We start from the raw sequence: 144179 nt of genomic DNA, 5'->3' as shown, positions 1-144179 counted from the left end.
GTTCTCACTTGGATTTCAACTTTATTTTGCCAAGCTAAAGTTTTTGTGTATTGTTGTTCCATTATCTTTTATCCTCGTATAAGTTCTTTGGGTAATTTGTGAGCTTACAAAGTCATCTTTTCTTATGGACATTTCATCTCTACCTTCTTCAAATTTGGAATAATTTTGTTATTTTGAAGGTATGCAAATTGTACTACATTTTTCCACAGAGAGGTCTGTCATATCAATTTCCTTTTTATTCTTAGAGCTTCATAGCACATCATTAAAAGAAAATGCAAAGTTGAAATTATGCTGTCCATTTTTGTTTCATTCTCTACTCTTGATCTTGAGGTATACTCAAAAGGTAGCAATAGATGTATTGAATCATTACAGCCAAGAGCAAGCTCATTCTCAACCATTTTTTAAATTGGTTTGCGTTGATCTAAACTGGGTGGTTCTTAGGTCAAACCCATTTTGCTGTATCTGTTGATTCTTGAAATTCATGCCTATTTTTGCTCAATTTCAATGAAGGAAGTAGTAATTTCATATCAAGTTCTGCAGATCTTGTGAATTCCGCGGTTAAACATTATAGACTCGATGCCTTTGCTATGTTGTTAATGAGATTTTTTGGATTCTTGGTTCTGACTTGAGTCATCTGATTAGTAGAGTTGATCATTACTGAGATATTGATTTTAGATTTCTTTGGCCTAGCTCCTAGCAATGCGCGCATCGGTATGGCTTTGGTTCCGGTGAAACGAGTCAATCGGAATGCCAAATTTGTTTATCTCGATCAAGTCGACTTCGTTTCTTGTGGTCGATACTTCATGTATGGTCTGTTTGGCTTCGTATTGGCTTCGTTTCTCATGGAACAAGCTATTCGACATAGTAGAAATCTTTGTTTTCGTCGAGTGGAAGTCGTTTGTATATAGAACAAGTAAATCCAAGCGACGAATCTTTCGTCATCTCCTCCTTGATTCTTCTTCAGGTTCACCTCCGTATTCAGGATCTCCGTATTGTTCTAGTGATCTTCTCGAATTCCTAATTCCTTAGAGTTTTCAGGATCATCTCCATCGTTCGCAATCTACTTTAGTTCTTCAGGATATATTCTTTACGCGTTCCTCGGGATCCTCGTTGATTTCTGGAATTCCATCGATCATGGGAACACATCGTCAAGTTTGGGTGACGACGGACAGCGACCTCCTGAGCCAAAACCTGTAAGCCCAAGGGTTTCCCAAGGGTTCCCCATGGGTTCAGTCAATCACCTTGTTTTGATGATTAACAAATACAAATTGATTAGTCGTTTATGGACTGATCAGTTGCCTTGAGTGTTGTGTCTTAGACAAGAACTTGACATGCTTGACATGTCATATCGCCATTACACAATGCAACACAACACATGCTTGAGGATCAACATGCAAAGGAGCTTGAACACATTGGTGGCATCATCCTTGGAAGATGTTAAAGCAAGGAGCTCAAGTGAAGATCCCACAAGCAATCCAAGAACCACATTGAAGATCAAATGAAGATTGGCTCAAGAGTTCATTCAAGAGAGTGTTCAAAAGGGTAGTATGTATCACCTTTCTCTCTTGTGTTTTCTCTTGATCAAGGCACATCTTAAAACCCCTAAAATATGTTTTTCAAAGAGACTAACACACCCTTTAAGGACTTAAATGGATAAGTGAATGGCCATGGTGGTGTACCAACATGTTGGGACCCATATGGCATTCAACACAAGAAAGAACAAAACAAAGTTCCGAAGCAACAACCTGGACCATCAACTAAATCCTATCAAAACTTATTTAAAACATTTTCAAATATTTTTGAAAATATTTTTAACAGATAGCTCTCTTTTTTCTCATATCCGTAGAGTATAAGAACATCGAAATCTGACGAGAAATGAGGGAGATATGAATTTTTCAAATGAAACACTGTTTGTTGGAAATCCAGGCTCGGAACTCCGAGAATTATTCTCGGAGCTCCGAGCTCGGAACTCCGAGACCATTCTCGGAGCTCCGAGAAATGGTCCAGGTTCTAAAAATAAAGGCTCTGTTTGGATTCTCGGAACTCCGAGAATTTTGCTCGGAACTCCGAGAATTTGCTCGGAACTCCGAGAAATGTCTCGGAACTCCGAGAACACTATGAATTCAAAAAAATATAGCCGTTGTTGTCCAACGGCTAGTTGAATTTTTGACCCAGTTTTGACTGTTTTGCCCCCCAAACGGTCACATGGAGTTGGGACACCATATATACCCATCTAATGGGTCTAAAACATGTGAGGAACATTGTCCAACTTCAACAAACCATAGAAAATCATTTGTGAACTATTTTTGGTTAAATTCTCTCACCAACCAAACTCTTTGTGCCTTGATTTGAGAAAATCTTTTGAGATTGGTTTAGGCTTAAACTTGTTTATTCTTGAGAGCATCTTTGGAGCTTCAACTTGCATTGTAGCCTACATAGAGGCAAAGCTTTTATCTTCTTCTTTATTCTATCGGTGGCAAGGGCATCCGTGTTTAATTCCCTTGGGAGAAAGCGCTTAGAACTCGGCGGAGAAGGAGAGTCATTGTAAAGGTGGAAGGGCATCCTTATCTAATTCCCTTGGAGTGTAAAAGCCTCGGAGCCGGGCGTCGTGGAGGTCTCAATAGTGGAAATCCTCAAGTGCGACCTTGAGTAGAGTGGAGTAGGCCGTTTGCCGAACCACTATAAATCTTTGTGTCACTTGTGTTGGTATTTCTCTATCTTTCTCTCCCTCTCACTTTCTTATTTATTTGTGCTTGCATTCTTACATATTTGGAATTGAGTGAGTAGTTAGCATTTTGGTTTTGATTGAATATTGGTACCTTGCTAACTAGGCTATAAATCACCTAATTAAGTTTGCTAATCAACAAGGGTTTTTGAACTTATATTAATTTGTAATATTGTTTAAGTTCAACTATTTCAAACTTAATTAAACAAGGGATAAGTCTTGGGTGAAATTTTAGTAAAAGTTTTCAAAAGGTAAAAGTTTTATAAACATCCTATTCACCCCCCCTCTAGGTTGCCAAACCAAGTCACTACTTGGATTTCAATTGGTATCAAAGCTTGGGCTCTTGATTAAGACCCTAACCGGTTAAGAGTTGAACGATCTAGTTTTTTTTTTTGCAACTTAAAAGATGGGATCTAGACTACCTATTTTGGATGGTTCGGATTATGGATCATGGTTGATCCATATGAAGACATACTTAAAAGGTCTAGATAAAGATATGGTAAAGATAATTAAAAATGGATTTATTTTAAATACTAAATCTAAAGGATTAAATGAATATAATAAAAAATTATCTTTATTAAATACAAAAGCCCTAATTGCAACATGTTGTGCATTACCACCACACATTTATGAGAATGTATCCTCATGTACTAATGCTAAAGAGATTTTAAACAAACTTGAAAAATCTTGTCAAAGTGAAATCCTATGCTTAAGTGGAATAATTGAGAAATCTAATGAAAATGCTTTGGAAAATATTGATTTCACATTTGAAGAACTACATTGTGCTTTTCAAGATTTGAATAAGAAACTTGAGGATCAACTAACTAAGAATTCAAACTTGAAAAATAATTTAGCTAGTATTCACAAGGAGTTTAGGTCACTAGAAATAGACCATGCACATCTTAGTGAAGAGAATGAAATGTTTGAAAATAATTTTATCGAACTAAGTGAAACCATTAAATCACTAAGAGAAGAAAATGAACTCCTTAAAGAAGAAGAAGATAAAATCAAGAATTCCTCATCTCTTGAAACAAATAGCTTCAAAATGGAAATCAATGATTTGAAAATAAAGAATGAGAAACTTGAGTTGGAAAATTACAAACTACAAGAAAGTGTAAAACATAATTGCCACCATGACCATTCTTGTAGATCATCATGTTCATCCCGTCCATCTACCTACTCATATATGTCTTGTGATTTTTGTGGTAGATTTGGACATTACAAATCTAAATGTATGTTTAGATTTGTAAAAAGCAGTAAGTTTGTTTGGGTTAAAAATGACTTATCACCTAGAGCAAACTTGCTTGGAACCAAGATAGTTTGGGTTCCAAAAACCCCAACATGATATGTATTGTGTTTATCTTAGATTAGGGGATGTACTTTAATTTTATATCATATGAAAATTTGTTTGGATACAATATACTTGTCTTGCTTGAATGCCATGTATCCATATTTTGTGCTTCAAATGATCATCCTTGAAAATCCAAAGTCTTTATGCTTGAAACTTGATAAGGCTTTGATATCTTGCACTAAAATGTTATATCTATTGGAAAAGGTCCCCTAGATATTTTATGTTTAATATCTAGTTGATATCTGCTTCATGATCAAATCATTTGTGACGAAACAACCTATATATACAATATACTTATATTGTTTGACTTGTATGTATCTATATGTATTTTTGCTAAGTGCACACACTATGACTTAAATCTTATCGCACTTAGAATATGTCTTTCATCCACATGACAACCACAATAGAGCATTAATGTGAAAACCATAAATTGTGCTTACAGGATATTCAACCACACCTTTGTGCCCTTGTGTTCAAATTGTACTCACAAGTATAACATCATATTTGAACATTATTTTGGTAGTTGCTAGAAGCTAGGTTATACGATCTATCACATCTCTCTAGCAAAACCAAAAAGAGAAGAAACCCATAGGTTTAAAGACTTGAACTTAAATGGAAATTTTTTTTTGGCAATTAAATAGTTTTTAAGTGAAAGTTGTGAATATGCCAAAATATTATTCTTTAAACTCTATTTTCCTTAGATCTTTCCCTAGAATCACAAAATGATATAATATGTAGGGAAGTTGAAACATGAATCTAGATTCAATGTATGACTTGAAATGACAATATCATAGATATCTAGAATCATATTTGGGCATTTACTCACTTGAGTAAAATTAAAATTCATTAAGGTGGTTGTATACATTAGATTGTGATGGGAACATGTGCCTCCCACACATTTTTGGTTTTCAAGAGGGCTTATGCACCTTGTGCCTAATGCCTTGTCATTTTACATGTGGTTGTGGATGTAGATGTAATGTTTGGACCATGCACATTATGTGTTATGCCCTTTGTGTCCAAACATGGTAGATTATCCATGGAAACCTTGATGATCATATCTTTATCATAAGGTATACTCTCACCTTCATGAATCATGGATGTCTCTCTAAGACATGGTATTTTATTGACCATTCTCACTATGTCTTAGTCCTATAGAATTGAACTCAAATTGGTATATATATATATATATATATATATATATATATATATATATATATATATTCTATAGTTATCACCCCTTGTTTGATAATATCTACACGTATGAGATGTTAAACCATTAATCTTAAAAGTCACTCAATTGGTGCCCTTAGCCTTCTTAGATTCTAAGAGGGAGATGGTACATTCACCTTAATTAAAATATCTAATAAATTGGCCTTGTGCCAACATCTCAAACATAAATAGGTATACATTTATATGTGATCTCCCTAGCTAGTTATGTATGTTACATACTTAAGGAAGTAAAGCGTGAATTTGAAAATATGATATCACATTTAGGGGGAGCATGAGCCAAAGATTGAAAATCTTTTGTGCTATGCATGTTTATCATGATGAGCTAAACTATGTCTATCATTTTATCATGATAAACCGACACTTGGAGAGTAAGTGTCATTGTAGCCCAAGGGTTGAGTTTAACTTGGTATCTTTTAGAAAATATATCCAAAAACCTTTGGAGTCTATGCAAGGACATCCCTTTGGATTCATGTATTGCATGATTCATTTTCAAAGGGGGAGCTTAAAGGTCAAGATTTGTCCTTAGTAGCTTATCATATGATACTCAATGTATATATCATTTGGATTATGATAAGTACACCCATTAGGAGCCATGATTGCTCCATATGTGGTTAGTTCGGGCTTGTCTTATGCTCCTAAATTGGTATCATCTAGCATGTGACTGTTTTAAGACAAAAAGCCCATAGCCTAGGACTTAAAGTCATATCTTTTAGGCTTTTAGACTTATCTTGGATGATCTAGATTGGTATCATCTATTCCAAGAATAAGTTTTGATGGCCAAGCATTCAATTGTCATATCTTTGGCCTATTGTGTAATGTCATACCTTGTTTTTATATAAGGCAAATGACAAATACAAAGGGGAGAGATTACCTTTGCTATATTCATGTTTAAAATGACTATAATGACTTGCTTATATAGTTCATTTTTTCATTCCCCACCTATATGTGCTTATATGTTCATACTTTAACAAAAAAAAACAAACAAAAAAAAAGGCTTAAATGTTCATCTTTTTGAATTTTGTGCTCAATCTTGAATATCTTTCTTGTTTCCCATTCATAGGAGAAAATTATACTTTGTAATCTTAATCTCTATGAATTTGATTGCTTATCATGTGTACTTTCACTTGAAAATTTGTATTTTCATGATAAGTTTCACTGTCATGCCATATATCCTAATAGTTAGCCATATTAGGATCAAATGTCCATTTCTATGCATGACAATTTAAGAATATATTTTTAACTTGAAATATATATATTCTTGCTTATCATGATGAGTCTATACTTACACATCACCTCATGATAAGATTCTAACAGGAATTTTAAAAACAAAAGGGGGCTTATTATGCTAAGTCTAAAACTTGCTTAATTTCTTTCATGATAAGTAAAATATAAGCTTTAACTTTCTAATCTATTACTATATTATGGGTCATAGGGTAGATTTATATTGGAATTATATATATACTAAGATATACCCTAAAAAGTTGTGCTAAATTTGGAATGTCTCTTTGTTTTTCCAACATAGGCTTGATTTGTTTTGTGTCATTCATTTCCTATGTTGATTATCTCTTATCATGCCATATATACATTAATTTAATTGGTAAATCATGACAAGAAACTAGGGGGAGCATCATATTCTCATTGTATATCTTGATGCTTTATGTATTGTGCTTAAGTGCTTAATTCTTCCTTTTTGCTTATGCCAAAAGGGGCAGAATTTGTATAATTGATTAGATCTATTATCATATGCATTCTTGTATTATACCTTGTTGAATATATCTCATGCATATGTTGAGGGGGAGTAGTCATGATTAAATTGTCCATCTAATCCTCATAAGAGGTTCCTCCCACCTATCTAATCAATTTGGTTTGTCATCATCAAAAAGGGGGAGATTGTAAGCCCAAGGGTTCCCCATGGGTTCAGTCAATCACCTTGTTTTGATGATTAACAAATACAAATTGATTAGTCGTTTATGGACTGATCAGTTGCCTTGAGTGTTGTGTCTTAGACAGGAACTTGACATGCTTGACATGTCATATCGCCATTACACAATGCAACACAACACATGCTTGAGGATCAACATGCAAAGGAGCTTGAACACATTGGTGGCATCATCCTTGGAAGATGTTAAAGCAAGGAGCTCAAGTGAAGATCCCACAAGCAATCCAAGAACCACATTGAAGATCAAATGAAGATTGGCTCAAGAGTTCATTCAAGAGAGTGTTCAAAAGGGTAGTAAGTCCTTTCTCTCTTGTGTTTTCTCTTGATCAAGGCACATCTTAAAACCCCTAAAATATGTTTTTCAAAGAGACTAACACACCCTTTAAGGACTTAAATGGATAAGTGAATGGCCATGGTGGTGTACCAACATGTTGGGACCCATATGGCATTCAACACAAGAAAGAACAAAACAAAGTTCCGAAGCAACAACCTGGACCAGCAACTAAATCCTATCAAAACTTATTTAAAACATTTTCAAATATTTTTGAAAATATTTTTAACAGATAGCTCTCATTTTTCTCATATCCGTAGAGTATAAGAACATCGAAATCTGACGAGAAATGAGGGAGATATGAATTTTTCAAATGAAACACTGTTTGCTGGAAATCCAGGCTCGGAACTCCGAGAATTATTCTCGGAGCTCCGAGCTCGGATCTCCGAGACCATTCTCGGAGCTCCGAGAAATGGTCCAGGTTCTAAAAATAAAGGCTCTGTTTGGATTCTCGGAACTCCGAGAATTTTGCTCGGAACTCCGAGAATTTGCTCGGAACTCCGAGAAATGTCTCGGAACTCCGAGAACACTATGAATTCAAAAAAATATAGCCGTTGTTGTCCAACGGCTAGTTGAATTTTTGACCCAGTTTTGACTGTTTTGCCCCCCAAACGGTCACATGGAGTTGGGACACCATATATACCCATCTAATGGGTCTAAAACATGTGAGGAACATTGTCCAACTTCAACAAACCATAGAAAATCATTTGTGAACTATTTTTGGTTAAATTCTCTCACCAACCAAACTCTTTGTGCCTTGATTTGAGAAAATCTTTTGAGATTGGTTTAGGCTTAAACTTGTTTATTCTTGAGAGCATCTTTGGAGCTTCAACTTGCATTGTAGCCTACATAGAGGCAAAGCTTTTATCTTCTTCTTTATTCTATCGGTGGCAAGGGCATCCGTGTTTAATTCCCTTGGGAGAAAGCGCTTAGAACTCGGCGGAGAAGGAGAGTCATTGTAAAGGTGGAAGGGCATCCTTATCTAATTCCCTTGGAGTGTAAAAGCCTCGGAGCCGGGCGTCGTGGAGGTCTCAATAGTGGAAATCCTCAAGTGCGACCTTGAGTAGAGTCGAGTAGGCCGTTTGCCGAACCACTATAAATCTTTGTGTCACTTGTGTTGGTATTTCACTATCTTTCTCTCCCTCTCACTTTCTTATTTATTTGTGCTTGCATTCTTACATATTTGGAATTGAGTGAGTAGTTAGCATTTTGGTTTTGATTGAATATTGGTACCTTGCTAACTAGGCTATAAATCACCTAATTAAGTTTGCTAATCAACAAGGGTTTTTGAACTTATATTAATTTGTAATATTGTTTAAGTTCAACTATTTCAAACTTAATTAAACAAGGGATAAGTCTTGGGTGAAATTTTAGTAAAAGTTTTCAAAAGGTAAAAGTTTTATAAACATCCTATTCACCCCCCCTCTAGGTTGCCAAACCAAGTCACTACTTGGATTTCAAAACCCCTTTTCAAACAAAAAGGGATAAAAAAAAACAAATAAAAATCAAAGAACAAAAATCCAAAAAATAATAAAAAAGTAGTAAAAAACTTAAAAAAATATTAAAATGTTTTTCGAAAAAGCTGTTTTCGAACTACATTGGCTTGATCCCTTTCCACAAGGTACGTAGGCAGCTTGGGTCCACCCAAGTCTAGTCAAATCTTTTAAATAAAACATTTTCAAACATTTCAAAAACCTTTCAAAACAAAACCTTTTCAAAAACCTTATTTTCAAAATTAATAAAAAAATCGAGCCCTGATCTCCATACCCATGTTCCTGAAATCTGCAAAGATCACAAAATACCCCTGAGGTTTTTGGTATTAGCACTCCTCCATTTGTACCACTAAGCTCCAAATGACATTTTCACTAACCCAGCCTGTCTCGGTGTTTAAAGAGGTATCAATGGTCAATACCATTTCCAAAATGCCCTGCAAATACACAAAAATGAAGAAAAGACAAGCTAGGGGAGTGCATTTATGAAAAACATGGTTGTTTTAATATCACTTCCTTACTTAAACCAGGAAAAGGGGAGTGAGTAATCAAGGCAAACGTGTGCCAATACTAACCCATGTACGTAGCAAAGGAAATGGTAAAACATTCACCCCATTTTCTATCCAAGCCACCCATCTAGTGTACAAATAATGGGTATAAAAAAGTGCTACAAGAGGGCTGTCCGAGAAGAAATGGAGGGGGCGAATATTTCACTCTCTTGGATAAAATGCTAACGAGCTAGGGTTTGAGAGGGGGATTTTTGCTTCTCATTTGGCAAAAATCAGGTAGAAAGAGAGAGAGGGTCTGATGCCCATGGCTACCATCTCCACCATCCGGCCCCCCTAGCATCCACCCTTGCCACCTCCGCCATCACTCCATCGCCACTTCCACCGTCACTTCGCCTCCACCTCCGCCCAGATCCAACCCTTCTTAAAACCTAAACCGATTTTCACAAACCCACCTCCATTTCATCGACCTCAATCTCCATCATCACCATCTTCTCTGACCCAGTCTCCGCCATCTCCCCATCTTCTCCACCAAGATCCGAACCAAGACCCTCTTCCAATTTGGCATCTCGACCTTTACAAACCCTTCAATTTGATCGTCATTTCGACTTCAATTTGATCGTCATTTCTATCATATTTTGTGGGATTTTCCCTCAAGGGCCTGATATAGAAAGAATAACAAGGAGATTTATGATTGAGGAGGGAAAAAGGAAGAGATCAATCTGCTGTTTAGAGCTCAAAGACCCTCGCCAGAGAATCCCGAGATCCGTAGGCCATCCATCGTTGAAGACTTTAAGTAATCTTCTTCCACCTCCTTCAATTCATGGTCATAATGAGAACTTTGTTGATTAGGGTAGTATGGGTTATACAAGTTTCTAATTGTTGAGATTGCTCTGTTTCATCAACTCATTCTTTGATTAATAAAAAAAAAGAAAAGGGGAAAGTGGGTAAATGGGTAATGAACAACCTCTTTTACATTTAGATTTAAACTTTGATTTTGGTACTGTTCAATCTATCCCTCATCTTATAAAGGTTTTGATTTCCTTTTCGTTTACCTATGAGCTGTTCTTACTTGGATTTCAACTTTATTTTGCCAAGCTAAAGCTTCTGTGTATTGTTCTTTCCTTATCTTTTATCCTAGTATAAGTTCTTTGGGTAATTTGAGAGCTTACACAGTCATCTTTTCTTATAGACATTTCATCTCTACCTTCATCAAATTTGGAATAATTTTGTTATTTTGAAGGTATGCAAATTGTATTACATTTTTCCACAGAGAGGTCTGTCATATCAATTTCCTTTTTATTCTTAGAGCTTCATACCACATCATTAAAAGAAAATGCAAAGATGAAATTATGTTGTCCATTTTTGGTTCATTCTCTACTCTTGATCTTGAGGTATACTCAAAAGGTAGCAGTAGATGTATTGAATCATTGCAGCCAAGAGCAAGCTCATTCTCAACCATTTTTGAAATTGGTTTGCGTTGATCTAAACTGGGTGGTTCTTAGGTCAAACCCATTTTGCTGTATCTGTTGATTCTAGAAATTCATGCCCATTTTTGCTCAATTTCAATGAAGGAAGTAGTAATTTCATATCAAGTTCTGCAGATCTTGTGAATTCTGCTGTTAAACATTATAGACTCGATGCCTTTGCTATGTTGTTTATGAGATTTATTGGATTCTTGGTTCTGACTTGAGTCATCTGATTAGTAGAGTTGATCATTACTGAGATATTGATTTTAGATTTGTTTGGCCTAGCTCCTAGCAATGCGCGCATCGGAAAGGCTTTGGTTCCGGTGAAACGAGTCAATCGGAATGCCAAATTTGTTTATCTCGATCAAGTCGACTTCGTTTCTTGTGGTCGATACTTCAATTATGGTCTGTTTGGCTTCGTATTGGCTTCGTTTCTCATGGAACAAGCTATTCGACATAGTAGAATTCTTCGTTTTCGTCGAGTCGAAGTCGTTTGTATATAGAACAAGTCAATCCAAGCGACGAATCTTTCGTCATCTCCTCCTTGATTCTTCTTCAGGTTCACCTCCGTATTCAGGATCTCCGTATTGTTCTAGTGATCTTCTCGAATTCCTAATTCCTTAGAGTTTTCAGGATCATCTCCATCGTTCGCAATCTACTTCAGTTCTTCAGGATATATTCTTTACGAGTTCCTCGGGATCCTCTTTGATTTCTGGAATTCCATCGATCATGCGAACACATCGTCGGGTTTGAGTGACGACGGACGGCGACCTCCTGAGCCAAAACCCCTTTTCAAACAAAAAAGGGCAAACAAAAACAAATAAAAATCAAAGAACAAAAATCCAAAAAATAATAAAAAAGTAGTAAAAAACTTTAAAAAATATAAAAATATTTTTCGAAAAAGCTGTTTTCGAACTACATTGGCTTGATCCCTTTCCACAAGGTACGTAGGCAGCTTGGGTCCACCCAAGTCTAGTCAAATCTTTTAAATAAAACCTTTTCAAACATTTCAAAAACCTTTCAAAACAAAACCTTTTCAAAAACCTTATTTTCAAAATTAATAAAAAAATCAAGCCCTGATCTCCATACCCATGTTCCTGAAATTTGCAATGATCACAAAATACCCCTGAGTTTTTTGGTATTAGCACTCCTCCATTTGTACCACTAAGCTCCAAATGACATTTTCACTAACGCAGCTTGTCTCGGTGTTTAAAAAAGGTATCAATGGTCAATACCATTTCCAAAATGCCCTGCAAATATCACAAAAATGAAGAAAAGATAAGCTAGGGGAGTGCATTTATGAAAAACATGGTTGTTTTGATATCATTTCCTTAGTTAAACAAGGAAAAGGGGAGTGAGTAATCAAGGCAAAGGTGTGCCAATACTAACCCATGTACGTAGCAAAGGAAATGGTAAAATATTCACCCCATTTTCTATCCAAGCCACCCATCTAGTGTAAAAATAATGGGTATAAAAAAGTGCTACAAGAGGGCTGTCCGAGAAGAAATGGAGGGGGCGAATATTTCACTCTCTTGGATAAAATGCTAACGAGCTAGGGTTTGAGAGGGGGATTTTTGCTTCTCATTTGGCAAAAATCAGGTAGAGAGGGAGAGAAAGAGAGGGTCTGATGCCCCATGGCTGCCATCTCCACCATCCGGCCCCCCTAGCATCCCTCCTTGCCACCTCCTCCATCACTCCATCGCCACTTCCACCGTCACTTCGCCTCCACGTCCGCCCAGATCCGACCCTTCTTAAAACCCAAACCGATTTTCACAAACCCACCTCCATTTCATCGACCTCAATCTCCATCATCACCATCTTCTCTGACCCATTATCCGCCATTTCCCCATCTTCTCCACCAAGATCCGAACCAGGACCCTCTTCCAATTTGGCATCTCGACCTTTACAGACCCTTCAATTAGTCATTTCGACTTCAATTTGATCGCCATTTCTATCATATTTTGTGGGATTCTCCCTCAAGGGCCTGATATAAAAAGAATAACAAGGAGATTTAGGATTGAGGAGGGAAAAAGGAAGAGATCAATCTGCTGTTTAGAGCTCAAAGACCCTCGCCAGAGAATCCTGAGATCCGTAGCCCATCCATCGTTGAAGACTTTAAGTAATCTTCTTCCACCTCCTTCAATTCATGGTCATAATAAGAACTTTGTTGATTAGGGTAGTGTGGGACCCGATCCCGCGAGAGGGGAGGGCGCATGGCGCGCGAGGTACCACACTCTCCTCTTCTCTTGGTGTCTCGTACCCACGCTGTTGGCTTGTGCCGTTTATTATTAATTTTGATTTAATTCATCCTTTCTGTGAACTTGGGATCACTAAAGCAATCCGAATTTCACACGAAGGAGAATGATAGAGTCGCCACCTAGATGAGGGATCTAGGACCCATAAGTGCCCAGAAATCTAGATTTGTTACCTGGTTACAATAATGGAAGGTATGGGGGGTTATCACCACAAGCACCATTCCTGCCCGATAATCCGGTCTTAAATTCCAAAGGTTAACTCTTTTGAATTTCTTTTAAATGGCTCATTTAACTCTTCATTAATGTGCGAACTATGTGACATGCATCCTAAAATCTAATTTCAATGTCATGCCTAATGTGTATTTTGATTTTTATGAGTTTAGATTCGATATATGTGAAAGTTCTCCTAAAATCTAATTTCATGGAAAATCCTACGTATTTTAATTAATTTAGTTAAGAAATCATAAAAAAAACTAATATACAAAACCCCACCATTTGTGGTGGGCCGACTCGGGCTTGGTATGCCATTCAAGTATCCAAGTTGCCTACGTATCCCAGCCTCACTGGAATCAGAGTCAATCGTAGTTCGGTGCACCTAAACTAAGCTATATGCCTAATATCTAGGACACCAATCTAGACTGGATTGACTGTTTCAACAGTTTTCAAGAGATTATTTTTAGTTCAAGTTGAAGGTTTTATTATTCTAGGACTTCATCTAAGATTCTATATGGTCCTAACTAAGTGCAAGACATCCCTTAGACTAATGCAGGTGAACCTACATCCTAGGTAACTAGGCTTATCCTGTGGGAAAAAAGGGGTAACTAGTGTAACTAGATCTATGGCAAGGTTGCTATCTGTAGCGAACGGCCGTGATGAGGCTGAACTCCTAACTCTAGGACTCCCTAAAACCTAGGACGCAACGAGACGTAAGTGTTCCTAAGGGGGCCCTAAGGGTTCCTATGATGGGAAACCGCAATCCAACGGTTCCAAAATGCGGATTAAAAAGATTCAGTTTATTGAAATTATTGATTTTTAGTTTTCATTTTCTCCTTTTTTAGGGGATTGTATCTTTGACTCTTGTATAATTTAACACGTAAGTTATTGTATCTTATCGCCTGGCATGTTTCTCAGGATTTCCGTGGACAGTGAACCTCGGAGCCAATATCATACTATAATTTAAATGTTCAAATTATGAAGAGCCGATTAACTTTCAATTTTCAAGGGTATCGATTCCTAAACAACTAAGGAATACCGAAGGCTCTATGGTTCACAAATTTCACCCTTCATTCGCAACCATGGAAGGGAATCGTGCTCTTAATCCTTGTATAATTTAGCACGAAAGTTATAGTATCTTATTGCCTGGCATGTTTCTCAGGATTTCCGTGGACAGTGAACCTCGGAGCCAATATCATACTATAATTTACACACTCCAATTATGCATGATCGATCACAATTAGTATACGATTATGGTTGCGAAATCAAAGGTTAAGCTGTCGCGGTGAATCAAATTTACAAGGGAGATCTATAAACCCTAAGGTTTCTGTTTCAGATAAGTTAGGGATCAAACTAATGATAAACATTTAAAGCTTTCTGGAAAATATCAAGGTATATTGAGTTCATTACGATTTTTGGCTGAATTTACAAGAATTAGGCCAGATTGATTGTTTTACACACAAACACATAGAAAGTCGAATTCAAATAATCCTACATTTTTATAGTAGCTTCCTTATGACCATAGAATCTCACTTTAAGAGTTTGAAGAATTTTAGAGGTGGATTAATATCAGTTCTTTAATTTTTAATATCCCTAACCAGATTGCAAGTTAAGACATAGACCCATAGGAAATAAATTCAAAATCAGTTGAAACTTTTACAGAAGTATACCAACAATTATTCAAGACTACTGTGAAGTTTTCATGCAATTTAATTTCTGTTTGTTGCCAATTAAAATTTACCCAAAAATCGGATTAAATTGAAAAAATGATTAAAATACAACCTTAAAGGTATTCTAAAATCTTAGAAAAATTTCAGTATATGTATAATAGAATATAAGATTTTTTACCAAAATTTCAGAATCTAAAGATTGAAGCTCCTCTAAAAATTGATTTTTTAAATTGAAAGGACCAATTAATTTTCTAAAAATCGAAACCCGTTTAATAAAATAAATTGTAAAACCCCATCAAAACTTTTCAAAATATCTTAAAAATTTTTCCTAACATTCCAGTAACCTAAGTTACTGGTTTGTGAAGAAAAATTTCAAAAAATTTTAATTTTAATATAAAAAAGAATTTTGGCACGTAAAACGGAGAATAGATTAGAAAGCGATGAATAAAAAACAAATTTCAAACTTTTTTCTATGGGAAATTCAATTTTAATTTAGTTATGAATTCTGGAAAGTTTGATTAATTTATGAAATCTTTTGATATTTATTAAAAATACCTGAAATTTAAAATAATTTAAAACCGGATTTAAAAAAATCAAAAACTTCCAAAAAATTTTGGGTGTTCTGAATATACCAAAATCGGTTTGGGAAAAAAGTTTCAATGGATTTGGACTTGATTTGACCCGTTTTCCACTTTATTCTTCAAAAAATAACCCTTTACTGGGTTACTTTTCGAAAAATAAAACGGAAACCGAGATAGCCAAACCATGGTCAAAGATCTCACTTTCCAGTAGTTTTGGAATTTATATTAACCAAAAAAAAATTTGAAAGAAGAGTGTGTTTTCAAGTACTTGATTTGTAAATCCAAATTTAATCCCTACCGACATAGAAAAGAGAGAAAACTAATTTTATATGAAGGAAAATCAATTTTTTGACGAAATTATGGATTTTGAAAACTCATATTCTATATTACATTCTACTGAAATTTTGAAAGATGATTCATTTATTTGACCTATGAAAATTAAAACCCTAGCATGCTTTTCTACTTGAAAGAGATTTGTGATTCTTACCATTGATCGCGATCCTTGTCTTTAGGGTTGGTAATTCAAGATATTCGCTTTGCCCAACCCTCTTGTGCGCTCACGAAGATCCAGAAGAAGGTGCTGCAATGATCTTTGGTGGTGTGTTGAGGAAGAAGAAAGGATTCAAGAATCCTTAAAGAACACTTGAAGGAGATTAATTAAACTAAGAGAGAGAGAGAGAGAGAGAGCTTTTTTTTCTTTTCTTTTCTTTTTTCTTTTGGCGAAGAAACAAAAAAAAAATTTCTTTTTTTTTTTTGGGAGGAGAGAGAAGGACGAATTTTGATGATTGAGAGATGAAAATTTTGAGTGTGGCCCAAGGGTTGTGTGGTTTTCTTTTTATAGAAAAACCCAAGTTAGAGTGGGAAAACGATTCTTATCACTTGAGGTGTCTTTCCTTGGATAGGTTTCCTAGTTTCCTATTCCTCTCCACTTTCTAAATTTAGATATCCTTTTCAATTAAGGTTACTTGTGCACTAAGTAATTCTAGAAGTTTCCAAAACCACCTTTGTAAGTAACATTTTCCAATCACAACTCTACTTTTCTTTTTCTTTTTTCTTTTTATTTTTTAAGTAAAAATGATGTCATCCTTATCCACATAAGAAACTATCTTTTATGAATGATTTTCATCCAAAGAGGGTTGGCCAACGTTTGAGCTCATTTTTTACCCATTTAGTGGCTGATTCAGGAAAAGTCGTAAACTAGAAAGTTGTAGATCTTTTCGAGATGTTCGAAACGAGTATAATGAAAAAAAATTTGGACTCGAAGGTAAAAAGTTATGGTCATTTTACTAACCTGACTTTACTAGCCCTTTCTAATTATAACTCTTCCTTTCTTTATTATTTTTTCAAAGCAAATATGATGTCACCAACCACCTCATCCTATGTTGGACGTTTTTCAAAGCAAATATGACATGTACTTCGATTTTTTTTCTCAATGAAAATTTAATAAAATCCTTTAAATTCAAATTTTTTATTGATGAAGCCAACCCATATGACATTTATGGTGCACCCTCCACATATGGTAGAACCATCCCCTTTAGAAAAAAAAAATTTCAGACCAAAATACCCCTATTCGATCAAAACACCCAAAAGCGACCAAAATGACCTTAAATTGGATTGCCTCCAAAGGGGAAAGTTAAAAATAGAAAGTCTTTATGGTCAAACCTAAAAAATAGAAAGTTTTTAAGTTTGCTTCTTTTGGTGGGCAATATCAAACAGGATCATTTGGTACCCCCTGAAAATACCCAAAATGCCATTGACACATAAAATTTCCAAGTTAAGTTAAACCCCTGAGAAATTCTAAATTTAGCAGGTTTTTCAAAATTCATGAAATCATCTATAATCTCTCAGACACATTTCGGGAATCAAAAGAATAACAAAGGAAAAGACCAAATACCCCTGAAGTGCAAAAATGGGCAAAAATGAGGGAAACCCTAAAAATTCTAAAAATAGTAGGTTTTTTCACTTGCTTGAAAACTTGAACTTTCATCTTCCAGATACCATTTGAACACCCTAGAAATACTGGAATATTGGAATACTGGAATACTAGATACTAGAACTGGAGTACTGGAACTGGAATACTGGAATTAGAATTAGATACTGAAACTGGAGTACTGGAATATTGAAATACTGGATACTTGAACTGGAATATATACTGGAATTGGAACTGGATACTGGAACTAGAATACTGGAATATTGGAATACTGGAATTAGAACTGGATATTGGAATACTGGAATTGAAACTGGATATCGAGATGCTTGAAATTGATGACTCGAAACTGGTTAACTTGTGTCTGATTGAACTGCAAACTGGGGATAAATTATAGCATTTTCATAATTTAGGACTGGAATAATTTGGGAGTTGGAGTACTATAAATGGATAAACTGGAAGTTGCAATTGATGAACTAGTAAACTGGTTTTTTACACAAGTTTATTTGTATTTTGAATTGTTTACTGGGGATGAATAAGAAAGTCTCACAGGGCTTGAAATTCCTTAGATAAAGATTTTCGTTACTAGGGATATGAACTGGGACCTCGGAATATTTGGACACTGGTATAGAGGATTCTTCTTTTGACAAGTGTTTGAATAAACATTTCTTGACCAAGATAGAATTCAACTGACTGGAAGGAAATTCTGAATTTTAATGGTTCATCTTTCTGAGAAACTGGCTCAACCACCATTGCATCCGAAGCTCTTCCAAGCTTAAGGTGCCTTTCTGGGGTATGATCTTCTTATGGGAACTGTGCTTTCTGATATTTTTGCCTCTGAACTCTTTCTGAATTGATTTTTGCTTAAATTAGATCATTTTCACTTGATTCTTGAAGTCCTTCCCTCAGGATTAGCATGACTCTGGCGTAGTTACAGGGAAACGACACCGGGCCTTCTTTCACCGAGACAGTCGCAACATTTGACTAACAGAAAAATGATCGACTCTATGAAAAAGGGGAAGATGGCAAAAGACATTATTTGAGAGATGGGAGGTTTCTGAAAGAATGAGCATAAACAGTAATGGACTGACACACAGTGATGTTTCTGACTTATCATCTTGTTTGGTAGGTTTATCCTTTCAAAGCAGAGTTTCTCAATTGATAAACACTGGACTTCTTCTTTAAAACAGTAAGGCCTCAAGGATTTGATTACCATTCCTAGGATTGCTTGGTTTTAATGCCCCCAGTTTTTAGGATGACATTTAAGCTTGCTCGAACTTCTTGAATCTTTGATCTTGATACTAGATACAGCTTCCTTGAATATCTTCTCTTACCATGACCAAGTCGCCTTTTTAGGATTTCAACTAGGCGGACCGCTCAGCCTTAACTTTTGCCTGAGTCGCCTTTTCAGGTTTTCGACTCAGCAGGGGCATGATCTTTAATTTTGCCTAGATCGCCCTTTCAGGTTTTCAATCTAGCAGATCTTCAAACTCCGTTCTTTTCTTTCTTTTCTTTTTTCAATTTTGGGACCTAGATCCTTAACTCTGAACACCGGAAGGACTTTTATAGGTGGGGTAGGACTTTCCAAAGAATGGCTTAAGGCGTTTGCAAAGATTTTTACCGAACCTGTGAACAGGTTGCCTACGTATCCTAGTGTAGGAATCAGGTCTCGCGTAGTTCAGGGCGGATGCCCCTAGTTTGAAGGTAAATTGATTTTTCTTTTTTTTTTCGATTGACTCTCTTTGCTTCTTCTTTCTTTCAATTGATTTCTTTTTCTCTGATTGATAGACTCTTTTTCTTTCTTTTTTTTTCGAAATGATTGAATTTTTCTTTTGAATCAACCGAACTCGGTTTGACCGAGCTGCCTACGTACCCTAGTGTAGGGATCAGGTCTCGCCTAGTTCGGGGCGGATGCCCCTAGTATAATGGGTTTTCAAAGAAAAATATTATTCAGGCTCAAAAGGGTTTGCAAACGGGTATTCTTTTTCACACTGGGTCATGAATTTGGGATTTGTTCGGCCAAAGGAGGCCTTCCGATATTCAGGTTTGGAGTTGATCTAGGTTGAGAAATTCTCTTTGGTACTTATTATTTTTTTTTCACGGAGTTTGACGGCATTTTCCGGTAAGTGATAATGATTCTTCTTCCTTCTGGATATTGATAAGTACTTTGACTTTGAGAGTGCATACTGGTTTTTGGACATCCTTGAATCGGTGACTCTTGATATTTTGATAATCGCTCTAAGATGATTGCTCTTGTATTTTTCATATTGAATCCGATGGCTTTACATTATCACTGGTGAAACCAGAGACAAGGGCCGTTGACTGGAGATATAGAAGTTGTTTCCAATCCATGCCCCTAGTATAGCATATGTCGCTCACTTTATTATTTTGAGCTTTTCATCCAGGCCTTGCACCTAGTATCGTTTGTAGCGCTTCTGGTCAATCCTTCTGTTCTTGAAATGGGTTTATTGATTCTTCGTGCTCTTTTAGAAGGGTAATGTATTTCCAATTGGCATTTATTGGTTTAAAGTTTCAGTGCCAATATTTATCATTTCAATTTCTTCCTTGAAAGGCTGGGATCGACGCTACTCCTCTTGTTCAAGCAATTGCTGTGAATTAGGTGGAGTTTTGTCGATCTCTTCCTCATTTGAGGAGGGAGTGTTATTTCTATTGTTATTAAGCTCAGAAGCACACGTTGGAATGTATAGAGAAAGTAAATTTCATTGAATTGAAAATGACTACATCTGATAAGACTCATCCTGAATAGACTCAGGATTCACATTCTTGACTCAAAAATAAAAGTAAGAAAATACTCAAATGGACTAAGAATTTATTCAAACTTTTAGAAGACTGCACTCGCTAACTGGACTCGACATCACGACTTGACTTAATTAAAATAACAAAGGAGACTAAGACTACTGCAACTGTCTGGCTTTGGAGACTCGGCAAAAACTGAATCATCATCATAACAAGTGCCTTTTAACTTCTAGTTCTTCACTTTCACTGCAACTGGACCTGAGCTTCTCAAACCCCAAGTGTCTAAACATCATTCAGCAGCGATATAGCATTGTTTTGCATAGGATTATCAACAATATTTGGAGCTTGCTGAAATGGTAGCTTATGCTCATCGATCAACTTCTGGATCACATGCCTCAAAGTTATACACTGATCAGTACTATGCCCCGATCCTCGATGAAAATCGTAGTGCTCTTCCGCCCTCCATGTCCTGGGAAGTGGATTTAGAGGATCCTTAATGCGAGGTAAATAGATATCACCGGATTCCAATCCTTGCTGCAGTATGACAGATGGTGGAAACGGGAGAGGGGTAAATTCCTTATTAAGCCTCTGCTGAGGTGCAACCCTTGATTGATCGTATTTGAATACCATAGGGTTCTGCGACTGGTTTGTCCTTGATACATTGTCAACCTCGCCGATCTGAGCTAGGGTTTGTTTCTTAATTTCTTTTGAACCTGGGTTGCTTCTATTGTAAACTCCCTGTACCATTGCTTCCTCAATTTGCATACCGGCATTGATGAAGTGTTTGAAGTCTGGATAGTATTGGAGAGACATGTGATACTGGAGCTGAGGGGAGATATTCTTCATAATCATCTGGACCTGTTTTTCTTCTGAGGGATGCTGCATCATTTCAGCCGCTAACCTTCTCCATCTCTTGACAAAAGTTAGGAAAGATTCCTTAGAGTCTTGCTTGGTTCTTTCCAAATCTTTTCTAGTGATTTTTGTGCCATCATCATATTTGAATTGTTTAATGAATTGCTCCCCTATATCTTTCCACGTCCTATAACGAGTTTTGTCCAGGACCATAAACCATCTTCTAGCAACCTTGGTAAGTGAGACAGGGAATAACTGAGCCATTTGCTCAGGAGATAGGCCTTGAGGCTGACACATGATGGTAAACATCTGTAGGTGGGTGACAGGACAACCAACTCCGTCGTATTTATCAAAGTCTGGCATTTGAAAATTTGCCGGGAGACGGATTTCAGGAAACAATGTGAGGTCACTCGGATTGAAACTCTCCTGATCCTGAGACTGAATACCTTGAACCTGCTTGGCGAGACTATCCAACTTCTCCATAACCGACTTATCGAGCATTGATTGAGAAGGTTTACTATGATCTTCGCTATACTGTTCTTTTTCAAAATCTTCCTCGGTCATATGAGGAATAGAAATATACACTGGCTGGATGGGCGCTTCCGAAGTAGCAGCATGGTGCATAGGCCCCTTGTCCTTGGAATTGGAAGATGATGGCCCCATCTTCTCAGAAAGTTGAATCTTGATGGCTTGGTTCTCCTCTTTAATCTCCTGAAGTTGTTTGAGAACTAAAGCCAAAGTATCAGCGACGGAAATAGGTGGAGGGTTATTTGAGTTTTCTGCCATTGGTGAGGACGGGAGTGAAGGTGAAGAAGCTGTGGTTATCACAGAGGGTGGTGGAGAAGAAGATCTCCTCTCCAACTGCGAAGAAACTCAAACCCAATAGGCGGGCTTATCTATGGTGTCAACTTCCTGTCATGGGAACAATGGACACAAGGTATAAGATTGACATTCAAGAAGTGTTTCTTTTCAAAGACTGCAAAGGAGTTATGGGCTAAGCACACAATAAATCCTAAATGACTGAAATATGATAATGACGACACAACCGAGCAGGGGAATGCCCCTAGTTTAAGGATTATGGGAATGAACTTTGGCTTAACAAAGTATTCTTGAAAAATGTTACTCCTAGAGTAAGAAGAGACCAATGATATAAATAAGATTGAATCATCTGGACCATGTATGATCAGATTATGAGATTGCATAATCGAAAGATTGTGAGACTATGTTCCTGTCAGTTAGAGGATCGTATGAAGACACGATCAAATCGTATGATAGAAGAATGGAAGACACACGATCAAAAAATTAGATGAGATTGCATAGGATTGCTTTGAAGGATAGATCAAGACTGGATAATCCTATGAGATCTTAGGAAAGATGGGATTTATATCCTAATCCCAAAGGAAAAGTTTTTTAATCTTCTTACATTTTAACAAGTGTTACCTGAAGGCATCAAACCTAATCCTAATCTAGCAGAGTGGAGATAGGATATCGACTCATGACTTTGTTTGTGTACCTAAGAACCGATCGTAGCCATTGGAAGATGGACTATGGCCTAAGCTAGACACAAATGGGTAAGATATCATAAGCTAGGCTTACAAACGTGGTGCACGTGTGTTCGTATACTATATGCATGTGTGGGTTAATCTAGGGGTAAGGCCAAGAGTTTCCTTAGCGCGAATCCGTGTTCGATATACTGTACCAGTGTCCGGCGTATCAGTACGTGAACCAACGAATCTGTTTACGCACCATAAAGGTACTAGGCTAAAGGTGGAATGCTTCTCTAGCACAGAGGCACCAGGCGATGAAATCCCAGTCAACCATGCTAGATAACACTCTGGGTTCCTGAAAGGACGTGTGTGCATGTGAGATGCATGGTTTTGGATGCAAGTGATGTAAGTGTGTGCAATAAGTTCTCGCAATCTATGATGCCTTCAGGTTCTGTTAAGTTAAGTTTGAGTATGATGTTATGAGGAAATAAACCAAGACAAAAAAACATATAAGATAGAGTTTTCAGGAGCCAATTAAAATAAATTCAAATGAGTTATCGTTTGAAAATTTAATGAAGTTAGGTGGTCCCCAGCGGAGTCGCCAAACTGTGGGATCCGATCCCGCGAGAGGGGAGGGCGCATGGCGCGCGAGGCACTACACTCTCCTCTTCTCTTGGTCTCTCGTACCCACGCGGTTGGCGTGTGCCGTTTATTATTGATTTTGATTTAATTCATCATTTCCGTGAACTTGGGATCACTAAAGCAATCCGAATTTCACACAAAGGAGAATGACAGAGTCGCCACCTAGATGAGAGATCTAGGACCCATAAGTGACCAGAAATCTAGATTCGTTACCCGGTTACAAGAATGGAAGGTATGGGGGGTTACCACCACAAGCCCCATTCCTGCCCGATAATCCGGTCTTCAATTCCAAAGGTTAACTCTTTTGAATTTTTTTTAAATGGCTCATTTAACTCTTCACTAATGTGCGAACTATGTGACATGCATCCTAAAATCTAATTTCAATGTCATGCCTAATGTGTATTTTGATTTTTATGAGTTTAGATTCGATATATGTGAAAGTTCTCCTAAAATCTAATTTCATGGAAAATCCTACGTATTTTAATTAATTTAGTTAAGAAATCATAAAAAAAACTAGGGCAATGATAAATTCGCACCCCCTGCTGTACGCAAACGCACCCCTTATACCATGATTTGACATGAACAGTGCTCAACTTTGACGCTTTTTTACGTCAAATCACATTATAAGGGGTGTGTATACGTACTCCAAGGGGTGCGAATTTATCATTGCCCAAAAACTAATATACAAAACCCCACCATTTGTGGTGGGCCGACTCGGGTGCGCTCACGAAGGGTTGGTAATCCGAGATATTCGCTTTGCCCAACCCACTAGTGCTTTCACGAAGATCCAGAAGAAGGTGCTCCAATGATCTTTGGTGGTGTGTTGAGGAAGAAGAAAGGATTGAAGAATCCTTGAAGAACACTTGAAAGAGATTGATTAAAGTAAGAGAGAGAGAGAGAGCTATTTTTTCTTTTCTTTTCTTTTTTCTTTTGGAGAAGAAAGAAAAAAAAAATTTGGGAGGAGAGAGAAGGACGAATTTTGATGATTGAGAGATGAAAATTTTGAGTGTGGCCCTAGGGTTGTGTGGTTTTCTTTTTATAGAAAAACCCAAGTTAGAGTGGGAAAATGATTCTTATCACTTGAGGTGTCTTTCCTTGGATAGGTTTCCTAGTTTCCTATTCCCCTCCACTTTCTAAATTTAGATATCCTTTTCAATTAAGGTTACTTGTGCACTAAGTAATTCTAGAAGTTTCCAAAAACTCCTTTGTAAGTAACATTTTCCAATCACAACTCTACTTTTCTTTTTCTTTTCTCTTTTTATTTTTTAAGTAAAAATGATGTCATCCTTATCCACATAAGAAACTATCTTTTATGAATGATTTTCGTCCAAAGAGGGTTGCCAAACGTTTGAGCTCATTTTTGACCCATTTTAGTGGCTGATTCAGGAAAAGTCGTAAACTAGAAAGTTGTAGATCTTTTCGAGATGTTCGAAACGAGTATAATTACAAATTTTTTGGACTCGAACATAAAATGTTATGGCCATTTTACTAACCTAACTTTACTAGCCCTTTCTAATTATAACTCTTCCTTTCTTTATTATTTTTTCAAAGCAAATATGGTGTCACCAACCACCTCATCCTATGTTGGACGTTTTTGCATGTGGCATCCCCATGTGGGGCACCCACTTATGTGGCCAACCCACATGGGTGGGTCCACATGGACCCCCACCTTATGGGCTTTAGCCCAATGGGCCTTCTGACATGTATTTCGGTTTTTTTTCTCAATGAAAATTCAATAAAATCCTTTAAATTCAATTTTTTTATTGATGAACCCAACCCATATGACATTTATGGTGCACCCTTGACATATGGTACAACCATCTCCTTTAGAAAAATAATTTTTCAGACCAAAATACCCCTATTCGATCAAAACACCCAAAAGCGACCAAAATGACCTTAAATTGGATTGCCCCCAAAAGGGAAAGTTAAAAATAAAAAGACTTTATGGTCAAACCTAAAAAATAGAAAGTTTTTAAGTTTGCTTCTTTTGGTGGGCAATATCAAACAGGATCATTTGGTACCTCCTGAAAATACCTAAAATGCCATTGACACATAAAATTTCCAAGTTAAGTTAAACCCCTGAGAAATTCTAAATTTAGCAGATTTTCCAAAATTCATGAAATCATCTATAATCTCTCAGACACATTTCGGGAATCAAAAGAATAACAAGGGAAAAGACCAAATACCCCTGAAGTGCAAAAATGGGCAAAAATGAGGGAAACCCTGAAAATTCTAAAAATAGTAGGTTTTTTCACTTGCTTGAAAACTTGAACTTTCATCTTCCATATACCATTGGAACACCCTAGAAACCTTTAGGATTGCGAATCAACTTCCAAACACCTAAAATGAGATGAAATCTACCTTAAAATGCATTGATGCCTAATCTATTGCGGAAAATAGACTCCAGACTTGACAAACTACCGAATCTTTTGCTTTTTAAGGCGCAGCAAAATGGGGGTGTCTACAGGTAGTATGGGTTATACAAGTTTCTAATTGTTGAGATTGCTCTGTTTCATCAACTCATTCTTTGTTTAATAAAAAAAGAAGAAGGGGGAAAGTGGGTAAATAGGTAATGAACAACCTCTTTTACATTTAGATTTCAACTTTGATTTTGGTAATGCTCAATCTCTCCCTCATCTTATCAAGGTTTTGATTTCCTTTTCGTTTACCTAGGAGCAGTTCTCACTTGGATTTCAACTTTATTTTGCCAAGCTAAAGCTTCTGTGTATTGTTCTTCCATTATCTTTTATCCTCGTATAAGTTCTTTGGGTAATTTGTGAGCTTACACAGTCATCTTTTCTTATAGACATTTCATCTCTACCTTCATCAAATTTGGAATAATTTTGTTATTTTGAAGGTATGCAAATTGTATTACATTTTTCCACAGAGAGGTCTGTCATATCAATTTCCTTTTATTCTTAGAGCTTCATACCACATCATTAAAAGAAAATGCAAAGTTGAAATTATGCTGTCCATTTTTGGTTCATTCTCTACTCTTGATCTTGAGGTATACTCAAAAGGTAGCAATAGATGTATTGAATCATTGCATCCAAGAGCAAGCTCATTCTCAACCATTTTTGAAATTGGTTTGCGTTGATCTAAACTGGGTGGTTCTTAGGTCAAACCCATTTTGCTGTATCTGTTGATTCTTGAAAGTCATGCCTATTTTGGCTCAATTTCAATGAAGGAGGTAGTAATTTCATATCAAGTTCTGCAGAACTTGTGAATTCCGCGGTTAAACATTATAGACTCGATGCCTTTGCTATGTTGTTTATGAGATTTATTGGATTCTTGGTTCTGACTTGAGTCATCTGATTAGTAGAGTTGATCATTACTGAGATATTGATTTTTGATTTCTTTGGCCTAGCTCCTAGCAATGCGCGCATCGGTATGGCTTTGGTTCCGGTGAAACGAGTCAATCGGAATGCCAAATTTATTTATCTCGATCAAGTCGACTTCGTTTCTTGTGGTCGATACTTCATGTATGGTCTGTTTGGCTTCGTATAGGCTTCGTTTCTCATGGAACATGCTATTCGATATAGTAGAATTCTTTGTTTTCGTCGAGTCGAAGTCGTTTGTATATAGAACAAGTCAATCCAAGCGACGAATCTTTCGTCATCTCCTCCTTGATTCTTCTTCAGGTTCACCTCCGTATTCAGGATCTCCGTATTGTTCTAGTGATCTTCTCGAATTCCTAATTCCTTAGAGTTTTCAGGATCATCTCCATCTTCCGCAATCTACTTCAGTTCTTGAGGATATATTCTTTACGCGTTCCTCGGGATCCTCTTTGATTTTTGGAATTCCATCGATCATGAGAACACATCGTCGGGTTTGGGTGACGACGGACGGCGACCTCCTGAGCCAAAACCCCTTTTCAAACAAAAAGGGATAAACAAAAACAAATAAAAATCAAAGAACAAAAATCCAAAAAATAATAAAAAAGTAGTAAAAAACTTTAAAAAATATAAAAATATTTTTCGAAAAAGCCGTTTTCGAACTACATTGGCTTGATCCCTTTCCACAAGGTACGTAGGCAGCTTGGGTCCACCCAAGTCTAGTCAAATCTTTTAAATAAAACCTTTTCAAACATTTCAAAAACCTTTCAAAACAAAACCTTTTCAAAAACCTTATTTTCAAAATTAATAAAAAAATCGAGCCCTGATCACCATACCCATGTTCCTGAAATTTGCAAACATCACAAAATACCCCTGAGTTTTTTGGTATTAGTACTCCTCCATTTGTACCACTAAGCTCCAAATGATATTTTCACTAACCCAGCTTGTCTCGGTGTTTAAAGAGGTATCATTGGTCAATACCATTTCCAAAATGCCCTGCAAATATCACAAAAATGAAGAAAAGACAAGCTAGGGGAGTGCATTTATGAAAAACATGGTTGTTTTAATATCATTTCCTTAGTTAAACATGGAAAAGGGGAGTTAGTATTCAAGGCAAAGGTGTGCCAATACTAACCCATGTATGTAGTAAAGGAAATGGTAAAACATTCACCCCATTTTCTATCCAAGCCACCCATCTAGTGTAAAAATAATGGGTATAAAAAGGTGCTACAAGAGGGCTGTGCGAGAAGAAATGGAGGTGGCGAATATTTCACTCTTGGATAAAATGCTAACGAGCTAGGGTTTGAGAGGGGGAATTTTGCTTCTCATTTGGCAAAAATCAGGTAGAGAGAGAGAGAGAGGGTCTGATGCCCCATGGCCGCCATCTCCACCATCCGGCCCCCCTAGCATCCACCCTTGCCACCTCCTCCATCACTCCATCGCCACTTCCACCATCACTTCGCCTCCACCTCCGCCCAGATCCGACCCTTCTTAAAACCTAAACCGATTTTCACAAACCCACCTCCATTTCATCGACCTCAATCTCTATCATCACCATCTTCTCTGACCCACTGTCCGCCATTTCCCCATCTTCTCCACCAAGATCCGAACCAAGACCCTCTTCCAATTTGGCATCTCGACCTTTACAGACCCTTCAATTAGTCATTTCGACTTCAATTTGATCGCCATTTCTATCATATTTTGTGGGATTCTCCCTCAAGGGCCTGATATAGAAAGAATAACAAGGAGATTTAGGATTGAGGAGGGAAAAAGGAAGAGATCAATCTACTGTTTAGAGCTCAAAGTCCCTCGCCGGAGAATCCCGAGATCCGTAGCCCATACATCGTTGAAGACTTTAAGTAATCTTCTTCCACCTCCTTCAATTCATGGTCATAATGAGAAATTTGTTGATTAGGGTAGTATTTCTTATACTTTTTTCTAATTGTTGAGATTGCTCTGTTTCATCAACTCATTCTTTGTTTAATAAAAAAAAAAGATAAGGGGAAAGTGGGTAAATAGGTAATGAACAACCTCTTTTACATTTAGTTTTCAACTTTGATTTTGGTAATGCTTAATCTCTCCCTCATCTTATCAAGGTTTTGATTTCCTTTTCGTTTACCTATGAGCAGTTCTCACTTGGATTTCCACTTTATTTTGCCAAGCTAAAGCTTCTGCGTATTGTTTTTTGTAGACACCTCATTTTGACCAGGCCCTAAAGTCCCTAAGGCGGGGTCGAGGTCCCTAAGTTGAATAAATTCTCGAGAAGGTGGACCCAAATGAGAGGAAAGCTTTAGTTTCCATCAGTTTATGACCCACATTCGTGGGTACAAATTCCCCAGGAGGTTGTTTATGTTCCCAAGGTTATCCCTGCAAAATTTCGGAGCAATCGGGCGAGAAATGGAAAAAAGGACAAGCGGAGTGTGTGCAATAATCAAAGATGGATGTGTTGGGGTGAATTGTCCAAGCTTGGGTGTGCAAATATCCCCCTCCTTTACCATAAAAGTCAAAGGCTTTGTAGGGATTTACTATCTTTGGAGGGGTATTCTTGTAACTATCATCTTGCTTTTGGTGTAAGCAATCCCTAATAACCCTTGGATCGAATCAGGGGTTAGGATCATTTAGAGATAAGAGATTCTTTGCCCCGCTTTCTACATGGACCACCCCATATATGCCAAATGAATACCCATATATACACTAAGAGGGGCTGTCCTTGTAAATAAAACGGGTGGAATATATCACTTCCCTTGGAATAAAAAAAGGCTCGGCTAGGGTTTTCCCAAGGAGGAAAAACCCATTTTTTTGTTTTCTGCAACACAGGGAGAGAGAAAGGAGAACCCACCTTCTCCGACCATCATAGCCGGATTCCGGCCAAGCCGCCACCACCATCACCAGCTACCACGGCCTCCATCTTCTTCCTCCAACTACCAAACCCCTCTTCTCCATTAATCTTCTCAGACCCATCTCTGGCCAAACCCACCTCTATCTTCTTCAACCCCCATCTCCCCAAAACCCCACCGGAATCCGAGCCGCAACCTCCCTCATCTCTTCTTCTCCCATGCAGTTTTCCCCTCTACTGTAAAAACTCACCTCAAAACCCGATTCCCCATCTGCAGCAACCCATACTCTGTTTCACCCAAAACCCAACCGGACTCCGGCAACTCCCCTCGCCGTCTGCCAACCACCATCTCCAACCTCCACCTCCATTGAAACCCCATCTTCGTCTCCACCATTACCCCCTTCATCAGCCACCACTTCCTTTATCGTGGAACCTAAAACCCATATCAAATCAGCCAAAGCCATCCTCTGCAAATCGACCATCTCCGGCCGTCTCTGCAACCTCCGGCCACTCCTCCACCATCCACTGCCTCTTCCCCAATCCGGCCACCATCAAAACCCGTCAAAACCCATCTCACTTCCTCAACCTCTGTTTTCCTCCCCAAACCCTCTTTCATCCCCACCTCCTCTGCCATCAAACCCATTTCCTTTGTGCCATTTTCACCTCCATCCAGTTGCGCCACCACCACCTTCTCCGGTCCGACCCAAACCCACCATCTCCGGCCATCTCTACAAACCCATCTCACCATCTCCGACCCCCATCTCTTCTTCCAGCCACCTCCACAAATTCGACCCACCTCCTTCGACCGGCCCCTATCACCTCTAACCCACCTAAAACCCACCTCGACAAATTCCATTCTCCCCATCTCCGACCACCTCCGTTTGCAAAGACCTTGCAGGTTTTTTTTTAAAAAAATCTACAAAGAGGAGAAAATAGCAGAGAGAGAGAGAGAAGAAGAATTTCCAAACCCTAGCTGATATTTCCTTCGTCTTCTCCGGTTAGATCCGCCGGATTCCGGCCAAGATCCGGTCACTATCATTTTTTCCTCTCAGTGGAGACTTGAAATCGATAGAGGAATCAGGAGAGAGATCAAGAGCAAGAGAGGAATAGAGAAAAGGGATCAGTGGTTCATCTTCGTCTGGCCACCAACCGGATTTTTGCTTTACAGGTCTTTCCTTCGACATTGCAGGAATTAGTTTTCCGTTAAAGAACTCCGGCAAAGGCGATCCACGATTGTTCCTACTCGGTAATCTCTTCCCCTGTCCTCTAATTTCCTTGGTAAAATGCTTTGATTTCTAGTTAAAAATTCAGTTTGTTTCCTCTGTTCCAAGTGATTTCCTATCTAGATACTCTTTAAGGGAAATGCTAATAATGTTAATGTCATTGGTTAATTGCATAGGCATAAGCAGCAAAATGTGTACCCTCTTCACATTCTTGATTTCTTGCACTATTTGAGTTAAATAGTTTTTACAGGATCTATTATGCATCTTATAGCCGATTGTATCACTTGTGGATTTTGGTAGTAAACTATTCAAGCTATTAACCCACGGTATTAATGTAAGGGATGATTTGTTGGCCTCTATTTCCTTACGACAAGACTTTTAATTGTTCTGTATTTTGAATCAGAGGGTGACCTATTTGGATTTGCCAATTTGGCAGCTCACTGTTTTGGGCTCATTTGGATTAGTGGAATTCAAGAGGGTTTCATTTTATCGAAGGGTGTTAAAGTGTAAGTGTTGATGAAAAATGTGTGAAGGCTCTGTATGCATGTCAAGAGTTGTGATTAAATGTGCATTTATAGCTCGGATGCATGTTTCAGGAAGCTCAACTTGTTGAAGTGGAATTACGCATCTTTTGATTGATGGAGATGCTCATATGAATCTCATTTGTCTCAGAGGCTGGAATTTACACTATTCCTTAGTTTTGTTTAGAGATTGGCATTCGTACCGTTCCTTAGTAGGTTGTTATGAATTGGGAATTTTGGAATAAGAAGTGGACCTTTACAATTTTTGGAGTCATGTTTTAGTACTTGGCACCCTTATTTCATCAATTGAGAACTGTCCTCTCCTTTGATATCTTGGGTTAGCTGTTTTTAGGTTAATTTCACCCATGATCAGGTACCCCTTCAATTTCTCGGATTTTTCTCCAGAAGTCTTTATTTCTTAAATATCGATTTGATGATAAGACTATGAATCTAACCCATGGTAGAAGAATATTCGCATTTGGATGACCTCTTCTAGGGTGAAAGCATTCTGCTGGGTTTAGGCTATGACGGAATGCTTCTTGAGCCAACCCTTCCCTTCCTGCCTTAGTGTTTTCGCAGGTTAAGGGATTCCTTCCTCTTAGGGTCTGTCATAGAAAGTTTAGGAGTCTGTCCATTAGCGTAGGAGTCAGTCCTATCATCATAGGGAGTTAGGATTCTGTCCACCCTCTCATCAAGTCATGTGATTCTGTCCAATTCTTGCAAGGTATAGGATGATGTCCAACCCTTGCAGAGTCGAGATTCTGTCTTTCCCCCCGCAAAGTATAGGATTCTGTCCAACCTTTGCGGGATATCTGGAGTCTGTCCCATTCCTTATGATGATAGGATTCTGTCCTCTTGTGTCAAAAACCCAAAAACATTTGAAAAACTTGAAAATTCAAAAACATCTAAAAAATCGAAATATATTCCAAAATCCTGAGTCTTTATGAGTGTAGTTTCGAAATCTGTTCCGAACTACGTTGGCTTGATCCTCTCACACGGGGTACGTAGTGCAGCTTGGGATCTATATCCCAAGTCCAGCCAAACCTTTAAAAAATAAAAACATTTCAAATCCTTTCAAAAATACCAAAAATTCTTCAAACAAATGATTTCAAAGAAGATCTTCCTCTAGAGTTAGGAGTGTCTTAGATAGAGAGTTTTGGTTGTTGTGTTTGTGTTAGAATTAGGAGTTTTGTTTTAGAGTTATAGGAACGCCTCTGTCCGGTCAGTTGGTGATCCACATCGCTGATTGATGACTAGACTAGGATGCGCTAGAGATTCCATTGTCTTTCCTAGGGACACAGCCTAGTTACACATAAGATGTAGGGCCCACCTGCATTAGACTAGGTTGATTGGCATTTAGTTAGGGCATATAGGGAGTCATAAAAAGTCACAATTCACTTAAATCTAAATAATCTCAAAAGAAGCTTTAAAAATTAGTCGGGTCTAGGTGATTAAGTCTAGGATAGCAGTCTTAGATGTGTTTAGGTCGAGTCTAGGATAGCAGTCCTAGATGTGTTAGGCATTTTAGTTTAGAATAGAGGTGCGAAGAACTACGTGGTCCTGATTCCTGTAAGAGGCGGGGATACGTAGGCTTCTTTGGATGAACATCAGACTGTTCAAAGACTCGGACCAAAGTATTAGAGTCTTAGGATCTTGTTGTTAGAGTTAGGGTTTGTATTTGTGTAGTGACTATGATTTCTTGCATAGGAACATGATAGTGTGCAATTATTCCCTTAATCACTCATGTTTAGCTGTAACATTTATCTGCTTACCTATTCTGATTATGTGCTTAGCTGTAGCTCATTTACCTTTCTGCAGACCTTATACCTTTAGCGGTAGCTTGCATTCGTTCCTACATCAGAACTTAGACACCAATTAGGTATGACACTCATAACACAGTTCTGTTTAGGTGACACTACTGTTGTGTGTTTGTTGTTTTCATCCCCGGGACATGCATGATTAGGTAGACGTCTTCCCGAGGATATCAGTTCTCATTTCATATGATTTTCGCCCAACATCCTTCAAAATTAATAAACAAATGGCATAAGAGTCCAGGTGCTAGCACTTGGGCGAATTGGGGGTGCTCTTCGGACCTTCCCCATTCGTCACCAGGCACGGACCTTTCATATCTCTGGTTATCCATTGCAAACAGAGCATAGTATGGGATCCAGGGCCCATTTCCCTTGGATGGCGACTTTTCTTTGTTTAGGTACGTCTCGAATCCGGGATAGTCCCCGAATCGAGAGGTATCTAATCTTACATCGCCACTCATGCTGTGAGAGGCACATCTTTCGAGAGTTCCTTGGTAGAGCTCTCCATCACGTGGATGATTGAGAGGCCGCAGGGGGCACACCCCTCAGCCGCGCTCGGATCGGGGTCCACATTCTTCCATTATCTTTTATCCTCGTATAAGTTCTTTGGGTAATTTGTGAGCTTACACAGTCATCTTTTCTTATAGACATTTCATATCTACTTTCATCAAATTTGGAATAATTTTGTTATTTTGAAGGTATGCAAATTGTATTACATTTTTCCACAGAGAGGTCTGTCATATCAATTTCCTTTTATTCTTAGAGCTTCATACCACATCATTAAAAGAAAATGCAAAGTTGAAATTATGCTGTCCATTTTTGGTTCATTCTCTACTCTTGATCTTGAGGTATACTCAAAAGGTAGCAATAGATGTATTGAATCATTGCAGCCAAGAGCAAGTTCATTCTCAACCATTTTTGAAATTGGTTTGCGTTGATCTAAACTGGGTGGTTCTTAGGTCAAACCCATTTTTTTGTATCTGTTGATTCTTGAAATTCATGCCTATTTTTGCTCAATTTCAATGAAGGAAGTAGTAATTTCATATCAAGTTCTGCAGATCTTGTGAATTCCGCGGTTAAACATTATAGACTCGATGCCTTTGCTATGTTGTTTATGAGATTTATTGGATTCTTGGTTCTGACTTGAGTCATCTGATTAGTAGAGTTGATCATTACTGAAATATTGATTTTAAATTTCTTTGGCCTAGCTCCTAGCAATGCGCGCATCGGTATGGCTTTGGTTCCGGTGAAACGAGTCAATCGGAATGCCAAATTTGTTTATCTCGATCAAGTCGACTTCGTTTCTTGTGGTCGATACTTCATGTATGGTCTCTTTGGCTTCGTATTGGCTTCGTTTCTCATGGAACAAGCTATTCGACATAGTAGAATTCTTTGTTTTCGTCGAGTCGAAGTCGTTTGTACATAGAACAAGTCAATCCAAGCGACGAATCTTTCGTCATCTCCTCCTTGATTCTTCTTCAGGTTCACCTCCGTATTCAGGATCTCCGTATTGTTCTAGTGATCTTCTCGAATTCCTAATTCCTTAGAGTTTTCAGGATCATCTCCATCGTTCGCAATCTACTTCAGTTCTTTAGGATATATTCTTTACGCGTTCCTCGGGATCCTCTTTGATTTCTGGAATTCCATCGATCATGGGAACACATCGTCGGGTTTGGATGACGACGGACGGCGACCTCCTGAGCCAAAACCCCTTTTCAAACAAAAATGGATAAACAAAAACAAATAAAAATCAAAGAACAAAAATCCAAAAAATAATAAAAAAGTAGTAAAAAACTTAAAAAAATATTAAAATATTTTTCGAAAAAGCTGTTTTCGAACTACACTGGCTTGATCCCTTTCCAAAAGGTACGTAGGCAGCTTGGGTCCACCCAAGTCTAGTCAAATCTTTTAAATAAAACCTTTTCAAACATTTCAAAAACCTTTCAAAACAAAACCTTTTCAAAAACCTTATTTTCAAAATTAATAAAATAGTTTTCGAAAACCTAAAAAAAAAACAGTTTTCAACTAATAATAAGGAAGAAAAAGTGGTTGTCGACGGCACTATGAGATCAACGCTCTCACGAGAGTTGATTTCATTGGACACAGGCCATAGGTAAGGACGATTGCCCTCTCGAGCCTATCAAGCTTGACCCCCTTTTCTTCCGCTCATTTTCATCTTCTGTTCTGTTTTCCATCTTCTGTTCGTTTCCCCCTTTAGCTTTAGCTTTAGCTTTCAACTTTCAAGAAGAGAGAACCAAGGAGATCTGCTACCACCTCACCGATCTTACAAAGACGTAAAATATTTTCATTCCTTTTTATGTTTATCGCAGATTAATTGATTTTGTTCTATCTCTACGATTCCTGATTCGAAAAATTTGCATGAATTGTTGACTTGCCTTGGATTTTATAGATTTATCACTGCTAATTACAATTATTACGATCTGGATAGATAGTTGATGGACCATATTTGTTGTTGCACATGCCAACCATTAGGTATAGAATGAAATCTTCTGGTTCATTGATGATTCAAAAAAAGAAAGAAAGAATGACATCTCCTGATAATATTTGTAGATGGTCCATCTATCTCACCGAATTATATTTCTTTTCATCAATTGTTACGCAGGGAAAAGGGAAAGCTAAGCCAATACCTGACAGACCATCTCCTCTCATGGAGGATGTATTGGCAAATGAATCTATAATCACCAACAGGCTAAGCAAGCTGAGTTTTACAGAAAATGGTGCATCATCTCATACTCCAGTTTCACCCTTACAATTTGTGACGGATTTTACTGTGGACAATCTTACATATTCTCGGGCTCAAATAAGAGCTGCTTTCTATCCCAAATTCGAAAATGAAAAGTCAGACCAAGAGGTAATCTTCTTTGTTTTGTTTTTCTTTATTATATGGGTGAAAGGAATGTAAAGGTTGTAACCTTAATTGCGGTGTGTCAAGAGATAGCTACTAAGGGTCCAATACTTGTGCAGTCTTTTCAGAGTTAGTAAGGTGGCATAATGACCTTGTTGTATTTGGTGTCTTTTACTTCTTAGGTCTTTTTGGACATTTCTTGCTCTCGTCTTTCAATATAATGCAGTTTCCCTTAGTTCATCGTGCAATAGTTTTGTGCTTCTCAATTCTCATTTATTTATTACATTACTTTCTATCTCCTTTTTACTGTCTACGTCCTTTTATTCCCTGGAATTCTGTTTGTTAATGTGACACACCACGGAATGCTTACTTGAGAATTTGTTACTTAAAGAGCAAGCATATAGATAATTTAGTTTATTCATTTGCATAATGAAGCCATGTTTTTTCTTCATGATGTAACATGTTAATACTCAAGTTTCAAGGGTATTGTTCGTTGATTAATAGTGTTTTATACTTGCAGGTTAGAACAAGGATGATAGAGATGGTCTCTAGTGGGCAAGCTACTTTGGAGGTATGTGTGTCACACTAGTACAATTTATTGTCTCTTTTGCTCAACTTGCCCTTTGTTTGAATCTAGGGGAAACAATTTTCCAAAAAATAAAAAAACATCCACTTTTAGTTGCGGAAAGGTGAAGATTGATTCTTCAAAATAGCAGCACTATATTGCGGCATAGATGGCAGTTACGCTTCACACCAGATGGAAAGTAGAAGTCCCTTGCTCTTAAGGAGACTAACACACACTATATTTTCTAAGATGAAAGATTTTCAGGAATCGGGCATCGGGGATAATGCCAGTTGTTTTCCTCACAGGAGGAAAACAACTCTGTTTGTACAAAGTGCAATGAACTTCATGAGAAATAGGGAATGAAGGATTGACCTTCTTGTAGCACTCTTATTCAACTCTGTTCACTCTTAGCTTGTATCAATAATTTGATTGAGAAAAAGAATTTAATAATGATTTTTGGGACTTAGAAGCGAATAATGGAAGTACTTGTTTCTTGAGCTTTTATGAAGACTTGGTAGATGTGCATGGCCAAACAAGCATGGAAGAGACAATTATCTTCAATCATCCAGAATGTAAGCTTGCATGAGAGGTTTGACGGTGCAAAAAATTACTCGACTTAAGCAACAAACGATAGCTGCACCGGTGATCCAACAACAATTTCGTCAGTGTGTGGTTTGCATACGTTACTTCATAATTCAAAACTGACCATCATCTTTCGGAGTTGCTTTCGTCAGAAATTCGATCATGAACATAATTTTAGGATCAAAATGATTACAAGTGTTACCCAACACGCCTAGAAGAGACGAATTGTTCGACATAGGCACCAGGAGTTCCAAATATTGCCAAAGGATACTCTAGTAGTTGCTAACACTAAATTAGAAAATCAGGTCGAAGAGCTTACAAGACAAATGAAGAAAGAGAAGTGGCTGGGAATTTACATGGAGAAAACATTAGCTTTTGCAATTTTGCAATTTGCCTTGCCAGAACCACAATGACATTTCAGAGAATTGAATATGCTCACAGTAAAAGATCGAAAATCTAAGTCAAGAAAAATGCGGATGCAAGATGATACTTCTATCGTTCTGTGCTTACAGGAGTCACCAATCATAGTGTTTGGACCACTACTGAAATTTAAAACCTTGTTCCTAATACACTTAAAATCTAATGTTGTACTTAAGATACATATGCTATGTTGCTTTGCATTGACTTACAGTGTCTTAATGTTGCCGGGGGTTGTTTTGAAGAAATAATTTTTGAACTTGTGTATTTCATTTAATCCTTCTTGAAAATTTTCTAAAGGATTCATTAGCCGACCCCAACTAGTTTGGGACAAAGGCTTAGTTGAGTTGAGTTGTATTCCATTTAACGTACATCAATAAGTTGGTGACCGTGTTGAAATAATCCATGTGACTTGACCTACACGATTTTCTGGTTTCAGGTTTCACTTAAACACTCTGGTTCACTTTTCATGTATGCAGGGCATGAAAGTGGAGCATATGCAAAAAAAAGCTATGGAAACATGTATGGAAAGCCATTGATTATTTGTTTTTTTCTGTTGTTAAATTCATAATTCGATTTCTGTTTTACAATTAATGTTGACTGTTAATTATACTCATTCATTTAACGCATAAAAAAATTATACTTATTCATTTAGCGACTTTTCTATGATCAATGCCTGAACATACATTTTGCTATTGGCGCAGTTATACTGCTGTGGGTGTTTTTGTTCTTGGAAGGATGTTTCTTGAGGCATGGGGTGTTGAATCAAGAAGAAAGCAAGCGGAGTTCAATGACTTCCTTGAGGTAATTTAAGCATTAGAAAGACATAAATTTGCATGATTTTACTGGAAGGTTCTAACTTTTATTCATTTGGACTGCACCACGATCAAACAAAAGCTTAGTTGTGAAAACTAAGACCTATAAACTTCCATCAGAATTTGGTTTAACGTGTAATGCACAATTCAATCACCTAACTGTAAATGTTGATCTTAATTTTAAAAAAAAAAAAAACTCTAAATGTTGATCTTAATTCGCAATCCTACCAAGTTGGAATTATGACGTTTGTAGCGTGACATAGGCGATGATTTAGCTGAATGCACCACCAAAATGTATGTGTTAAGAAATTTAAAATATCTTAATAATAACCATTAAACTTCAAAGCGATTCACAAGCCCTCACCACATTCAAATAAAAGCTAAGTTGTGAAAACTAAGACCTATAAACTTCCATCAGAATTCGCAATCCTACCAAGTTGGAATTATGGCTTGTTTGTGGAGTGATATAGGTGATGATTTAGCTGAGGTAATCATATTTGTATCCTGAAGCCTAATCTCAATTTCTCTATCGACATTAATAGGACTAAGATCCTATTAAGCCTCTGTGGAAGGGAAATCCTCTAGGGAAAATTTCAGAATCTTTCACAACAAACGGAGATCTGACTTGGCACCCACATGAATGTCTAGGCACACACAAATCAGGGCACTCACTCACAAGTGTCCGGAATTACCTCAATTGTGAATGGAAAACATACTTGATTAATTTGTCTTTTGTCTTTTAAAAGTAGCTATTTGTTAACTGTTTTACGCTCATGTTCCTGCTTTTCGCTCACCTCAACAGTATTTTATCCTCAAGGAGTGTCTAGAGAAATACTACCATTATTTGCAATTTTCGGATATGTATAATAGGGAAGTCACTTGAGTTTCTTTTAAATGCCAGTTTTCTTTTATAGCTTATTAGGTAATGTATGGTGTGCTAATCAATATTTTGGCATGGTATACTTTTGAATTTGCTGTAGAGAGGATCAGATTATTGTCCCCATATTTATGTATTTCAGACAAACCACATGCTTATTGTCTCCATGTTTATGTATTTCAGACAAACCGCATGTGCATATCAATGGAATTGGTCACTGCTGTTTTAGGAGACCATGGGCAACGACCTTTGGAAGATTATGGTATGCATTTTTTTTTTTTTTTTTGTTTTATTTTTTCATTCAATCCAGAAGTCGGTACAAAATTTCCATACAATAAGACCACTTCGGTATTATGCTAAAATTTATACATTTTGGTATGAACTTCTGAAGAAATTCTAAGTCACATCTTAATCAACTCTAAGATAATTTCAGTTTCCTTGCTTAGGTTACTTTGTGGTATTTGCCACAATTATCCATCTATTTTGTACATGAGTTGACTTGTTTGAGAGTTGATTGACCCTTCATAATTGTCTTGTAATCAAATCTTGGTAATTAATCTTGGGGTCAGGATGGTCTACGTTTGATTTGCTACATAGTGTAGAAAAGAAAATCACTTCGAATCCTTTTGACTTTTGATGAAGCTGCATATGCTTGCTAATATGGTGTCGTCCTATCTTGAATTTTGATTGGAAGCCTTAGGATATTGGAAAATAGAAGATAATTGATAAAAACGTACGTCCAGTGCCGCTTCGCTATGATAACCAAGCTGCCATCCACATTGCGTCAGATGTGGTTCTTCATGAGTGGTTGAAGCACATTGAAGTTGATGTTTACTTTTTTTGAGAAAAGATCATTGATGAATCTTTTGCTCTTCCATATGTCTCATCATCGCATCACCACTTCTCTTCTTTAGGCTACGTGTATCAAGCTGGGCGTGTCAAATATATGTGGCCCAACTTGAAGGGGAATGTTTTAATGTATTATAATGATTTTTGAAATGTCCATTTACATGTAGTTAGTTCATTGTTAGGTTTAATTCTTTGTTTTTCATTGTTTACCCTCATTAAGTAATTTGTAATAAGATGTGTTAATATATACCAAAGGCGATCACTTATCATCTTCAGTTCTTCACTCACAAATATTTCTCTCCTATCTTCCATCTCTTTACCTCTCTTCTCTTCTCTTCTATTTTACTCAACTGATTCCATCAAACATCACTTCTAATATAAGATGGGCCTCATCCAAATCATGGTTTTAAATTTCTGTTTCGGTTTCGATCGCCACGTAAGCAAAAATGTTTAGTGATGGGGTCCGAACTCAGTACTGATGGGTCCGAACTCAGCAGCCAATTGGCTATTGACGCGTGGCCCTCACAGGGACCGCTGGAAATCCAACACCTGTCCTTGCTAGGTGTGACACCTGGACCAATCAGGGGCTTCCACCTACTCCTCTTAGGTATGAGACCTGGTCCATACAGAGGCCACCACCTGTCCTGGACAGGTGGCTTGGAACTACCACCTGTCCTAGACAGGTGGCTCAGAATCACTATAAATAGCCTTCACTAATGCTAAGGTGAGGGATCTGAAAATCAAAACTCTAAGCTTTTGCTCTGACATTGCTCTGCACTCCTGCTCATACTGACTTGAGTGTCGAAACGCCCGTCCGGAGTACCACTCCGGGTTGGTCCTCTGACCATTTTCTTTCTTGTCTGTGCCCTTGTGCAGCGCAGGACTCCACCAGCCCTTCAGCCGTGACTTGTTAGCTCAGCCCATCCAGCCCTACCATAACCTGTTACCAATTTTAGACCTAACAGATTTGGCGCCATCCGTGGGACCCCGCAACAAAAAGCTGTTCGGAACCTCACTTAAGCAATGGTAGGAAAACACGGAAAGCATGTGCAAACCTCCCGGACGACCCGGGCTACAGCCCCCCGCGAAGGGAGAAGCGAGCGATTGGCCTCGCAGATAGAGGTCGGGGCGCCAGGGGAGCGCAGTCCGACTCGGTCGGACCGTTCAGACCCTACCCCGACCCCAAGGGAGATGCGGGCCCTTTTTCAAGAGATGACTGCTGTAATTGCGCAGTTTAGAATCCGGCCACCGCACTCCAGCAGCACCCAGCCGAAACCTCTCAGCCCGCCCAGCGGAGGGGAAGCTCCCGCCGAGAGCACACGCCTCCGCCCCGGGAGCAGACTCGCCACTCTACAAGACGAGATCACCTCTCCGGGGACAATCATGTGCGTCCCGAGCCTCGCTTACATCACCGGTCACGATCGCCCTCCGTACAAAGGCATGGCAGCAAGAGAGACGCCACGCACGGAGCGAAGGAGTCCGGCCAGTCAGTCCGGATCAGCTATGAGCCCGCCAGCAAGGAGAGAGAGGCCCGTCCACCGGGCTGAGGAAAGAGAGGACCCGGTGTTGCGAAGGATCCAGCAGATCGACCACCGGATCGAAGAGCTCGCCAGAGAGCAGGGCCGACCTGCCTCCCGGATCTTCACAAGCGCTCAACCATTTTCAGACAGAGTGCTCAGCGCGGAGGCCCCCGCGGGCTGGAAGATGCCCCAGGTTCCGCAGTATGACGGGACCACCGACCCCGTGGACCACCTGGAGACTTTCAGGACCACAATGCTCCTCCACGGGGTGTCGGATGGATTCCTTTGCCGGGCATTCCCCACCACGTTAACCGGAGCAGCGCGGGACTGGTACTCGCGGCTTAAGCCCAGGTCCGTGGACAATTTTGACGATTTTGGGGATAACCTGGCCCGCCATTTCATGAGCAGCAGGAGACCCAGGAAGACGACCGCTTCGCTTATGGCCCTCAGGCAGGGAGATGATGAGGCTTGAAAGTGTTCGTTGGTCGCTTTAACAGGGAAGCTCTCCAGGTCCCTAACCTGGATCCCTCCGCGGCCACGAACGCCCTTCTGGCCGGCGCTCGATCAACTAATTTCAGGCGAGCAGTGGCTCGGCGCAACCCGCAGTCTCTCGCAGACCTGATGGCCGGGGCGGAGGAGTACATCTCTGTGGAGGAAACTCTCGCCGCCCTGGACTCCGCTGGCAGAAGAAGGCCCGAGGAGAAGAAGAAGGAGAGAAGCACTCCCCGCAGGGAGAGAAGCCCTTCTTGAAAGGGGAGAAGCCCCCAAGCGAGAGAGCATTACACGCGGCTGACCGCGTCCAGAGCACAAATCCTGGCAGCCATTCGGAAAGAGGACTTCATCCGTTGGCCGGAGAGGCAGAACTCATCGACGAAGAAAAACATGTCCCAGTACTGCAGGTTCCACAAGGACCACGGCCACGACACCAACGCGTGCCTTCATCTGAAGGAGGAGATCGAGCAGTTGATCAGCCGTGGGTACCTGGGAAGGTACTTGAAGAATGATGACAACAGAAGTGAACGCAAGGAAAAACCGAAGCCCAGAGGCAGAAGCCCTCGCGGCGCTCAACCTCTAGGCGACCGCATTCAAGCTCCGGCCCCGGCCAGCCCCCCTCCTCAGGTACCTCAACCTCAACCTCATGGTGTTATTGGTACCATTTCAGGAGGGCCGACCGCAGGAGGAACCTCTTCATCAGCCCGCAGGACATATGCCCGGCAGGTGAACGCCGTCCATACCTGCAGCAAGAAGGCCAGGCTAGAGAACGAGATATCCTTATCAGATGCAGATCTCGATGGCCTGATCCTCCCGCATGATGATGCCCTGGTCATCACCATGCTGGTAGCCAACTGGGAAATGAAGAAGATCTTGGTCGACAACGGGAGTTCCGCAGACATCCTCTATTATCACGCTTTCGAGCGGATGCTGATCGGAACCAACCGCCTGAAGCCGGCCAACTCGGATCTGTTCGGGTTCTCTGGAGAAGTTGTCAAAGTCGAAGGGCAGATCGAGCTTCCAGTTCTTATCGGGGAGCCGCCCTGCCAGTCCGTCGCCATGGTAAACTTCTTGGTGGTAAGGGCCAAGTCGGCCTACAATGCTATCTTGGGCCGCCCCGGCCAGAATCTCCTCCGAGCCGTTCCTTCCGCCTATCATCAGAAGATGAAGTTCAGTACACCAGGGGGTGTAGGGGAAGTCAGAGGGGACCAGCCCCAGTCGAGGCAGTGCTATGCAGCGGCGCTGAAAGGAAAGAATGCGTCCGAATCTCTGCCGATCGAGCTGTTTGATCTAAGGGATGAAGCCCAGATCACAGTAAACGAGCCGGCCGAGGACGTCATATCCGTCCCGTTGTATAGCGATGACGACCAGAGGGTTGTTCAGATCGGCTCTGCCCTGCCAGAGGCCGCGCAGCAGGATCTTGCTCAGTTCCTCAGAGTGAATGCAGACGTCTTTGCCTGGGCTCCTTCAGACATGCCCGGTATCGACCCTGCAATCAGCACCCATGAGCTCGGGGTTGATCAGACCTGCAAGCCCGTGAAGCAGAAGAGGAGGCACTTTGCACCAGAAAGGCGAAGGGCCATCAGAGAAGAGGTGGAAAGGCTTCTGAAGGCAGACTTCATCCGCAAAATCCAGTATCCGGACTGGCTCGTGAATGTTGTGATGGTGAAGAAGTCTAATGGGAAGTGGAGGACGTGCATAGATTTTACAGACCTGAATAAGGCCTGCCCGAAGGACAGCTACCCGCTCCCAAAGATCGATCAGCTCATCGACGCTACTGCAGGTCACGAGCTGTTAAGTTTCATGGACGCCTTCTCAGGATATAATCAGATCAGAATGCATGAGTCCGACATTCCGAAGACGTCCTTTGTAACCGATCAGGGGACTTATTGCTATCGAGTTATGCCTTTCGGACTGAAGAACGCAGGGGCCACCTACCAGCGGCTCGTCAACAGGTTGTTCAAAGAGCAAATCGGCCGCAATATGGAAGTCTACGTGGACGATATGCTGGTCAAAAGCAGAGCTGCCTGTAATCATGTTGCCGACCTCGAAGAAGCATTTCAAGTCTTGAGGGAGCACAACATGAAGCTCAATCCGACCAAGTGTACGTTCGGCGTTGGAGCGGGCAAGTTTCTGGGCTTCATGGTAAGCCAGAGAGGGATAGAAGCGAACCCTGAGAAAATCAAGGCGGTGATGGAGCTGACTCCACCCAGAACTATCAGAGAAGTACAGCGCCTGACCGGACTAGTAGCTGCCCTGGGGCGGTTCATCTCTAAGTCCGCAGAAAGATGTCTTCCATTCTTCAACGCAGTCAAGGGTATAAAAACCACGCCCTGGACTCCGAAGTGCCAAGCGGCGTTTGAGGAGCTGAAGCAGTACTTGTCCTCTCCACCGTTACTTTCGAAGCCAGAGCCAGGAGAAGAGCTGATTCTGTATCTCTCAGCGGGACCTTTGGCGGTCGCGGCAGTACTGATCAGAGAGGAGTACCACCAACAAAAGCCAATCTACTATGTCAGTAAGGTCCTCCATGATGCAGAGACAAGATATCAGCGGGTCGAGAAGCTCGTATACGCCCTCGTTATGGCGGTCAGAAAATTAAGGCCGTATTTCCAGGCGCATACGATCAAAGTCCTGACAGGACAGCCCCTGAGGCAGATCCTCCACCGCCCAGACACTTCAGGTCGTCTTGTGAAGTGGGCCGTGGAGCTCAGCGAGTTTGACATCAAATATCTGCCCAGGCCGGCAATCAAAGCCCAGGTTCTTGCGGATTTCATAGCTGAATGTACCATGCCAGATTCAGACCCCGGGTCAGAAGCAGCGCTTCCTACAGCAGCAGAACCGGCTATATCCGAGCACCAGGTCGAAGCTGAAGCGGTTCCGCTTGCAGGGCCCGAGGATGCACCTCCTCCGACCAGTCCGCTTCCGTGTTCTGAAGAGCCGCTCTGGGAGGTGTATGTTGACGGATCTTCAAATAAAGGTGGCAGCGGTGCCGGACTAGTCCTCACAGGGCCAGATGATTTCGTCCTGAATTATGCCTTGAGGTTTGGATTCCGTGCGTCAAACAATGAGGCAGAATACGAAGCTCTCATCGCCGGAATGAACCTCGCCACTCAGGCCCGTGCTCAGAAACTGAAAGCGTACTGTGATTCGCAGCTAGTCGTATGTCAGATTCAAGGAGTATATGAGGCCCGTGAAGAGCGAATGATCAAATATCTGCGAAGGGTCCGTGTCCTGGCCGGCAAGTTCGAAAGTTTTGAGCTCATCAGAGTCCCCCGGGCTGAAAATACAAAGGCTGATGTGCTCTCAAAACTAGCGGCTTCAGGCTACACCGCTCTCAAAGAAATCCGTATGGAGTTTCTAAAGACCTCCAGTATTGATGTCCAGCCCGTCGCAGTAATGCAGATCGACGACGAGCCGTGCTGGATGGATGAGATCATCAGGTATTTGCGCAGCGGAGAACTCCCCGAGGAGAAAAAAGAGGCCCGTAAGGTCGTACAGCGGGTGGCAAGGTTTTCATTTGACGGCGAGACTCTGTACAAGAGATCTTACACCCTCCCGTACTTGAAGTGTCTCCGGCCAACCGACGCCCTGTATGCCCTGCGAGAGACCCATGAGGGGATTTGCGGAGAACATCTTGGGGGCAAGGCCCTGGCCATCAAAGTCCTTCTAAGAGGCCTGTACTGGCCTACATTGAGACAAGATGCATTGAGCCTTGTGAAGAAGTGCGATAAGTGTCAGAAATTTTCTCCCACCGTTCACCAGCCTGCCGTGCCAATGGCTCCGATCATCAGCCCTCTCCCTTTTGCTATCTGGGGAATGGACATCTTAGGTCCTTTTCCCCCGGCCTCCGGAGGCCGCGAGTTCGTCGTTGTCGCCATCGACTACCTTACGAAGTGGGTAGAAGCTGAACCCCTGGCCAAGATCACCGAGCAGAACGTCCAGAACTTTTTCTGGAAATCAGTGGTATGCAGATTTGGGATACCGCGGGTCCTCATAACGGACAATGGCAAACAGTTCGACTCGAGGAATTTCAGAAAGTTTTGTGCGGATCTGAAGATTGAGCAAAGGTTCACTTCCGTGGCACACCCTCAGACGAATGGGCTGACCGAAGTGACGAACAGGACTCTGCTGCAGGGGATAAAGAAGAGACTGGATGATAAGGCCGGACGCTGGGCTGACGAGCTGTACCATGTGCTCTGGGCATATCGGACTACCCCACGCACTGCAACGGGTGAGTCGCCTTTCAATCTCTCCTTCGGAACAGAGGCTGTGATCCCGGTTGACATTGGCGTTCCTTCCCCAAGAATTGTTCACTTCAATGAACAGCTTAATGGGGACGGGTTCCGTGCCAACCTCGACTTGCTTGAAGAGGTCCGTGAGGAGTCACAGATCAGGCCGCAGCGTATAAGCAAAAGGTGTCTAGATACCATGACACGAAGATCCGACCAAGGGAGTTCCGCACAGGCGACCTAGTTTTGAGGAAAGCGGCCGTCTCCCAGCCAAGAAGGGTGGGCAAACTCTCCCCGACTTGGGAAGGGCCGTACCGAGTCAAAGAGGTCATCCGTCCAGGAAGCTACCGCCTAGATACACTTGACGAGCAGCTGCTGCCCCACGCCTGGAATTCCAGAAATCTTCGAATATACTATCAATAGTTTTTTCCTTTGCCTTTGAAGGCCTGTAAAGAATCTCTGTAATGAAATTTCAAAAAGAAATAAAGTGGAGTTGTCACTAAACTGTGTCCCTCACTTTTGAGTCACTAATATATGCCAACTCCTCCAAAAAGACTCTAAGTGTTTGCAGACTTAGCTCTTATTCTAAGTGTTTGCAGACTTAGAGAACAGCGGTGGAGCACTCCGGCGCGTCCAATTTGGTGTGGAGACCAGTTCCGACCACATGGACCCGCCCTAGTGAAAACCTCCTCAAAGACCTGCCCGGCCTAGGCGTCTACATCCGAAGCCGGCCAGGATATGGCGCAACCGCTAAACGCCAAAACACCTGTCCGGCCTAGCCGTCTACATCCTTAGCCGGACAGGATACGGCGCAAACGCCAGGCGCCAAAAAGACTCTAAGTGTTTGCAGACTTAGCTCTTATTGTAAGTGTTTGCAGACTTAGAGAACAGCGGTGGAGCACTCCGGCGCGTCCAATTTGGTGTGGAGACCAGTTCCGACCACATGGACCCGCCCTAGTGAAAACCTCCTCAAAGACCTGCCCGGCCTAGGCGTCTACATCCGAAGCCGGTCAGGATATGGCGCAACCGCTAAACGCCAAAACACCTGTCCGGCCTAGCCGTCTACATCCTTAGCCGGACAGGATACGGCGCAAACGCCAGGCGCCAAAAAGACTCTAAGTGTTTGCAGACTTAGCTCTTATTCTAAGTGTTTGCAGGCTTAGAGAACAGCGGTGGAGCACTCCGGCGCGTCCAATTTGGTGTGGAGACCAGTTCCGACCACATGGACCTGCCCTAGTGAAGACCACCTCAAAGACCTGCCCGGCCTAGCCGTCTACATCCGAAGCCGGCCAGGATATGGCGCAACCGCTAAACGCCAAAATACCTGTCCGGCCTAGCCGTCTGCAGCCTTTGCCGGACAGGATACGGCGCAAACGCCAGGCGCCAAAAAGACTCTAAGTGTTTGCAAACTCGGAGACAGAAGTGGATCAGTCCGGCTAATGACATCCGGTTAACCACTCCGGCTCGGCAGAGAAATGAGGAAGAAGCACAGACAACATACGTACAAAAACAAGACAGCCGTACAGACAGTTAGACAAAATTGAATTTGTATTCGAATTACAAAAGTGCTCTTTTCGCCGAGCTGGCTTACAAAGATTGAGCCTCTCAGGCCATTACAAAAAATTTACAAAAAATAAGAACAGGAGGTATGCCCGGCCACTCAGACCTCCCCGTCGGCCGCCTCGTCGGTGACCACCTCTGCAGCAAGGGCTGCATCCTGGCCGGCCTCGGCGGTTGGAGGGGTGACCTCGGAAGCCAGAGCGACTTCCTGTTCTACCTCGTTGGGTTGGGAGGAGCCCACTTCACCTTCTTCCTCGTCCTCTTCATCCTCTGGAGGTGCGTACGGGACGTCCAGTCCGTCCAGAGAGATGTCGGGGTAAGCCTTCTTAACCTGCTCAGAGCAGAGGAGGAACCCCGCCTTATAGGCTTGGAGGCCCAGGTTGAAGAACTGTGTGTCCTTCCTCTCTTCGGCCTCCCGTACTGCCACTTTTACGGCAGCCTCGACAGCCGCCTTTTCCCTCTGGTCGGCTCTCTCCCTCGCAGTTAGGAGATCCTGCACGGCTTGGTTCTTGACCCTCTGCACCTCGTCCTTGAGACTGTTGCATTCGGCCTCTTTGACCTGGACGATTTCACTAAGTCCGTCCTTGTCCCTCTGGAGCTCGCCCTTCTCGGACTGTATCTGTGTGAGCGTGTCAGAGAAGAGATAACTCTTCTTTGCCATGTCTCTTGAGTATACTTGGAGCTGATAGAGGGCGGAGGCGATCGCCTCTGCGCAGGTCTCCGGTGCCTCTTTCTCGACTTCTCGTCGGTCATTCGGGAGGACGCCCTGGAACATTAGTTCTGTGGCCACCCGGCTATCACCTAGGCCGGTGTCCGCCTTTTGCACCGCCCAGTTTGGGCGAAAAACATTATCAGCTCTCGCCGCCGTGGCGGCGGGGATACCCAGCACTGGCCCGCTGTGTCGGGGCTCTGCCTCCCGTGCAGACCCTGAGCTCTGCCCGGTGAGGCTTGGCCGGCTCGGCTTGAATGCGAGCTTGTGAGTCGCCTGGCTACTTTTGAGGGGATTAGCCAGCGCGACCATCGCCGGGGTTGACTCCGGCACCTTCCTTTTCTTGCCCTTAGGTTGGGGCTGTTCATGCGTTGGGGACGATTGGGAGCTCTGCTTTATTCTGTCCATCATGGACATCTGCTTCACCATTTCTGAACGTAAAAAACAGAACAGAGTTAGAACTACAAAAAAAAGAGGGGGGGCGAAGGAGTCAGAGGAAAAGAAAGGAACAGTTCAAAATATAAGAGCTGGCCTAAGAACATTTACGTACGTGCCGGCGTCGCACGGCTGACACCGAGCTCCACCAGGACGGCCTCCTCGGAGAATTTCGAGCAGTTTGTTTGACCGCGCTTCAGCTCTTCTTTGATCAAAATAAAGGTCATGTAGTCGTAGCCTTTGAGGACCGGCTTTCGACTAAGACTCTTGGTGTCCGGCGTTCTCCACTCCAACGAGAACGGCCATTGGGAGCTCTGCTCGGTGTCCCAAGCATAGAAAAACCTGTTCTTCCATGTGTGAATGGAAGTAGGTATGCCAGTGATCATTTTCACCTCGGGCCGTTGGCTGATGTAGATCCAACCGCCGTCCTTATGCCTCTTCAGATGCGCACACATTCTGAAGACGGGCAGGGTGGGGTTCCTACGGACCCGGACTCCCAAAAGGTGCAGGAAGCCGACCAGCGTCCTCCAAGAGTTCGGCACGACCTGTGTGACCGCCAGCCCGTAATAATTCAGCACCTCAACAAAAAATGGATGCAAGGGAAGTCTGAGCCCGGCCCGTAAGGCTTCTTCGTATAGGCATAGATCTGCACTATCGTTGCTGGCCCGGTCCCCTTCAACGGCCGCCCTCAAAAGGTACTGGTCAGGAATACAGTATTTCCCCCGGATGGCCTGAAGTTTGCCCGGGCCTAGATGATTCACCTCGTACAGAGCCCCAACGTTGTACTGCGGGTTGGCCTCCATCCGTGCCTCTGCTATTACCTCTACGGGTGCGCGCGGCAAGCGAGGAACTTCAATATGTTCTTCGTCGTCGCTGGTTTCTACCCGGTGCGGTCTGTCCCCACGGACCGGGATTGTGTCTAAGTCCACAATCTCTTCCTCTCCGCTCTCCTCGTCTACTACAATTATTACCTCCTCGTCCTCAACACCAGCCTCCGCAGGAGAGGTCGGCCCTGTCCTCTCCGACGCCCCGGACCCACTACTACTACTAGTCGAGCCGGACTCCTTTGAGCCGGAGTCCGACTCGGAACTGGTGCTAGACATTAAAAAGGAACAAAAGAAAAGCTAAAAGAAATTACCGAACTGAGGTGCTGACTGAAGATCTCCGGGCTCACTGATCCAAGGCGGGCAGAAAATCGACTAGCCGAGCAGTTCAGAAGGAGAGGAGAATGTAAAAAGTGAAAAATGAAGAGTAAAAACTCTGGTATATATAGGCTTGGAAGAGCGGGAAAAATCCCGCCCTTTTCCCACCAGCCGGAGTGCGCCACGTCACCTACCGCATTAAATGCGCCGCTCCGCATTAAATGCAAGGTACAAGTTCCAAAGCGCTGAGCGTTCGCTGGAAGACAACATATCTGTCCGGCCTGGCCGTCCAACGCCTTAACCGGAGCCGGACAGGATATGGCGCAATCACAACGCGACAAAATACCTGCCTGGCTTTGCCGCCCAGAAGGCTTAGCCGGACAGGATATGAGCGTTCGTTGGAAGACAACATATCTGTCCGGCCTGGCCGTCCAACGCCTTAACCGGAGCCGGACAGGATATGGCGCAATCACAACGCGACAAAATACCTGCCCGGCTTTGCCGCCCAGAAGGCTTAGCCGGACAGGATATGACGCGTTCGCTGGAAGACAACATATCTGTCCGGCCTGGCCGTCCAACGCCTTAACCGGAGCCGGACAGGATATGGCGCAATCACAACGCGACAAAATACCTGCCCGGCTTTACCGCCCAGAAGGCTTAGCCGGACAGGATATGACGCGTTCGCTGGAAGACAACATATCTGTCCGGCCTGGCCGTCCAACGCCTTAACCGGAGCCGGACAGGATATGGCGCAATCACAACGCGACAAAATACCTGCCCGGCTTTGCCGCCCAGAAGGCTTAGCCGGACAGGATATGACGCGTTCGCTGGACAACAAAGGGCCTGTCCGGCCTAGTACCCCGCCCAGGGAGTTTAGCCGGCCAGACCTCTGGTTCAAAATTCGACCAGACCGGATTGTATAGGGGCTCCTGCCCGGCCATGCTCCTTCAGGCCAAGCCACAAGGCCAGATTAGGCCGCCCAGAGGCCCCTGCCCACTGCAGTTTCTCTGTCCCATACCTGAGGCCGGCCTTAGCTGCCCAGAGGCCTCAGGGCCGGCCAGATGCTGCTTTAACCCTCTTTTTGCTTCCCCTAGCCGCTGTCACGACTCGGAGAACCAGGGGGCAACTGATGGGGTCCGAACTCAGTACTGATGGGTCCGAACTCAGCACTGATGAGGTCCGAACTCAGCAGCCAATTGGCTATTGACGCGTGGCCCTCACAGGGACCGCTGGAAATCCAACACCTGTCCTTGCTAGGTGTGACACCTGGACCAATCAGGGGCTTCCACCTACTCCTCTTAGGTATGAGACCTGGTCCATACAGAGGCCACCACCTGTCCTGGACAGGTGGCTTGGAACTACCACCTGTCCTAGACAGGTGGCTCAGAATCACTATAAATAGCCTTCACTTGTGCTAAGGTGAGGGATCTGAAAATCAAAACTCTAAGCTTTTGCTCTGACATTGCTCTGCACTCCTGCTCATACTGACTTGAGTGTCGAAGCGCTCGTCCGGAGTACCACTCCGGGTTGGTCCTCTGACCATTTTCTTTCTTGTCTGTGCCCTTGTGCAGCGCAGGACTCCACCAGCCCTTCAGCCGTGACTTGTTAGCTCAGCCCATCCAGCCCTACCATAACCTGTTACCAATTTTAGACCTAACATTTAGGTTTCAGTTGGAAATTTTGGCGGAAATCCTTTAAAATCACAGAAACATATGCAAATGACAGAGTTTAAAGATTAACTTCAGGAAATGTTAGATTAAGCGCGCGCACACAGACTTTTAGAAATCATCACATAAGCAAGACAACCATCGATAATGGTTTAAAAACATCGAACACCTAGTGACTTGCACTGATGTGCATCTATGATTATTTAGTACATACAAATTTCACATGTAATTCATAGAAATATTTATACATAATACATGCACCACATTTCACATGCAATTCATATAAATATAATTAATTAATACATACTGATATACTATACCATTATTACACTTATGATTTTGATTCATGCATTTCAGTCGTTTCAGTTTCGCCTTCAATGGTGATGGAAATGAAAACATTTCGGTCGTTTCGTGTTGGCTTCGGTGAAAGTTTGAAACCATGTCCTAAAAATTGGTAAAAAGATGTATATACTCAAAATTAGAAACCATGTCCTAAAAAATGGTAAAAAGATTTATATACTCGAAATTAGAAGCAAAATTATTTCTTTTGTTATATAATTTTTTCCTTTTCATCGGTGTGTATTAAGTAACGCTTCTATTCTCATCTTAGTAAGGAAGAGATGGATGGGGTACTACTGGCACAACATGATTATTTATGAGCAATACTGAATTTTGTGATTAAATCTTTCTTTTTATTTTTATTATCTTTTCATTACCAATCTCCTATTGGAGAGTTTCTGGAGCTCATCAAAACTGAAAGTCATAATTGGTCCAAGGGCTATTTAAAAATATTAAAACATATTTCTTATATTTTTCTAGGATTATATATATATATATATATATATATATTCTTCATAGCTCCGTCCCTTGTGGTGATATATGCATGCTATTTGTTGCATTATTTTTTTCTCTGACATTTTCCCCTGATGCTAATGGACTTTTGCTGTTTCTGAGCAGTTGTAGTGACAGCTGTAACCGAGTTGGGCAGAGGAAAGCCAAAGTTCTACTGTACTCCTGACGTAATCGCTTTCTGTAGGAAATGGCGGCTACCAACAAATCATGTTTGGTTGTTCTCAACAAGGTGACAATCCATTCTGCACCTTCACCCGAAGATGAGTTTTAATAGGGGAAAGATTAGGAGCTTGATAAAATTTAATGCAGAATTAACTAGTTTAGGGCCTTGTTAGATACATAATAAGATATTTTTTTTATTGTCACATTTTTATGTGCTAATGCAAAATATTATGAACTGCAAGCGACCACAAATCCTTTTGAATAGATACTTTCTCATTGCAAATGTGCACAAACATGGTGGAAAGCACCCCTGTGAAAGAGCACATGTTAAAGATGATAGCTTAATTAAATGAGCTTGATATATTGGGTGTACAACTGGACGTTTATTCTTAGACGAATATTCAACATGTTGTGTGTAGTCTTCTTTGTTGCTGGCGCGGGTCTTTGGCCAATTGTTTGTGATTTTCTCGGTTTGCTATGGTTTTTTCTCTTCTTTCAATTAAGGGACCCTTATCATTCCAAAAAAAGAAGGATGGCGACTGCTTCTATGATCCTGCCATTGGATGTGAACTTAATGGGGAAACATCATCCTCGTACTCTACAAATTCTTCTTCTTGCATTCACAAACTAGGAATTCTACCATTTTATGAGAGTGATTATAGTTATTAACACAAACATAAGTAGGCGCTAGCTCCTAAGGTGACAAGCATGGGTGAACCCTCTACATTTTTTTAGAGGCAATTGTGATTGACATATGGGTGGAGGCCATGGCAGTGGAATGCGAAATGTGGAGGATTGTCATTGACATAATTATGTAAACATAATCATGTTTACATGAAAAAATGCGTAATGTGATGCATGCATTATGTATAAATATTTATATGAATTACTTGTAAAATTCGGTATGAACTATATTATCAGACATGCGCGACAGTGCATGCCACTTGGTGTTCGATGTTTTTAAACCATTATGGATAGTTGTCTTGCTAATGGGATGGTTTCTAAGTGTGTATTTGTGCTTATTATAGCATTTCATGAACTTTTATCTTTGCATATATTTCTGTGATTATACAGGGTTTCCACCTAAGTTTCCAACAAAAACCGAAATGTTTCTGTTTCCGTGCTGACCGAAACCGAAATTTAAAACCTAGGGTATATATTGAGCAGCCAAAGGATTATGCAACAGCCAATGAAGGGGATTTATGTGCAAGCTTAAACATGCTATTTACAAACTATAGAACGCACCTTGAGAGTGGTTTGAGAGGTTAATCAAGGCAGTCACAACTCACAAGACATTACTGGTAGAGGAGTAAGTCAAATAACTCCTCGTTCGTGAGACACTTAGGGGCCGTTTGGATACGCGGATTTTAGAATCCAGGTTTTTAGTTTGAAAACAGTGTAAAAGAGGGTTCATGATCAAGCTGCTGCCGCTGTGCTGGCAGCGTTTCTTGGATTTTAAGTAAGAAAACCAGGTTTTAGAATTCTCATGATGGGGGAGAGGTTTCTAAAACCTGATTTTCTTACTTAAAATCCATGAAACACTGCAAGGACAGCGGCAGCAGCTTTATCATGAACCCTCTTTTACACTGCTTTCAAACTAAAAGGCTGGAATATAAAATCCGGGTATCCAAACGGCCTCTTTCGTATGTCACTGATTCTGATTTATGTTGATGACACTAGAAGTGATGTAGAAGAGATAAAAAGGATAAAAAAGAGTCTGAGAGAGAACTTGACATTAGAGACCTTGGGGCAGTATGTTCCTTCCTAGGTGTTGAAAATGAGCGCAGCAAGGAATGACGATGAGCCAAAGTATGTAACCGATCTCCTTAAAAGGATCCAAATGCAAAATTGCAAACTAGTTAACCCTCTAGCTATGTATAATAAAAGATGTCTGAGAAAGAAGACGAGAAGATAAAAGACTATCTGATATATCACAGTATAGTAAGTGCTCTTTAATGTCTCGCCTTCACCACTCCTGATATTATGCAATAAATCAGGTTTGTCAGCACATGCATGAGCCTAGAGAAGAGCATCTACATGTATCCAAACGGTCCCTTGATGTTCCATGTTTTTAAACCATTATGGATAGTTGTCTTGCTAATGGGATGGTTTCTAAGTGTGTATTTGTGCTTATTATAGCATTTCATGAACTTTTATCTTTGCATATGATTCTGTGATTATACAGGATTTCCACCTAAGTTTCCAGCAAAAACCGATACGTTTCTGTCTCCGTGCTGACCAAAACCGGAATTTAAAACCTTGGGTAATATATGGAGCAGGCAAAGGATTATGTAACAGCCAATGAAGGGGATTTATGTGCAAGCTTAAACATGCTATTTACAAACTACAGAGTGCACCTTGAGAGTGGTTTGAGAGTTTAATCAACGCAGTCACGACTCACAAGACATTACTATTAGAGGAGTAAGTCAAATAACTCCTCCTTCGTGAGACACGGAGTTAGACTCAGCCTTGATATACGAGCAAGGTCAAAGCATAAAAACCTAAGCGAATCTCGTTCAACCTTGCTCCTCGGCCTTATTTAAAGGCTTGTGACTCCTTTAGGTTTGCACTGATTCCGATTGATGTTGATGACACTATAAGTGATGTCGAATAGATAAAAAGGATAAAAAAGAGTCTGGGAGAGAACTTGACATTAGAGACCTTGGGGCAGTATGTTCCTTCCTAGGTGTTGAAAATGAGTGCAGCAAGGAATGACGATGAGCCAAAGTATGTAACAGGTCTCCTTAAAAGGATCCAAATGCAAAATTGCATACTAGTTAACACTCTAGCTATGTATAATAAAAAAATGTCTGAGAAAGAAGACTAGAAGATAAAAGAGTATCTGATATATCACAGTATAGTAAGTTCTCTTTAATGTCTCGCCTTCACCACTCCTGATATTATGCAATAAATCCATTGTAACCCGAGCCAAAGTATGTAACAGGTATCCTTAAAAGGATCCAAATGCAAAATTGCAAGCTAGTTAACACTCTAGCTATGTATAATAAAACAGATGTCTGAGAATGGGATGGTTTCTAAGTGTGTATTTGTGCTTATTATAGCATTTCATGAACTTTTATCTTTGCATATGATTCTGTGATTATACAGGATTTCCACCTAAGTTTCCAGCAAAAACCGATACGTTTCTGTCTCCGTGCTGACCAAAACCGGAATTTAAAACCTTGGGTAATATATGGAGCAGGCAAAGGATTATGTAACAGCCAATGAAGGGGATTTATGTGCAAGCTTAAACATGCTATTTACAAACTACAGAGTGCACCTTGAGAGTGGTTTGAGAGTTTAATCAACGCAGTCACGACTCACAAGACATTACTATTAGAGGAGTAAGTCAAATAACTCCTCCTTCGTGAGACACGGAGTTAGACTCAGCCTTGATATACGAGCAAGGTCAAAGCATAAAAACCTAAGCGAATCTCGTTCAACCTTGCTCCTCGGCCTTATTTAAAGGCTTGTGACTCCTTTAGGTTTGCACTGATTCCGATTGATGTTGATGACACTATAAGTGATGTCGAATAGATAAAAAGGATAAAAAAGAGTCTGGGAGAGAACTTGACATTAGAGACCTTGGGGCAGTATGTTCCTTCCTAGGTGTTGAAAATGAGTGCAGCAAGGAATGACGATGAGCCAAAGTATGTAACAGGTCTCCTTAAAAGGATCCAAATGCAAAATTGCATACTAGTTAACACTCTAGCTATGTATAATAAAAAAATGTCTGAGAAAGAAGACTAGAAGATAAAAGAGTATCTGATATATCACAGTATAGTAAGTTCTCTTTAATGTCTCGCCTTCACCACTCCTGATATTATGCAATAAATCCATTGTAACCCGAGCCAAAGTATGTAACAGGTATCCTTAAAAGGATCCAAATGCAAAATTGCAAGCTAGTTAACACTCTAGCTATGTATAATAAAACAGATGTCTGAGAAAGAAGACGAGAAGATAAAAGAGTATCTGATATATCACAGTATAGTAAGTGCTCTTTAATGTCTCGCCTTCACCACTCCTGGTATTACACAATAAATCAGGTTTGTCAGCACATGCATGAGCCTAGAGAAGAGCATCTACATGTATCCAAACGGCCCCTTGGTGTTCCATGTTTTTAAACCATTATGGATAGTTGTCTTGCTAATGGGATGGTTTCTAAGTGTGTATTTGTGCTTATTATAGCATTTCATGAACTTTTATCTTTGCATATGTTTCTGTGATTATACAGGATTTCCACCTAAGTTTCCAGCAAAAACCGAAACGTTTCTGTTTCCGTGCTGACCAAAAACGGAATTTAAAACCTTGGGTAATATATAGAGCAGGCAAAGGATTATGTATCAGCCAATGAAGGGGATTTATGTGCAAGCTTAAACATGCTATTTACAAACTACAGAGTGCACCTTGAGAGTGGTTTGAGAGTTTAATCAACGCAGTCACAACTCACAAGACATTACTATTAGAGGAGTAAGTCAAATAACTCCTCCTTCGTGAGACACGGAGTTAGACTCAGCCTTGATATATGAGCAAGGTCAAAGCATAAAAACCTAAGCGAATCTCGTTCAACCTTGCTCCTCGGCCTTATTTAAAGGCTTGTGACTCCTTTAGGTATGCACTGATTCCGATTGATGTTGATGACACTACAAGTGATGTCGAATAGATAAAAAGGATAAAAAAGAATCTGGGAGAGAACTTGACATTAGAGACCTTGGGGCAGTATGTTCCTTCCTAGGTGTTGAAAATGAGCGCAGCAAGGAATGACGACGAGCCAAAGTATGTAACAGGTCTCCTTAAAAGGATCCAAATGCAAAATTGCAAACTAGTTAACACTCTAGCTATGTATAATAAAAAAATGTCTGAGAAAGAAGACGAGAATATAAAAGAGTATCTGATATATCACAGTATAGTAAGTTCTCTATAATGTCTCTCCTTCACCACTCCTGATATTACGCAATAAATCCATTGTAACCCGAGCCAAAGTATGTAACTGGTCTCCTTAAAAGGATCCAAATGCAAAATTGCAAGCCAGTTAACACTCTAGCTATGTATAATAAAAAGATGTCTGAGAAAGAAGACGAGAAGATAAAAGAGTATCTGATATATCACAGTATAGTAAGTGCTCTTTAATGTCTCGCCTTCACCACTCCTGGTATTACACAATAAATCAGGTTTGTCAGCACATGCATGAGCCTAGAGAAGAGCATATACATGTAGAAAAGAGAATTATAAGATTCATAAGAGGAACCATGGGGAGGGCGAGCCTTGGCGCAACGGTATGGTTGCTCCATTGTGACCCGGTGGTCACGGGTTCGAGTCACAGAAACAGCCTCTTTGCAAAGCAGGGGTAAGGCTGGGTACATCTAGCCCTCCCCAGACCCCACAATGGCGGGGGCTTAGTGCACCGGGCTGCCCATAAGTGGAACCATGGCTAATGGTTTAATCTATGGGAGATGCGAGTGGGCAGGAAACCCAGACACTAGACGGTCTGTCACTAGATATTGTGTTATAGTGGATAGGTGCTTAGTTTCCTGTTGTAGTAAGGACTAAGGAACCATGGACTGCGGTGTTGTCCAATGCAAAAGCAGCATATAGGGCCATTGCTTCCATTACTACAGGGCTTATGTGGATTCTTCATCAACTTTAGGAACATTGCCTTAGGACAGATGTATTCACTCTTTAGTATGACAATTAGAGTGCCATCAAGATGTCACATGGTCCAGCTTTTTATACAAGGACCAAATATGTTGAGTTGGATTATCTTTCATTTGTGAGAAGGTTGAAAAGTTTGAAATTAACCCTATGCATGTCTCTGGTGAAGCTCAGGTAACTGATCTGTTCGCTACGAACATCATGCTACTTTATTTATAAGTTAAAAATGTTCCAAGGAACATTTTAGCTTTCGGGGGTTGGGGCGTGGGGGGGTGGGGGATGGGGTTAAAGCATTCAATTGGCATGTCATTATTTTAATTGCATGTTTGTTACATACTTGTGAATTCTATTAAAACCCAACTATTGTCAGGATTAGACTTAGTCAATTTGAGCCGGGTAGATTCTTTCACCTTCTTCATGAAAATTTTGAATAATTTTCTAAAGCTTTAATTAGCCGACCCCAACTAGTTTGGGACAAAGGCTTAGTTGAGTTGTGTTGAGTATAATGCTTTTTGTTATCATGAATAAATAGAGGCAACCTCCATGTTTTGAGCTCTTCACCTTCTTCTGCTTTCCATATTATAAAGGTATTTTACAATATATCTATATCTTTGTGCATACATGTGTGTGTACATGTGCTTATAATATAAATGGAGCTGATTGCCTTACTCCCTTGTTTTGATATTGACCGGCCTGTCTTTTTTTTCTACTTTTTTGTGCCACTGCGAAGATATCCAACGTATTATCAACAGCCAGTTGGAGAAGTTAAAAAATAAAGAAGAGATTCCAAATCAGAACAACTTTCTGGAGATCTCATCTCCCACATATTTGCATGTCATATGGTGAATAATCTCACCATAATTTGGTTGGGTTTTTTCTTGGAGCCAAAACAACTGTCTGGAGATCAAACAACTGCCTGGAGATCTCATCTCCCACATATCTGCATGTCATACTGATACGGTGGATATCATAATTTGGGTTTTGCTTGGGATTTTAATAGTATGGAGTAATTCCTTCTATTTACTTTCCGTGTTCTAGTTTTTGGAGTTTAGTGGCATTTCCATTACTCTTTGCCCCCTTCTCTCTTCCCGTGTTTTCCTGGTGATTGAACATGACCAGCTACTGTAGATGCAGAGGCAAAAATTGACCTAGTTTTGTAAATTCTTATTGTACTTGATGTTTGTGCGAAGATGGTTCCTTGCCAACTTCCTCTCATTTACATTTCTCTTCTTAGTTACCTGTATATCAGTGAGTAGCTTCACTTTACATTCCCATATATACCATTATGTTTCATATGGATTTGATGGGAGTAAGATGGCCCTCATACTTCTGAACTGCTTAATGTTGCCATGTACAAAGTTTCCATATCCACTGTTATTACATTCCTATATATCCCATTGTGTTTATATGGATTTGATGGGAGTAAAACGGCCCTTATATTTACTGAATTGCTGAATGTTACCATATAAAAGTTTCCATATTCACCGTTCCTGCATTTCATCAATGAGAGTCAGTTTGAAACAATATTTGTAACAGCTCCATTAAAAAAATATATTCTTTATCAGCTTGTATATATGTTGCATTAGGTAATTTTCTGTGAATTGGTGTTCAATTTCCTATGCTTCCGAAGAAGATTTTTGTTCTTGTTATCTTTTTATTGGAATATATGCCAATTGTTTTTTACTTTTTCTTTTCTTTTAATGGATGGGTAATGGCTGTTGGGAAACATTTGGCTTCCTTGTCAAATTTTCTTGTTGCTGATTCATTCATATGTGTCCCTGAAGGAAATCCGTGACTTCCTTTTTTGCTGCCTATGATGCACTATGTGAAGAAGGAACTGCAACACCTGTGTGTAAGGCTCTTGATGAAGTTGCAGACATTTCTGTTCGAGGTTATGTTTCTTTTTTCAGCATTGTTTTAGTAACTAAGATTTTGATTTACCTACTTTCTGCTGGCTTGTTATTTTAGTTTGTTAGTTCTTCTAAATATAAATAGGTCTTTGGATCAATCTGCAGGATCAAAAGATCACGTAAAAGTACAAGGCGAAATCTTGGAGGGTCTTGTTGCTCGTATGGTTAGCCACGAGAGCTCAAAACTTACGGAGAAAGTTCTGAGAGATTTTCCTCCACCACCATCAGATGGAGGTAACTATGATATCGTCTGTAGTTTTAAGATTAACTGTTGTTCACTTAAATTTCTGTGCTTCGTTTATAAAGCATTTAGAAAATTCTCAAATATATCTTGTATGATTCAGTTTTAAATTTTTTGTTTGGCGAATTTTCGTAATTATTCCTTGTACTTCAGTTGGCCACGATATGGGACAGAGTTTGCGTGAAATATGTGCATCCAACAGATCAGATGAGAAGCAGGTAAATGGAGTTCCCTTTTGTCCGGATGTGATGTTATTTATAATTTTTGACTTCTTTATCCTTCCAATTGCTTAAGTGTCATGGTTATATTAATGGTATTTGAATGATTCTGATTTTTATAGCAAATAAGAGCTCTTCTTCAAAGTGCTGGAACTGCTCTGTGCCCGGACTATTGTGATTGGTTTGGAAATGGATCTGGTGATGCTTCTTCAAAAAATGTTGATGGATTGGTTCTCACAAAATTTTTAAAAGCGCATCCTGCAGATTTTTCCACCATCAAGTTGCAGGTCAGACGACATAACTATTTGTGTTTGATTCCAAAACTAGCATATCGCCAAGCAATTCAGCATTTTCAGTTATGGATGTAAAAATGATGCCTTGCAGTTTTGTTGCTTTCTAGGCTATGAAATTGCAGTTAAAAATTTTCTGATGCTGTAATGTACTAGATTTATTTGTTTGAAAATATAGTTTCTTTCTTATCTTTCTTTTTCCCCCTGTTCTAGATCACACACACACACACACACACACACACACACACACACACACACACACACACACACATATATATATATATATATATATATATATATATATGTATGGATTTGCTAGCGTCCATCAAATAAGGTCTTTCGCGGATGGGCTGTTGCATGCGAGAGCATCCACCTCACGAATGAAGACAAATATATGCCGAAAAGTGAGCCTGTGTGGCTGCACTCACTTCTAGCAGCCCATCCGTGAAATGCCTTCTGCGATGGATGCTCCCCCCCCCCCCCCCCCACACACACACACAGAGAGTTCCTTACCCTCTTCCAGATTGCATATTTCTATGCAGTTTTTTATCACTCAAACCCATATTTGGTTGTCCACTTTCCCAAAGATGTTTGTCTCTCAGTTCCTTTCATCATTCTATTGCTCCACCTCACCTGTTATGATCAACAGTGATCAATAAATCCCAATTGGTGTCTATACTTGCATTGTTATTAGTTATTGCTTTCCTTAGTTATTGCAGGCTTCTTGCGTTCACTGCACCCTTGGAGTTATCTCGTGTATTGATTTTTTAACTTGTTTTGCTCCTATCAACCTATGGCCGTATTCCCTTTCCGTTCTCTCCAGTTGCAATAATTCAGAAGTAGGCAATTGATTGTAAGTACATATATTAAGAATCTTCAAGAAGTTGCTGCCACCATTCATGCACAACCCAAAGAATCATATCTGTTTTTGTATACTTAAATCAGAAATTCTCTTAAATCAGTGCCAAACAGAACATCGATTTGGGATTTTTTGGACAACAAAGGAAAATGATATCTTCACTCCCTTGTTTTGTTAATGGCATTTCAACTCTATATTTGCACTTGTCTAGTTGGTCGTTGATAGCTTTTTGGGAAGCATTATTAGTTATAAAAGTGAAATCAAAGAAAGGAGTGTCATTATTAAAACAAGGGAGTGCTGGTATCATTTCCCTAATTAAAACTATTAGCAGTTTCCCCCAAGGCTTACTAGCCACACTGCTGACATCATCATGACATTAAGTGACATCACCAGTAAGGCCTATTTTCCGCCCCCTCCCACCTTTGGCCCATTTATTGGAATTTGTGTGATTCATTCTCCATTTCATCCCTGCTTTCTTCAAAATCTTGCTTCGTAATAGTCACTAGTGGGAAAAGTTGAGGCGAGGACTGATGATGAGCTCGTCAAGTAGTTGTAGTCATTGACATCTGGTACTGTTTCTTCAATTTTTTGCAGTCTAATATTATTTGCTTTAGGCTCTAGATTGATTGGGTTTCCATATATCTCATCCCGATTGATAGGCGATAAATACGGCGGGACCTCGGAATCTTGCCACGTGTCGCCCATGCAGCAGGGGAATCTAATCATGATTACGAAAAACATTAGCACGCGGAATAACCACGCGATCTCGCCACGTGTCACCTCCCCGCCCCCAAAAATCTCATCATCACGATTATGGGCAAGATTACGAAAACCACGCGCGCCGTCGAACCAGGAGGGTGGCCCATTCCAACAAAGGAAGGTTTTCTCTCTGAAATGATGGAAGAGATCCGCTTGGCGCTCCATAAAGGAGACTGGCATACAAGATCTAAGTATAAATACGACGTTAAGCCCCTGAAAAAGCGGATCACCTCTTTTGGGATCGGATTCAGTCCCATCCCCTCCTCCCTCAGATCCGACTTCAGGAAAGGAGCTACTCCAAAAAAAATGAGGCACTAGGAAAGGGAGCTCTGGGTTTGCCGTTAAGGCTTTCTGATCCTAAGCAAGAGGGGAAAGAAAAGGTGCTGGACGCCTCATTCCTTCCCTCCCCCTCCCTTTCTCGCATCTGCTGCCTCCGACCCGCCCACCCGGATGTCAGAGAAAGAGCTCGCACATTGGTCTTGTTTAACCTGATTATACCTCAGCCATTTCTTGCTGTCCATTATATCGTTGGTCCGAAATCTGACTTGCGTGTCAAAGTGGTCGTCTGGGACCCACCCCGGACCTCCTTGAACCCTCTATTTGTTATTGCAGACCCCAGCAGAGGCCCTCTACCCGCCGTGCGATCGCACACCCGGATTCCAGCGCCATCATATTGGCGCCATCCGTGGGACTCGTTTGAGTACAAAACGCTTTACGACGATGAGAAACCTCGCCCAACAGCAAGAAACGGGAGTGATGACCAAGAATCAAGCCTAGCATGCACAAACCCGTGTCTCCAATTCCCGGGAGCAAAACTCGCGGGCCTCAGAACGGCACCGCCAAGTCTCCAGCACACCACAGATGGTCCCTACCATGGAAATGTTCAATAAGCTTCGTCAAGAGCTCCTCTTACGTTTGCCTCCACCACCGAGACTTCCGGGTCCGGAAATACCCCATACGGCACACGGCCAGATCGAAGCCTACGAAGAAGCCAGCGAGGAATCGCCCGAGGAATGTCACCCAGGACGGAGGCATGCACCGGCCCGAGCCGCCTCCCTTTCGACAAATAGCCCCTTGCCCCCAATAGCAGGGGAATGTCAGCCAAACGTCGGGAAGCAAGCTATCCGAAGCTAACCCCCCCCCCCCCCCCCCCCCCCCCACACACACACACACACACACACACATACGGACGGCTCGATTTCGAGAGTTACACCCGGAACGGGCAGAGGAGGTGGCTACCTCGGCACAACTACTAGGGCTGGACCAACTGGCCGATCTGCAAAGACAGATTCGAGAAGTCAAACAGGAAATGAAGAAACCCTACACCCATGACATCTTGGATGAATGGGAAAGAGAGACGGTGTTCACCGCGGAGATCCTAAAGACGCCAGTGGAGACAGGAATAGACCTCTCCCGATTCGGTTGCTACGATGGGACCATAAAAGGCCGCCTGGGCGCTAAAAAAACGCCCCGCCCAGGCCATGGGCGCTTTTCGGCCGCCCAGGCGATGAGGCGGCGCCTGGGCGCTGAGTATTTAAATTATTAAGTACTTTTTGCTTAATTTCTTATTATGTTTTTGACTTTTTGTTATTATTTAATGTTTAGTGCTTATGCATAAAATGGTTTGGATTGTTATGTATTCAAATATTTATATTTTATATAAAAAAATGCAAGATATTATAAAAATATATTAATATCTAGAAAAAATGAAAAACGCCTCAAAACGCCTGGGCGGGGCTTGGGCGCTGGGAGGTCAGTCAGCCGCCCAGCCCCGCCCAGCGCTTTTTAGAACACTAGGGGAATGTCAGCCAAACGTCGGGAAGCAAGCTATCCGAAGCTAAACCCACCCACCCCCCCCCACCCCCCACCCCACACACACACACATACGGACGGCTCGATTTCGAGAGTTACACCCGGAACTGGCAGAGGAGGTGGCTACCTCGGCACAACTACTAGGGCTGGACCAACTGGCCGATCTGCAAAGACAGATTCGAGAAGTCAAATAGGAAATGAAGAAACCCTACACCCATGACATCCTGGATGAATGGGAAAGAGAGACGGTGTTCACCGCGGAGATCCTAAAGACGCCAGTGGAGACAGGAATAGACCTCTCCCGATTCGGTTCCTACGATGGGACCACAGATCCTCTAGAGCTCCTCCAAACTTTCAGGAGGGTGATGCGCTCCGAGGCGCGTCAGACGGATTTATGTGCAAAGCCTTTGCTTCCCTGCTGAGGAAAACCGCAAACGATTGGTACCTGCGTTTGGAGCCAGACTTCATCGCATCCTTCCACGAATTCGGAAGGAAGTTCACCGCTAGGTTTGCCAACAATCCCCTCCGCCACGACCTGGCAGACGCCCTCTTGGCCCTCCGACAGGGAAGGAACGAGACCTTGAGAGACTTCATGCTGAAGTTCAAAGCCGACCTGGCTCAACTCACCAACATTGACGTCCAAATAGCTGTCGCAGCTCTGAAGCACACTACCACCGACCAAAACCTCAAGCTTCACCTCACCCTCAAACCGCTGCGGGACCTACAGGAACTCGAGTCCAAAACCAACAAGTTCATACGAGCAGAGGAAGCATGCATACGGGAGCGGAGCCGGGCTGGCCCAGAGGAGAAAAGGAAAGAAGACTGTAGAGGGGCCGGGAAACAGCGGGCCGAAGAAAGGCCAACAAACCGGAACCTCGCCCCCGTCTTTGAAAGGTTAGGAAGTGCTCCCCTGAAAGTCCCCCTCTCCCACGTTCTGTTCGCCATCAGGGATCGGGGCCTCTTGACCCTACCCAAGAAAATGAGCACGGACTCGAAGAAGCGCTCCGTCGGAAAGTTCTGTGATTTCCACATAGACCACGGCCACGAGACCAACCATTGTTTCCATCTCAGACTCCAGCTGGAAAAATTGGCCCAGGAGGGTCATTTAGATCAGTACCTTAGGAGCCCTGCACGAGTAGGGCGCTCGCACGAAGCACACCGCCCTTCACCCACCGACAGGTCAAGAGAGCGGCATCGATCCCATAGCGGGAACCGATCCCACAGCAGGAACCGATCCCGCAGCAGGCATCGTTCCCGAGGCCGCAACCACCACTCGCGGCGCAACCTATCCCCCTCGACAGCCACCGGCCCCTGAGCAGCCACCCGCTATCGTTGGGAAGATCAACATTATTGCGGGAGGGCCGGCAGCGGGGGGGCCAACGACAGCCAGTCGGCGAGCATACGTAGAGCGAGTATTCTCTCTGGAAATTCCTCCAAAAAGGCCCGGCAGGACCCCCCTTAGGAAGGCCAGGTCATCTCTTTTTTGTCCAAGGACTACGACGGACTACAAGTTCCGCACGACGATGCGCTGGTAATCAGGCTAATCATCGCCAACTTTGATGTAGGGAAGATCTTGGTGGACACGGGGAGCTCCGTCAACGTGCTACACCTGAAAACCTTTGAGGAAATGAAATTGGGCAAGGAAAGACTGGGGCCCGCCGGGTACTCCATCTACGGGTTTTCTGGAGCGTCGGTGCAAGTCAACGGCAAAATTGATCTACCCGTCACTTTCAGGACGTATGCACTCCAGAAAACCATTATGACCACATTTTTTGTCGTGGATATACCTTTCACTTACAGCGCCATTATAGGGCGCCCAGCCCTGGGCGACCTGGGAGCAGTAGTTTCTACCCCCCACCTCAAGATGAAGTTCCCTGCTCAGACCGGGACATGAGAAGTCCGAGGGCAGCAAACGGTAGCACGCCAGTGCTATGCAGCAAGCTTGAAAGGAAGCAACGCCCCTGCCGAGAATTTCGCGATCGGGAGCGAAGACCCCCGAGAGCGAGCTCTCACGGTTAGAGGGGAGCCAATCGAGGAGCTGGACTCCATCTCTATATCCGAAGACCGGCCAGAGAGAACGGTCCGAATCGGTTCCCTACTAGAAGGCGCCTTGCGGGATCAAGTAATCAGTTTCCTCAGAGCCAACAAGGATGTGTTCGCATGGTCCGCCTCGGACATGCCTGGCATACCCGTGGAAATGACGGTTCACAAGTTAAATGTCAATCTGACCCTCAAGCCCGTCCGACCGAAGAAGAGAAGCTTCGCGACAGAACGACAAACCCACATCAAAGCGGAAGTGGGAAAGTTGCTACTAGCCGGATTTATCAGGGAAATTTGGTATCCCAAGTGGTTGTCCAATGTGGTCATGGTAAAAAAGGCCAGTGGAGGTTGGCGGGCCTGCATAGACTTCACAGATCTAAACCGAGCCTGCCCAAAAGACCCCTACCCACTACCACGTATAGACCAGCTCATGGACGCCACTTCCGGGCACGAACTCCTCACCTTCCTAGACGCTTTCTCCGGCTACAACCAGATACAAATGCACGAGCCCGACGTCCCGAAAACGGCGTTCATCACTGATCAGGGCGTCTACTGTTATACTGTCATGTCCTTCGGGTTAAAAAACGCGGGGGCCATGTACCAACGACTTGTGAATAACCTATTCCGGAAGCAGATAGGCATAAATGTGGAAGTGTTCGTAGATGACATGCCGGTGAAAAGCTTGGAAGCCCACAGACACATCTCCGACCTCCAAGAAACCTTCGACACTCTGCGGCGAGCCCGGATGAAGCTCAACCCAGCGAAGCGTGCCTTTGGAGTGACCTCTGGAAAATTCTTAGGGTTCATGGTTAGCTAAAGGGGCATCAGGGCAAACCCTGAAAAGATCCAAGCCATCCTAGACATGGAGCCCCGGCAACGGCAGTAGAGGTGCAGCGACTTGTGGGATGAGTCGCTGCCCTCAGCTGTTTTATGTCCACATCAGCAGAAAAATGCCAGCCATTCTTTAAACAGCTAAAGAACATACGGGAGTTCGAGTGGACCCCATCCTGCCAAGAAGCTTTCGACGCCTTAAAGCAGTACCTCCAAGCACCGCCGGTGTTAACAAAGCCCGAGCCGGATGAAGAGATGTTCCTGTATGTGGCTGTCAGTCCTACGGCGGTAAGCGCGGTGCTAGTCAGGAAAATGGACAAGCGGGAACATCCGGTGTACTACGTGAGCAAGACCCTCCATGGCGCGGAGGTTCGGTACCTAGACATAGAGAAGTTCACCCTCGCCGTCGTCACCGCTGCCCGAAAGCTCCGCCACTACTTCCAGGCCCACCCCATAGTGCTCCTAACCGACCAATCGCTCAGGAAGATCCTACAAAAACTGAAAACCTCGGGAAGAATGGTAAGTTGGGCTGTCGAGTTGGGAGAATTCGACATACAGGTCCGACCGAGGCCGGCTATCAAATCCCAGGTCCTCGCCGATTTCGTGGTGGAATTCACCGACCCGGACAAGAGACTCTCGGTGACAGACAATGCCGGGGTCCCCAACGAGCAAATCGTCCGAGGAGACAATCTCGAAGGGCCCAGGTCACCTGAAGGGGACAACGAGGTCCACTGGACCTGCATGTGGACGGTTCAGCGAGCAAAGGAGGGTGCGGGGCGGGAGTGGTCTTCCGGGGCCCGGATGAATTCTTAGCCGAGTACGCCCTGCGACTGGACTTCAAAGCATCCAATAACGAGGCTGAATACGAGGTCTTGTTGGCAAGACTAGGTCTAGCCACAGAGCTGGGCGCAAGGAAATTAAAGATCTACAGTGATTCACAGTTGGTGGTCGAACAAGTCAATAGGAAGTACGAAGCCAAAGAGCTTAGAATGAAGAGATACCTCCAGAAGGTAAGAGAAAAGCTGAAAGGAATGGGGGAAGTCGAAGTTCTCCAAGTGCTGCGAGGCATGAACGACCTAGCGGACGCCCTCTCCAAAATGGCCTCCGAGGAGACCCATGACTTCGGCCCCGTGTACACGGAGATACTGCTTCACCCCAGCATCGATGAAGTGCAAGTGTTGGAAATCCCGGCAAGGCCAAACTGGATGGACCCCATAGTACGGTACCTAAAAGACGGAATACTACCCGATGACAAACTAAGGGCCAGAAGACTAGTCGCGAAGGCTGCCCACTACGTGCTCCACGGATCCAAGCTGTACAAACGGCCGTACACTTGGTCGTACCTCAGATGCCTAGTGCCCTCCGAGTCAGAATACGCGCTACGGGTGGTGCACGAGGGGATCTGCGGAGACCACGGAGGCGGGAGGATTCTGGCCCAGAAAATCATAAGACACGGCTACTTCTGACCTACGATCCTCAGAGACGCTCAGGAATTCGTCAAGAAATGCGGCCCATGCCAGAGATTCGCTACCACCCCCCCGTCAGCCGGCCACCCCTTATACCTCAGTGGCTGGGCCGTTGCCCTTCGCCATGTGGAGCATGGACTTGGTCGGCCCTTTCCCAAAATCCCCAGGAGGGCATACTAGGCTATATGTCGCCATTGATTATTTCACCAAGTGGGTCGAGGTTAAAGCTGTGGCAAGACCAAACTCCAAGGCGACGGAGAAGTTTTTCTACCTTGACGTGGTCTGTCGTTTCGGCATCCCGAAGGTGCTCATAACGGACAACGGACCCCAGTTCGCGAGCGCCGAATTCTGCAAATTCTGCGACAATATGAGCATCGAACATCGTTTCTCCTCCATAGCACACCCCCAGACCAACGGGCAAGTGGAAGTAACCAACAGGATTCTACTCCAGAGTCTGAAGAAACGGTTGGGAGAAACAGGGAGGAGTTGGGCCGAGGCACTCCCCAATGTCCTTTGGGCCTACAGGACAACACCTCGGACCGCCCGGGGAATCTCCTTTCTGCTTAACCTTCGGGGTCGAGCTGTCATCCCGGTCGAAATCGGTCTCTCCAATTTTCGTACAGGAAACTACGACGAACACGGGAATTCCTAACTCCGAAACGCTCTCGATCTTGTTCTGGAAAAAAGAGAGCAGGTCCATCTAAGGGTCGCCTCCTACCAACAAAAGGTGGCGCGCTACTACAACTCCCGCGTAAAAAAGCGCTCGGTGAAACCTGGGGATCTGGTGTTGCGCTGAGCAGAGGTATCCGACCCCTGGAACTCAGGAAAGCTCTCGCCAAAGTGGGAAGGACCCTACAAGGTGGCCCGGGCACTCCACCCTGGAGCCTACCAGCTGGAGCACCTCGATGGGACCCCGGTCCCTCGGAGTTGGAACATGGACAACCTCCGAAAATTCTACCAGTAAAGCTGATGGGTAAGACCTGTGTTTTCCTTTAAAGACGTTATGTGTTTTGTCTTTCTTCTTCTTTGTTATTTGCAGCACAGAGATATTTACTTCCCTTCGCAAATCAATGAAATTACATTTTCTCCTAAACTACGCTCATCTCCACTTTCCGGCCCGTAATATAAGCGGGACCGAAAAGGCACAGGGAGTGAGACAGAGGTAACATCTGGGTTGATCCTCCTGAATATACCCTAAAACACTCCCCATGAAAAAAAAAAGACCTCTCCTTTTTCAAAAAAAAGAAAAGAAAAGAAAAAGGACAGGCATGGCCCATCAACTCCGAGCTGATCACTTGAGAGGAAGATGACCCTTCCACAAACAAGATACCCTGAAGTGATGCCCCACGAGAGCGCAACAGAGGTATTCTTGGCGACGAAATTAGAAATCAACAGCGCTCCGTCAAGAAGAAACCTGCAAAAGGGCTCAGCCGCCCTATATAGTGTCACATAAAATATGTAGAAAGAAAAGAAAGAAAGGAGGAAGAAGAGTTCACAGAGTTATTACAGCCCCATTGACCTTAAACAAGGCCTTAAATAAACAAGTTAAAAAAAGAGGGGGGGGGGGGGGGGGGAAAGATCAAAAGCACTCGCATCCTACTGGCCTTCAGCGAGAGCCTCGACATCGATAGGAGCGTCTGGAGCAACCGCCGGGTCCTCAACCGGCTCCTCGGTATCTGCTACCCCCTGAGGAATGTCCTCCGGAACACCGTCCTCTGCCTCATGGATCAACTTCTCCAAAGGAAAAGAGGCATCAACCTCACGAGCGCGCTGCCGGCACTCGACAAAAGCATCAATCTCGACATCGATACTAAACGCGGGCTCCTCCGAATCCTTCCACTCCTCCCGCGCCTTGGCCAGCTCCTCATCACGCGCCAGTCGGGTCACCAGCAGATTGTTCTCCACCCGGTCTCTAGCCTGCTCAGACATCAGCAGCTGCCCCCGAAGTTCCTTGACAGTGTCATCAAGCGCCGCCTTCTCGGCTTGGACCCTCTCGAGATCCTCCCCCAGCTTGCGAGTGCGTTCTTCGAAAGCGGCCATCTTGGACTCATCCTCAATCATATGCTGCAGCATCCTCCTGGCGTAACTCTGACTCTGCAAGAGGCTGACCGTTAGTAGCTCGCCACCAACAATCGCGACACGACTAAAAAAAGAAAGAAGAAGAAGTCAACCACATAATACTTACACAGGACATGGAGTGAAGGTACAGAGCCCCAACGACCTACGAGGGAAGTTCTCCAATTCGGCCTCATCGCCAGGAAGGGCTGTCATCCACCCCAGCTCCACCCCAACCCTTGGGTTCGAGAGGACACCATCGTCGACACCAATCTTCCACCCAGGCTTGAACATCTCCCTTTGCGCCTGATAACAATGCGCCGGGAACTCCATTCTATCCAGAAGCAGCTTGGTCATGACCGACCCTTCCATGCGGCTAGGCATGTCCTCTACAAAACTGGTCGGAATACGAGTAGACCGACCGGTTTTCCCCAGAGTGGCGCGAGTTGGAATGACCCTCTTGGTAGGAGGCTCCAACTCCTTCGAAGGAGATCTCATCGTGTCTTTCGCCCCGACCGAGCGGCCGGAAGAGCTGGGTTGTGCTGGCTCGGGAAGCCTGGCCGCCGACTGATCCTTCCTGGCCGCGGCCATGAAACCGGATGGAATCTTGGGCCGACCAGATCGACCCTTTGGTGCCTCCACCATGACCCCTTTCCCTTTAGCGACGTTCTCGGAAGAAGACATTCCTGTCGCCAGGAAAAAAAAAAACAGCTCAGGAAAGAACACCAAAAAAAGAAAAACTCAGAAAAAGTTATTAGCAAGGAGAGAGGCTCACCACGATGACTGGCGGAACTCTCCTCCACTTCCTCACCCGATTGGCAGGCCCTCCCTCTATGGCACGGAGCAGACCATACCTTTTCAAAATCCCTTCCCATCTAAACTCAGAAACATCTATAGGGCAAGCTTCTCCAAATCAAACTTGCTTCCTTCGCCACTCGTCAGACTGCCTCCAGGACCTAGGGAAGCCCAACCCGCATCCGACGGGGGGACTATGAACATATACTCCTCTTTCCAGTTCTTGATGGAGGAGGGTTCTTGATGGAGGAGGGCAGGTTCGCCGCGATCCTCACCTGAGGACGCTGGGTCAGATACAACCAGCTGTCCTCACCCTTCACCAAAGGGCTGAGGGCGACATAACTCCTAAGCAAGGGAAGGGTTGGCTAAACCTTGTGAAGGTTCGCCTTGGCCACGAAGGCCAAGAGAGTGCGCCAACTGTTGGGCACCAGTTGTGAAGGGGCCACCCGATAAAATTCGAGGGCCTCGACTATGATACCCAAGAGCGGGACCCCTGCCCTAAAGGCCTCCACATAAAAAGCCACCTCCTCCTCCGCCGCGCCCTCGCAAACCCTATCCCTAGAAGAAGGAACTCTAATCCCATAATCATCTGGAATGTGATACTCTTTTCTAATCCTCTCCGCCGCCCCTTCCTCTATGGAACTCTTGAACGACGTCTCCCGGCCGGGACGGATAACCGCACCGGACCTTATATCCCTAATCTCTGCCTCGCGGATAGAAGAAACTCGAGAAAGGGATTCAGAGGGAGCGGCCCTCGTTGACGAACCGGAAGCCCCAGGACTCTCTTCCAACTCTCTGGGGTTCTGTTCATCTCGGGAACCGCCACCCCCGCCTTTTACCAACCGCCTCCTTTTTCTTGGCTGGTCCCTCTCCACTACTTCTACTGACTCGTTGGACAGACTTTCAGAACCAGTTGCACCAGACATTGTAAAAGAGTCAGAAAATCAGTCGAAACAAAAAGAATGGAACTCACCGGAGCAAATGATGAAAGAAGACTAGAACTAGAAAAGAACCGGCAAAGAGCGGCCACCGGATAATATCGCTGCGAAGAAAAGCCTACTTCACCTGAGGAAGATGAAGAAATAAGGCGAAACAATCCCTAAAAAGCCTTAAAAGTTAGGGTTTGGATACGTGTCAACCTACCTCCCTCCCTTTCCAATCGGATGTCACACGTGGCGCCGATTGGGGAATTTGAGGAAACCGTCGAAAATTGAAGCGCCATTTCTCACGGCTAAAAGACACTTCTACCACCTCCACTAACTTCCCAAGCAAGTTATCCCTATAGCTTTCCCGCCTAAAACAAGGCGAAATGTTCTCTAAAGTATCTTCCCCAAACGTGGCCCCATCCGATGAAAAGACGGCTCAGATTTTAAAATAGCTACAATTCCACCAGATGGAAAATGCCAAAGTACAAAAAAAGGGGGGCTCGGGGCCCAGCGAAAGGGTCTGGCATTATCGCTACAATTCCACCAGACGGAAAATGCCAGAGTACAAAAAAAGGGGGGCTCGGGGCCCAGCGAAAGGGTCCGGCCTTATCGCTACAATCCCACCAGATGGAAAATGCCAAGCACGGTGAGAAAGGGCTCGAAACCCGGCACAAGGGCCCAGCCTCATCGCTGACCCCACTCAGGTACAAAAGTGGCCGGACTAAACAAAAGGGGTCCGGATCCCATAAGCAAAGACCCGCTCTCACTACTATCACTTAGCTCGAGCAAACCCAACTACCGCACAGATGGGAAAGGAAGCGCAAAGAACACATTAAAGGTACAAAAAAAGGAGACTTATCATTAATTATCTTCATTTGGCCCGCGGGCCTACAAAAAAGGGGAGAGAGAAAAGAAAGAGGCGGAGAGATAGGGCACGCAGGCCCGGGCCCCTAGGACACCCCCCCCCCCCCCCCCCCCCCACGAAAGAAAAAAGGAATGCCTGAGCCCTAGATTAGTCCGAACGACCACGAGGAGATCTCTCTTCCGAGGAATCCCCCTCCTCCTCCCAAGAGCTCTCCAGCAGGGGATCCACCTCGTATTCAAGCAACTGCTCGTTAAGAGCGTGAACCTTCCTTTGCAGCTCCTCATTCCTCCGCTTCAAATCTTCAATCTCCTTCTCCATCTCCAAGATGCAGTCACACAGTTCCATCCCCTGCCGGTAGGCCCTGGCGAAAAAAGACCGCTTCTCGGTTACATAAGAACAAGGCGGTTTGTCCTTGGGTGGGGGAGAAGAGAGGCGCAAAGGAAGAAAACCCGGAGGAGGAACCGTATCCCTCCTAGCCTTCTTTTGAAGAGCCCATAGATCTTCCTCCAAATCAGAGTAAAGGTCAGGATCGCTCGATGATTCCCGAGAAGAGGGGACCCTACCTTTGGCTCGCGAGGAAGAACCGGCGAAAAATTTAGGCATATCGACAAACAGGAGCTGGAAAACGGAAGAGGGCTGGCACAATACAAGGCGGAAAGACCTTCCTTTATAAACCCGAAGGGAAATCTTTGGGCCAGAAAACGAAGCAATTCTTCCTACGCGTGTCCCCTTCCGATTGGATGACCAACCAATGCCACATAATTGCAACACGAACCCTCGAGAAGGAGCCACCAAACGAAGCAGCACGTCCCCTCGCATTCTGAAGCTCCCATAAATGCCCCTCCCGCGATATTCCTTGACCGGTTAATGCACTTACTCCCTCGGTCCATTCAATGGACTAAAGGAGTAGGGGGGTATTATGATAGGACATAAATACGGCGGGAGCTCAAAATCTTTCCATGTGTCGCCCATGCAGCAGGGGAATCTAATCATGATTACGAAAAACATTAGCACGCGGAATAACCACACGATCTCGCCACGTGTAACCTCCCCGCCCCCAAAAACCTCATCATCACGATTATGGGCAAGATTACGAGAACCACGCGCGCCGTCGAACCAGGAGGGTGGCCCAATCCGACAAAGGAAGGTTTTCTCTCTGAAATGATGGAAGAGATCCGCGTGGCGCTCCATAAAGGAGATTGGCATACAAGATCTAAGTATAAATACGACGTTAAGCCCTAGAAAAAGGGGATCACCTCTTTTGGGATCGGATTCAGTCCCATCCCCTCTCTCCGATCCGACTTCAGGATAGGAGCTACTCCAAAAAAAATGAGGCCCTAGGAAAGGGAGCTCTGGGTTTGCCGTTAAGGCTTTCTGATCCTAAGCAAGAGGGGAAAGAAAAGGTGCTGGACGCCTCATTCCTTCCCTCCCCCCTCCCTTTCTCGCATCTGCTGCTTCTGACCCGCCTGCCTGGATGTCAGAGAAAGAGCTCGCACATTGGTCTTGGTAAACCTGATTATACCTCAGCCATTTCTTGCTGTCCATTATATCGTTGGTCCGAAATCTGACTTGGGTGTCGAAGTGGTCGTCCGGGACCCACCCCGGACCTCCCTGACCCCTCTTTTTGTGATTGCAGACCCCAGCGGAGGCCCTCTACCCGCCGCGCGATCGCAGACCCGGATTCCGGCACCATCACCGATAGCCTTCATCTTCAATGATACTCGACATCTTGTCTGAAGGATCAACAAACTCTTCCTAGGCACAAATGGCGAGGCCCTCACGAAGAATTTGAGTTATAGTGATGACCAACATGGAATAGATAATTAGCCACTGAAGCTTTAGAGTTAACAACCCTCGTGAAAAAATTTAGATACTAATAGGCAAGGTCCAACTCATCGCACCACTTTTCCAATCAGAAATGTGTATCAGTCTCATCAGCAATGTTGCTTATTACAATATCTTTAAATTCTTTGAACACCATTGTCCAGGCTTTCCAAGTATGGGACCCCACCTGACTCCATTCTCCAAGTTTAAGCTCCTCACTCTAGTTTTGATATTTTTCTTTTATAACTCTAGTCCAGAGTTATTTATCATTGGTGAAAAGCTGCCACCACCATTTTGCTAGAAGCGCATTGTTTCGAACGCTAGTATTTTTGAACTCAGTACCTTCTGCTCTTTTAGGGAGGCACACCTATCCCCTGTTAATTAGCAGAACTTCTTGAGTTGACGATAGGATTATGGTTACAAAGAAAGTCTTTTGAATTTTTTCAATGTGATCACCGACCTTGGAAAAAGTGTATGATAGGGTTCCCAGGAGTGTTATGTGGTGGGTCCTTAAAAGTAAAAAAGTGCCTACTAAATATGTTGATGTGATTAAGGATATGTACGATGGAGCAGGAACTAGTGGCAGAACTACGGATGGAACGTCTAGTGAGTTTTCAATTACACCCTTATCTTTTTACGCTAGTTATGGATGAACTTACGGACGGTATCCAGGATGAGGTGCCATGGTGTATGTTATTTGCAGATGACATAGTATTAATTGACGAAACCAAAGCAGGATTTAATGGTAAGTTAGAGTTATGGACAAGGTTTTAAATTTCGGTTTCGGACCCAATTTCGGTCTGGGCCAAAATCCGAAATTTCGGGCTGAAATCCCGTAATAATTGAAAAATATTATTTAATTCATTTCATAATTTCGGACCGAAATTAAGAAATTTCGGTCAAAATTTGGGAAACCTCGAAATTTCGGATTTTGCCAAATTTCAGTTTCGGTCTCCACCGAAATCTGAAATTTTGGTCCGAAATTTCGGATTTCGGCCAAAATTTAAAACCATGGTTATGGAGAACTACTTTGGAATCTAAAGGTTTTAGACTGAGTAGGAGTAAGAGTATATGAAGTGCAACTTTAGTAATTTATGGAGGCAGTGCGAGGATGTAGTAAATATGATTGGAAATGAGGTACCTAAGAGGGATATCTTTCGCTATCTTGGTTCAATCCTACGTAAGGAAGGGATTGAAGAGGATGCTAACCACATATTAAGAGCAGGTTGGTTGAAGTGGAAGCATGCTTCAGGAGTTCTGTGCGCCATAAAATTCCTACCAGGTTGAAGGGAAAGTTTTATAAGACAGGCAGACAACTGTGAGGCCAGTCATGCTTTACGGCTCAGAATGTTGGGCCACCAAGAAGCAGCATGTGCATAAGATGAGTGTAGCGGAGATGCAAATGCTTAGATGGATGTGCGGCCACACAAAGTTAGATAGAATTAAAAATGAAGACATCCGTAAAAAGGTGGAGGTGGCACCAATTGAGGAGAAGATGAGAGAGCACCACTTAAGATGGTTTGCGCATATCCAACGTAGGCCTTTGGATGCTCCAATGAGAAGAAATGACTTGAGCCAAGTTGATGGAGTAAAAAGAGGTAGGGGAACACCGAAAACAACTTGGGTAGAAACAGTGAGGTAAGACTTGATGGCTAGGAGCATAACAAAGAACATGACCTTGGATAGGAGATAATGGAGGAAAATGATCCATATAGACGAACCCAACGAGTGTCAGAATTAAACTTAGTCACTTTGATGCAGATAGTAGGCCAAATAAGTGGCATATTTGCCCATTAGGATTTATTTCCATGTTATTTAGTTTCTTGTAGTTTTATTTCGATGTTTTAGTTTTAGGGATATTACTTTTCGTGGAATTTTTTTTTCAGTTGCCTATAAATACACCTCTTGTATTAGGGATTTTTACTTTTTGATGATTATTGAATTGAATTGATATTTCTCCTCTCTACTAGTTTCTTCTTCTCTTCTCTCCTATTCTTCGTCTCTCCCCATGTACTTCTATTCTCTTCTTCCCCTATTCTTCGTCTATTATTCTCCTTCTCTTCTACTTCTCCCTAAATTCGTCTCTTCTACATCTAATCTTCTCTTCTTCTACTTCTCTCTCCTCTTTATTCTATTTACCTTACCGGTCCTACATCAAATTTGGTATCAGAGCATAAGATCCAAGCATTTATTGCGAAAGTCTGCGTTTCACCGTGCAAATTCAGGGCGAAATATCCAAGCTTTCGAAGCTAATCACCATCAATTCTTAATCTCAGCCTTAAAGGTATTTTTCTTCTTCAAAACTCAGCCCCAAAATCCTTGTCTAGAACTATCCAACAGCACCTACTTTCCACATATTTTAGCAGCCCTTTCCCTTCCTAAAATACCTACCCGAGACCCCTTATTCCATCGCCAAAATCCCTGCACATTCAGCCCAAAGCCTTTCCCTCTCAAACCCATCAGAGAGTTATCCTTTTCGCCACTAAAAGCAGTCCCAAACTGCTAGGTACCCAGTCCCCAACACCCTTTTGTTTGATCGTACACTAGCCCCGTTCTTCTTCATCTTGACCCAACTTAACCCTCAATTGAACACCTCAAACCCAGCCCCTTTTCTACAAACAAATCAGTCCCATACAAAACCCTTTCCTAAAACCCATCCAACTTCCTATTTTTACTCATAGATCCTTAATTTTTGGCCCCACAAAAAATCCAGCTACCTTCCTCGCCTTAAAATTAGGTTGCCTTCATTTATCCAAGACTTTGCTTCACGCTGATTTGAAAACCCAATCCTAATTTGTAGCCCAATATCCAATTGATTTTAGCAGTCCAACCCTATTTTCCAATTCATCGAAAAAAACAGCCCAGTCGCAACCTTCTTTTCTTGCTGGTATCAAGTGAGTTATGTGACCACAGAAAAGTAATAAAAGAAGGGACTTCTCAGTAACAGATACGTTTTCGGAAAAAAAAAAGTTCCCAAGGCACAAGGTACATCAGTACCCTCTCTCTACCTTATTCAATCAACCAAGGCTTACTTTGAGGTTAAGAAAACGAGTCTACGAAGGCAAAGGTACACTGATTTTTACTTAAAAGTTATTTAGAGAAAAAAGGATAGTTATTTTTGCTAAAGTTACTTTTAGCAAAAGAAAAGTGCCTTTTATAAAAAGAGAGAGAAAGTTACTTTTTGTTACTTCCTTGGTGAGTCAAAGTTGCTTTTTGAAGAAGTTGCTTTTTGAGAAGATAGAAGTTGTTTTTTGAGGAAAACGTACTATAACATTTCAAAAAGTCGAGGAGGTTAGGTGCGATGTGACCACTTTGGAAAGAGAAGAAAAGATAGGTTGTTTCTCTTGTTGTATGTATGAGTGGAGATGAAGGAGAGATCTAGAGAAGAGGAATAGAAGAAACGGAAGATAGAAAACAGTGGAGAGAGAAGTTGTTCTCTCTCTCATGAAAAAAAATAAATAAATAAATATATATATATATATATATATATATATATATATATATATATATATATATATATATATATTAGTGGGACAACAATACATGAACTGACAGACATACCCCTACATATGGGTATGCTACAATATAGCTCTCAACACTCCCCCTCAAGCTGGAGTGTGTGTGTATATATATATATATATATATACCCTGCTTGTTATCACAACACTCCCATTTGAATTCTCTGACGAATAAAATGGCAATCCACCTCTATGTGTTTCGTCCTCTCATGAAAGACTGGGTTCAATGCTATATGGATTGTTGACTTGTCATCGCAATGGAGAAGAGCAGGTGATGAGTAGGGTAATCCTATTTCTGACGCAATTTCTCTCTACAATATCAACTCACATCCTGTGTATCCCATAGCACTATATTCCACCTCTGCACTGGACCTTGAAACCACATCTTAATTCTTGCTCTTCCATGACACTAAATTCCCTCCAATGAAAGTACAGTATCTAGTCGCGGATCTCCAGTCAGCAGGAGACCCTGCCCAATCTGCATCTGAATACCCTTCTATATGCATATGATTATATTTTCTGAAGAGTAATCCTTTACCAGGAGCTTTCTTCAGATACTTGACCACCGACCAATGAGATGTCTTTGGCATGCTCATGAACTGACTGACCACACTAACTGCAAAGGAGATATCGGGGTGAGTCACGGTGAGATATATCAGTTTTCCCACTAGACGTTTGTATCTGCCTGGATCCTCCAATAACTCTCCCTGATTAGGAGATAACTTGATGTTTGGATCCATAGGTGTTTCAGCGGGTTTGGCCCCTAGAAAACCTGTCTCCTCCAATATGTCTAGTTCATACTTTCTCTGTGATAGAGATAGACCTTGACGAGAATAGGCAACCTCGATGCCAAGAAAATACCTCAACCGTCCAAGGTCCTTGGTATTGAATTCCTTTTGAAGGAAATCCTTCAGTCTTTGAATGCCTGCATTGTCACTCCCAGTAATGATAATATGATCTACATAAACCACCAGAAAGATCCGCCCATCCTTAGAGTTTGAATTGAATACTGAGTCGTCTACAACGCAATGTCTCATACCGAACCGCACAACTGCCTCACTGAACTTTCCAAACCAAGCGCGGGGAGACTGCTTGAGACCGTAAAGAGCTTTCCTCAATCTACATACATTGCGCCCCAACTCCCCCTGAGCAACATACCCAGGATGTTGCTCTATGTAAACCTCTTCCTGCAGATCACCATGAAGAAAGGCATTCTTAACATCCAATTGAAAAAGGGGCCAAGACATACTAACCGCAAGTGAAATCAGAACTCGAATTGATGGTATTTTAGCAACAAGCGAGAATGTATCTGTATAGTCAATGCCATAGGTCTGTGTGTACCCCTTTGCAAGTAACCGTGCCTTGAGCCGTTCTACTGTCCCATCTGGAAGATATTTAACTGTTAATACCCACTTACCACCCACAGTTCGAGCACCAAGAGGAATAGGGACCAATTGCCAAGTTTTATTTGACTGAAGGGCACTCATTTCGGCATCCATCGCTGCTCTCCACCAGGATGAGCTAATGCCTCTGCAACATTACGAGGGATCGAAATAGAGGACATAGAAGACAGAAAAGAACTGTAACCATGAGATAAACCATCATAAGAAACAACATAAGAGATCGAATGAATACCACAACGAGAGCGGGTACGAGATGCCACACGAGCATCATCAGGTACAGGCTCAGGGACAAGAGCTGCAAGGTCTGATGTGGATCCAGCTAGCTGTGGAGGAGCCGGATCAGGAGAGGTGGCATCTCATCTGAACTTGGGGGCTCACGAATACGTTCATCCGCAGCTACCACTGATGGAAGAACAGTATGACGCTGGCCCCGTGAAAAAGTCTTCACCACAGTGGTGAAGGAGCAATAAGTGGAGAAGATGTTGGTAATTGTAGTGGTAATTCAGCAACCTGATGAGGTTCCGGACTAGACTTTGAAAAGTACTGGATGTCCTTAAAGTAGGTGACATCGGCATATACAAACACACGACGGAACTGGGGAGTATAACAATGATATCCCTTCTGAAACCTAGAGTAACCAAGAAACACACATTTCATAGCTCGGGGACTCAGTTTATCAAGTCCAGGGGATAGATTATGAACAAAACATACACAGTCCGAAGACACAAGGAATAAGAGCAAAGGGATCGAGAAGGGCGGACGATTTTTCAAAACCGAGGAAGGAAGACGATTTGCTAGAAAGCATGAGGTCAGAACGGCTTCAGCCCAATACGTCTTGGGAATGCCAATCTGAAAGAGAAGTGTACGTGCCATGTCAACAAGGTACCTCAGTTTTCTCTCGACAACCCCATTCTGCTGAGAGGTATAAGCACAAGAATATTGATGAATGATCCCCTTGAGAAGAACTCTTGAAAGCCATTAGATACAGAAAAATATTCACGGCATTATTTGTTCGCAAACACTTAATGGTACAAGAATATTGATTTGAAACCTCAGCATAAATAATACGAAATATATTAAATATTTGCAAACGGTCTTTTATTACATAAAGACATGACATTCTTGAATAATCGTCCACAAATACAATGAAATACCGATAGCAAAAAATAGATGGAGTTCTACAGGGACCCCAAACACCAGAGTGGACAAGTTCAAACAGGCTAGACACTCGACTAACAGAACGTGATGGAAAGGAAACACTGTGTTTTCCATACTGACACGACTCACAAGAAAAAGGACTAGTAGGACTCGATATAAGAGATGAATGTCACAACCGATCAGCAGGAGGGTGGCCCAAGCGACAATGCCATATAAATGAATCAACCGCAGCACGCAAAGCGGTGTATGGAGAAACACTGTCAAAATAGTAGAGCCCATCCACCTCATGACCTGAACCAATCCTCCTCCTCCCAGTCGCAAGATCTTGAAAAGCACAATAAGAGGGAAAGAAAGTTACAGAATAATTAAGAGAGTGGGAAAGCTGACTCATAGATAAAAGATTACATGGGAAACTTGGTACACACAAAACAGAACTAAGGGACATATAACTACTGAGAGATGTGCCCCTTACACTAGACATAAGGCATCGTCCCATTTGCTAACGTAACAGAAGCAGCAGATAAAGAGGGAGACTGAAAGAAACTAAGAGAGCTACGGTTGCCGGTCATATGGTGAGAGGCTCCAGAGTCAATGAGCCAGGAACTTGATTGACAGAGGGAGCAGGATGGAGGAGTATCTTCCTTTGCTAGAGTGGCAATGGCATGTTTCCCTTTTTCCTGTAGGCGCAGCAAGTTCTCATACTCGGCACGGGAAACAACCATTTTATCAAAAGTATCAGTAACAAGAGGAACAACAGTAGAGCCATCTGTAGATATCCCTGAAACCTGATGAGCAGTTCTCTGGGGCCGTAGATCCGGATACAGGTCATAACAATAGTCAGTAGAATGATCCTCAACATCGCAGTGGGTACAAAACCGGGAACTGCGCCCGCCAGTACTGCGACCTCCCCCTAAATCGCAACCAAAACCACGACCATAACAACGGCGCTCGAGTGCCTCGACTGTAACCAAACTGAACAACCAGGGCAAACTGCTAACCAAGAAGATCACAATGAGTATCAACACGCAATGCTTGCTGAACCCGAGAGAAGACCTCATCCATATCTGGTGAAGCACCAAGACCTAGAATCTGCTGACGAATAGGTAAAAACTCACGGCCAAGTCCATCCAAAAAACGAACAACACGTAGCTCATTCTTCTGTTTTTCTAACATATCAAGATTGGTGGATGGAGGATGATTATCATCGAGCTGCTCACAGAGGCTCGCAAAATCATAGTACTCATAAATTGCTCTCTCGCCCCGCTTCTCACCGAAGAAATCAGTGTAAACATCACAAATTCGGGTGAGATTATTTGTCCTTGAATAAAGTCTCTGCACGTAACCAAACTGCACGAGACATAGCCAGAAATAACATATGACTCGCAATCTTGGGATCCATCAAGCTTGACGGATGTTAATTATACAACAGGAAACGGGCCTGAAATGGTAGAGGAGGAGGTAGATGAAGTCATTGTGAATACTTACTCCAAGTAACAACAATAAGGATCCACCAACAGGCAACAAACCAATAATCTCCACCAACACACAACGAATAACCACGAACAACACCAACCAAATCACAATGTCCAAAACAACATCAATAATTAACAACACAACATCAGCAACACAAAATCAACAACCACAACATCAACAATCCCAACACCAGTAATCATCTACCAATAACAACTACATCCCTGATAGCTACCGAACAACAACAAGGTCCACAACTACAACTACAATAAAAAACATCACCGGCAACTGATGCCCTACGATCAAGAACAACACCAACGACAATCAAGAGAAGCACCGACACCATCAACAACTGATTAGCATCAACATACAATCTCAACTGATGCCTTTCGATCATTAAAAAAAAGAATCAACACGAATCACAACGAGCAGTGCACAACATGACTGCCAATAACATGCCTCAATATAGTGGGTGAAATGGACCGGTGATGATGGAAACACCACAAAATAAAAGAAATAGGTTGGGGCGGTTGGCTTGGGAATGACAAGAGGTGGAAAATATGGTTTTTTGGGTTGGAGGGTGTGGCTGACTGGATTGAAAAGAAAACCCAAAGTGGTGGTTAGGGTTAGGGTTGCATAAGATTGACTTCAATTAGGGTTAGGGTAAGGCTAGGGTTGAATGCATGATTCGGCTTGATGAAGGTTAGGGGTTGAAAAGAATCGATTAGGGTTAGGGTTTCTTGTTTCGATGGATTCAGATAGGGTTGATGAAGTAGTCGCGATCTTGTCTTCATCTTCACGGAGGGAACTCCTGATCTTCAACCTTCGGCTCTGATACCATGTTGTACGTATGAGTGGAGATGAAGGAGAGATCTAGAGAAGAGGAAGAGAAGAACAGAAGATAGAAAACGGTGGAGAGAAGTTGTTCTCTCTGTCACGAAAATAATATATATATATATATATATATATATATGTTAGTGGGACAACAATACATGAATGACAGCCATACCCCTACATATGGGTATGTTACAATATAGCTCTCAACATCTCGTTGTTTTTTGTTTGAAAATTACATCTCTTATCCAATACCCCCTGTTTTTACCTTGGGCACCCATCTTATATTAATTGGGTAATAAATCACACCCCCCTTTAGTATTCATTGACTACCTTATAAATAAGGTAAATTTTAACTCCCTTCTTTTACCCTTGGACACCCCCACCCCAAATTACCATGTTGAATCTGTTTGAGTGGCTAAAAAAATAAATCAAATAAAACAAAAAAAGAAAGAATAGGATTTCTCTTTCTCTCTTTATTTTCTCTCTCCTCCATCCATCTATCTCTCTCTGTCTCTTCGATCGGACCACTTCTGCTCAAAATTGGTTTTCGCCATCAACACCAAAATTGGGTCTCGCCGTGAACAAGAAGTTGTAGCCCGTCGTGAGAGAAAAGCTGCAGCCCGTCGTGCACGTGAAGCCGAAATTGCAGTAGCCACTAGATATCAAGAGCTTCGCATGTGTGAGTTGGATTTGCAGAGCCACTTTACTACTTCTTCACCCGTACCACTTGTTGATGATATTATTGAGGAACCAGATGCTAGTGTTGATGAGATCATTATAGTTGAGTCTTTGATTATATCCGATACTGAGTCCATGATGGCAAATACTGAGTTAGAGATGTCAGATATAGAGCTAGAGAGTCTAGTGATTGCTGAGGCCGGCGACGATGAGCATGACGATTCAGAGATTTTCCCAGGACCGATTTCCGAGCATATGGAGAGACAACTTAATGCTTCCACAGATATTATGTTAGAGCTACGAGAGGCTGTTCCATTGGCAGAGTTGACCGAGCACGGCCATGAGTCAGAGGCGATTGACCTAACTGATGAGTCATTACTTGAGATGGATGTTCAAGAGCATATTGTTGAGGATTGCCCTATCGTTGAGCCGGTTGAGCAGATTGTTGAGATTTGTGCTGAGACAAAGGAGCTTGTTACGTAGATTGATCAGGAGGCTTTGTCATTTGCAGCGATTGGTTTGGCTGATCCAGTTGGGACTACTGAGCAGAGTATTCTTAAAAAGTTTTGCCGAGGCTTGCTAGAGATTGACCTTTTAGAGTAGGGATTGATGCTTCACTTGACCATCACTCCAGTCCAGGAGGCTTATGTTGCTATCTTTCCAGCTAGCTTACTTCTTCAGAGCAGTTCATGTTCTTCTGATCTTACATGGTCGATTTCTTCACTCTTGTTTTGCCGGCATTTCAGATGCTTCTCACGGTTATCACACGCATTATACATGAGAGAGTTTGATGTGTTATTACTGCTCTTGCTCGAGTTGCTCATCTACATATTTGATCCAGATCAACTAGAACTCAAGGTCGAGTTTTTTTCAAGCGGAGGAGAATGAAGCAGATAGTAGGCCAAATAAGTGGCATATTTGCCCATTAGGATTTATTTCCATGTTATTTAGTTTCTAGTATTTTTATTTCCATGTTTTAGTTTTAGGGTTTTACTTTCCATGGAATTCTAAGTCAGTTGCCTATAAATAGGCCTCTTGTATTAGGGATTTTTAACTTTTGGATTATTACTGAATTGAATTGATATTTCTCTCCTCTACAGGTTTCTTCTTCTCTTCTCTTCTCCTATTCTTCGTCTCTCCCCTTATTCTTCTATTCTCTTCTTCCCCTATTCTTCGTCTATTATTCTCCTTCTCTTTTACTTCTCTCTAAATTCGTCTCTTCTACATCTAATCTTCTCTTCTTCTATTTCTCTCTCCTCTTTCTTCTATTTCCCCTCCCGGTCCTACATCACACTTTGAGCCAGGTAGATTCTTTAACCTTCTTCATGAAAATTTTCTAAAGGATTCATTAGCCGACCCCAACTAGTTTGGGACAAAGGCTTAGGTGAGTTGAGTTGATCACCGACCTGGGAAGGGATCCTAAGCATTGGCAAAAAATAAGTTGGGATATTGACCAACAAGGCTTTTAATTACAAGTTTCACTCATAAGTAACTCTTTAATAATCCCCAAAAAGCTACCTTCTAAAAATAATAATCTCCAAAAAGCTCTTAGTTAAAGACAAGCATGCCATATTTAAATACACCATTTAGTTTATAAAATGATATAACAAATTCCATGTATAACATATCTTAAGCTGTTCTTGTATCGCTACTTACATGTTTTCACTTGGGCTATCCCGTCTTTGAGTCTTTTGTGAAATTACAGCATTTGGTGTGATGTTGGTAAATATGTATCCGCACCAAGATCTGTATTTTGTTTTAAAGAATTTTCTTATGGAATATGCTTATATAAAGTGTCTACCATTTATTTTTCAGGATTGGAAACACCAATTTTGTCACTTGTTTTTTTGCTGTTCTAGTCAATGACTGTTGGATTACTGAAACTTTCTCCTTATCGACCGTCCAAATGGGGAATCTTGAGCCATTGTGGTTATATTGTAGATATGGCTTGATTTATTCTTTGTTTGACTTTAGTTATCCCTTGGGTAATTTATGTAGACTTCTGTTTACTCTGCATATCTTAGTCTGCTTCCTATCTGCTGCCAGATTGGTACTAATTTGTTTTCTAATGCCCTTTTCTATTTCAACAGGAAATGATCCATTTGATGAGGCAAAAGCATTCCAAAAAGCATTTCCCAGCTGCTTTTAAGTGTTACCATAACTTTCACAAAATCAACTCTTTAGCAAGTGACAACCTCGATTTTAAGATGGTTATCCGCGTACACAGTGATTCTGCTTTTCGAAGTTATCAGAAGAAGATGAGGTGCTAATTTGATTTCACATTTGCATGGGGTCTATATGTCCATATGAAATTGTTAGTGATAATTTGTATCTGTTGGAGAGAAAAAACCAGTAACCAGTTTGCTTCAAGGCGCGAAATCGCTTTCCTTAAGACAGATTTCGCCCCCACTAGAAGTGTGCAAAGGGGATCCGCGAACTGCCTCCAAGATACAATGAAGCCAGTAGGAATGTCCTACTAATTTGACGACGCTATGCACAAGCGGAGTCAAATCCGAAATGCCCTTAGAATCTTACAAGCCTGAGAGAATCAGTCTAATTTCTGTTACTACAGTATAACAGTAATTAGATAAATGATAACAAAAATATCTGAGTAAAACGAATTTTGGTGGGAGTGAAAAGAGAGTATAATGCACTGGAAGTCTTAAGAATTTGTCCAGAAATGGGTAAATTCGTTTCTACCTTTAAATGGCTGGGTTCTGCAATTTTTATAGAGCCTCTGGTGACTTTTCAGTGTGAAAAGCACCCCTGTATTGAGTCTTTCCAGTTCGGTTTGAATTCTGGCCGTTAGATCGCGCCCATATGCGATTCAACGATCCAGATCAATCCTAGAGAGACTGTTGGGACATTTATATTCCCGTCCTCCCATCTAACCGTTAGATGATCCATCTACGGTACAGATCGCACCCCTTAGATCCTTGACCGTTGGGGAAGGGACACAACCCAATGGATCGCACCCACTGACCGTTGGAGCACTGGGACCGCTGGGCCGACCGTTGTGCTCGAATCAAAGCCCAACCCAATCGAACTATTCGACACTGGGCTTGGGCTTGATGGGCCTATGAACTATTCGGCCCACCCACTAGACCTATCCACAATCGTCTAGATCCAACGGTCCAGATCAAATCTAGAAAAATTAAAGGCTCCAATCGCTCCTCGCTACGATGTGGCGTGCGAAGTGCAAAGTGCGCCTAAAAAAGCGCCATTAAAGCGCCACTATGCGCCCTATAGCCCATTGCCCACGCCGCGCGTGCACGTGCGCGGACGGTGCGTTGCACCGTCCCGCGGTTCGACCCACGGCTAAGACCCCATGTGCACATAAACAAATAAGAGGAAAGAGTGAAGCTTTATAAGCTCAACTCTTTCTTTCTTATGAGTCGGTACGGGACTATCTTTTCCCTCTACTTTACACTCTTCTCTTTCTCTTGCAAAAAGCAACTATTTCCAAAGAAAAGTTTTTCCTTTTCCAAAACACACTTAAAGAAAATATTTTCCAAAAATTGTTTTGACCAAAAACACTTGATTTTGAAAAATCTTTAACAGAAATGTCGTTTACATGGATCCTTTGATACCAATGTTCCTTTTCTATGAAATGTACTGAACAACAAAGAACCTGATGTTTTACAGGGACAACCCGGGATTGTGGCCATTGTGTAGAGGTAATGTGCACACTTCTTGCTTCGAGAAATAAGTTTGATCTTTATTGTGATTTTAGTCCTCAAATTGGTGTTAATTTACAATAAATTAACTATCCGAGGAATTTTGACTTTTTTGACCAATTATTTCTCTATTGCCATTTTGGTCAAAATAATGTTAAGATATTTGGGGAGCTGTGTTCTTTTTGTTGATTTTGGTCTCTCTCTCTCTCTCTATATATATATATATATATATACATATATGTGTGTGTGTGTATTCTGTTTCCAATTTTACTATATAGAGGGTAGGTTTACTGCTGATTCTTCCTTTCTATCAGGTTTCTTTCTTGACATAAATTTGTTCAAAGTAAACGAGGAGAGCGCTGGTGAGATTTCAGAAGACAGCAACTTACTAACAAGGAACATCAATGGTAGCTATGGCACAAGTACTATGAGGACAGATGGTTTAGCTGATGAATATGCACATCTGATGATCAAATTGAAATTTCTGACCTATAAGGTATGGACGGATTTTTCCTTTACAAGTGATTATATAAAGGATACTAGGCTGAACTAATACCGATTACCAATGACCAATGAGTACTTTGATATAATTGCATTATGCCAGCTTTCAAATTGAATTTCTTCTTTACTTATAATTTCTGATACAATGGAGTCTTCAAAACATGCTTAAGTTCAGAGCAGATATCCCTTTTTTTAGCATATTTTTTTTAATATTCCTTTTTTTTAGTTTCTGAATGCCTCAGTATTGGTTTTTCCTTATCAAAATTGTTTTTGTTCGTAACTGCCCTGGCTTTGTTATTTTTCTGTTTAGTTCACAACTCTCAACTGAGTGAGAATTTAAGCTGTATTGGAGTGCTGTTATCAAGTTTGTTCTAACTTGGGATGGACCATGAACTGATTCGGCAAACTTTTGGCCATTTGAAGGGCTATTGATGTCACGCCCCGACCCCACCCTGAAAATATTGTCCAGTTATGGGTTTTCCCACCCTCGCCGGTTTTGTTTTCCAGCAGCAGTAACTGTGGCCGACCCACTCCATAGGGATGCTGGAAAAATGTGTACGCATGGAGAGGGAGAGTTCACATATATAGCCCAGGAACTTTCTCTCCCTTTCCGATGCGGGATCTTACAATCCACCCCCCTTAGGGCCCAGCGTCCTTGTTGGCACACTGTACTGCGGGAGGTACGGCTCTTCTACGGTTTTGTCACGCCCCGACCCCACTGTGTAAATATTGTACGGTTCTAGGTTTTCACACCCTCCCTGGTTTTGTTTTCCAGCAGCACTAACCATGCCTGACCCACCTCACAGGGATGCTGAAAAAGCATCTACACAGGGGGAGAGAGAGTTCACATATATAGCACATAATCTTTCTCTCCTTTTCCAATGCGAGACCTTACAATTTATCTCTTAATTCTTACTGGGAATATAAGGAACCATGAACCACACATTTCATACTTCCATGAATGCTGGTAATCATCAGCTGGCTTCCAGGAATTTCATGAAGATATAGTTACATCATTGTTGAATTACTATAGATTTCTATGTAGCATTTCCCTCTATTATGGGTTGTTGTCAGGATTTTCTGGAAGTGAAATTCACTAGTCAAACTAGATTTTGCCTCTCGGAATTTTAAGTTCTTTGTCAGAACTGTTAGAAATGGGTATTTAACTCTAGTTTAGCGTATTTTAATGATTCTTAATATTTTGTATGTCTGTCAGTGTATTCAAAGATTTCATATGGAATGAATAGACCATCTCCCCCTCACATTTTGTCTTTCTCCTCTGTCCTCTCCTCTCATATCTTAGCAACTTATGTTCACTTGGTATTAGAGCTAGTGAGCATCAAGATCTAACACTAAAGGCGATGGTCTAATATTCCAAAGAGGTACTTTATTCTTCTCCATTCCTGTTATTGATTCTTTTTTACATTCCTCATCTCATTCAAACCACTAGTATTATCATTATTTTATTTCCCACCATCTTCAAAATCTCATATTTATCCCCTTCTCTTCTTTCAAACCCTGGATCTTCCTTTTCTTCTCTCAAATCTTCCTTGCAAAACATCCCCACCCCCAACCCTTAGATTTTTCTCTAGGGTTCCTTTATCTTCTCTTCTCCTTGCTAATGTATACCACACTGCCCATGTTAGCATTTAACTTAAGTGATGAGCTTATAAACATAAGATGGTCTCCATTTTCATTAAGTTAGCTGTATTTTAGCACTACACTCGAAGAAAAGTTGCATGTTAACACGCATTCAGAAAATTCATCCCATATCTCTTCTCCAACCCATTTGAAACCTTGACAACCCAAAATAAAGCCATCCTCCAACCTTGAATCCCTATGTCTTCTCAGTTCTTCCCATCATAAGCCCGCTTCATCTCTCCTCTTTCTTTCCATACTTAACTAAACCTGTTTCTTCTCTCAAACATTTTCTCCTCTTTCTTATCATCGCTCGCCTCATACAACATCCCTTCCCCCAGTTATTTCATCTTCAAGTAATCCTTTCCCTGTTTTATGTTACCTTGTTACTCTCAAACTCAATTATGCTAATTATCATACTTGGAAAGATCAAATCCTCCCAATAGTTTGTGCTCAGGTTAGATTAGATTACCTCAAAGGCTTTTCTTTACCATCGATGAATTTGTGAAAAAAAAGGGAGGAAGTGAAAGTAGTCATGATGGAACAAAAGTCTATGATTGGGAGAAAAATCCAGGCTATTAGGCGTGGCTTGCAAAGGATCAATATATCATCACTTGGCTAAACTCGTTCCATCTCTTCTGAAATTTTAGCCCGAGTTTTGGATATCACATTTGCACGCACTCCGTGGAAAGCTCTTGATGACTCCTTTGCGCAATAGTTCGAAGCACATATATGCAAGTTAAGTAAGCTTGTCAAAAAGGGTCCATGAGGATCCATGTCCACTTATGACTTTTATTGAAGATGAACCATCTGTGTGATTAATTTGTAGGAAGCAAACAACCTCTTAATGAATGTGACAAGGTCAATGAAGAAAACTACGATATTTTCCACACTTCGATGCTGGCCCAATTATGGTTCTTGTCTTTCTCTGACCTGCAAGTTTTACTCTTTCAGTATGATGCTTTCTGTTGTACACAGAGATCTGCTAAGGTATCGACTAAGTCTTCATCTCTGGACACATATGGGGCTCTTTATTCATATGGCTTGTTCGACTGTTGTGGTCTGGACATTAAGTTTTCAAGTTGTTGGTTCGGTATGTGTTTCGGTCGTGACAAAAATGGAATCGTGATCTCTATTTGATGTTTCTTCTTCATATACCTATGAATTCCATTGTATCCGGAAATTATATATCGGAAGAATCTTTTTGGTCTTCCACTATCAATAGGTTGATTGTTTCGCTCTTGTATCTTCTAAAAGAGAAAAAGATCATTCTTCCTGGGTCGATTAGGGGTGTCAACGGATCCACTTGGGGTCGGATCCACCTAGGTCACAGTCACGATCCATTCAAATTCTTTAACGGTCGGGTCGGATTCGGATTGTTCTTCGGATCTTACTTTCCACGTCATGATCACGATCCATTTTAATTCGGACCGTCCATTGGAGTGTCCTATTATGTCCCACTAAGCTAAGTAGGCAATTAATTTTTTTTAAAAAGAGTTAGAATGGGGAGCGCATAATCCTACAGGCGAGCGCATAATTAACGTGATTTGACATCAAAAAGTGTTTAAGTCCGCCCACAATTCCGTTAAAAGGGGAGCGCATAATCCTACAGGTGATGAAAAAATCATCTCCCTGAAAAAAAAATGTGTATATATATTTTAGCAGAATATGTCTTATTCATTTAATTCATCAGAGGTGGCTGTGAAAAAAATGTGAAAAATACATAAATTTTACGAATTTATATTAGGCCATGTTTGGCCAACCCTATGAAAAAATATTCCCCACCATAAAAAAAAAATTAATTCAATGGAATATTTGTGGGGCTAGTTGTGAGAGATGCATGGGAGATGGAGACTTGAGAGGATGGAAGTGATGACCGAGAATGAAAAGCTCCTAAAACCAGTAAAAAAAATCAATTCTAAATATATAAGTTCTTTTCACTAGGTTTTAGGGGTATAAGATGTTACCTTCACTCCACCCACTTAATTCTCTCCCTCTCCTCATCCCCTCTAAAACAGTTAGGTCGAGTGGTCGACAAATATTCGGTGGAATAAATTTTCATGGTTTCCAAACATGGCCTTAGGGTAAAAATAAAATCCCAAAATTAAGTGCATGTGTTTGCTAGGGGTAATATGTGAGTTTATGAACAAACACAATCAAACCTTACCTAAGTTTAACAGCTTGAAGAGAGATTGGGATTTCGGAACACTGTTGTTGTTAATGGTAGCCAAAGGACCAAAACCCTAAAATTGCCTCTCTTTCTTTCGTGAAACGGTGAAACCGTGAAAGTAGGAATGAAATGAGTGAAATGAAGGAAATCTCACATTCCCATCCGATTCATTAGTGATAAGAGAGGTTTTGACCAAAATACCCTTCATAGAAGTGTTAGCATTTACAAAATTTGAAGGGTATATTTGTAAAACATTTCGGATCGTGACTACCCAACGGGCATCTGTGGCGTGCCCATACCCAATCCGAATTTTTTCGGATCCCAGATTTTATGGTCCGAAATATGCCCATGGATCCTATTTATATGTTTAGATCCTGTTCATTAACGTTCGGATTCGGACGCTCCATCGGACCGTCTGGATCCATTGACACCCCTAGGGTCGATGCCTCGATGATCTTTTAAGTTATAAGCAGTGGGGATCATCATTTTTTTTGAATGGTAATAATGGGGATCATCATTTTAAGTTAACTTTATTTATGCTAGTCACTTAAGGATTGTATTTCTGAGATTAGAAGGGGATCAATGCCTTATAATTCTTTTTGTAACGACCCGATTCCGTCGAGTCGCTACGAGCAAAAGAACAATGCAAAAATCATGAAATTTTTTTTTTTTTTAAAAGATGACAAATAAGATAATTAACATCTAACACCAAAATCTTATTTCAAATTAAATAAACCTATCATAACAAGAAGTCCCATCAATAGTTATACTCCAAATGAAAATTAAAATTCTAACAACTAAAGAGATTTCCGAAAAAGAATAAGAACAGAAAATGACGCAAGGCGTCATAGCACAATAATCCATAATGCGAAGCTCGCTGATCACACAATCCCTTATCCCATAGTATCTTCATTTACAAACGCTCCGCCATCTAACGCCTCAACTTCTGTGGAGGAGAAAATCAACGTTAGAGCAGGGTCCTCCAGAGACCGAGGAGAGTAAAAGGAACAATATAAATGGCACAGGCAATATAATCTATGACAATATAATTAAACGTGAGTAACAATGATTCAAGTTTATACTATATATGCAATGAGCATGTAAAATGAGACAGCACATTCCCCAGGTACATCCGGCTTTTTCCCCATTTTCTTTTCTGTCAGTTTTCTTCTGACCTTTTCTTTTTGCCGGTGCCCTTGCCGCACGACTACCCACTACCCCTGTCCACAGGTAGTGGCATTATGGACTCGGATTTCGGTCTCGCATTAAATGCCGAGCCGTTTCGGGGATACTATCCCTTTGGTTGGTTTGCCAACGAAAGGCTGTACACGCTTCTCGCGTTGGCCTTTGGACCTTAGGTCCCAGGATGATACCACCACACCCTTAATTCCCCCTCAGTCTCTCCCATGAATGATATGCAAGTGAGGGTTTTCGGTTACATTACCTTTGCCTTTTCTTCTCCTGCATTCTTTTGCATAAGGGTTAGAAACAATTTATTATTAATTTCATTTCAAGTAAACAAGTATAATGAGCTATGCAGTTATCACTACGAAAACTGTATACGTAAGATTACATTGTATGAAACAAATTATATTGAAACCATTACAAGACAAGGTCTAGCTGTCACCTGCCTCAATGAATTCTGAGTGAAATTAGAACCCGAAAAGTCCCAATAGAGTAGGAAATGATTAACCTGAAAATAAGACCACACATACCATTATTTGTATAGTGGTTTATGCGAATACGTATACCCCATTTCTGCCAGATTTGGATTCAAGAACAACTACACCCAAAGCTCATAAATTTGGTATGTTTGGAACCCAAAAACACCCACACGTACAGTGTATAAATCTGTCCTGTTTTGGGCTCGGAGATACACACATACAGTACATAAATCTGTCCTGTTTTGGGGGACATAAGATACTCTCATTTTCAAACACAACCTGGCTCACTTTTGGTCCTAAAATCTTCGACCAACAGTGTGTAAATCGGGTCCAATTTGGACCTCAATACTTATATATATATATAGGACATAAATCTGGACAGATTTGGTGATCTCGTTTAAGGTACAAAACAGTACTAAGATTTGGGCCAGCTTACTTTAAAAAAAATCCACAACCTGGCCCACTTTTGGTCCTAAAATCTTCGACCAACAGTGTGTAAATCTGGTCCAATTTGGACCTCAATACTTATATATATAGGACATAAATCTGGACAGATTTGGTGATCTCGTTTAAGGTACAAAACAGTACTAAGATTTGGGCCAGCTTACTTTAAAAAAATCCACATACCATCAGTTCAAAATCTGAACAGATTGCACTCCAAAGTAGGGTATACACATGCATTGTGTCTTTCCAGATTTAGACTCGAGGGTACATTCACACAAACATAAATAATTAAACTCAGGTTATGAATCCACAATACAAGCATATGCTTATGCAGTCATCAGCCCTCATAAATCCGATTATACCCTACACCTATTGAAAATTGAATACCAACAATTTCATATATCTTTGTTGGCCTCTGTACTTACCACTGTTAATTTAAGTGTTAATTTATACTAGTGCAACTTATGATTTTTAACTGTAAATTCACGTATAAATTGAATGCCGTTGAAACCCATGGCTTTTATTTATTAAAAATATCATAAATTTGAGTATTCATCATTTACAAGTTAGCCCATGGTTCTTTATTAAATAAAATAAACTGTGAATCCCGGTGTTATATAAATATAAAAGAAACTCTGTTTTTTTTTTTATACAAATAAATCAATTGTACTAGTGATTAAGTGAATCCATGATTCTTATTAATCAAAACTAACTGTAGATCCAAGCATTAGTTAAAAAAATAAAGGAGATCCTATGACTTTATTAAATAAAACCATTGGTAGCCTTCGAAAATACCAACCAAGTGAAATCTCATGAAGAAAAATCATATAAGCCTAAAACAAGATGAGCATAGAATCACTGATATGAATGTAACTTTAATAAAATGAAGACATACCTACTTGGATGGGTCTAGGGTTTTAAAAAAAAAGGCCTTCAATCTCCTTCTTCTTCTTCTCTTCTTTATTTTATTATTATTTTTTTTGAACGAGAGTCTCTCTCTCTCTGCTGAAATTTTGGGCGAGAGTGGGGAGAGAAAAGAAAGCCACGATTGTATATGCCCCCCCTTTTTGCCTAGTTTAGAAAATCCCATAAAAGATGTAAATTTTGATTGAGATTTTGAACCTTTAAATTAGTTAAGTGGGGCCCAATGGGATACGCACAACTCATGGAGTGAGTTGTGCGCACAATGCTTCCAAAAGAAATAATAATCGTGCTTCTCTCCCCCAATAGAATTTAGAGATCCTAATTTTCCTCTTCTCACACTTATCTTCTATATTAGATTTAGTTATTTCTATTTACACTACTATCATATACCATATGATGCTATATTAATATTTGGAGATCTTTTGAGATCTCAAATAACTTCCAAGTGGGCCCACACCATATGCACGTTTTCCCATACAAGGGAAAACGTGGGTTTCTTCCCATCAATTGCAAATTTATTTATTTTTTTCCACGTTTTAAGTAATATTTTCTGCAGAAATTAGATTTATTTTCTTCACTCATTTGGGGAATTTAGTTATAACTTCCAATAACCATTGATTTTAAGATCAATGGGTTAAAGCAAATCAAAAGAAAAGAGTGATTAAAATCTAAGATCAAGGGTTGATCAACGATGGATCGTTGATCCCCACCCTCGAAACTAAGATCTAAAGATCTAATAGCCTAAATCTTAAGGCCTCAAGAAGAACTTAATCCCAGTCATTACACTTTTAGAGTAGCTTGAGTATATAAGGTGGGATTATGCTGTAAACAGGAACATTTTTGACATTGTTGGAGTTCGTGAAGGAGCATTTTCTCCCCGAAGCTGCGCAAACAGAAGCAAGGCCGCTCTTGGTGATTTTTATATGTTCTGTTTGCTTTTGATGCGTCACTTTGCCTCAAGTTGGAATCTTTTGCTGAATTGGACATGATTAGGTTAATTTTTTTTCTTTCTTCTTTACCCATCTTTTGGGGAAAAAAGAATTCAATAGTTCTTTTTCATGCAATAAGGTAATTATTTCTACATTCTTCATCACACCAATAGGGGTGTCTCACCTTTATATGCCAGCCCTGAATTGTGTAAGGCATATTCCCGTATAGTTCTCGTCAAGGAGTTGTTCTTGCACTTATTGCATAGAAAACCTAAATGCCTTTTCTCTGTGCTAACTTGACTTTGTTTCATATTTAAGGCTTCGACCTCAACAACATATAATTTTTGTTGATTTATTTTCTTTTGGTCCAGCTTTGCAATTTTCTTTACTTGAAATACGATGCTGATTAAATGATTTGTGCTCTCTTGTTCTCCAATTATTCTCCGAGTTAGAATCGTTTGCTGAACTGAATATGATTAGTTTAATTATTTTCCTCCTTTACTATTTTCTTTCAGAAAAAAGAACTCTATATTTTCTCACGCAATAATATAATTAGTTATACATTAATGATGGCTGATTTCTATTTTCTGAAATGCAGATACGGACCTTTTTGATTCGCAATGGTCTGTTTATACTTTTCAAGCACGGTCCAAAAGCTTACAATACCTACTATGTGAAGTGAGTTTTCATGTTTCTTCCTTCAATAAATAGTATGACCACTAGGATGTGAAAGTGATGTTATTTAGCATTAGTATTAGTTTCTTTTTTAGGATGTATTTGTTTTATTTCATTTATACATTTTATTTTACTTATTTGTCATATTTGGTTGAAATCTCTAGATGCTGGGGATGTCCACATCACTACCAATGGCCCATTTACCTTACCCTTCTACCTATTTCCCACTTACCCACTTGTCGTGGCCACCATTTATGACGCTAAACTCATTTAAACCCTATGGCCCATAACTTAAAACCCAATCCCTACCTATTTGTCCATCCCTCATGGCCCACCACTTAAACCACTAAAACCCTATGTAAACTCCACACTCTCTCTAACCCTAATTTTGAAGAGAAAAATGAGAACTCCCCTTCTCCTTTCTCTCTTCCCCCTCGCCCTTCATGGCTTGTAGAGCTGCCAAAAAGAACCCCCCTTCTCCTTTCTTTCCCTCCCCTATCCCCTCACGCCACGCCTTCATGGCTTGGAGAACCACCAACCCACTTTCTCAGTGCCCTCCCCCCCCTCCGCTCTCCCTCTTGCACATGGCTAGGTGTATCTAAACACTTGTACGACACGTTTTCAGGGAGATTGATTATGCATTTTTTTTTTCATTTGGTATCTACTTTTTTGCCTTCTTAATTGTGTATATGTTTTAATTCACACCATTTAATGGTATTTTTGTAGTTTTGTAATTCCCTCACCTATATAACATAATGAATTCAATGGCCTATATGTAATTTGTGAGTCACCCTTCCCAAACTTTTACGTCCTATTGGAGCACATCTAGAAAAATTTAGTCGACAATCTACTTCCTTTCCTTTTTTGAATTATTGTATGATATTTAGTCATTCCAGTCTTTATTGTATTCATCTCTCTTCTTTGCTTTTTGTTTCTCATCCTTCATACCATATCCTTGATTCTGAATATCTTCGAGGGGCCCATTTGGATACCTCATATTTTGTATTTGGATTTGGAATTGAGTTTTGAATACAAAATGACAGTGTTCTAAAAAGCGCTGGGCGGGCCTGGGCGGCTGACTGACCACCCAGCGCCCAGGCGGCACGTAGGCGTTTTAAGGCGTTTTTCATATTTTTTTAGATATTAATATATTTTCATAATATCTTGCATTTTTTTATATAAAATATAAATACTTGAATACACAACAATCCAAACCATTTTATGCATAAGCACTAAACATTAAATAATAACAAAAAGTCAAAAACATAATAAGAAATTAAGCATAAAGTACTTAATAATTTAAGTATTTAACAATACAACACAAATCCATGACAAAAAAAAGATTAAAATCCAAGCACTTTTTCAGTCTTCACCAATCATTGTCCTCTCCCTCCAAAACCAAGACTCTATCTTCATCTGAGTCTTCAAACCCGCCCCGCCCAGGCCCACACTCAGCGCCCAGGCGCCGCCTCATCGCCTGGGCGGCCGCCTAATAACGCCTAGGCGGTGAGACCGCTTTTTTAAACTAAAAAAAAGCGCCCAAGGCATGGGCGGTGCGTTTTTTCTCCGCCCAGCGCTTAAGCGGCCTGGGCGGCCGCCTTTTAGAACAGAGCAAAATGAATAGATCCACAAGCTCATGTTGAGGGAGGCAGAGAGGGAAGGGGGTACTTCCTACTGCAGTGGAGAGGTTGAGGAGCCAAGAGGGTGAAGGAAACTGCCAGATCCGTGGATTTCCAATTACTCATTTCCACAGCTTATTTGGAAATCTGACTTTTTTCACTGTCAGTGGCTAATTTGGAAGTCCAAGGATTTGATCCGGATCCAAATCACAACGCAAAAAGGGCTGCAAATGTGAGAAATCCAAATCAAAATCTTCTCGGCATCCAAACGGGCCCTAGGTTTCCATTTCATGTCTTAATCTTATTTTCTCTTTCTTTTATTCCTCATCTGAATCTACTTTATTTCTTTCTTCTTTCCAGCCTTGATTAAACAAATGTGGATGGTATTTGTCGCTTCTTAAGTCTGGTGTTAGATCCATTTCATGAAGCTTCGGTGCATGATAGGCCCATCCATCTTTCGGTGCATGATAGTAATAAAGTGGGTGGATGACAGTAATAAAGTGTGATAGGCTATTTAGGGACTTGGTGACGATTTCATTATTTTTATCACTCTAGGAGGATTAGTTGAGCCCATCATTCTCTTTGCCACTATAGGTGGCAATTAAGGATGTGGGATTAGGATTCGAATTATGGAAAAGGCAAGGGTTTTGAAATGGGTGGAGAGAAGGTTGTGGGATTAGGGTTCGATGTAGGGTTTTAATGTGTTTGATTATGGAAAAGGCTAGGGTTTCAAATTGGGTATATAGATAATTAGGGTTTGGGGTGGGGTTTAGTATTTTCGGTGGCTGATGCCGGATAAGGCAATAAGTCAAGGTCTCAGATTCGACATTGGAAGGGAGAGCCAAAAGAGAAGTACAGAGAGTAGAGAGTCGAGAATTAGTCTAAGGTCTCAAGATCCAATAGCAAAAGGGAGAAGCGAAAGAGAAGAGAAAGACAATGGGAAATTAGGGTTGCAAATTGTTGAGAGCATACCTCATCTGGATCTTGATCCACTTTGCTCTAATACCAAGTTGATCTTTATAAACCATTTGCGTTCAATTCATATGGAAGATAGATGGAAGTTAGAAGAAGAAAATATGAGTATTAAAAACCGAGGGATATCTAATCTCTCAAAAACAGGATCAAACTCGATGTGCAACCAATGACAAGATGAGATGCAAGAAACACAAGCACACAAAGAAAACACAAGATTTACATAGTTTGACAGTGTGCGTACATCTATGGGAGGAGAGTCACACTATTTCGATTAGGGTTACAAACTCTCTCCTTTTTCTTTCCTCTCATTCAAGAAACACCCAAAAAAAACCTGACGCATGTAACCCTAGTATAAGGCTTATATATTAATGATTTACATAAAATTACTGAAATGCCCTTATAGCAGAAACTTGAAAATTAAGTTTTCCTTTCGGGGTGTTGTGCCGAAAACCCTGGCAACTCGATCCATATGTATGTCATTGGCCCACTAGGGTGATGAAATAGTGCCTAAATCCAAAACATCTGCACAACAAAGAGAGAAGGAGAGCAGAAAAAGAAAGGAGAATGATATTTGGGATGCTGAATTCCAATCTGACAAATTCTATGCTTCGTGTATAATTCATTACAATATATGCCATTAGGGGTCCATCTACGATGGGCCCCATCCTAATAATGGAAATGTAGGGCGGGCCCGTTTGGATACCTCATATTTTGTATTTGGATTTGAAATTGAGTTTTGAAAACAAAATGAATAGATCCTCCAGCTCATGTTGAGGGAGACAGAGAGGGAAGGGCGTACTTCATAGTAGAGGGGAGAGGTTGGGTGAAAGAAACTGCTAGATCTGTGGATTTCCAATTACTTATTTCAACAACATATTTGGAAATCTGATTTTTTTTCACTGTGAGCCGCTGATTTGGAAATCAAAGGATTTGATCCGGATCCAAATCACAACACAAAAAGGGCTGCAAATGTGAGAAATCCAAATCAAAATCTTCTCGGGATCCAAACAGGCCCTAATGGAATTATGCTGAAACAATGATTTAAATCTAAAACTGTATAAACTCTAAACAAGTGTAACAGCTGAATCAAGTAAAATTATGATGTTTTTAATTCCCTATGGATCTCAAATATGTTTCAATGTTGGATATGTATTTTAAGCCTTTGAGGTTAAATGCCGTATTCATATATTTCAGTTCCATGTTATATAAATCATTTTTGTAGAGCCATTTTTGACACATTGGATCTTTCGAGAACATGATAACTCCATTGATATGGGCAGGCAAATGGAAATATGGGGCACATCCACTGGAAAGCAACAAGATCTGATTGAGATGCTGGATGAATGGTAAATTTTCGTTTCTTCTTTTTATGTTATACTGTTGGATCTCGTGCTTATTTAGTTTTTCTTCTTTTACACTTGTTTCTAGGTAATATACTTGTTTAATTAGGGATATATAATTTTTTTTTATTTTCTTCACATTTAGGGCCGATAATATTCGAAGTAAGTTTGGGAACAAACCTTTATCGCCATCCGTATATCTTACTGAAGCCGAGCCTTTTCTGGAGCAGTATATGAAGCGCAGTCTAGCGAATCAGGCTCTAGTAGGATCTGCTGGAAACCTAGTTAGGACTGAAGATTTCTTGGCTATTGTTGAAGGAGGCAGGGATGAAGAGGGCGATCTTGATCCTGCAGGGAGGGCTCTACCTTCAATCCATGGTCCCACAGTTATGGATACAGTTCCTAAAGATGAGGGTCTTATCATATTCTTTCCAGGTAAAAGCTTTCCATCACCCAAAGCTATTGTAGCCCTAGTTATGAATTCCATTCGGGGATTCCGGAACGGAACCCCCCTCTCCTCCCAAATTCCGTTGCGGCTGGAATTCCGCCCTGTTCCGCCCTATTTCTTTTATATATTTTTAATAATTTCTGATTTTTTTTCATATTTTTAACTATTAAAAAAATCAATCGTTGTAGTGGAACGAAAAGTTTCGAACGAAATGCCGAACATAACGGACGGAATGCCGAAATGTTCCGTTCCAGTCACCAAAACGAAACGGCGAACGAAACGGAATTGATCACTAAGATTGTAGCTGACATTTTAGTTTTTGAAACATGTTCGTCTGCAAGAGTACCAGTTTTTACATGCTGCCTTGCTGAGTATATCAGTATCATCTTCTATTTGCAAGTGTTTTAGTTTGGGCTGGATTAGTCTACTTTTAATTAAGCAGTTACATACTGAACATGTAATCTTAGGATATTTTTCTTTTTATCTAAAGATTCTAAACAGTAGTGTTTTGGTGGTTTCTCTGTTTCTCATGTATATTTGCTTGCTACAGTGTTGGAGGTCATTGTGTGGTGGTTGTTTTCTAACTAATCTAAACTCTGCTCAATAATGGATTCTGTTAGTGCTATTATGCCACAGAGGAGTCCATATTTCTACTTAATGGTATTAATGTTTTCTAGGGATTAAAATATAAGTTCTTTGTCTGAATAACATGCTGAAAGCGCATTTGCTAATTTTTGGTGAGAACTACATAGCATTTGCAAACCTAAGGTTGAAGGTGGTCTCAATACAAAGTCCTTGAAGGGCTTCTGTATTCATAATCTGCACCAAAAATCATACTTAAGGCATTCTTTCATGAAGTCTCGATATTTGAAGGGAGAGCTTCTACTTAATGGTTGGCAACGCATGGTACTTGAAACTTTCAGAGTATTCGATATTGTTGATTCTTTCGTATTTTTTTTCTTTGGGTGTTGAGGCAAGGCAGCATGTTCTTGTAGTTTTATTTCTAATATCAATAAAATTTAAGGGGGCTGGCCCGGGTTCCTAGATAAATTCTGGGATATAAAAAATCCCACAAGTCATAAGGATATACCTATTTTCACTCAATTAAGATAAAAGGGTATTAGGGATCGTGAGGAAGCAATCTCACGAATTCCTTTACTCTCTTCTCCGTTCTTTTCTCTTATTTTCCTTATCTCTTTCTCTTTCTCTTATTTTCACGAGTTCCTTTGTAACCAAATCTCCTCTTCCTTATCTCTTTCGCTTATTTTCAACTGATAATAATCTTCATGGTTTTCCGATATCTTTTATTATCTAATTTGCTTCTGGAAAAGTTATTTATTTTCTAAAACTAAGTGTCACAATTTTCATGATGTTTGCCTATTCTGAGATCAGTTCTTTATTGCACTGACAATCTGCAGCATTCTCAAACACCATATCTCTGACTGCCGTTTTACATCTCCCTTTTCAGGAATACCAGGTTGTGCTAAGTCTGCACTATGCAAAGAAATACTGAGTGCGCCAGAAGGATTTGGAGATAACCGCCCTGTACATAGTTTGATGGGTGATCTTATCAAAGGTGCATGCAAATTCATAATTATCAATTCTTGTAGTATGGTGTTACTTGAATTTTCTTCTAAAGTTTGCATTGGTATAGACTAATGTGGGAAATGTTAAAAAATTTAGCCCAATGAAATGCTAGCTTGCAATTTTACATTAACAATAGTGGAAATTGCTTCTTAATGGCTCGTGTTTGTGTTCACTTCTATATATGAATATCATTAGTAATCTTGTCATTCATGCCTTCCAAGCATTTTTGTTTTCTTATTTGGATAATTTATGACACCTTCCATTCATATTGGTGGAATGCTTTTTTGCAGACACACTAGGTCTCTAAAAACTCTTATCTTGGCTTAAGAATCTGTTCTATTCCTTTCATATTTTGTACACAGGGGGACTCCTACTCCCCTCTGCTTGTAAGGATCTCAGTATATGAATATATTGTCAATTTTCAAAAAAAAATATTGGTGGAATGCTTAACAATATAACGCCGAACACCCTTTGTTTCTGCTTCCATGGTGATGGTTTGACTTATCAATCATGGCCTATAAATAGAATGACTAGTTGCAGTTTCTACAGTTAGTTTTTCTATGCACCTTGAATGTGATTTTGTAGCCTTGAGATGCTCCAGATCAAAGCTTCTCCAAATATTGAAATGCTTTTCACAAGGCTGTGGGAAAGAGAAAACTAGATCCTATGGTTTGGATTTTGCATGCCAAAGAAGTAAAATCATGTTCTTTTGTCCTAGCTTTTTTATTTGGAGCTATACTAGTAAAAATGCACATGCGGTTCAACTCCGTGGGAAAAATAATCATGTGATCAGTTGCTACCATGAACTTAAAAAGATGATTACTTGACGGATAAGCGGACGAGGAGCAAAATATTTCGGATGTTGCGAACTAATTAAACATCAAAGTGAGTATCGTTAGGGTATATTTAGATAGGAAAAAAGATATAATATCTTGACATTCGAATAAATTTTAAGAATAAATTCAGTCATTTGACATCATGCTATTGTAAGAAATTCTTCATGAGTCCTCATCTTGCGTGAAATATTTCAGAATATTCTCATCAAGACATAATATAATGCATATGAGACATGACCAAACCTTTTAATAAAATTAGATATCTTTTTTGAACTGTAACAAGCATTTTATTGCAACAAGCACACATATAAGGGGGAAACAAAATGGGGTGGGATGCCCGTTACAACCATGGTTTTAAATTTCGAACCATGGTTTTAAATTTTGACTGAAATCCTGTCGGATTTCGGTCAACACCGAAACCGAAATCCGAAATTACCGAAACTTACCAAATTTCGGAAATTTCTGTAATTTCGGCGAAATTTCAAAAAAAAAATAAATTAATTTTTTATCCCTTTACAAAATTTCAGCCGAAATTACCAAAATTTCGGCCGAAATTTTGGCCCAAAACACAGACATCTCGAGCCCCTTGCCGAATTTCGGCCAAAATTTCGGGATTTCGGCTGAAATTTCGGTTTCGATGAGGACTAAAATTAACCCCAAAACCGAAATTTAAAACCTTGGTGACAACAATACCCTCTATCCTACAAGGACTGATATTAGTTTTGGTAGGCAAGGAGGACTGATATTAAGAATGCATAAACCATTCAAATCCATTTCACATAAACAACCCACTGTAGAAAAGCCCTGGGCTGTGGGACACGACTGGAAATATAGAGAAGCTGGGCTGTGGGACACGACTGGAAATAGACAAAAAGAGTGGAAGAAAAAAACCCAAGATTTTGCCTTTAGTCTCAGATTATAAATTTCACTGTTAAAAAGGTTAAACAAGTGAAAGGTAAACATTTCCTCGGAGAGCCCTTATGATTCTTTGAATATTGTTGCTCGGCTGCTACTAATAATGCTCAACTATGATACCTAGATACAGAAGTGGAAACAGACAAGGGAACGAAGATATGACTCGGCATTTTACATAATCTATGGCATAGATACAGTTATGTGTATCCCATGTCATGAGATAAGGCACAAGATATGTATAACTAAAATACAATAAAACTTAAAGCAGAAATGTAGAATTAACTTAGAAGATGAAACTAATAATAAATTTAAATATCATCCATAAGACTCAAATACTCAAACTATAGTTGCACATGTGTGACACCAAGCAAAAACAACATAGTTAATTCGAAGAGAGTGAGAAACATGATAGTTCCATGAAAATAGAAAATAGTTCCATGAACATAGTATATCCAAGAAGTATCCGCTATGAGGATTGGTATCATGTCAGATAGGAAACATTAGGCCTACACCAGTATCGTTATGTCATAGCTGCTCAAGACAATCTCCATTGCTTTGCCTTTCTATGGTACAATTGACTCAACAATCAACACTGTCTGTATTTTACCTTAATCTACCATATATTGGATGCCAAGTACTTCCTTTTAGTTTACCGGATGTATCTAATTTCGCTAGGAAGTTACCGGGTTTGAAAGTGAAGGAGTGGGGAGATTAATGTGTTTGAAGGTTGATGAATATAATTAGGGCTTTAAAAGGATGAGAGGTAGCGTTATGTTGCAAATAGATTGGATGGTAGGATTAGGATTTCAAACAGAGTGGATGCTAGGGTTAGACTTTCCAACAGATTGGATGCTAAGATTAGGGTTTTGAAAGTAGAGTTTTAGGGTTAGGATTTGTGATAAGAGAGATAGAGTGAGAGAGGAAAGGGTTAAGAACATGAAAAAAAAGGGATTTTGTATGGGGTGAGTTGTGAACCCCATGAAAGCCCTCTCTTTTATTATATATAATCTCGCTTTCTCATATTTACAAGAAGGCCACTTAGAAGTGATTAAAAAAGATGTCTATTATATATAATCTTGCTTTCTCATATTTACAAGAAGGCCACTTAGAAGTGATTAAAAAAGATGTCTCATCTATGCATAGTAACACTAATAAACAACGCCACGAAATCACACCCTTTTATTAAATTGATGGTAGATCACTAATGGTTGCTCTAGTGTTGTGATCAAGACAGGAATCATCGAAGTCATCACTAAAAGCAAAGAGAAGAAGGGCTCAACTTGGAGCAAGTCTAGCCTTGGTGGTCATCCTACAAGGATTGAAGGCTCAAGGAAACCACATGCACAAAAGCAAGATAGAAGACTCTTCCGAGTGAACATCTCATCCAAGTGCCCAGAAGACAGAGACTCAAGAAGACTCAATGTTCAAGTAGTGTGTAATTGAGTCCTCTTGGCATGAAGTCATTTGCATGAATCCATGTTTTCAAAACCCTTTAAAATGTATTTTGACAAACTTATAAAGGTATTTGAAAACATAGGATAAGAGCCCAAAGACCTTGGCTCAAGACCCTAAACTTTTTATTTTGCAAAAACAGATTTTAAAGACAGGGCCAGTCGACCGGGGTATCCCGGCGACCGCGGAAGGGTTGCTGGAATCCCAGCAATCACCCGTCAAAAGTGGGCCGGTCGGCCGAGGCCAACCCTGTCGACCGTGGAAATGCTCCTTGAATTTTTGTAGCAATTCAGGAAGGTCTTGGCGGTCGACCGCCACTGGCTAGGTCAACCGCGGATGTTCAAAATTCAAAATTAAAAAGAAGCGCCCGATAAGGGCGGTCGACTGTCCCCGTCTGGCAAAATAGCCGTTGGGGTTTGCGCGACTTTGTTTTTCTTGGCCTAAAATTTACAGTTTTGCCCCCAAACGGTAATAAATGTACTTTGGCTATTTATACCCCATCCAAGCCCATCCAAAGAATCTTTTGAACATTCATCTTGCTAACCCTAGAGCTTTCTCTCTTGAAAACAAAAAGATTTCTTCTTCTTACTCTTGAGGCATTTATTCTTGCATTTACTTCTTGTCAAGAGGCACTCCATAGGGCATTGATTTGCAATCATTAGGAGTGATTGAGAGCATTGAGTGTTTTGTATTTTCCTATCTAGAGGCTTGTGAGCTTTATCTTTTCTTTCCTTGTATTTGCAAAGAGGAGTTGTACCCTTTGAGGCGGTGTGCGACGAGGGTTGATTCCTTGGAGGCGGCGTTTGCAAAGAGGGTTTGTTCCCTTGGAGGCAGATTTTGTTGTAAAGGCCCGGAGATTCGGCTTGCAGAATCTCATTATAGTGAAGGAAAATCCCAAGGAAAAGACCAAGTACTTGGGTAGTGGGGTAGGTTCGTTCGTGACCGAACCACTATAAAATCGCTGTGTGGTCTACTTACTCTTCTCCCCTTCTCTACGGTATTTATTAATTTTTTTCCTCAACTTGAAATATTATCTTGAACAAGGGTTAGCATAATCTAGGTTTAAATCTCACATTCCTTGTAGTTTTTAGAAGAATTTTTAAATAACCCAATTCACCCCCCTCTTGGGTTGCCCTTTGGGATTTCAATTGGTATGAGAGCTAAAGGCTCTTGCTCGAGATTTTTTTATTGAAATCTAAAAGAGAAAAGATCCATGTCAACCTCATCTTCCTCCCAATATCATGAGGGTCAGTTCTCATTTAGGCCACCCTACTTCAACGGAATCAACTATGGTTGTTGGAAGGCCCGGATGAGGATTTATCTCAAAGGCTAAAATTTTTGCATTTGGAGGATTATTGAAAATGGGTATACCGAACCGACCACCGATAGTGAAACTTGGAAAGACACCGAAAAGGCAGAATTCACCTTGAATTACAAGGCAATGAATTCTCTCATTTGCGCTCTATCTCTGGATGAGCTTAATAGGGTTTCAACCCTTAAGACCGCAAAAGAGATTTGGGATACACTTGAAGTAACCCATGAGGGAACTACTCAAGTGAAAAAGACTAAAATTAATCTCCTACTTAGTGATCTAGAGTCATTTAAAATGAAAACCGGTGAGTCCGTCACCGAAATGTATACTAGATTTACTAACATCATGAATGAGCCGGAAGGCTTAGGTAAAGTCTTCTCAAACGAAGAGATGGTCAACAAAATTCTCCGGTCACTTCCGAAGTCGTGGGATCCCAAGACAACCGCCATTGAAGAAGCAAAATATGTGGAAACCATGAAATTGGAAGAGCTTGTTGGGTCCCTTATTACTTTCGAGTTGAAGATGAAGAAAAGGGAAGCAGAAGAGCAAGAGGCCCCGAGAGAAGATACGAAGAAGAAAAGTATAGCCTTCAAAGCTCAAGAAGATGGAAGTGGAAGTGAAAATGAGAAGGAAAGTCTCAAGGCTATGGGGGAAGATATCTCCCTCACAAGAAAGTTCAAGAAGTTTATAAGAACAAATAGGAGAGACTTCCAAAAGGAGAAGAGTTCAAGAAGAGAAAAAGAAGAGAAAGATGACGATGATGAGTTAAGATGTTTCCGGTACCACAAGCTAGGACATGTAAGATCCGATTGCCCCCTCAAGAAGCTTGACGAGAAGTTCAATAAGAGAAGAGGAAAGGACAAGAAAAAGACCTTTAGTGCAATACTCTGTTCTAAAAGGCGGCCTGGGCGGCCGCCTGGGCGCTGGGCGCAGAAAAAACGCACTGCCCAGGCCATGGCCGCCCAGGCGGCGCCTGGGCGCTGAGTACTTAAATTATTAAGTACTTTATGCTTAATTTCTTATTATGTTTTTGACTTTTTGTTATTATTTAATGTTTAGTGCTTATGCATAAAATGGTTTGGATTGTTATGTATTCAAATACTTATATTTTATATAAACAAATGCAAGATATTATAAAAATATATTAATATCTAGAAAAAATGAAAAACGCCTCAAAACGCCTGGGCGCCGCCTGGGCACTGCCTGGGCGCTGGGAGGTCAGTCAGCCGCCCAGCCCCGCCCAGCGCTTTTTAGAACACTGGTGCAATATATGATGGGCTTAGTTGCTCATCCGTAAGCGAAGAAAGTGATTCTGAAGTTTCTCACATTTGTCTCATGAGAGTTCAAGAGGACGACTCACCTAAGGAGGTAAATTCTCAATCATCTCTTAATGTTAAAATTAATGAAGAAGATGAAAGTGTTTCCTTTACTTATGATAATCTATATGATGCTTGTGAGAAATTTCAAGAAGCACACATTCTTGAAGTTTTCAAGAACATCAAGCTTATGAAGGAACTAGAAAAATTAAATTATGAACTTGAAAAATCTAAAAAGGAGTGTAATGCTCTCACATGTATAGTAAATGAACACAAAGTCTTGCTAGATAAAGTAAAAAATCTTGAAATTTTAAACCAAGACTTTTTAAAAGAAAATCAAGAAATATATTTGAACATTGAAAAATTATATTTGGAAAACAAGGAGTTGAAATGGGAAAATGAACATTTATCTTTGAAGTTCAAGTGTGGGAAAACAAAATTAGATGAGATACTTGACATGAAAGTTTCTTATGATAAGTGCGGTCACCAAACTCATCAAAAGAAACCTTCATACAAGAGTGATGCCCACAAACCCATCTCATTTGTAAAAGCTAGCACAACATATTCTCATTTAAACTATAATGCTAGCTCTAGAGTTATACCCACTTGTTACTATTGCGGAAAACTTGGGCTTATAAAATTCTTTTGCGAAATTAGAAAATCAAATAGATATATATGGATGGCAAAAGGTAATTCATATGAAACTAATCCAAAATGACTCAAAGAAATTTGGGTACCTAAGCCCAAGACTTGATTCTCTATTTTATAGGTATACTTGAGTTGCAACTCCACCTTGGATAAATGGTACCTCGACAGTGGATGCTCAAGGCATATGACATTCGATCCCTCCAAATTCTTTACTCTCAACGTGGAAGATCAAGGGACGGTGACATTTTGAGACAATGTTAAAGGAAAAATCATTGGTGAAGGTACAATCAAATTTAAAGGTATCACCATTAAAAATGTATTGCTTGTTGATGGACTTAGACATAACTTGCTTAGTATAAGTCAACTATGTGATAATGGTAATGAAGTACTTTTTAAAAATGATAAATGCATTGTTAGGACTTCAAATGATAACAAAATTGAATTTGTAGCAACTAGAGATGGTAATGCTTATACTTTTATGCTTGAAGAACTTGTATGTCAAAATGTTACTTGTCTTGCATATTTTGAAAATAATACATGGACATGGCATAGAAGACTAGGGCATTCTAATATGAAAATTATTGCTAGAATCTCTAGGATGAATATTGTGGATGGTTTGCCTAAACTCAACTATCTTAAAAACCATATGTGTAGAGCGTGTCAACTTGGTAAACAAGTAAAAGACTCATTTCAACCTAAGAATATTATCACTTCTTCTAGACCATTGCAACTACTTCACATGGATCTTTTTGGTCCCGTGAAGACATGTAGTTTTGGTGGAAAAAGATATGCCTTTGTTGTAGTAGATGATTACTCTAGGTTCACTTGGGTTCTATTTCTTGCTTTCAAGGATGAAACTTTTAGAGAATTTTATAAGTTGTGTAACAAGGTGCAAAGAGATAGAGGGTACCATATCAAGCAAATTAGAAGTGATCATGGAACAGAATTCGAGAATCATCAATTTGAAGACTATTGTGCAGAAATAGGCATAGATAATAACTTCTCAACCCCTAGGACTCCTCAAGAAAATGGTGTGGTGGAAAGAAAGAATAGGGTCTTACAAGAAATGGCTAGAACACTACTTCACGATAACATCTCTAAACATTTTTGGGCAAAAGCTGTAAATACAGCTTGCCATGTGATAAATAGAGTATTGATAAAACCCCACACTAGCAAAACACCATATGAGCTGTGGAAGGGAAGAAAGCCCAATATTAGCTACTTTAGGATTTTTGGATGTAAGTGCTATATTTTAAACATCAAAGACAATCTTCACAAATTTGATCCTAAGCAGATGAAGGGATATTTTTAGGGTATTCAACTAGAAGCAAGTCCTATAGAGTGTTCAATCAAAGGACTTTGACAGTAGAAGAAGCTATACATGTCAAATTTGATGAACAAAATGAGGAAAAGAGGGTGATAGTTGACCTAGATGAGGAAGATGAGACTCACCCTATAGTTTGTGAGAAGAACACCTCCATCTTAATTAATCCTTTGGAAAATCTTAGTAATGAAGGTGAATCAATTGAAGAGAGAGGGAATGAGGAAGAGGATCCAAAAGGCAAAAGAATCATTGCAAGCCACCCCTCTACTCAAATTATTGGTGAAGCTTCACTAGGAGTTAAGACTAGGTCTCATTTTAGGACTGTCTGTGGTCACCTAGCATTCATCTCACAAATTGAACTTAAGTCTATAGTAGAAGCAGAAAAGGAAAATGATGAGTTTTGGATGATTACTATGCAAGAAGAGTTAAATCAATTTGAAAGAAACAAAGTAGGGCAATTTTTTCCTAGGTCAAAAGACCATCTTGTAATTGGAACTAGATGGGTTTATAGAAACAAGCTGGATGGAAATAGTGATATCCAAAGAAATAAAGCCCGTTTAGTCACCCAAGGCTACAACCAGGAAGAAGTGATTGATTATGATGATACTTTTGCCCCTGTAGCCAGGTTGGAATTCATTAGAATGCCTCTTGCATATGCATGTTATAGAGGTTTCAAGTTATATAAAATGGATGTCAAGAGTGCATTTCTAAATGGATATATTTCGGAGAAGGTGTATGTAGAGCAACCTCCTGGATTTGAAGACTTCAAGCACCCGGATCATATCTTTAGATTGGACAAAGCCCCATACTCATAGTCCAAATTTATGTAGATGACACCATTTTTGGGGCAACTAATGTGTGCATGTGTGAAGAATTCTCTAATGCATGCAAAATGAGTTTGAAATGAGCATGATGGGAGAACTTAAATATTTTCTTGGTCTACAATTGGTCCACCAATTGGCAAATGGAATCTTCATAAACCAAGAAAAATATACAAAAGAACTGCTAAAGAAATTTGGAAATGGAAAGCTCTCCTCCAAAGTCCACTCCTATGAGTACATCTTCAAAATTAGCAATAGATATCATTGGACCAAAGGTTGATCAGAAACAGTATATGAGAATGATACGGAGTCTTCTCTATCTGACTGCTAGCCGGCCGAATGTCATGTTTAGTTTTTGCCTATGTGTTAGATTTCAGTCAGACCCAAGGGAATCTCATTTGCTCTCTGTAAAAAGGATATTCAAATATTTGAGAGGAACTCCCGGTTTAGGTCTATGGTATGGAAAGTCAAATTCTTTCAACCTAGTAGGATATTCCGACTCTGACTTTGCCGGATGTAGAATTGATAGGAAAAGTACTAGCGGCACTTGTCAGTTCTTAGGGAGATCCTTGGTGCCTTGGTTCAGGAAGAAACAGAACTCTGTTGCTCTGTCTACCATAGAAGCAGAGTACATTGCTGCAGGAGCTTGTTATGCACAAGTTTTATGGATGAAGAACACCCTAGAAGGTTATGATTTGAAGTTCAAATGTGTTCCAATCCACTGTGACAACACTAGTGCAATCAATCTAACCAAGAACCCAATCCAACATTCCCGAACTAAGCATATTGATATAAGACATCACTTTTTGAGAGATCATTCCCAAAAGGAAGATATCATAATCTCTTATATCAATACAAATGATCAACTTGCGGATATTTTCACTAAACCACTAAGTGAAGAAAGATTTTGTGATCTTAGAAATGGTTTAAATATGTGGACACTTGATCAAGTGAAAGAATTTGAATGAAATGCTACTTATATGCTTATCTATATCTACTATATGTACTTGATTGTGTGTTTGCTATTAGATGCATGACTAGATGTCAAACCTTAACATAAAATTCACTTAATTGGTGCCCTTAGCCTTCTTAGTTCCTAAGAGGGAGACGGTACTATCATCTCTAATTAAGACACTTAAAATTTTGGCAGATGTCTACATCTAGTTCATGAACATGCATATTTGGATGCCATTTTGATATATATATATATATATATATATATATATATTTATATATATGCATATCCATAGTTAAATAGGGGGAGTTAAAAGTGAACTAAAAAAAAAGAAAACAAGAATCTTGTGCTATCTATGGCATCTCTCCCTCCCCACTCTTTTTGATGTAACAAAAGGGGGAGAAATTGGACATCTTGATTATGGCTATGCATCGATTGAATCATGGCTATGCATTGATTGGATCATGGCTATGCATTGATTTGATTGTTTGGATCATGAACTATATTTGTAATTCCTCAATGCTTGAATTGACTACTATGCTTATCTTGTGCATTAATAGAAATGCATGCAAGTATAGTACAAATCATAATTAATCATCATTTATGATAAGCATTGAAATACGGGTGTGACAACCCAAGAGGGCGGGTGAATTGGCTATTTAAATATTCTTGGCTTAATTAGATGTTTTCAAGGCTTATATTTTATTTCTCAAAAGCATTACATCTTTGGATTAAGTCATCATTTTTATTTATCAAAATTTTGCTTAAATGACATAATTTTTCATTTCTTTTTAAGCTTTCATCAATTTCTATTTTTAAACTTTCAATTTGATTCTTGAATTTAGAAATTGACCTTTCAACATTTTCTTTATTTACAAAAGATTTTTGTAAAGTCTCTTTTGTTCAAGAATGTTATCATTTGAAAAGAGACATATTTTTCTCATAAATATCTTCAAGTGTTGTCCAAATGCCTTTTGCATTTAAGCATGTTGAAATTTTCTTCAAGATGTTTTGAGTTAAACCACAACACAATAAAATCATTGCTTTTGAGTTCAAGGAAAATAATTTTAAATCATTTTTACTACATTTCCTTGAAATAGAAAATTCCCTTTCAATGACATCAAAAATGTCATGATCTATGGATTTGAGATAGGCTAACATTTTTACTTTCCAAGCTCTATAATTCGTTCCATCAAAGAATGAAGGAATTAGAGCGGATTGGCCTCTCTCAAAATCCATTTGGATTGTCACGGATCTTTTCTCTTGTAGATTTTGAAATTTAAAAATATCTTTAAGAGCCTTAGCTCTGATACCAAATGAAATACAGGTGTGACAACCCAAGAGGGTGGGGGGGGGGGGGTGAATTGGCTATATAAAAATTCTTGGCTTAATTAGATGGATTATTAAAATTACTTTACTAATTAAGCACAAATTAATCTATCCTTTGTTTTAAACAAGCAAGACAAACAATTTAGGATTTAGATATTACTTTATCTTTTATGTGCTCTAACCTTTGATCAATGAATAAGAAACATAAATATGAGTAAAGGGTAGAGTTTACCAATCACCACAAGTGCAAGGGAAAGGAGAAGAAAGAATCAACCACAAGGCACACAATTTATAGTGGTTCGGTCTATCACAAGACCTACTCCACTCTTCCAAGTTTACCTCCTTGGGGACTCTACTAAAAGATGAGATTCTTCAATGGCGAATCTCCAAGCCGTACATCAACTCCTCCAATCTCCAAAGGGGACAAACCCTTTCTGCACAAAGCCTTGCGAGGGGACACTCCCTCTTACACCGGATTCACCTTTGTTACCGGGCCGAATCCAAGACCCTCAATACAATGAAGAACTAAAAATAAAACTCTCTCTTTGCCTCTTGATAGGCGGATTACAAACTCTTAAGCTCGCAAATTCTCCAAAGAATAGATAAAATGTAAAGCTTATGGAGATTCTCTTGATATGATGTAAAAATACAAGTTCAAAGAGGTTTAAGCTTTGGTATAAAAGTTTGGGTTCAAGAAGATAGGATTTAATCTTGCAAAAGGTTGTTTAGATAGGTTTTGATGGTGTATATGTAGCCCATTTGAAAATATGACCGTTTGGGGGCATTTTGGTAATAAACTAGTGAGGTACACCAACCCTGCGCAGGCCCCAATGGCTCTTTTGCCAGACTGGCGCGGTCGACTGAGCCACTGCTGTCGACCTGCCCATGGCTGTCGGCCGCCCAAACAATGTTGGAATGTTTTTGTTTTGACAGAAGCCATTCCGCGGTCGCCCGGGACACCCCTGGTCGACCGGCCTTGTTTGAAAATCCATTTCAACATATAAAGTCAGGAATTTTGGGCCATGGTCTTTGGGCTTTAGTCCTAGGTTTTCAAACACATTTTTGGTTGTGTTGATGGTTTCCAAAGATGTTAAAAAGTTAAGTATGAAAACCATTTGAAAACCTTTTGAAAGTGTATTTAACATAAAATCAAGAGGACTCTAAAATACATTCTAAAAGATGTATACCATGAATCTTCTTGGATTTTCTTTGCTCCTTTGCACTTTCTTGGACTCCTTCAGCTTGTGAGTGTACTTCTTGAACTGATTTGGCTCTTGTGATTTCCTCCAATCTTCAATGCAGGTTGAAAGGTACAGGAGGTGTCACCATGGCTAGTTCAATTCCAAGCTTCTTCTTGACACTTGTTAGGAGCTTGTGGGATCTTCATCTCGAGCTTCTTGATTTGACCATCTTCAAATGAGGATGTCGTTACGGTGAGTGCAAGCTCTTGATCATTATGTGTGTGGATCCGCAAGCCATGTGTTCTTTTGAGTTGTGTAATGGCGATATGACATTAAATTCCTGTATAGAACACAACATCTCAAAGCAACACGTTGGGTTTGGTAGCATCAAAACAAGAAGGTAAGGTGAATGATTGAGGTTATTTTCAGGTTATTTTCGTCTCTTTTTCCCTTATCTTCTATTTCTCTCCCCTTTCGTCTATTTCTCTCCCCTTTTCTCAACTTTTCTTCACGGTGTTGCATCAATTTGGTATCAGAGCCAAAGATCCAAGAGTTTTAGAGCCCAAGATCCAAGTTTCAGGACTTTTTCCATACTTTTCATCCCTACAAATTCCACAAACCAATCCCTAACTGCGTACAGATTTTGAAACCTTCAAATTTCAGCATCACATGCCAAAATCTGAGTATCCGTGTTGGTCGCACAAGCAACCCAGAAATCAGCCACCTAAAGCCATCAATAACCTGAAACCCATCATAAAAAACCCAAACCCTAACTGTAGATCTTCTTAACCCAAAATCCCTACAGCCACCCCTTGCACCGTCCCTTTTCCTTTTTTTTTTTTACAACCTGCAACTCGTATTACAACAACCCGAACTAACCCAGTTGCAGAGAGAACCCCTTTTCCAAATCTATTCCCTAACCTTAACCCTAAAACTCCAACAGTCACTACAACCCTAAAACCCTGCAAATCAATCATCCATAAACCCAAACCCATATCCACCCTGTTACTGCAACCTGTTTGCCATACAGCCACATACAACAGCCTGTTTTAAGTCACCCTTCACCTATAACTTCAAGCCTCCAAACCAACCTTCCCACCAGATCAGCACCTTATCTTCCACCTTCACCACCCTCACCATTTTACCTTGAAATAGTCGTGTCTCCAACATCATTCTGGAGAAATCCTCGCCGCCTTATCTTCCATCTGTTCCGTTGAGTCAGTTGTGGGAGAAAGAAGAAAACTTCTATTCATGGAAGGTTATCTCTTGGAGGTTCCTTGCTGTACAAGTAATTCAAAGAAGGAAAATTAAATTAAAGTGGTAAGTTCCTTTCCTTTCTCCTTTGCTTGTACGACACCCATGCTTTGGTTAAGTGGGTCATGTGACCCCCACTAATTACTTGAATAAAAAAAGGGATAACTTCCACCACAACCCCCTTTATTTACTTAGGACAACCCACTTTTAGGTATATTAAGTACCTTATATTTAGGTATTTTATACCCCGCCCTCTTTGCACTTGGAAACCCCATTCCATTTAGATTACTCACGTGACAATAAATAAGGTGTTATATCTCATCCCCCATCTCCCCTAGGCACCCCATCCCAATTAGGAAAGGCCTATTTCTACCCCGCTCTTTTCAGTAGGCACCCCCCAACAAAAAAAAATTCAGAAAAAAAAAAACAGAAATGTCCGCTCTTCCATCTCTCTCAAAACTCTCTCTCCTCTCTCCGTTAGTTTTTCTCTCTGTCCTTGTTTGGGCTATTTCTGCTCAAAATTGGCCATCGACCTCAACATGAAAGTTGTTCGCGACAACTTTTAGAGCGCATCCAGCCTATTTTCAGCAGCAGACAACAGTTTTCAACACAATTTCAGGAGCCATCTCAGCCATTGATCGCGCCCCTTCTTTCGATCATCAGCTTTCACTCATCCGAATTGGGTTCCGAGATATGCGTTGTGTTCCTTTCGACATGACAAACAAATCAGACGGTTCATTTCAGTTTTCGACGCCGATCCCAATGGCTCCGCCCTATGTTCCATATTTTGACGTGTACGACGATCAATATTTCTAAGACCGCACTCCCTATAGTTATCATGAGACTGTATGTCTACGGTGGATCTATGCTTTGGATGCATATTATGAGTACTATAGCTATGATCACCGAGCGACCATCTACCGGGCGAGAGAAACTGTACGACGACAAGCCGAGAGGCTATGGATAAATCAAATCACGGACCGTCATCACAATTCTTATTTCCGTCGATGGGAGGATGTTCGTGATAAGTTTATAGGTATTTTCGCAATAAGGGCATATCGGTATGAAAGACAATTGATGCGTGAAGCCGCTCAACGAGAAGAAGCAGCTCGCCATGAACAAGAAGCAGCAGCCTGCCGTGCACGTGAAGCTAAAATTGAAGCTGAGAATTTAGAGCGTCGCATGCGTGAATCAGATTTGCAGAGCCGCTCCACTACATCATCCGTCTTACCTGTTACTGATATTCTTACGGGTCCATATGCTAGTAGTGATGAGATCATTGATGTTGAGCCTTTGATTCCATCAGATTCAGATTTAGAATCTGAGATGAAAGATCCGGAGCCAGAGACTCCGTTGATTTCTGAGGTTGACATCATTGAGCATGGCGATTTAAAGATTTCCGCAGGATCGACTGCCGAGCATCTAGAGAGATCTTTTGACACTTCCACTGTAGAGACATATATTGTGTTAGAGCCATGTGAGGCTGATTCTTTGATAATGTCGACCGAGCACCATCATGAGTCAGAAGCGAGTGACGTGACTGTTGAGCCATTCCCTGAGACAGATGATTGCGAGTATATTACAGAGGATTGCTTTATATTTGCGCCGATTGATCAAATTGCCGAGACTTGTGCCGACACAGATGATCTTGTTCTGCAGATTGATCATGAGGTCCATCAGCCTGACATCACTGCCCCAGCTTCAGTCCTAGATGCTGATTTTATCATTGACTCTACTGAGCCTGATGAGATACCAGCGGATGACTTTCATGTTGATTCTCCTGCGCCTATTGTGCTACCGGTTGATGTTGATTATACGGAGGATGTTCCCCGATTGGTACCACCCATAGCTGTTTTGCCGATCACGCTAATCCAGGATGAATATGTTGTCATCTTCCCAGCTTCCCTGATTCTCACGAAAGGCTTGTATTTTGATGATTTTGCGTGGATGCTTTCTTCCATATTCCGCCGCCAGCCTTTCAGATCACTTTCATTTCTGTCTCGAGCATTAGCCATCAGGGTTGCTTCAGACGGATTGCGCCTCCTGCTTCATTGGATTATTTTCATATTTGACCAAGGCGGACTAGAACTCGAGGGCGAGTACTTTTCAACCGGGGGAGAATGATGCAAATATTAGGCCTAAATAAGTGGCATATTTGCCAATTAGTATTTTATTAGGGGTATTTTAGTCATTTGGTTATTTAAAGTTCTTATTTTAGTGGGCTTCTTTAAGAGTTAATGTTTTAGTAGGCTACTATTTCCTAGGTTGTTGTTTGCCTATATATAGGCCTCTTTACAGCTTTATTGTTAACTTTTAATGATTAATAAAGATTGATTGGCTTCTCCCCCTAAAGGTTTCTTCTCGTCCTCTAATTTTGTCTCTTCATCTATTCTCTTCTCTCCCTAAATTCGTCTCTTCTTCAGGTTATTTTCATCTCTTCTTCTCCCATTCTTCTATTTCTTTTCCCTTTTCTCAACCTTTCTTCACGGTGCTGCATCACAAAGACTCAAGAAGACACAAGAAGACTCAAGGTTCAAGTAGTGTGTAATAGTCCTCTTGGCATAGAGTCATTTGCATGAATCCATGTTTTCAAAACCCTTCAAAATGTATTTTGACAAACTTATAAAGGTATTTGAAAACATAGGATAAAAGCCCAAAGACCTTGGCCCAAGACCCAAAACTTTTTATTTTGCAAAAACAGATTTTAAAGACAGGGCCGGTCGACCGGGGTATCCTGGGCAACTGCGAAAGGGTTGCTGGAATCCCAACAATCACCCGTCAAAAGTGGGCCGGTCAACCGAGGACAACCCTGTCGACCGTGGAAATGCTCCTTGAATTTTTTTAGCAGTCCAGGAAGGTCTTGGCGGTCGACCGCCACTAGCTAGGTCGACCGCGGATAGGTTATGAACGAAAATTTAAATCAAACAGAAAGCCCTCGGCGGGCGACCGCGACAACCCCGATCGACCGCGGATGTTCAAAATTCAAAATTAAAAAGCAGCGCCCAATAAGGGTGGTTGACCGCCCCCATCTAGCAAAATAGTCGTTGGGGCTTGCGCGACTTTGTTTTTCTTGGCCTAAAATTTATGGTTTTGCCCCCAAACGGTAATAAATGTACTTGGGCTATTTATACCCTATTCAAGACCATCCAAAGAATCTTTTGAACATTCATCTTGCAAACCCTAGAGCTTTCTCTCTTGAAAACAAAAGGTTTCTTCTTCCTCTTGAAGCATTTATTCTTGCATTTACTTCTTGTCAAGACGCACTCCATAGGGCATTGATTTGCAATCATTAGGAGTGATTGAGAGCATTGAGTGTTTTGTATTTTCCTATCTAGAGGCTTGTGAGCTTTATCTTTTCTTTCCTTTCTTGTATTTGCTAAGGGGAGTTGTACCCTTTGAGGCGGTGTGCGAAGAGAGTTGATTCCTTGGAGGCGGTGTTTGCAAAGAGGGTTTGTTCCCTTGGAGGCGGATTTTCTTGTAAAGGCCCGGAGATTCGGCTTGCGGAATCTCATTACAGTGAAGGAAAATCCCAAGGAAAACATCAAGTACTTGGGTAGTGGAGTAGGTACGTTCGTGACCAAACAACTATAAAATTGCTGTGTGGTTTACTTACTCTTCTCTCCTTCTCTACGGTGTTTGGTAATTTTTCCTTAACTTGAAATATTATCTTGAAGGTTAGCATAATCTAGGTTTAAATCTCACGTTCCTTGTAGTTTTTAGAAGAATTTTTAAATAACCCAATTCCTTTGGGATTTCAACACGATAGTTACATGAAAATAAAAATATCATGAAGTATCCGCTATGAGGATTGGTATCATGTCAGATAGGAAACATTAGGCCTACACCAGTATCGTCGTATCGTAGCTGCTCAAGACAATCTCCATTGCTTTGCCTTTCTATGGTATAATTGTCTCAACAATCAACACTGTCTGTATTTTACCTTAATCTACCATGTATCTAATTTCGTTAGGAAGTTACCAGGTTTGAAAGTGAAGGAGTGGGGAGATTAATGTGTTTGAAGGTTGATGAATAGAAAGGTTTTAGACTGAGTAGGACTAAGACAGAATATATGAAATGTAACTTTAGTAATGTAAGGAGGCGGGACGAGGACGTAGTAAATATGAGTGGACAGGAGGTACCTAAGAGGGATATATTTCGATATCTTGGTTCAATTCTACATAAGGAAGGAGAGATTGAAGAGGATGTTAACCATAGAATAAGAGCAGGTTGGTTGAAGTGGAAGCTTGCCTCAGGAGTTCTGTGCGACCGTAAAATCCCTACCAAGTTGAAGGGAAAGTTTTATAAAACAGCTGTGAGGCCAGCCATGCTGTACGGTTCAGAATATTGGGCCACCAAAAAGCAACATGTGCATAAGATGAGTGTAGCGGAGATGCGAATGCTTAGATGGATGTGCGGCCACACAAGGTTTGATAGAATTAAAAATGAAGACATTCGTAAAAAAGGTGGGGGTGGCTCCAATCGAGGAGAAGATGAGAGAGCACCGCTTAAGATGGTTTGGACATATCCAACGTAGGCCTTTGGATGCCCCGGTGAGAAGAGGTGACTCATGCCAAATTGAGGGAGTAAAAAGAGTAAGGGGTAGACCGAAAATAACATGGGTAGAAACAGTGAGGAAAGACTTAATAGCTAGGAGCATAACGGAGAACATAACCTTGGATAGGATATAATGGAAGAAAATGATCCACGTAGAAGAACCCAACTAGAAGCAGGATTAGAGCCGGGTAGATCCCTTTTACCTTCTTCATGAATTTTTTTCTAAAGGATTCATTTAGCCGACCCCAACTAGCTAGGGACAAAGGCTTTGTTGAGTTGAGTTGAGAAGGTTGATGAATATAATTAGTGCTTTAAAAGGATGAGTGGTAGCGTTATGTTGCAAATAGATTGGCCGGTAGGATTAGGATTTCAAATAGAGTGGATGCTAGGGTTAGACTTTCCAACAGATTGGATGCTAAGATTAGGTGTTGTAGAGAGAGAGAGAGAGAGAGAGAGAGAGAGAGAGAGAGAGGAAAGCCCTCTCTTTTATTATATATAGTCTCGCTTTCTCATATTTACGAGAAGGCCACTTAGAAGTGATTAAAAAAGATGTCTATTATATATATTCTCGTTTTCTCATATTTACAAGAAGGCCACTTGGAAATGATTAAAAACGATGTCTCATCTATGCATAGTAACACTAATAAACAACCCCACGAAATCACACTCTTCTATTATATATAAGCTCGCTTTCTCATATTTATAAGAGTGCCACAAATACGTGATTAAAATAAGATAGGTCTCATCTATGCATGGTAACACCAATAAACCAAAGATTGGGTCCTTGGAAATACTCCCCATGAAGATGGCATGAAGATCTATCCTGCTCAACTTGATTAGAATATCATGTGGATAATCTTTGCAAACACCTTTTGTCTACAATTATTTCAAAAAAAAAAAAAACACCTTTGGCGTACGCATCTGCAACCGGCTCTTTTTTGTTACATAACAGAAAACATTACCTTGGATAGGCGAGAATGGACGAAAATGATCCATGTAGATGAACCCAACTAGTGTCAACTAGTGTCGGGATTAGACTTAGTCAATTTGAGCCGGTAGATTCTTTCACCTTCTTCATGAAAATTTTCTAAAGGATTCATTAGCCGACCCCAAGGCTTAGTTGAGTTGAGTTGAGTTGAAGGTGTGCAAATTTAGACAATCTCCAGCTTCTTCTTGATATTAAGTGTTTTCCATTTCAATATGTTTTGTTTTATCATGCTGAGCTGGATTGTGTGTCCAATATTGATTGCAGACTTATCATCACAGCACGAACTCATAGTTTCTTGAATTCCAATGCCCAAGTCACGCAACAAAACCTTTAATTATAATAGCTCACACACTATGTGCCATGGATATCTAGTCTCCCTATGTGCTTGATCTAGCCATTATTGGCAAGGTTTTAAATTTCGGTTTCGGTTTCAGTTTCGGCCACAGTGGAAATCAAAATATTTCAGTTTCGGTGGAAATTTCGGCCGAAATCTTTTAAATTTCGTGGGAAATTTTCACTTTCTTTAAAATTTCAATGGAAATTACGATGGAAATCTTGGAAAAATGAAATTTCTAAATTTTGACAAAATTTCATAATTTCGGCAAAATCGTTTAAAAAAACGATTCCATACGAATTTCATTTTGGTCTTGGTGGAAATCCGAAATTTAAATCATGACTATTGCTCGCTTTTTACTTTTCCAACTAACCAGGGGTTCGCCTAGCCCAGCTTGCCTAGAAAAAAGTCACATTAGAAAAGATAGGCCTCCATCTGCGCATAATAACAGTAATAAGCTTTATAGGTGGTGTGCTGAGATGTGAAACGAAAGTGGATGCTTGGGTTTTGAAGGGCAAAGAAAAATTGTAGTTCATTTTCAAAAAAAAAGAAAAGAAAAAGAAAGAGAAATTGTAGTTACAGGTTTTCGAATAAGGAGAATAAAGGAGGAATTTTGAGATGTGTGAGACTACCTCTTTTTGATTGAGAGAGGACCTCCTTTTAATCATGAGCACCTTGGCTCTGATAAGTGATACCATAAAACTGCATGAATCCTATGTTTATTGAGTGAGAGAAAGAAGATGACAGGCAGCTAGAGAAGAGACAGACTGGTGGTTGGCATTGAAAGATCTGCCAAGGAAACCAAATTTGAGTACTTTTTGAAGTTCCCATTTTAAGTATTCAAACAAAATGGAAAGGATATAGAAGGATTGTCAGTTTTGATGGGTGCTAGAGTTAATTTATAATTTATTCTCACAGATATTTTGAATATCAAAACCATAGTTACAGGAATAATCTTTAATGTCGTTGGTAGGCAGTTATTGCTTCACTTATCTTTTCCTTCTTCTTTATTGAACTTCCAACATCATGAAGCAACCAGTTACCAAGCTGCTGATTTCTCTGGTTGCTTTTAGTTTGGCTATTTATTATTGGACGGTTTGACTTGTTAAAATTGTACCTGTGTTTATTATTTGAGTAAGCCTATGTATGATCTTAATTCTTTTTAAGGACAATACTTTCAGGAAGGTATTGGGAGAAGGTTGCTGACGAACGCAAGAGGAAACCATATACTATAACTCTTGCTGACAAAAATGCACCAAACAAAGTGTGGAGACAGGTAATACATCGTCTTCTGTTTGTGCTTGTCTTCCAGAATGAACGAGAATATTGGGGAGGCACTATCCATTTTGTCTACGCTGCCTTCTAATTGTGACTTTCTTAAACTGTAGATTGAGGACATGTGCCGGAGCACAAGGGCCTCCGCCGTTCCAGTTGTTCCTGATTCTGAAGGTTATTACGCTGTTCTCCTCAAAGACTAAGTTCTTTTTGAATTTTTTTATGCAACTATCTTGAATTACATTGGCAAGTAAATGATTTATTGAAGGGAATGATTAGGGGGAGTATGAGTACATATGTAGTCCTTGTACATCCGCACCTAAGAAGGATTGGAATTGTGGCTTGTGTGTCACTAGTCGAACGATCAATAAGATCATCATTTAGTACTTTCGATACCTTGACTAAACATTGCTATTCTAAGGGCATTTTATGTCCTTTTACATGAGAGTTAAAAACACATGAAATACCCACTGTGTCGAAATCCCGAAATACGCCTAGAGAAGTAATCTGAAAATAAATTTTCCATCAGGGGCACTAACCTATGCACCCCAGCAAGCCAAACGAAGCAGAAGACCAAACGAAACGAAATTGACAACCATTTTAACACATGCCTCAGAGCCATCACCCCACATCTCTATTCTGTTTCAAATTTATAATTTGTAAAACCTTAAGTACAGTCGCTCATTTCATGCAACAACTACATTTATATCGCCAATGGATTTCGTGAGTTAAGAACTAACAATCCTTCGATACAGGCTATATTGACTATGACATATCTGTTAATTTCTTACTGTTTGTGCCTTTTACTTTGCAGGGACTGATTCAAATCCATTCTCTCTCGATGCATTAGCTGTTTTCATTTTCCGTGTACTTCAACGAGTCAATCACCCGGTACTCTATTTCTCTGTTCCTTTCTCACTTGTATTTTTTCACCTACTTTTTTGCACCACATAAATGGTCGACCAGTTTCATTATACTTATATCCTGCCATGCTTTTATGAAGGGGAATCTCGACAAGTCATCTCCTAATGCTGGTTACGTTCTGCTAATGTTTTATCACCTTTACGAGGGAAAGGTATGATATGATCATATTACTTTTAATATAGTGCAGAATGTATGGTTTCAAGCATTTTCTCTTATCTTATTTCTCTAATCATTGCCCACACATTTCAGAATCGCAGTGAATTCGACAGTGAATTGTCTGAACGTTTTGGCGCACTTGTCAAGATGCCATCGCTGAAGGCTGATAGGTCAGATACTTTCTTCCACTCTAATATACTGGGTATCTTTCCATTCATATATATATATATATATATATATATATATATATATATATATATATATATGGGATTTGCTAAGGTCCATCGCAAAAGGCTTTTCGCGGCTGGTCTGTCGCACGTCTGACCAGCCACCTCCTGAATGTAGACAAAAGCTTTTGTCTACATTCACGTGGTGGCTGGTCAGACGTGCCACAGACCAGCCGCGAAAAGCCTTTTGCGATGGACGCTAGCAATTCCCTATATAGAGAGAAAAAGGGTTTTTGTGCTCGAGCGCAGATAAGCTTATCTCCGCTCGAGCACAAAACCAGGGTGGGCCCACATTTTTGTTGGGATCCAAAGCATTCATTTGATGGGCCCTTTCATGGATAGGGTGTCTATAAAAAATCAGCTCCATTGGACCACCTTAGGATGTCCATTTGTGGGGCCAAAAAATGGGCAGATAGTGGACAAACAGTATCTGTCCATTTTGGGCCCCACAAATGGACACCCTATGGTGATCCAATGGAGCTGATTTTTGGTAGACACCCTATCCATGATGGGGCCTTCCAAATGAATGCTTAGGATCACCCCCCCAATCCCCCCTGTTTCTGTACTTATTTGTGCTCGAGCGTAGAAACCCTTCACAGACACACACACACACACACACACACACACACACACACACACACACACACACACACACACAGGGAAAAGGTTTCTGAGGTATCGCTCACCCTGAGCAGCCCTCTAGATACCCTATCTCCCATAGTTGGTTGACTCATCCACCCCATTAGTTTTGTAGGTTATAGGTAGGGTTAGGGTTAGGGTTATGGGTTATGGTTTGCTAGGAATACCTAATCTATGTAAGGTTTTATAGAATGAATGTAGGTGGTGTTTTATAGAGGGCTGCTCACCCTGCGCGATACCTCAGAAACCTTTATATATATATATATATATATATATGAGAATAGTTTTTCTGAGCTCGAGCTTGGATAGCTTATTTGAGCTTTAGCGTCAAAAACTCATGTGGGCCCATGTTTTTGGGGGGATCCAAACTCCAAAGCATTCATTTAAAAGGCCCTATCATGGATAGGGTGTGTACCAAAAATCAGGTACATAGGATCATCCTAACCCTTCCATTTGTGGAGGAAAAAATGGACAGATACTGTTCCTCCACAAATCTGCCCATTTTCCCTCCACAAATGGATGGTTTAGGGTGATCCAATGGAGCTGATTTTTTGTGGACACCCTATCCATGATAGGAGCTTCCAAATGAATGCTTTGGATCCCCCAACAATGTGGGCCCACACCTCTTTTTGAGCTTAAGCTCAGATAAGCTTATCTGAGCTCTAGCTAAGGAACACTACCCTCTCTCTCTCTCTCTCTCTCTCTCTCTCTGTATATATATATATATATATAGGGATTTGCTAGCGTCCATCGCAGAAGGCTTTTTGCGGATGATATGTTGCATGTGACAGCAACCACCTCATGAATGAAGACGAAATCTGCTGAAAAGTGAACCTTGGTGGCTGCTGTCACATGCAACAGACCATCCGCGAAATGCCTTCTGTGATGGACGCTAGCAAATCTCATATATATATATATATATATATATATATATATATATATATATATATATATATATATAGAGAGAGAGAGAGAGAGAGAGGATAATGTTACTGATTATCTGAGCTCGAACGCAGAAACAGGTGTGGACCCACATTGTTGGGGGATCCAAAGCATTGTTGGGCCCACAATGCTTGTCCATTTTCCCCTCCACCCTTGATTGGGTTAGGATGATCCTATTGATCTGATTTTCGGTACACACCCTATCCATGGAAGGGCCTTCCAAATGAATGCTCTGGATCCCCCAAAAAATGTGGGGCCACATGTGTTTTTGAGCTTGAGCTTAGATAAGCTTATCTGAGCTCGAGCTCAGGAACACTTTCCTCATATATATATATATATATATATATATATATATATATATACTGGGTATCTTGTACTTACATTTTTTCAGTGAGTTGTATTTCATGGTATCTTGGACATAATCTGTAGTTCTTCTGCCAGATTTAAAATAGAAAAAATGGCATATTGATGTATATGGAAAACAAAAGTTCTTCCTTTGTAGAGGTTTAATTTCGGGAAAGACATGAGTGCATCTGAAATTTTGTTGTTGTATTGAAATGCGTCTTCAATCTTATTTAGGTTATGGTGCTTGCCTAATTTATCATTCACATTCAATCTTATTTAGGTTATGGTCCAATAGGGTTCTCACACTCTATTCGACGGGTGCGGAGGGCGAGTAAGCTAGTCCAAGAGAGTAGGATTCGTTTAGCCAGTTGGAATATAGGTTCACTAACAGGTAAGTTGAGGGAATTAGTTGATAGACTGAGTAGAAGGGGAGTTAATATAGCTTGTCTTCAGGAGACAGAATGGGTAGGAGAAAAAACTAAGGAAATAGAAAATACGGGTCTTAAGTTATGGTATACAGGGAAGGAGAGGAACAGAAATGGTGTAGGGATCATAATTGATAAGAGCCTAAGAGATGAGGTTGTAGATGTTAAAAGGAAGGGTGATAGAATTATTCTAATTAAATTAGTATTAGGTGAAGAGACGATTAACGTTATTAGTGCGTATGCCCCGAAAATAGGATTAAATGATTCTGCTAAGAGGCAATTTTGGGACGATATGGATGAAGTAGTCTAAGGAATACCACATGGAGAGAAGTTATTTATAGGAGGAGATTTAAATAGTCATGTGGGAAGAACTAGTGGAGGTTTTGAGAGGGTTCATGGAGGATTGGGTTTTGGCAGTAGGAATGAGGTAGGAGAAGATATTTTAGGGTTTACAGTGGCATATGATTTGATGTTAAGAAATACTTTTTTTAAGAAAAGATATTCACACTTGATAACCTTTAGCAGTGGCAACAATTGTAGCTAGATAGATTTTATCCTCACTAGGAGAGAGGACAGAGTTGCATGTAAAGATTGTAAAGTCATACCCGGGGAGTGTTTAGTCACACAACATAGGCTGGTGATGTTGGATATATGCATCAAACGTTGGAGGAGAAAAGATAGAGATGTTAGACATCCGAGGACTAGGTGGTGGGATCTCAAAAGGGAAAAACTAAAGATGTTTAAGGATAGACTGCTTAAAGAAGGACCTTGGAGTCTTAACGAGGGAACTAATATTATATGGAATGGGATGTCTAGTTACATCAGGAAAGTGGCTAGGGAGGTACTTGGAGAATCTAAAGGAAGTGGGCCGCCGTCTAAAGATACATGGTGGTGGAATGTGGAGGTCCAAAAGGCGATTAGATTTAAAAGCGTTATAAATATTTGCATAAGTGTAGAGATGAGGAGAACATTGAGAAGTATAAATTGGCAAGAAAAGAAGCTAAGAAGGCAGTAAGGGAAGCTAGAGGCAAGGCATATGAGAATTTGTACCACAAGTTAGGGATGAAAGAAGGTGAAAAAGATGTCTACAAGTTTGCTAAGATAAGAGAAAGGAAGAGCAGTGACTTGAATCATATAAAATGTATCATGGACGAGAATCAAAGATTGCTAGGAAAAGAAAACGATGTTAAAGAGCGGTGGAGAAGTTACTTCGATAAGTTGTTTAATGGAGAACCTATAGCGAATTTGGGAGAACTTGATAACGCTTTTGATGATACAAATCGGATGTTTGTTCGTAGAATCCAAACATCAGAGGTAAGAGTAGCTATGAAAATAATGAAATTAGGTAAAGGCTAGGGGGCCTGACAGGGCCTGACGATATTCCTATTGAGACTTGGAGATGCTTGGGTGATGTGGGTTTGGTTTGGTTAACTATATTTTTTAATAATATTTTAAAGACTAAGAAGATGCCTGATGAGTGGAAGAAAAGTTCATTAGTACCTATTTATAAGCATAAAGGGGATATTCAGAGTTGTACCAATTACCGGGGAATTAAGCTAATGAGTCACACCATGAAGCTTTGGGAGAGGGTAATTGAGCATAGACTAGGAAAAGAGACTAATGTGTCAGAGAATCAGTTTGGCTTCATGCTCGGACGGTCGACTATGGAAGCTATCTTTTTGATTAGGCGATTAATGGAGAGATTTAGAGAAAATAAAAAAGGACCTTCATATGGTTTTCATTGATTTGGAGAAAGCGTATGATAGGGTTCCTAGGAGTGTTATGTGGTGGGTTCTTGAAAGGAAAAAAATGCCTACTAAATATGTTGATGTGATTAAGGATATGTACGATGGAGCAGTAACTAGTGTCAGAACCACGGATGGCACGTCTAGTGAGTTTCCAATTACAATAGGACTGTGCCAAGGATCAGCTCTAAGCCCTTATCTTTTTACGCTAGTTATGGATGAGCTTACGGAGGGTATCCATGATGAGGTGCCGTGGTGTATGTTATTTGCAGATGACATAGTATTAATCGACGAAACCAAAGCAGGAGTAAATGCTAAATTAGAGTTATGGAGAACTACTTTGGAATCTAAAGGCTTTAGACTGAGTAGGACTAAGAGAGAATATATGGAATGCAACTTTAGTAATGTAAGGAGGCGGGACGAGGACGTAGTAAATATGACTGACATGAGGTACCTAAATGGGATATCTTTCGCTACCTTGGTTCAATTCTACATAAGGAAGGAGAGATTGAAGAGGATGTTAACCATAGAATAAGAGCAGGTTGGTTGAAGTGGAAGCTTGCCTCAGGAGTTCTGTGCGACCGTAAAATTCCTACCAAGTTGAATGTAAAGTTTTATAAGATAGCTGTGAGGCCAGCCGTACAGCTATGTTGTACGGCTCAGAATGTTGGGCCACCAAGAAGCAGCATGTGCATAAGATGAGTAGCGGAGATGCGAGTGCTTAGATGGATGTGCGGCCATACAAGGTTAGATAGAATTAAAAATGAAGACATTCCTAAAAAGGTGGGGGCGGCACCAATTGAGGAGAAGATGAGAGAGCACCGCTTAAGATGGTTTGGACATATCCAACGTAGGCCTTTGGATGCTCCGGTGAGAAGAGGCGACTCGTGCCAAATTGATGGAGTAAAGAGAGGTAGGGGGAGACCGAAAACAACTTGGGTAGAAACAGTGAGGAAAGACTTGATAGCTAGGAACATAACAGAGAAAATGACCTTGGATAGGATAGAATGGAGGAAAATGATCCACATAGAAGAACCAACTAGAACCAGGATTAGAGCTGGGTAGAGTCCTTCTACCTCCTCCATGAATTTTTTCTAAAGGATTCATTTAGCCGACCCCAACTAGTTTGGGACAAGACTTTGTTGAGTTGAGTTGCATATTCTCATTTTTTCCCTAAGAGATGTAAAAGAATAATCAACCACTAATATTTGCACTCACCAATTCACATTGTAATGTATACTTGATGGAATGTGTTCCTATAAGCTATAACTTGGCAAGCCTTTTCCATGAAACACGGTTTAATGGTTACAAAAGGTTTCATGTGTCTACTAGTCAACCCTTGAACATATTCCGTAGCCAGTTATCCCTTATATTATGTGTAGCTGACAAAATATTAGTAGTTACTACTTTCAAACTTGGTATTCCATTTCAATGTCCGAGCTTGTAATTTTGATAATATTTTTATTAGAATTATTCAACATCTTGAAATAACAATATTGTCGGATCAGATTTTAATTTTTTGATATACGAATTCACTTCATTGCTTCTCCAATTAGATGCATGAATTTTTTCCAATAAATTTAATGGGTTTATTAGTATTTGCTTGTAACTTAGTTGGAAAGCACCGTAGAACTTCATTGGGGAATTTTCCTTGAGTTTCACAATTAGTCCTTCAGAGACTGACTAGTTGCCATGCAATTATTCTTATTGTAGTTCATTCCTTATCATTGGTTTTGTGCCTCTAGGACTCCTCTACCTGATCCAGTGAAATCCGTATTAGAAGAAGGCATTAATTTATACAAGCTTGACACCAACAGGCATGGAAGGTTTGGAAGAAATCTTATCAACTCTCTTTTTTGTGTTAAAGTGCTCTTTTTTTATTCTTATGTTTGATGAATGTATGTCAAAACCTTGTAGAATGAAGACTGACTATTACCATTTCAAGAAAAAAAATAAAGACAGCCTATTGCTTCTAATTATTGAGCAGTAATATTGTTATTGCACATGGACCGGAAAAAATACCCAGTGGGGGCTTGTTCAATGATCCAAATCATTTACCTGTTGATCCCTTCTATGGGTGGGCTGTGACCCAAAAATCTTGCTTACCAGACGATCCTAACCCTTAGATTTGTGACCTTTAAATGGTGAGCTGAAACTAAAAATGGTAACATCATACGAAGGGAAAGTCTCCACAAATCAAAGGGTTGAGATAGTCCAAAACAAGAGATATGTGGGTGCGGCCCATCTATAGCAGGTCCCAACAAATGAATGGTTTGGATGACTATTAGGTGGGCCCCACATTTACTTTTCCTTGCTAATGTAATTCCAAGGAAATTCATGCGTACCATATAACAGATCCTAGTTGTCAATGAAAAGCCTCATGGGCTCAATACATTGTTAATTGAGCAAAATGACAATTATAACCTTGCATAAAATAAAAAAGTAATAAAAAAGAAACATAATCTTAGTCATCCCTTTATATCTTTTTAACGGTTTAAACCAATTATGAAAGCCCACTCGAGTACATTTTATGATCATCATGTGAAGAGGATGTACCGCTAAAACCTCACCTGTCTTGTTTGTGGGATCACTGATTTTAGCACTTGTTCAGGGGTATTTTAATAAATCTCTAAAAAGAGAAAATGGTATTTTTGTCTTAAGCAAAAACAGAACTAACCAAAAGGGATCATTCTATTGCTACTAGGCATACGGCAACCAACAAGGTGTATTTGCTTCAAGGGTGAAGCAGTCATGCCTTCCTTGCTTCTCTTACATTATGTATTATTGACTAAAATCTGTGAAAGGCTACAAAGAGTCAAAGACGATGGTTATGTTTTGAAATTTCAATTTAATTAGTACAAAGCATTTTAGCGTTGTCATACTGACATGTTACGCTTTTCTTTTTATAAACACTCAGATCTAGATTGCAACCGACCAAAGGATCATATGCAAAGGAATGGACTCGATGGGAAAAACGGCTGAGGGAGATTTTGTTTGGAAATGCCGAGCATCTCAATTCTATTCAGGTAGATATCTCCATATTTTTCTCTTTGAAATATTTTACTGATTTTTATGATACAATCTGTAGTCAATTATATCAACTAACACTTGGGTGATAAACTAGTGACATGGTACCTGTCCAAATTAATCTGGAAAAATTAATCTGGATATTCATGGAACTGTGCATGTGACACACATTTTGAGTAATAAAAAACTTTGATCTGGTAAGCCATTACCAAGAGACACTACTGGAATAAGTCCCATATTGAGAGAGAGAGAGAGAGAGAGAGAGAGAGCCTCTATCTTTCTCCCATGTATAGATTTGTATTCATATGGCTATCAATGGTTAGTTATATGCATAGTATCTTAAACATGTTCATCATGAATTTACATCAGACATTTAATCACTCTAATAATTGTCAAGAGAATATGTTCATCACTGAATGCAACTCCACCATATTATCGAGTAGTTTGCTAGAAATTGAATGTCAGAATTCTCTGTTGTTTGCTGTAGTTGAGCTTGCCCGAGGTTTATGACAACTTATTTCAAAACAGGAGTCTGCAGAGCTTCTAAATCCAAGAAAGTGTCTGTTACATTTAACTATTGTTGCTTTAATCCTACGGCTATTCTAACACATCTCCATCTGTTCCAGGTCCCGTTTGATTTTGCCATCAAACAGGGGCTAGAGCAACTACGAGCTATTGCAAAAGGCGAATATAAAACACCTGCTAGAACCGAGAAGAGGAAGTTTGGAAACATTGTCTTTGCTGCAGTTACTCTACCTGTTACAGAAATCAGGAGCCTTTTAGCTAAGGTATGTATCCAATTTAAATAGGGAAATGATATCAGCACAACCATGTTTTGATATTTGCACTAACCCGTCTTGTCTTTTATTATTTAAAGAGCTGTCAAAGGTTATTACAGTTCCCAAAATGCTCTCACAAGCAAATTAAAAGGAAAAGACAAGGTAGGTTTGTGCAATTGTTAAAACATGGTTGTGCTGATATCATTTCTCTTTAAATATTAGCTGGAGGGAAATTTCTGAATGTCCCCCTCGTATGTAACAACCAAAGCCATCCAAACTTTTGCCAACAGGAATTGTCACATGATGAAGGAGCTGTTTAGCCTTCAACTTATATAGTACTAGTATTCTGAGCCCATGCTATGCATGAGGTAAAATGGTGGGCTTCACACCATCGAAACCTGAGTAGTAAAATGGTAGGCCCCACCCTAATGCATAGGTTTGGGTAGAGACGGTGGACCCCACCTCATCAATAGGATTAGGGGTAAAATGGTAGGGCCCACCCAATGAGATGGAGGGCCCCACCACATCAAAACATTAGGTGTACAATGGTATGTTCCATCCCATACAAAACATAAGGTGTAAAACAGTGTATTCTCATCGTTGTAAAATGGTGGGCCCCACCATATGCATGGGTTTGGGTGGAGATGGTGGGCCATCCTTTTTTATTTGGTTGGCCTCGCTCATGCGAGGCATGGTTATCAAATTTTGGACTCCACCCTATCCAAACAAAACATGAGATATAAAGAAAGGTATTCCATTGAAAATACTTCTTGGAAAAGCAATGGAAAGAAACATGCTTAGCATATATTATAGATGCATAAATAGAAGCTGTCTCAATTAACCAATTTTCTCGTCTATCCAAACAGTTGGCCGAGTGTAATCCGAAAGCCAATGAGTTCCTCAAAAGGAAGGACATGGAGTACAGTCTGAAGAGAGCCCATGTGACTCTAGCTCACAAGAGAAGTCACGGGGCTACAGCTGTTGCTAGTTATGGTGTGTTTGTCGGCCAACAGGTTCCCATCAACCTTACAGCACTGCTCTTCTCCGATAAGACTGCTGCTCTGGAAGCCCAACTTGGGTCTATCAATGGTGAAAAGATAACCTCAAAAAACCAGTGGCCCCACGTTACCATCTGGACAGGGGAAGGGGCCGCAGCAAATGATGCCAACATGTTTCCACAGTTGCTTTCAGAGGGCAAGGCAACTCGTCTCGATTTTGACCCACCCATCACCATATTGAGCGTCTTGGAATTCTATTGAGTGTGTTGGGTGAGCCCAGAAGGGGTTATTGATTGATCAACAAATACAGATACACCCCCTCTAGTTTCTAACACATTCGACTCCAACCCTGACCCTGAAAATGTAACAAGTACATGTCCTGAAGTTTTTTTCAACCTGACGGACCAGATCGTGAGGCGGAAATGACAAAAATGCCCTCGTCTTCCTCAACAGAAAATTAGGGGTTTCAGACTTAAAATTGAAAATTAGGGTTTGTTTATTTATCAGCATAAACCCTCTATTTATGAGTTTTGTTTGTTATCATTCACACCCTTATCATGATTTGCGCATAACCCTAATATTTTAGGCCCTTTTTCATTTTTATCTATGTTTTTTTCTTGAAATGTGGGTTTGATGTAGCCGTGGCCGTGGGTAGGCCTGTAAATGGACATTCGAAAATTCGATTACCGTCCGCATCCGAATTCGTTTAAAGCGAATATTATCCGAATCCGTTTCAAGCGGATATTATTCGAATCCGTTTATGAGATATCCAGTTCTTAGCAGATACGAATCTGGTAAATGGTACATCCGATCCGTTTAACATCCGAATCCGAGAAGTACATCCGTTTATCTCGAATATCCGGATCTAGATCCATATATCCGAATCCGTATTCGGAATCATTTTATTTTTATTAATATTTATTATTAATAATATCATCAAATAAGATTTACATTTTTAGGGAGAAACACCTCAAATATAATTAGATTTATATTTTTGCCATCGATATATATATATATATATATATATATATATATAGAGAGAGAGAGAGAGAGAGAGAGAGAGAGAGAGAACGGTTCCTACACATGTGTAGAGTTCTCTACACAATAGCTTAAAATACAGTGGGGGCCCACATTGTTTGGGTGATCCAAACCATCCATTTTAAAGGCCTTCACATAGATAGGGTGTCTACAAAAAAATAGATCCATAGGATCATCTCAACCCTATGATTTGTGGAGGTAAAATGGACGTCTTTAAACCTTAACAAATTAGTCTATTTGTTGCCTCCATAGTTCGAATGGTTAGGATGATCCTATGGATCTGATTTTTTGTGGACACCCTATCTATGTGAGGGCCTTAAAAATGAATGGTTTGGATCACCCAAACAATGTGGGCCCCCACTGTATTTTAAGCTAGTGTGTAGATAACTTGTCTACACATATGTGTGTAGGAACCGTTTTCTCATATATATATATATATATATATATGCAGATTTGTGGACAAACTGTGTTTGTCCATTTTTCCCCATTTTTCCTCCACATTTGGATGGTTAGGATGATCCTATGGATCTGTTTTTTTGTGGACACCCTATCTAGGTAAAGGCCTTTCAAATGAATGGTTTGGATCACCCAAAAAATGTGGGCCCCCACTGTTTTTAATCCGACCGAGTAGATAACCTTATCTACTTGACCGAGTACGCTCACCTTTCCATATATATATATATATATATATATATATATATATATATATATATATATATATATATATATATATATATATATATACAACTCCCTAGTTTGCAAAATAATTGGTAAATAGTCCTTAAGAATCACGTAATAGAGTGAGCCTTCGATCTATGGAGGTTTCCATAATAGAGTGAGCCCTTCCCGTAAAATAGTGGAAGATCGTGTTTCTCCAACTAGTGTTATATGATGTAAGCCTTTATAGTCCCATACTTTTCTATAACTACTCTACGGACCATAACATAGGATGATCCAAACCGTCCGTGTGATGGGACATAGTGTAAAGACTAAATAGGTTGTTTTCCAAAAATTATTTCCATACGGTATTAGGTTGGGAGGGCTAGGATCATCCTATAGAAAAAATTTTGTGTCTGGCTTTTGCATGAGAAAACAGCCAAGTCAGCTGAATTAAATGAATAAGACAAAATTTGTAAAAAATTGAGCCTCTGTGGCTGTACTCACATGCAAAAGTCAGCCGTGAAATTGTGTTTGGGGAAATTGCCTAGCAAATCCTTAATTGAAGGGATTTGCTAACAATTTCATGGAAAGCCATTTCGTAACCGGCTTTTGCATGTGAAAACAGCCGGGCCCATGCTCAATATAGGGCTTTTGCTAGATTCCATAGGTTCTTTTGTTTGTATGTATTTATTCCCTATGGGCCATGCTCCCATGTTCAATTATTTTTTAGTCAATTTAAGAAGGGTAATGATAAATTCGCACCCCATGCAGTACACATACGCACTCCTTTTGGCAATTTTTGACAACTTTGTTTTGACTAAAACCACATGGTTTCTTTAAAACCATGGGCTAGTTTTCACATTCTCCAACTAAATATTACAACCCATGTGACTTGTAAGAAATTTGGGTGAAATTTTTGCCCAAATTTCGTCCAACCTATCATTTCGCATTAATTTTATGACTATCCATGTGACTTGTACGGAATTTAGATGAAAGAGGGTTTTCTCATTAATTTTATGATTACCACTTACCAGTGGTAGAGGATAATCAAGATAAATAAAAAGAGAGGAAATGTAACAAATGAAGGGCTGAGATTAGTTATGGTAAAAGAGCCCTGGGTATAAAACTCTAAGCAGAGCTCGTGGGAGGGATTTTTTTTCTTTTGCAGACAAAAGAGAACGAGGGAGAGAGGGAGGGAGAGAAGGGATCGAGCCTCCAAGCTTCGGCAAGATCATCTTCTCCGGCAAATCTCCGCCGGAATCCGGCCACGCCTCTGGCCTTGCCTCCTTTACTGCCACTACTATCACCAAAACCCTCTTCTTAAACCCCATTTCTGTCCATTAAAACCCAAGATTCCCTGCAAACCCAATCTCCATTGCTACCTTAGCTTATACCTTTATCTCCTTCTACCTTCTCCCCAGCACTAAATCTAAACCCCAATCCTCCATTTTCGTTCATCTGAAGCCCTATTCTCTAATCTCTGAACCCTTGAAATTGACCCCAATCCTCCAAATCTAGGATATTTGGGCTTAGATCTGTCTATCCTAAGCATAGATCTATGCACCTTGGACCAGAAGCTGGGTCATTTCCTTTATCAGTGTTCTCTTCAGCACCGAGATCTACTCTCCGATCACCTCCTTCTTGTGATCTTTGTTGGAATTCGGCATTCTCTACAACCCCTACAAATCTGAGGATTATTGGCGACTCTTCTCCGGATAAACGGATTCGGATATGAATTCGGACATTCAGATGTGAATTTGAATTTCGAATTTACCGGATAAACGGATTTGGATAGTATCCGAATTCGAAGAATATCCGTCGGAATCGAATTTGAAAGAAAAAATTAAATATCCGTCGAATTCAAATTCGAATTTGGATAGTGGATAATGGAATCGAATTCGGATATAGCCATATCCGCTTCGAATTCGATCCGTTTACAGCCCTAGCTGTGGGGTAGGGTTTCATTGTTTGTGGTGGAGGTGATGTCGGTGGCCGAAGGTGGCGACGGCGGTGGTGATCGGAGGGGCAGCGGTGGCCAGAGGTGCGACGGCGGGGAATGGCGTAACCCTAATCCCTCTGCAAATGAGGGTATTTCTATCCTCAAAATATTAACCATGGTTAGTTTCAGTCAGGTTAAACTGACGAACTGTTGACGGAGGGGGTGTACTTGTCACGTTTTGAAACGTCACGGGGTGTACTAGTCACGTTTTGAAAATCAGGGTTAGAGTTGAATGTGTCAGAAACTAGAGGGGGTGGTAAATGTAATTTTCTCCTATTTTTATCCTTTCCATTAGGGGTGGACAAGGTTCGGTTCACTTCCGGGGTATACCAAGAACCGAACCGTATGCAATCGGTTCCTAGAATTTGGAACCAGAACCGAACCGAACCATATATCTTTGGAACCGAATCGAACCAGAACCAAACTTGATCGGTTCGGTTCTGGGTTTACCCAACCTTTATTATATAATTTTTTTCCACATAACGATTGAGATTGTATTCGTTTTTAATAACTTATGATTAAAACTTTAAAAGGCAAAGCAAAATGTTAAAGGGGTGAATTTATCCTCAAGCAGTAAGTGTAAAGTCTAAAACATTTTTCTCACGAAAACCGAGTTGGTAGGGGTGACTTTATCCGATTGGAGGAGGATATGATCTTACTCGGTTCTCGGTTCCAAGATCCCAAACCCAGAACCAAACCGCATTCTCACGGTTCCAGGAACCCAGAACCGGAACCGAACCACCAAATCCTAGAACTGAACTGAACCAAATAGGCCGGTTTGGTTTGGTTCTTCGGGTTGAACCGGAACCATGTCCACCCCTACTTTTCACCCCTTATAGTTTAAAGTTAAATAGAAGAAAAAATTAACAAGGTTTCAAGTAACTTTGGTAACATTACTAGTTGCCCATTTGAAGAAGAAAAAAAACTCCCAGCATTTTTCTTTTTCTTTTTTTGTTCTACTTCCCTGATTTTTTAGATTTTTTATGGAGCAGGTTGTGGAAAAAAAAACAGAACAAATCCTAAAATTAGAAAAATGGAAAGAATAACTGAAAATATCCCTACAATTTTGGGTGGAAGAATCAAAATAGGAAAAATGGAAAAAACTATCCCTAAAAATCTATGAACAAGAAAAACAACTCAACTAAGCCTTTGTCCCAAACTATTTGGGGTCGCCTAATGAATCCTTTACAAAATTTTCATGAAGAAGGTGAAAGAATCTACCTTGCTCAAATTGACTAGTTCCTGACACTAGTTGGGTTTGTCTACATGGATCATTTTCTTCCATTCTCTCATATCCATGGTCATGTTCTATGTTATGTTCCTAGCCATCAAGTCTTTCCTCACTGATTCTACGCAAGTTTTCTTCGGTCTTCCCCTACCTCGTTTTACTCCATCAACTTGGCACGAGTCACTTCTTCTCACTGGACCATCCAAAGGCCTACATTGGATATGCCCAAACCATCTTAAGTAGTGCTCTCTCATCTTCTCCTCAATTGGTGTCACCCTCACCTATTTACGGATGTCTTCATTTCTAATTATATTTAACCATGTGTAGCAGCACATCGATCTAAGCATTCGCACCTCCTCTACACTCATCTTATGCATATGTTGATTCTTGGTAGCCCCACATTCTGAGCCGTACAGCATGCCTGGCCTCATAACTGTCTTATAAAACTTTTCCTTCAACTCGGTAGGTATTTTACGGTCGCACAGAACTCCTGAAGCATGCTTCCACTTCAACCAACCTGCTCTTATTCTGTGGTTAACATCCTCTTCAATCTCTCCTTCCTTCTGTAGGATTGAACCAAGATAGCGAAAGATATATCCCTCTTAGGTACCTCTTAGGTACCTCCTTGTAAGCACGTGTTCTTTTTTAAACAAACCGAAGGCATGAGAACCCTCACCTTTTCAAAGAATTACAACACATATCCTTCTCCCTAGAACCTTAGAAAAGCCCATCCTTTTATGCCTATTTACTACCCATGCCCTTCACCTTTGTCAGTGCAAAACCAACCCAAAAGTCACTCAAATTTACAAAAGGTTGCCACTCATCCCTAAATACGAAAACTAGTCCTTCCTTTGCCTATATTTTTCAAAAATCTTCCTCAAATATGACCAGATCTTGCCCAAAATTCATGTGCTTTCAATCAAACGGCCACAACTTTCCCAATCTTACATATTTTGCCAACTCACTATCTCTTCCAAGGAAGAAATCCGTTTTTAATAAAAAAGAACCCATTTTTCTTCCCTAAAATGCCAAATCCAGCTCGACCCTTCAATCACCGACGAATATCTTTCAATCAAACCCATTTTCACACCCATTATTTCTAAAAAAACTAACCAAATGGGATTTCAAAAAATGCCCTAATTGATTCTCTAAAAACAGTATTTTTCTCGTTCTTTCACCTATAAATACCTACCTCCACTACCCCTTCAAACCATGAAAACACAAGGCAAAAAGCCCATTATAAGCTCTTAAGCACTCTCTATCCCCCTCTCAAGCTCTAGCATTTCACAGTTTTTTCAATTTTCCTCTTTATTTTCACTGTTTTTCGCCATTTATTACACCGAGCCAACGGCTCGGACGGCGTCTACAGCGTCTTCAAACATCCCCACGACGACCCACCCATAAAAAAAATCATATTTATGCTGTAGTTCATCCCCAAAGTAAATCTTATTTGCTTGTTTTGCTTTAATATTTGAAAGTCCACTCTATAACAAATCTTATTTTTTTTTCGAACGTCCTCATTAAAGGTCTTTGCAAAACATTACATAGTCTAATAGCATAATCTGTACGTGTACTCTTTCATAAATCCTATCTAGCCTGTTCAATATTCTTACCTCTAAAAGTTAATTTCACTAATTACAAGCTTGTCTGGATTTTCCTGTTTGCAGGGCTAATGTTTCACAATTTAAATCAAGCCTTGCATCTTGTCATATAAACACGGACAGATCAGTTTAAATATAGATCCTAGTTATATTATCAAACAGGGGCGGGGCCAGGAATTTGCTCTAGAGGGGGCAAAGAATGTTGATTATATAATAATTAATAAGTTATTATAATGTAGAAAATATCAAAAGTGGACATAAATTTCAATTCGAATGGCCACAATCTAAATAGGTTGTACCCCATAAATCATCTCCACAGGATGATCCCAACCCTCCGATTTATAGAGGTTTCCATAATGGGCAGTCCCTCTACAAATCAGAGGTTTGGGTCATCCTAATGAGAAGATTTGAGGCTAAAACCTATTTATGTGTTGGTGGGATTTGTGGCTGATGAAGATGTAAGAACAATAGGTAGTGATGCTTCAAGGCGCGTAATCGCTTTCCTTAAGACAATATTCGCCTCCACCAATAGTGTGCAAAGGGGATCCGCGAATTGCCTCCAAGATACAATGAAGCCTTGTAGGATTGTCCTATAAATGTTTGACGACGCTTTGCACAAGCGGAATCAAACCCAAAACGCCCTTTAAGAATTACAAGCCTTAGAGAAATTCACTAAAACTATTTCTGCAGTAAAATAGTTTTTAGTGTACAGTTTTGTATAAAACTCAATCTTCTAAAATAAGAGTAAACAAGAAAGTAGGAAAATTTTCAAGAGAGAAAAGTCCAGCAATAACTAACTCTAAAAAGACAGACTTTTTGCTCTTTTTATAGAGCATTAGATGTCTATTCATTAAGGGAAACATCCCTTCAAGACATCTCTTGGATTTGTTTGAATAATGACTATTCGATCACAACTCATTGCGACTTAAGTGTCTTGGATCATTCACAAAGTGTCCCTTGTGTTTGAAAAACATCCATGATTGTTGGGACGCAAAAGACATGAAGAAAAGTTGAAAAACGGAAGTAAAAAGCCATGTTTATTTTCTCCCAACGGATAGTTTGTTGAACATCCGTGGTCAACCGGGCTACCGCGGTCGCCCGCCGACATACTTTGTTCCTTTTATTTTTTCTTGATCTAAAGAATCGCGGTCGACTGGGTTACCCACAGTCATCCATCCACATATTTCTAGAAATCGTTTATACTTCCAGAAACCAATCCACGGTCGCCCGGGAACCCCCGGTCGACCGGCCTTGTATGAAAATTGTTTTTATATTTAAAATATAACTTGTGAAAATCCTTTTAATTTTCAATTCCATCTTGAAAATCTCTAACAATCCCCCACCATTTTTAAAATCAAAGAAAGTTTTCTCATCAGGCTAGGAAACTTTACGCATAAATGAAGGTATCGTATGATTTGAACCTTCACTTAGTGAAAATACATCAAAGATAGCTAACATTGCATAATAGACGTACCATTGAACTAGCTATTCTATTCAGCTAACCGGACATATCTCACACATAAGTTTTCATCTCATTATGTAGTTTGTAAGAGCCGACATATGTATTGGCCTTATGTCTGTATCTCGGTTTCATGTGCGCTCTAGAGACTAGCCTAGTCTCATAGAAGGTGGCACCACCTTCACACTTACATAGGTAGGCTTAAGAATGGCCCTGTAACTAAAGCACCCTAACATCTTGTTACAAGCCTATTAAGAGCCAATTGCTCATCCTCCATCATTACACATTAAAGGTACCAAGCACTTTCCCTTGGGATGACAAATAAAATATATTATAGTGCTTGCAATCACTCCGAATGATGTACTTGGGCTCATTGAACTCAACACTTGATGTTTCTTCAAGCGTTGAGTCGAGTTTCCATCATTGTTGATCATTAGTTAATGGCTTTAACCCATCCCTTTATGGCATTTAACCACCATCCATCTCGCGAGATCCTTCAACCAAATTTTGGTTTGAATTGGTATAACCATCCGTTACTTCACCATCTGTGAGTAACTGCCTTACATAACCACCTTAAGTCACCTTATCCAGACTTATCACTTGGTTATAGGCCTTCAATAGTGTAAGAACCCACTACTTAAATTTTAAAGATTCAAACTGGAATTTCCAATAACAAATTCCTAAGCCAATTTGCCTCTTTACCCTAAAAGCCCAATGCATTGAATTCTGGCGCCATAGAATTATGCATCCTTGCCTTTAGAGACTCGGGAGATATACCCACACCATGCGTGCATATCATTCACTTATTCATATGTGCTCAGTCATCTAACTGGCATTTCCATATCCTTTTACCATTACAGGATTGTTAACCCAGGGGTTCCCCATGGGTTCATTCAATCACCTTGTTTTGATGATTAACAAACACAAATTGATTAGTCTTTTATGGACTAATTGTTTGCCTTGAGTGTTATGCTATGGACAGAAAATTCACAGGTCAATCCGTGCTAGCACACACCATTGATGGCCTATGCTTGAAGATGAACCAAACACGTGTCAAAGGAGCTAGAGCATACAAATGATCCATTCATGCCTTGGAGGTACCAAGGAGAAGCTCATCATCAACCATCTCAAAGCATTGAACAAACAAAGGGAGATCAATGAAGGCCAAAGCTTGTGGATCAATAACTTGCAAATGAGCTTGAACCAAATGGTGGCATCATCCTTGGAAGGTGTCAAGCAAAGAAGCTCAACCTTGAAGATCCCAAATCAAGCCATGCACTCAAAGAGAAAATTAAGCAATGGTTACCTCAAGAGTTAATTCAAGAGAGTGGTAAAAAATGGTAGATTGTATCACCTATCTCTCTTGTGTTTTCTCTAGTCAAGGCACATCTTAAAACCCCTAAAAATATATTTTTTAAAGAGACTAACACTCTTTGAGGACTTAAATGGATACGTGAATGGCCATGGTGGTGTACCAACATGTTGGGACCCATATGGCATTCAACACAACAATGAACAAAACAGAGTTCCGAAGCAATAACCTGGACCAGCAACTAAATCCTATCAACACTTATTTAAAATATTTTTAAATATTTTTGAAAATATTTTTAACAGATAGCTCTCATTTTTCTCATATCCGTAGAGTACAAGAACGTCAAAATCCAATGAGAAATGAGGGAGATATGAATTTCACAAGTTGAAAACAGATTGCTGGAAAACCAGTCTCGGAGCTCCGAGAATTTTCTCGGAACTCCGTGCTTGGAACTCTGTGACATTTCTCGGAGCTCCGAGAAAACAACCTGGACTCAAAAAAATTAGCCGTTGGAGGTCCAACGACTAGTAGTCTTTTTGACCTGAAAATTACCAATTTGCCTCTGAAACGGTCATATTGTGTTGGGACTCTATATATACCCATTGTATGGGTTCAAAACTTGATGATGAACATGTTCCAACTGTAAAGAACCCTAGAAAACTACTTGCAATCATTTTTGGGTTAATTTTCTCTCACCAACCTCTTGTGCCTTGATTTGAGAAAATCATTTGAGATTGGTTTAGGCATTACTTGTAATCATCTTTGAGAGTGCATTGTGAGCTTTACTTTGTATTAGCCTATCTAGAGGCAAGTGAGCAACATCTTCTTCTCTTCATAGTATTTGGCAACAAAGGGCGCCGTGTTTAAGACCCTTGGAGCTTGGACACTCGGATTGTACAAGGCGAAAGGAACGCCGTATTTAAGTTCCTTGGAAGATAGTGGATACCTCAAGGAGAGCAAACTTGAGAAGAGTGGAGTAGGTCTTGAGTTTAAGACCGAACCACTATAAAAGCCCTTGTGTCAAAGCCTCTTGTCTCTCTACCTCATTCTCTTGATTGGTGATTGATCCACATCTCTCTTACTCTCACTTGTA

The 144179-nt window shown here is 40.8% G+C and overlaps 1 protein-coding gene across 3 annotated transcripts; it reads left to right on the top strand.

Annotated features, from left to right (window-relative positions):
• Window positions 1–29573: 29573 nt before the first annotated feature.
• LOC143887641 (tRNA ligase 1-like) lies at window positions 29574–134412 on the top strand. Of its 3 annotated transcripts, XM_077391753.1 has the most exons (28): window positions 29574–30842; window positions 35775–36023; window positions 36538–36588; window positions 38021–38103; window positions 38286–38385; window positions 39457–39535; window positions 52834–52957; window positions 60327–60433; window positions 60558–60686; window positions 60847–60911; window positions 61034–61198; window positions 86588–86760; window positions 88143–88174; window positions 88489–88670; window positions 97043–97122; window positions 100994–101059; window positions 101199–101215; window positions 101372–101488; window positions 102970–103077; window positions 123489–123583; window positions 123696–123756; window positions 124397–124473; window positions 124586–124657; window positions 124756–124832; window positions 130731–130811; window positions 131903–132011; window positions 132639–132800; window positions 133658–134412. In XM_077391753.1, exons 2-28 carry the CDS (start codon window positions 35820–35822, stop codon window positions 134048–134050), a joined length of 3009 nt encoding a protein of 1002 aa, XP_077247868.1. In that variant the 5' UTR covers window positions 29574–30842; window positions 35775–35819; the 3' UTR covers window positions 134051–134412. The 3 variants fall into 3 exon arrangements, with proteins under 3 accessions (XP_077247868.1, XP_077247867.1, XP_077247869.1); XM_077391752.1 differs by having other exon boundaries at window positions 101199–101488; XM_077391754.1 differs by lacking the exons at window positions 29574–30842; window positions 35775–36023 and having other exon boundaries at window positions 36536–36588; window positions 38061–38103; window positions 101199–101488.
• The last annotated feature ends 9767 nt before the right edge of the window (window positions 134413–144179 follow it).

Source organism: Tasmannia lanceolata, unplaced genomic scaffold (assembly GCF_043159265.1).
Source record: "Tasmannia lanceolata isolate RefF3 unplaced genomic scaffold, GAP_Taslan_0.1 ptg000012l, whole genome shotgun sequence".
NCBI classification, from domain to species: Eukaryota; Viridiplantae; Streptophyta; class Magnoliopsida; order Canellales; family Winteraceae; genus Tasmannia; species Tasmannia lanceolata.
The sequence above is the reverse complement of the archived record's forward strand: the minus strand, read 5'-3'. Positions and strand labels throughout refer to the sequence as shown.

Bases quoted from the DNA above. Each gene is read 5' to 3' on its own strand.
- LOC143887641 (XM_077391752.1), top strand. From the start codon at position 35,820: ATGGAGGATGTATTGGCAAATGAATCTATAATCACCAACAGGCTAAGC. The intron at 39,536-52,833 runs GTATGCATTTTT...GTTTCTGAGCAG, and splicing joins ACGACCTTTGGAAGATTATG to TTGTAGTGACAGCTGTAACC. The intron at 88,175-88,488 runs GTAATGTGCACA...CCTTTCTATCAG, and splicing joins ATTGTGGCCATTGTGTAGAG to GTTTCTTTCTTGACATAAAT.